Source organism: Ischnura elegans, chromosome 3 (genome assembly GCF_921293095.1).
Source record: "Ischnura elegans chromosome 3, ioIscEleg1.1, whole genome shotgun sequence".
NCBI classification, from domain to species: domain Eukaryota; kingdom Metazoa; phylum Arthropoda; class Insecta; order Odonata; family Coenagrionidae; genus Ischnura; species Ischnura elegans.
The window spans coordinates 68,268,351-68,412,529 of NC_060248.1; the positions used below are offsets into that span (position 1 = coordinate 68,268,351).

The 144,179-nt window shown below is 38.3% G+C and overlaps 7 protein-coding genes, 1 long non-coding RNA gene and 4 other non-coding genes across 13 annotated transcripts; 4 read left to right on the top strand and 8 right to left on the bottom strand.

Moving 5' to 3' along the window:
- Positions 1-20,211: 20,211 nt before the first annotated feature.
- Trnas-uga lies at positions 20,212-20,293 on the bottom strand. The gene has a single exon. It is a non-coding gene; the product is annotated as a tRNA-Ser (tRNA).
- A 2,813-nt stretch (positions 20,294-23,106) lies between these two features.
- Positions 23,107-23,188, top strand: Trnas-cga. The gene has a single exon. It is a non-coding gene; the product is annotated as a tRNA-Ser (tRNA).
- A 1,623-nt stretch (positions 23,189-24,811) lies between these two features.
- Trnas-uga lies at positions 24,812-24,893 on the bottom strand. The gene has a single exon. It is a non-coding gene; the product is annotated as a tRNA-Ser (tRNA).
- Positions 24,894-44,554: 19,661 nt separating this feature from the next.
- Positions 44,555-52,904, top strand: LOC124155029. The gene is made up of 3 exons (XM_046528772.1): positions 44,555-44,726; positions 46,503-47,276; positions 52,151-52,904. Exons 1-3 carry the CDS (start codon positions 44,657-44,659, stop codon positions 52,177-52,179), a joined length of 873 nt encoding a protein of 290 aa, XP_046384728.1. The 5' UTR covers positions 44,555-44,656; the 3' UTR covers positions 52,180-52,904.
- Positions 52,905-61,205: 8,301 nt separating this feature from the next.
- Positions 61,206-74,109, top strand: LOC124155030. 2 transcript variants are annotated; one of them, XM_046528773.1, is made up of 2 exons: positions 61,206-61,451; positions 73,511-74,109. In XM_046528773.1, exons 1-2 carry the CDS (start codon positions 61,400-61,402, stop codon positions 73,906-73,908), a joined length of 450 nt encoding a protein of 149 aa, XP_046384729.1. In that variant the 5' UTR covers positions 61,206-61,399; the 3' UTR covers positions 73,909-74,109. The 2 variants fall into 2 exon arrangements, with proteins under 2 accessions (XP_046384729.1, XP_046384731.1); XM_046528775.1 differs by having other exon boundaries at positions 61,220-61,451; positions 73,514-74,109.
- A 3,091-nt stretch (positions 74,110-77,200) lies between these two features.
- LOC124155031 lies at positions 77,201-82,008 on the bottom strand. Its single transcript, XM_046528776.1, has 3 exons — positions 81,831-82,008; positions 80,685-80,999; positions 77,201-77,649 (listed from the first exon to the last, which is right to left on the bottom strand). The coding sequence occupies exons 1-3, from the start codon at positions 81,928-81,930 to the stop codon at positions 77,414-77,416; spliced, it is 651 nt and encodes a 216-aa protein (XP_046384732.1). The 5' UTR covers positions 81,931-82,008; the 3' UTR covers positions 77,201-77,413.
- Positions 82,009-87,169: 5,161 nt separating this feature from the next.
- Positions 87,170-89,438, bottom strand: LOC124155032. Its single transcript, XM_046528777.1, has 2 exons — positions 89,292-89,438; positions 87,170-88,784 (listed from the first exon to the last, which is right to left on the bottom strand). The coding sequence occupies exons 1-2, from the start codon at positions 89,359-89,361 to the stop codon at positions 87,367-87,369; spliced, it is 1,488 nt and encodes a 495-aa protein (XP_046384733.1). The 5' UTR covers positions 89,362-89,438; the 3' UTR covers positions 87,170-87,366.
- A 6,309-nt stretch (positions 89,439-95,747) lies between these two features.
- LOC124155033 lies at positions 95,748-99,077 on the bottom strand. The gene is made up of 2 exons (XM_046528778.1): positions 98,889-99,077; positions 95,748-96,812 (listed from the first exon to the last, which is right to left on the bottom strand). Exons 1-2 carry the CDS (start codon positions 98,995-98,997, stop codon positions 96,229-96,231), a joined length of 693 nt encoding a protein of 230 aa, XP_046384734.1. The 5' UTR covers positions 98,998-99,077; the 3' UTR covers positions 95,748-96,228.
- A 1,899-nt stretch (positions 99,078-100,976) lies between these two features.
- LOC124155985 lies at positions 100,977-104,911 on the bottom strand. The gene is made up of 2 exons (XM_046530238.1): positions 104,769-104,911; positions 100,977-101,768 (listed from the first exon to the last, which is right to left on the bottom strand). The coding sequence occupies exons 1-2, from the start codon at positions 104,827-104,829 to the stop codon at positions 101,461-101,463; spliced, it is 369 nt and encodes a 122-aa protein (XP_046386194.1). The 5' UTR covers positions 104,830-104,911; the 3' UTR covers positions 100,977-101,460.
- On the top strand, positions 101,775-117,835 carry LOC124155986. Its single transcript, XR_006864249.1, has 3 exons — positions 101,775-101,862; positions 110,764-111,056; positions 117,188-117,835. It is a non-coding gene; the product is annotated as an uncharacterized LOC124155986 (long non-coding RNA).
- Positions 117,836-121,533: 3,698 nt separating this feature from the next.
- Positions 121,534-124,810, bottom strand: LOC124155034. The gene is made up of 2 exons (XM_046528779.1): positions 124,555-124,810; positions 121,534-122,346 (listed from the first exon to the last, which is right to left on the bottom strand). Exons 1-2 carry the CDS (start codon positions 124,628-124,630, stop codon positions 121,949-121,951), a joined length of 474 nt encoding a protein of 157 aa, XP_046384735.1. The 5' UTR covers positions 124,631-124,810; the 3' UTR covers positions 121,534-121,948.
- A 4,191-nt stretch (positions 124,811-129,001) lies between these two features.
- On the bottom strand, positions 129,002-129,075 carry Trnan-guu. The gene has a single exon. It is a non-coding gene; the product is annotated as a tRNA-Asn (tRNA).
- Positions 129,076-144,179: the final 15,104 nt, after the last annotated feature.

Below are 144,179 nucleotides of genomic sequence, written 5' to 3' on the forward strand. Positions count from 1 at the left end.
ATTATTAATTGCTGTTGGCTATGGAAAACTAAGGAAAGAGTCCATCTCTTTGATTTTGATTGGGGAAGGTGCCGCTGCTTCTTCCTTTTGCTTAATTACCCGCCTTCCATGCCAGCGCCTCGGCCTTTTCTTCTCTCCTCTCGGTGTGGCCATTAATCAGAAGAGCCCGCATGCATTCCATCCAGCCTCCTTTCTCCTCTCTCTTCCGCAATGATTCACCCACGCTTGCGAGATTTCTCCTCACTCCCACTCCATTCCATACCCTGCTTCGCTATTCTTGCAAAAAAATTCGAAAAAAAACCTCCTCCCTGACCACCAAAAAAAATCCTCTTAAACCGACTGACTCCTCCCGCTTTATCTCCACTCACTGACAAACTGCTTCGTGAGCGGAAAGTGGGCCTATATCACGTGAACTTTTAGTGTTCATTAACGTAGCAAGTCATCTCTACAGCTATATCAAGACCGTGGTCTCTCAGCAAGGGTCTTTGAACCCTTTGCGGCCGGAGAAAGGATTTCAGGGGGTCGTTGAGCTAGGGTGGAGAAGAAATTAAGTGATTTTTGCCCTTTGATCAGGAATATCTATAAATAAGTAGAATACTAGGTACTCATTGCGTCCCTGTTAGACATAATAGTACCGTAGAACTCTAATCATCCGAACTTTTACCATCCGAATCGTTGACAGAAAATATTTTCAAAACCGAAAACTAATAAAATTCGCAAAATAACGGTTCTACCTTTGCGCGCTACTCTTTCTCCCTCCGCGGAATTAGAATAGGCACTAGTATTGATGAATTTTTTCTCTCTCTCTCACTGCGCACTGCTTTAGGCAATGCATGAATTAAGTGGCTTTGTATGCAGTCACTCGCTAGGGTGCAAAGATATATACACCGTAGATGAAGTTCGCCGTGAAAATATATTTGGCTTAGCCGGAATTCGGACTCAAATCTCCAAATTGCTGGTTTGGCGTGTTAGGCAATAGCACCATTAATGTAAGCATAGCGATCCATCCAAGCACGACTTCCGGCTTATATACCATAGTCAACGTCAACGCTTTCGGTAAAACCCTCCTCGAATTCGCTCTGAGAAGATGGCTTGGTGGTGTAAGGTGACGAACTTCATCCTTGGTGCGTATAACTTTGCACCCGTGCGCAAGACTGCGTACAAAGACACTTGCTTAAAGCAGTGTCTAATTCAATTTACGGCAGGTGAGAGCCCATTTAGCATTCAACTGAAGAATCCCAGTTAAGCAAAGTATTATTTTCATGGAGAACTTCATCCTTGGTGCATATAACATTGAATTAGGTTTACAAAAGTCGTCTCTCTTGACACTAATGGTAGAAAGATTCAAGTATAGCGGTGACTTAAACAGTAATTAAGGCAGTTAACCAAACTTTTTATTCGTATTGATGTAATCGATCAAATTCACAGCTTTCCAATGCTATTCCTCTCTAGTGTAAATACAATATTTTGCGTGAACATGGAGATAAATAAATTGCTCTCCAATCATCACCGCACCGCGGATACTTTGAAAACCAATTAAAAGCACATTGAGTGACAGAGCACCTACAGAAAAGACTGGTGCCTCCTTTATGTAGATCTGATTATTATTGTTAAAAAACTAACTCATACTACGCCATAGAAATAAACTAAATCAAATCAATTTTCACAGTAAGGCTAGGCGAAGGAGAGGACATCAGCCAGAAGGTAATTCCAGTAATCAGAAAAGAGTAGCGAATGCTGCAAAGGGATTAATGCATGTGATGGCTTTCATTCATACAGTGATTAAAATTACGCTCATTAATTTGATGCGCATTTTTTGTTTTTATTTTTACACAACAATTACGCAAAGTATACTGCACTAAATCTCCAAAAGGTTAAAAATCCTTGAAACAGGGCCTCATCCTAAGGGAGGAAGAGGAGTACCTAAAGACGAAGTGGCCTATGGAAACTCCACCCACGCCCAAAAAAACCTTTCTTTTTCTTTTGATGCGTCCGTTCAACCCTCTCTTCCTCTTCAAGAATAAAAAAGCCTTACCATTCCTTTCCCAACGCTTCTTCCGCCTCTACCTAAGATAATGCTCTCAGCTCGTATCTCCGCACTGCTTTAGGTCCACGCAGCCTCTCCCTTAAGAGGGTTCCCCGTTTTGGGACTCCCATGGTGATGCTTTGTAGCCAGCTCTCTTGGTTTGGGAAAAATCCTTCGTGAAATATAAGGGGGGGTTAAGGCCTAAAACGCACGGATTTAGAACGCAATCCCGATTTAATGCCGGAAATCTACATTTTAACCGAGTCACGCAAAAAAGCTCTTAATCTCTGCGGATGACTGTCATCTAGAATTCATAGGTATCGATTTTGTGTACCGGACGTGCATAACTGATCCGGTATGCTATGATTCAAGCCAGCATAATTTATAATGCAGTCACCGGAACAAAACGCTGAAATATTATAGATACTGTTCTTCCATTGGTCCTGTGTTGGTATCCATGAAGTAGATATATTGTCGTCAGTAGACCACTGTCATAATTAAAACATTGGCATCAATTGAACATTAATGCTATACATTAAAAAATAATAGTAGGAAATTTACCTTTTATGGAAAAAATCGATAGTACTTGTGTATATACATTTATGTACATTTTGGAATTTTCGCTAACTCAGAATCTAGATAGGTATGTAAAAAATATAGATTACTCCAACTGGAATTTAATTCCAGCAAATCCCATTTGGAATGATTAGTTTATAGAATGTAAATACAAACTTGCAATATTGCTTACCTTAGTTTACTCATCGAATTATAACTTCATATTGATTACAAAGGGTTACCATATGTGAGAATGAAATTTCATCTTCTACTTTACTCGTATTTGGCGTGATCATTTAATATTGTGCGTGGAAACTAAGTGAATAGAAATACATTCCACCAAATCCAACTGCTTGCATTGTTATAATTGCTGAACGAATGTAATTGCTTATTTCTGATTCTTTAGGATATTGGATAATTTTTTAAAATTATCACAAAATGAATATCCTGAATATCCATCGTAAATAAACAGGGATTTCTTTGATTCCTCAATCTATATGCGGAATGAACATGAACAGAAGACTAGATGCCCATTTATTTTTATATTATAAATAATATTACTCATGGAAATTCAGAATATTGTGCACTACGAAAAAGTTAAACCTGATGTTATTACTTGGTTGATGACTTGATATACTTATATCACACAGACATTATTTAGCCAGAACATATTCATGCGGGATAGTATTGCGCCACGCATTATGCGCTTGTGCATACTTTTTTGTGGGAAATAAAACTTTTTTATTTCATTTTGAAAGCTTAAAAAAACGTAATCATATAACGCGATGGATCTTTTCTTTCAAATGAATTAAACGCCTGAACATATGATTGCTGCTAATATGAAACCTGAGATACAGCTCTAAAGTGACAGTCCACTACAAAAAACGGAATAATCAACTTCCAGAAAATTTTAGTACGTAAAAGAATCAGAAGAAATGCGTCTAGTATGAGTCGTGCGTATCGCTGCTCTAGCTCAAGCTTTAAAGTCGAACTCAAGGTCCATACCCAAGATAGCTATGAGATACGAGATGTGCATAAGAAAAATGAATTACAGCGCATATTACTCGAACTATGTGCACAAATACACGCAGCCTGCCTTTAAACTTTGTTTATCAGTATATATTAAAAAAATACCAAATTTAAAGATCTTGAAGAATGGAATCCTTCCTGATGAATACTTAGGTGAATGTAATGTTTAGATGCTTCAGACGAAATGGTAAAGGAATCTCTCGCACAGGCGAGGGTTGTCAATTCCTAACCTCTCATTGCGGAATCCATCCATCTTATAAGGAGTCCGCTGAAAGATTTTTGAAATGAAAAAGAAAACGGCTACACCTCGTCTGTCAAGGCGGAGCAATTTGTCAAAGTCGGTTTCATCTCCCAATGCACCTCTCTCTTACTTCTCATTGTGCTCCCTAGGAAATTCTGGGAGCCCGATCACCTTTCCTGGACGAAGAGAACTCTTTCCTTCCCTTCAATCTGCGGAAATTCGCGAGGAAATGGAGGGAGAGAGAGATCCTCTTGCGGGCTATAAACCTCCACAGGAAGAACTCAATTCGTGGTAAGCTTACGCTCTTCATCTTTCTGAAAAGACCTCAATAGAGGCCTATACAGACTGAAGACACTAAGCGCTACGTATTTACATTAGAAGGAAAAGAGGTGGTTCAGTTTTGGAGGGCAATTTCTCTTGAGCTCGTAAAAAGGTAAAGGTATGTCGCAAGGTTATGGTTGGTTTACGAAGCTTCCAGATGAATAGAGCCACTTTTTAAATATCACGCGCTTTTTTCCCTTTCACTATATGAGCGTGGTGGGATTAATATCCTCCAGTGGTTACCAACCGCGGATGAGATTTCTACTTTTTCAATTTGAGACGAGAAACATATTTTCAGTCCACAATATTAATTTTTCACTGTAGAGCCAAAATACTCACAGAAATCAAGCTAAAGATGAATGGATCAAAATAATTATTTGAATTTTTTAATGAATTATAACTACAACAGTCATACTCCTCCATGTGTTTTGAACTAAGTATTTAGCTTTATATTTCTTATTTTACCCTTTCAATGTCAACAGATTTTCGAGGTAGTTTGCTGAATTTACAGAGGTATTTTTGCTGATTATCAGTGGTTCAGGAAAAATTACAATTTTACAATTCAAGTGAAGGTTCAAAAACTCAAGAAAAACTTTATTATGTATGGTGTCAACTTTTTAATCTATAAATGGACGGTATTTTTACAAATATAAATCAGTAATAATTTTAACAAAATGTATAATGTCAAAATAAAATGAATATTGACTTGGATAAGCGCGATACTGATCAGGAACTTTAAAGGATATTTTAGTCCTCGTTTCCCCGATGGGTAAGATTTAAAATAACCAGCAACATAAAAAAGGAACAATTTTTCGAAGTTAAGAACTAAAATTTGAATAACACAATTTCTTTTCTTGACAATGTCATGAGGACATTTATTAGAAGATAAGATTTTAAGCTCTTTGAAAAACATGAAACATCAAGATCAAAGCCAACAGATATTGCGATGAAAATATTTATTGCTTATGAAAAAGGAAGGAGAGGAGCAGGTTGGGTGAAAATTATTTTGGTTGCCGACGGAGAGCTTCATTAAAGTTCATGACTAATCCAAAAATTCAAAATTTAATATTATTTATTATTAAGTTTTTAATTATTATTATTTAAAACCTTTAAAATCCCATTTACTAATGCATGACTTCAAAATATCTCTCAGTTACTGAGGTAAATTACGCTTGTCTTGCCGTAATTGCAGCTTAAAGGAATTGCAGCGAAAGATGAAATAATCACCATAAGGAAAGGAAGATTTTTCACGGACGGAAATGCCATAGATATGTTTCTCATCGAGTCTCGGTTATTTTAACGGATGAAATTTTACATGCAGCATGACTTTGAGGCACATAAAGTAGAAAAATAGTGTTCCGATATTTTGGACACGTAAAAATATCGTTTAAAATGGAATTTCTGCTTATCTTCTTTAATAGTGCTTGAAATAAATACCAAGTTATTTATTTTAAGATGGATTGCGTTATAATTAACCTGTATCATGATTTGTGCATTAATAGTTATTACTACTCTACTATTACTAATAGTTACATATTACTCAAACTTTGAAAAAAATTAGCTAGTTGAAATTGATTAAAAAACCTATGAAATAATGATAAGTTTTAGATGTTCAAGGAAAAATCTATGATTTGAAGTAGTAGATATTACCGTAAAGTTATATAGCTAACATTTCCCAAGGTACATGTTTGGTGACTATTTTGACTTCATACGAATGTTCGCTTCTTTTTCCTTGGTCTAAACGTGTGAGATAAACGGTATTTTAAGAAATGTTTATTAATAACCATTGGTAAACGCAGTGACAGAATGTATCGCAATAAATACATGCATATTTCTGCTCATGAACGACTCAGGCCTTTGAAAATATTAAACACTAAATGTAAAGTACGGACCGCGAAGGCTTACAATTTTTTATCTACCTTTAAATTCAAAAGCTACAGATTTTATTCCAGTTTTATGATGCTTCAAACCCTAATGCCTCCGATAAATGATATTAAAGCCATTGAAACCGAGCGGAGGCTATAAATGCTCGTACGTGCGTTATCTCCGCATTGATCAGAGATCAGAGCCACAGGCTTTTTTTAAATTCACAAAATATTGGTATTCAAATAAGTATAATCAAACCGCACTTGAATAATATGACAAGTCTTGTTGATTTTTTAATTTTTGAGATATTTGTATTCCCTGTGCACATTATTTTTTGATAAATGGAAGCCCATCGCAAGGCTCAAGATAATTGGTTATTGAGGCATTAGTGAGCCACAATAGATAAGAGGTTTCTTGAAATAAAAATGGAAAGAAAGGTATTCAGGGTGTTTCAAGAGGCATATAAAACACTTCAAGAGATTTTAGGGGAGACAACTTCAAGCATTTTTGTCCGTAAACATTTGGTTGCAACTCTTAAGTCACTATGGTAATGCAAACAATTTTTGGATGAACTTTGCAGTTACCATGAAAACGGTTTTTCTTGGATATCCAGCATTTTCGAAATTTTATTTAATACTCTCGATTTTTAAGGACATTGAACAATTAAGGTTGGACGAAAATCTGCGATTGTTATTTTCTGAAACAATTAATCTCAAATTGCGTAAGATTGTGTAATCGTATCGTTGATGGTCGCTCAAAGCTCTCGTTTAATCAAGCTCAAAGATTTATTAGTTAAATAATTATTAGTAATTTTTCAATAATCTAATCACTTTAAGTTAAAAATGTTCCTGTACAATCCATACACCTCTACAGTCATTTCAATTTTAGATATTTTAAAAATCGGGAGAAAGCACTAATTTATATGAATACATTTACATATTATTTCACCCTTTATTTTTACAGAATCAGTATTAGAAGCACTGCCTTACTGACACTTTACCAATTACGGGCCGAATTTATGGCTGGGGAATACAGCGTGTGCAATGTTAGTGCAAAATGACGTTTCACTTATTAAATTAAATCACTCGAGTCTCTGAATAAGGATAGTTTTGGAGGTCGATGTTAAAAACACGACTTCGACTGCATCACGTGCTTAAAGATGACGGCCACGTCACGGTTCTGCAGGCGCGAATAGGAATGCCAATACTGTCGAGGATATCTGAATTGAAGATGGGGAAAAAGCAATATATACGGCGATGCCTTGGTGGTGCATTGGGACATGTCGGACACACATTGCGGCCGAGGGAAATCATATGTGGGTCAACGCGAGGCGACCGTATGGGGAAGTCCCCGCGGCAGACCCCGGGGGAGGTGACATATGTGCATGTGTCTTCGTAACTTCCCAACCCCTTAAAAGCACGGATTCACGCGCAATGTGACGCCTGTCCTACCACCACAACGGGATAACACTGCACAGCGAATCTTTACGTTCGGTACCAACTCTTCGCATCACTCTGGCTTTGGAAATTCCTACGAGAAGCAAATGATATAAATCTAATTTTTGCGAAATTTTCGAAATAAGAGCATCAATTAATCGTAGTTTGATACTCCGTTTTTTGAGGCCTTAATCTTGTAGGGTTCCATTTTAAGTTGGGAAAAATAACAAACTTTACTTTCTACAACTTAAGTTGTTGAACGCAAAGTTCGTTATTTTTCCTACCTTAACTACTCGTCCAATTATCATCTTTTTCCTTTCCCAACCAGAGATCATATACACTCATGCCCCCTTCACACTACCATCATTGTCAAACAGCGTAAAGATGGTCACACATATCGCACATACCATGGTTAGACACTGGCGACATCTGATGAGTGGTAACGTAATTCAAAGTGAACAATGAATTGACAAGAGCGAATAACCTGTTGGTAGGAAATAGAGAATGTGCAGGAGAAAGTTATTGTGTTAATTGCAATCAATTGTAATGATTTTAAACGTGTATGCATATTATAAGCTGCTTAGGAATTAAATATTTGCATTCCAGCTTCGTCGAGCATTGTTCCTTGCTACGTAGAAGCTAATTCAGATGTGTTCGTCCAACCAATAATTTCATCGATAGCATGGTTTGCATTTTTATACTGCTCTATTGAATCCGAACTAAAGTGACTATTAGTAATAATTTGGTTGGTATCAACAACATATACTACTACTTGCCCTTGATTCGGATGTGTTGACAAATCATTGATGCTGGTGAGGAATAGAGGACCTAATCTTGAGCCTTACTTTTGGTAATTTGGAATTGAGATACACTTGTCGCTGCATTGCGGTCTAAAGCCTGAATCACAAGATCATTAATTTTCGTCGCGAAAGTGATCACAATCGAGATCACTTTTCCCGTCGCGAAAAGCAATCGCTCTAGTGATCATTTTTCTGAATCACACGGTCACTCCCACCGTCGCTTTTCGCATCATTTCCAATATCACAGCTCGTTGTCATAGGATCCACATCACGAAAATATATAGCGTGTTTGTTTATTTATGTCATTCCCACGATTGTCAAACGCTGCACTGCAATCACACCATACGGTCATGCTATCTGATTGGCTGATATGGGATTTTAGGGACGGTTTTAGCGACGGAAAAAGCGACCGGACGAGTGATGAAAAATAGCGATGGGAATCCTCATCGTGATCGCGAAAAACAATTGCCGCCGACGATCATTTTGCGCAGTAATCGCGTTAGTGATCACTTTCGCGACGAAAAAAAAATGATCGTGTGATTCAGGCTGTAGCAATTATTTTTTTCTGATTTTGACAAAGGACATGATTCAATCTGATGCTATACCATAAATTAAAACTATTTTACTTCAATTCAATGGTGGACGAATAACTTACAGAAATGTTCCTTTAATATTATTAAAATTAAACAAATGAAATAGGAAAGAGAACGTGGTATATTTTGTGATATTAAGTATAACCCGACGTTTCTAACTTTATATTCTATAGTTATATCTAACTATCAGTTAGCCTGATATTTGTTATTGGTATGGGAGGTACTTTTGTTAAAGAATAAACATAAGTGATCTTTTTTAAACTGGGACAAAGAACTCTCTTGAAAAAACATAAAAATTATTGTGACCATCAGATTTTCATTAAGGTAGTTTCGAACATTTTACATTACTCTAGCAAAATTTTAATAGAGATTATTAAATATGTCCGTAACAATACAATGCGATATGCGATGCAATACTAATGGCTAATTCACTACGGACTATAGCATATCGCATAACTTACATCAAGTTTAAAATTTATTAATATTCAACAAATTACGGAATGAATGTCTAGCACTTTCCTTTGAATTAATTCTGACGAATATAGTTAAACAAGCCGGCTGTCTCCTCTTCGAATGCTTTACTTTCTGTTTTCTTTCCTCCTATCCCGCCTTGTTGCTGCTCGCCTTCTTCTTTTTCTAACCAACTTGCGTTCACACACGCATAAACTACCGCCAACCGTGGTCGAAAAACGGTGGTCAGAATCCCATCCACGGTTAACGGTGACTTGAGTTCACACCTCGTTTTGCAACCATGGTCGGGGCAAACCGGCGTAAAAAGAGCGTAGTGTGAACGTTGCCTCTTTCCTACGCTTGTCTATTACTCCTCTTCTTTCCTGTCACTTTATATGCCTTTAACCAGTATTTTAGCAATTTCGAAAGTGCGTAAAAGATTTATAGGCAACATAAACCAAATTGAAAATTTCTGAGGAAATGAATATAGATAATTTTTCATCCATTTATCTGTTCGGAACCATCTCTCCATTAGAAAATATAATCTAAACTCTACGAAATATAGCCTCCTCTTGGTACCACTTTACAGTCTGTGAGTCAAAATATTCATATTTTCATGTAATCTTCTCTGAAAATAATATTTAAAAATCGGAAAGATTCCACAGGCTCTTATGACAATACTTTTCTCAACACTAAATATATGTAGGCGTTACTTTTAAAAGTTTGAATATAAATTTAATTTTGGCATAAAATGAAATAAAATGCGTCATTGCCTGAAAGTTATGCCAAAAATATAGCAATAAGGCTAGAAACTTACATAACTTCTATGAGAGACATTATCTCGTCTATAATTTGACTAAAGTCAAAATATGTCAGTAAAGGGGACTACCACTTCATCGGTCGTATTCCATTAAAAAAAATGGCTGTTTTAAAATTTAGGTAATCATTTTGAAACTTTAAGGGTGTACCGTGTTAACTTTCTTCAACATGTGTATCAACAATAAGTGCATCTTTAGCATGAAAATTTTACATCTGATAAGGTACTGAGATGAAATTTTCAACTGTAAGATACCGGCAAGTGCTAAAACTCTGCCGTACTTACTCTGCAAATTTCAAGATCTTCAAATATTTGAGCTTAATGAAACGAGACCTTTAAGAGAGTATTAGCTATGCGATGGAGAATTGTCACTAATTTTGGGATTAGTTTTTTTCAGACAGTTGTAATGACAATTTTTGTCCAACCTTAATTTTTTGAATGTCCTTAAATATTCAGAGTATTAAATGAAATGTCGAAAAGGCTGGATATCCAAGAAAAACCGTTTTCATGGTAACTGCAACGTTTATTCAAAAATTATTAGCGTTATCACAGCTAAGAAGCAGTAACTAAGGAGTGGCGACCCCATGTTAATAGGGCAAAAATGTTATATACCGCTCATTGAAATTACATAGATTAATGTACCTGATGATGACCTAGCGGTTGAAACGCGAGGTACCAAAGTAAGCATTGTGGAAAAGTGCTATCTTCTTTTCTTCTACCACTATGTATTCTTTCCACCACATCTCGTCTGCCTCAGTCAACTAAAATCGATTACAATACATTGGTTATTGAGCCCGCTGTAAATTCACAGCGAAACCACCTCAAATTTTGTGTGGTCTTGGTTTGATTGGATAGTGAAGTCTTCTGACTCCTTTCTATCCCTATCTTTACGTTTAACACCATTGCGTTCGTCATTTAAAAAAATAATTTTCGTTGCATGTTTAAAACATCCTCCGGTCTGCGGCCTACCACCTCAAATGCTATGTGACGCCTCTCTCTTCACCACGGAACAACGGTGTATGCGAGACGGTGAATTTCCGTGCTCACCCGCTGCACTTCACCCCCACTTTGAATTAACGACGCACTAGTTGTGATTTATATCGAGTGAAGCGCTCTGTAAATTGTCTCTGGGGCCATGCGAATGCTCTCAGAGTCAAGATCGATCATGGCATATAATGAGGAGAGGGGAAAAGAGTTGCAATTCGCTTGCGAGGAACGGTGGTAGTGCAATGGAACATGGGCCGCCAAAAGCAGAACTATCCTATTTAAGAAACTGCAATCATATTTTATCCTGCTGGAAAACTCGACAAGATGGAGTAATGGAGGTGGAACATTCATACGCATTAGTCCTGTGTGATGAATATCTCCACTTCATACTGTTTTCATTCTTTAATGTAATCATTCTTTATACGTCCCTCTATAAACTTTTTCGGTCCTAATCTGCAAAGAACTATTGAAGATAAATTTCTCGTTTACTCTGATTTCACAGTCAGAGTGATATTTGAAAAATCAATGCTAACCCATATTCAAGTGGAATTCAACCTCCTGAAGACGACGCACTAATGATGACTTTTAATTTTTTATCATTTCAATTTGAGGGTCATTTCACGTTTCAATTCAGTGATTCGCAAGTTCATTTCGTGGAATTTGTGAGATGATAGATTCAAAAATAAAAGTTGCGAGATTCCAAAGAGTATTTATTAAAAACAACCGGTTTCGACCTTTTCAGGTCATTATCAAGAAGTAAAAGATTTACTTTAAAACTTTGTTTTCTTTAGATAATGACCTATAAAGGTTGAAACCGCTGGTTTTTAATAAATAATCTGTCGAATAAAGCAAAGTATATTTTTGAAACTATTATCTCAAGTTCTTTCGACATTCGAGTATGAGTATTTGGCGAATACCAAGAAAACCAAAGCCAATGGTAAAAGGCAAGAGGTTTTTTTTATGGTAATACGGTCTACGGTAGGGAGCCCTATATTTATTGTCTGAAACACTTCTTGAGTTTAAGTTCAAGCAAAATACTCGTAAAATCTGAGTCATCATCATCATTAGTCAACAATCCTAAGATTGGTTTGACGCAGCTCTCCATTACTCTCTCCTATCCGCTAACCTTTTAGTAGCGACGTATTTCTTCTTTTTCACATCATTTATTAAAAAAAAATTATCCTTTATTTACAACAATATTTATATAATTACATCCTGTATTTTAAGCAATATATATTTTGTTTCTTTAAAACACTTACATAATTTACTGCCTTATTATTTTTATTTATTGGCATACATTTTGTTATTTGATGGTGGCTCAATTCTGGTCCTATGATCTTGGAGACCACCTAAAGCTCTTGTTATTTTTGTATTCAGATGTAAAAACGAAATGTAGGAGTATATAAATAATTATTATTGTTATTATTATTATAACCTGTCCTATTTAACTCATTCTGGGTCGTCCCTTGCCCTTCATCCCTTCCACCTCTTCTTCAACGATTGTTTTCATCAGGCCATCATGCCTCAAAATATGGCCAACTGTGTTGTCCCGTCTTCTACTTAAGGTTTCTAGGAGGCTTCTCTTTTCTCCCACTCTTCTCAGTACTTCCTCGTTACTTACGCGGTCTAACCATTTTATCTTCATCATTCTTCGGTATCACTACATTTCGAATGCTTTCTACAATTGACTTCTCTGCTGCTGTCAATGTCCAAGCCTCGCTTCCATAGAGAAACAAACTCCGTATGTAGCATCTGATGAATTTTGTCCTTACTTCTATGCCTGTATTCTCAGCTGTAAGAAGATTCTTCTTTTTGTAGAAAGCCCTCTTCGCCTGCGCTATTCTACTGACTATTTTTAAAAGCTGAGTATTGAGTGCAATGGATATAAATACTGATATTTTGGCAACCAAAGCTGTAGTTTTCAACTAGGGTCTTAACTACCTTTGAACATCAACAAAATAAAATCTGCACAAAAGAGTTGGCATGTACAATGCACACATTCAATGCACGATTTCACATGATGTGCATCCCTATCCGGTGTTCTTGTGATCAGTGGAGGCATTTAGCTTGTAATATATTTGTACTATGTCTTATACTGCCTGTCTCTGAAGAAATATTTTAAATATACTATTCTGGGTGATAGTTTATGCTGGTGGGTTACAAGAAGCATTGTGTCAAAGTCGTTCTTCACTCGCCACTGATATCATTTACAGTTTAATCATTTAACACTGAGATTTAGATAACGCAGTTCTCCTCTGATTTCTCTCCTCTGACAGTAATTCGAAATCTATGTAATTCTTCTATCTTATGCCATTCATCACCTGCACCACGGGCGGATTCAGGATTTTTTCTGGGAGGGGGGGAATGGTTACGATCTCCTCGTGATTGAGATTAAAAACAAGATATGTACAACGATTACTGTACGAAGTATTTTCATTGTTTTGATATGAAAGTTATTAATTTGAAATTAAATGATTGAGGCTCCGTAATACTGAAAACGAAACGAAAGTTATTGCGACCGTATTAAAAATTTTGTCTGTTTTTTAAGTGTTTTTTTGGGGAGGGTGGGCGTTCTACTAAATCTCCCTATTACCTGCACCATGCAACTCAACTTAGGCCTTAAGCCTTCCTTTACTGTTCTCCCTTACTTTATAATTCATGAAAACCGCGATCAATTGAATAAACCCATAGAATTTTTTAGCATTATTCACGATAAATAACTGTGCCAGAGAAAATTAATATTAAAATCACAATCGAAATGATCTAAAAATTATGTGCATTGGTACTTGATATCGCTTCTCGGCCTTATGTATAAGATCAAAGAGTAGTGTAAAATTATCAAGTGAGATTGAAAAGAAAAAAACTAGAACGCAATATGACAGTTCGTTGAGGTTTAGTTACCGGGGAAGTATTGTGCACTATGCCAGCATAGCTTTCACTGTAGATGCGGATGAACGTTGTCCCTTCTACTTTATCAAACAGGATTCAGTTCCTCTTTTCTTTTTCCGACGGCCTTCATTCCCAGGACACAACCCCTCTCCACTTCTCTCGACTTTCCCCTCTCTTCCTGAACCTCGCCCCAACCCACAATCCTCTCTGACTGAGCGCCGAAGCAATTAGCGAAATATTTATCGATCTCGAGTCCCATTCTTTTTTCACATGGCCGTGAAGTGGGGAGGAAAAACTCGGTTTGGCTGTTTTCTTTCATCCCCTCTTTTACTTCTGGTTTATCCTCAAGTTTTTCCCTGGAACGAGCGGAATACTGCGTTTCCTGCCTCGGCACGATCCCTGGTTTACTAGTCCCAAGCTCTTCGACGCAAAACAGGTCAGCGCAGTGTGGCTTAGAGTGGTGCTGGTGATTTCTTTCGCTTTTCGGCAAGCGATTTTCGCAGTCTGAGCTCCGAGCTCCGCATTTGGAAGCCTCGAGTGGTAATGAAGCCTGGCCTTTCTCTTTGAGGCCAAAGGGTGAATTTTTCTGGGTGCTTTTGGGATTTGGACTTCCTTCTTCCACTTGGAATGCTCCGTTTTTTCAACAGATACCATTAAACTTTATCAATTTGAATTGCATTTTGTCATGCTTTTGCCTGGGATTTTCATTTAACTTGTTAATAAAAGTGGATACCTTAGAAGAATTAGTAGAGGTAAAACTAATATCAGGTATTGAAACAGCGAAAATTAATTTTTTCCATTTCCTTGGTAAATGTATGCACATATGGTGGCAAAAATGAAATCCAAGCAGAATAAAATTCTCCTTATAGTGTGACTTAAGATTGTAACAAAACAACCTCCGGCATACGACTTACTATTTTTAAATTTATTTATGGGAGCCAGATAGACGCAGCATTGAATAGAATATGCACCCGTTTTTATATAGAATTACGTTTACTTATGACACATGAAATACAACCGCATCAACTCACCAAAGGATATTTATAAGGCATAAATAAAAATTTAACGGGACTACTTTCGGTTAACATTTCTATTAATATGAACTCTATGCCCGTGCATGATATGATACCAGTCACCAATATATTCGCAGTTCACTTTCCGGCCCAGATTTTTTTCAGGTATCATAATTTGATGCAAGCTTAATTATTTATCACGTTTATCAAAATGGTGCTCAACATAGGTACTGTAAATAGTTCCTGGCCTGTGTCCGATCTGCTGGATTCACGGACTGCTTTATTTTCTGCTTCAAAAAAATTTAATAGTTGCGACATTGCGTCGGATTCACATGCTATATGCCACCTCAACCGCTTCCAACAGCGTTCATCTTTTTAGAAACCGTTTCCTGGAGACCTTTCTACGAGTCTGTACTCTAGCAACACAGTCTGTTTTTCCGTAGGCCCAACGATGTGTCTTTGAGCCTACCAAAATAACAATGCTGGGCCAACAGACTGTGTTACTAGGGATAAGGACCCATCTATTGAATCCGCGACTTTTTCCGTGAACTAACACGTCTACTGACTACGAGATTTTTCCCGTGAGTGATTCAAGAAACCGTCATGTGACTTCCAAACTTAAGCCGTGAGCATTGGTGTAGCCTGGAATTTTGTTCGGGGGGGGGGGGGGTCCAAAACCGGGGGAAAATTTTTGAAAAACAGGGTACTAAGTAGAGGGTTTAAACTAATTTTAACACTGGAGGAAGAGTTCTCGGATTTCCAGCTGGGTCCAAAACCCTTGCAACCGGCTGGAAACCCGAGAACTCTTCCTCCGGTGTTAAAATTAGTTTAAACCCTCTACTTAGTACCCTGGTTTTTAAAAATTTCCTCCAGTCTATTCGCCGGGAAAACCTTATATCCTTCATTAATTTTAACACTCTTCATGATCGAAAAAAAAATATTTTAAAAAGAAATCTTCATCTACATCCACATAATAACCCGCAAGCAAAAAAGGCATGTGGCAGGGTTTTTTTTTGTAAATTCATGATTTTCCAATATTTGGTTTTCCTTTGTGATTCAAAGTAAGTGTCCTTTTTTACAATACAAGTAACACGTCTACTCACTTCGAATGTTATGCCGTCAGTGCGTCTCTGATTTTTGTTTCGCGCCACCTTTTCCGCTATCTTCTCCTCTCGGAATGACGTTTCGCTATTTCATTGGTGTGCTTTGTGACGGCAACGTGGTTGTTTGTATGTTTTGATTGTTTTCTCCATCCCCTCTTATTAAGTGTGCCGAAGGAGGTGGAGAGACAAAATACGGTGGCTTCCTATTATTCCTTTTTTTAGTAATCCCCGCGTGGCGAGATAAAATAAACATGGCCATACTTCGATTTGTTGAAAGATGTTCATTTACTAGTGAAGTGGTACTTGTACTTCTTGAACCATATTTAGAAGGGCATCCTAGGTCTCCGTTTATAGCACCATGTTCTTGGAAGAGCAGAATTCACAGCTACCACAAGTGTTGGGCAAAGGAGTATTCACAGTTACATGCCTCGTACCGTAGAGGTCCCACACAGAGGGACCTCAATGCCTCGTACCTATTGTTACTTAGTCCTCACGTGGCGAGACAATACAAACATGGCGATGTACTCGAGGTACGAGACTTCTACAAATTACAACTTTAACGAGTTGCAACTTTTTTATACCAATTTCTTCCGGAATTGCTTAAAAATCAGGTTAATTAAATTTTTCTGATTTTTTTTAGATCTGCCGGTCCAATATTCACGATTAAATTGAATCATTATTTTGTCAGTTAATTCAATACCTTTGTTCTATCCCAAGTGTCGTATCCGCTAATAATTAGAATTATACCATCTATTTAAGAACCTCTTGCAAAAAATGTGTACGGACATTACTCAATTTATATCCAGCAATTACTTAAGAACAAAAAATATAACTTATGCTAATGATCAAAACTTAGAGACAGAGATAAAAAATGATTGAACTTTAACCTTAATTAAAACTGGACATTCATGCCTTTAAAAAAAAACAAAACTGAGAGGAGCATGTTATGCATTTCAGCTCGCATGACTCGCGAGTTTTACGAGTCAGATTAGAAAGAGCTTCCGGGTTGGGGAGAGCGGTAGAGAAAGGAGTTCGGAGAGTGAGATATCTGGGAATCTTATCCCTTTTACAAGCCTTGCTCTACGCCTCTGAAACCACTTAGCCTAGAGTAACACGGGCAATGAACATCGACGTAACTCATCCCTGGTCGTAAATCACAGCTTGAAAAGGGTTAAGCGAGCTCTCTCCCTTCTTCATCCACCGCCATCCCTCACTCCGCACCCACAAGTAGCCCTCTAAGCTTCATTTCCATCCTCTACCTTTTTTTCCCTACATTAATTCTTCTCCGCCCATTAGTTCCTTCCACGTTCTCCTGTTGTACGCAGCTTCTTGTGCCTTGTCTGGCTCCAAATATGCGTCTGTTGCCGGGAGAGCTTTAACCATCTGGGAAACGTGTCATAACACAATTAACTTAAGATTAAATGGGTGTACGGTAATGCTGAAATTATATCTAACTTATTTCCCACGCTAAGGAATAAAAGATATTGTAGCCAAAATTATGCCTCAACTTTTGGAGACCATGAGGCCCACAAAACTTAACTCGGATGATATGCAAGGGATTACCAGTTAGACCATACGTATGCAAAGATATACATGAATATTCCTGAGGATAACTGAGTTGCCATAAATGTAGTTCAACCAATTTCCTGCGGTTTGAAGTCACGTTTGGTGCCGAAAGAGCAATTAGATAATTAATTTTAGGATTCTTAGCATAGGGCAATTATTATGATGAAACAATAGTTGTCATTTTGGGTCTGGTTAAAATATTAACATGAATTATCGTGCGATAATTTCTTGATTTGTGTGATAAAATCACGGTAATCACATTTTCAATATCAATGTACCTAACACTATTAAATGATCAAATAATAGTAATTATGGTTTTATTTTTATTCAACTACAATTGAAACTATATGATAATAAACGCCACACCAACAGAGAGCCGAATTGCTTTCATAAACTTGCTTCAATTATTTATATTGCTTAATTCCATTTAAGTTGCTTTATTATCATCTGCGTAATGATATTTCACTATCATCAGAATGCTGTTCTCTTAATTAGACAAACAACGTTTCTAATCAAATAATTTCTTGCCATTTTTTTCCCTAAATTAAAAATATTCCATTCTCAAAAAAACACGTTTGTATCTCTCCACGACTCTTTTCATCTTTATCTCTGGGGCTATCTCCCGCCTACAGCACGAAAAAGCCTTTCAGCGGTCACGGTATGCTAGCTTTTGTGACCATGCAGGAGAGGGAAATTTTAAAATATTGTCTTTATGGCTGAAGATAAACCAAGACTACCTTAAACTTGTTAATGAGAGAGCATTTTTAGCCATGAAATTTTACTGGTAATTATTTTACGATAATTATGCTCAGAGGTAATGTGAATAAGGAAAGATTATTTCCATGTTACACCATTTAAGGCATGAATAATATAAAAAACAGAAGCATTTAAACTTTTTGATTTGGCACAAAATCAAGTTCATTTTTGAAGTTTCTTTTCTCTTTCGGCTGACTATGGTAGGATGATATATTACTAGAAGGATGGACGAAAAAAAATCTTCCGTTAAAATAGTTGAATCGTGAGCTGAACAGATAGTACAATTGAAACGACTGGTTAATGGCATATTTTCAATTCTGTTCTAACGATAATGTTTTGATTATTCTTTGTTACCGAAAAAATGACACGCAATCATTCACCATGTCCTTGGTGATATATTTGTCAGTGAATACGCATGTTTCTATATACCTCAATAGGGTAGTTTCCTTCATCAAAGAAAACGAAAGGCATTGATTGCGATTCGTTACCCACCATCAGTCTATTCGTAATGTACAAGTTATTTGGTTTTAGGAATCCCAGTTTAGACAAATGTTAATGGTCAATTTTAACCTCATTTTAAAAAGACCAGATTGGCGCCCAAGCTATGCTACCCCACGTGACGTCACAGGGACTTAGATTCTATACTAGTAGTCAGGAGTTTTACATCGTCTGAGATTAACAATGTATGCATGTGGCACAGACCTCAGGGAAACATTTCTTAATAATCACATATTAAAATTGCCAATGGTCGGAAAGTTTCCTTCGTTTGATAGGGTATTAATTATCCTTATTTAAGCCAATCGCTACCTGCTAGCAGCCTGTATCGTAGCGGCGCTCATAGTCTCGCACCAAGGTGTTCTCACACGACGGAAGCTGGAACCAGAATAGCGTTAAACGGGCTTTAACCAGCATTCATACTTAGCCGTCACGTTTTTGCGCGCTTGAAAATTTTCTCTTTTCATTTCATCGCAAAAAATAGATACCGTCATTTAAAAGTCCAAAAGCGTGAAGTACGTACTCCAGGAGTAATAATCTTTCGATTTAGGCAATTTAAAAAATAGGAAACCACTCTATTATGGAAAAGGGCATATCGATTTGAATAATATTCTCTAAAAAATTCAGCACATGCGGTAGTTGAATTCTATGAATTCGAATTTCTATGGGTAATCACACTTAGCGCAAATGAAACAACAAAAGGGGACTGTTTCCGTTTTTTTCTTCATGAACACCTTGTACCGTGATAGATAAACAAGAGTGTACTACATTTCATAAATCGTCATCATGGTTTCGCTTTAACTTCTAAGAGAAACTCAAAGGTTTACTTTGATCAAGTGTTAAATTAGCTCTGCCAAAAAAATGCTATTGGTGCACATGGTACGTATCCAAAAAACTTAGTTTCATGACACTTGCTATCCAAAACCGCTAAGTTCTTGGAAATCATGGAATTTTTAATGGCTCTTTTGATTTATTAGATTTCAATGCTTTACTACGAAGAGTGGGTACTAAATACTGACTAAGTGATATATATAAGGTATGAAACTGTAAACATAAAATTCAGGGCGATTGGGAAGTAGTATGGATGTGTAAATGAAACAATAGTCTCCATGAATACTATTTAATTACTTTGGATGTAGATCAGTTTTATAATTAAAATATAATACACCGATACTAAATAAAAATGTACTTTTAATTAGGAGAATAATTATATACATACTTAAAAATAATTGGAATCATTCGTCTAAATTGCCAAGTAAAAAAATATTCGCTGCGGACAGGATTCGAACCTGCGCGGGTAATACCCATTGGATTTCAAGTCCAACTCCTTAACCACTCGGACACCACAGCTTATAGTACATGCGGCTGAAATTAGAAAAGTCATTGCATTTATCCAGAAGTACAAAATCCTATCTTCATGGAAAAATGGGTATTGAGCTTCTACGGCCTCAATGGATTAAAGAAGAAAAGGAATTTCTCAAATGGCCGTATAATTCTCCCTGCTCGTCCACCTTGCAAGTCGAAAAATTTTGCTGCGTTGGTGTGCGGGAAGGGGGAGAAATTCCCCGCAGGGACCAAACACCAGCCTCTCAACCGGAAAGCCCAAACAACACACACAGTCACTCACAACAAGATCCTTTGTGGGGGCTGTAGGGACCTCCGCTAAGGATTCTTGCTCACAGAAAACCGGGAATCTTCACAGGATGGGCCTGTTAAAGACAGCCAGTGATCCGTGGAAACACATTCACTCAATAAGCAGGGAGGATTATACGGCCATTTGAGAAATTCCTTTTCTTCTTTAATCCTATCTTCATCTTAACCCACGGTAATGCGATGGACAGGAATATAAATCGTAGCTATCAGCGTAACTCGAGGTTCCTTGAGGCCTTACGGTGATAAAAGACATGATTTCATTGGAGTTTCCTGTTTTCCTTCTAGCATTGATTATGTGTGTTCGTATTCATTCTAGGTTCCATCACAACAGGTAGATAGATGGCAGTGATCTATACATTACAATCAAACAAGGAACCCCGAGTTTCTTTGACATATCGCTTTGAAATAATTCTCATTTTCTCCGCAAGGAAATTGAATTCATCTATTTTTGTTGAAACTTCACTCATTTTTACGATGAATACGATATAAAATGAACATACATATTTTAGATTCCCACTTGCATGTTTTCAAGACAAACCCAAAAATAATATGCCTAATCGCAAATACGTAAATCGGCCAAATTTATAGGATATGACCATAAAATATTAAAATTTTCGAATTTTGACCCTCCTCCCCTAAATTGAATTTGAGCGAGGGTCAGGGGTTCACCAAGAGGTCTTGAAATTTTCAGGACATTTTTTTATCAGTCCCACAACTTTTTTTCATTGTACCAGTTGGAGTTGAAAAAAATCGATTTTTCCGATCCTCCTGTTTAAATAAATATAAGCTTTAGCTTCGACTAACAAGAAGTAAAAATAACAATATTTATATCTCCAGTGCCTCCTCAAGGGTATATGGCAGGGGTTAAATCATATATATGCAGGGTACAATATTAAAAAGCTGCTTAATGGTTATCGAAATAGAGATAATAGAAGCATATTGTGGGTTTCCACGAACTAACCATGCATCGCTCAATGGGATACAGGACTATCATCGATACGGGGTTATAAATTATCTAGTCGCTAGGGGCCTCTGCCACCCCCCCCCCCCATCTTATACACCCCTAAAAGGCTTGCGACTTTTTCTTATCGCTCAGTTGTTTCAATTTTTTGTCTAGCCATTTTTTCATTTAGGTTCGTTTTTTTCATTAAGGCTCATTTTTTTCGGTGATATCTAGCCTAGTTAAATTGAATCCTAGGAATATCTAACAGTTCTTGGCTTTCAGGCTTTCTGACTGTGGGCTAATGACTGCCACAATGACTTCGGTGCCATGAATGAGCTTCCCCGCGATGCTCACATTCCTAATTATTATCACTTTTCGACCCCCAAAAAGTAGAGGCAGTTAGAAACACTGTAACAGATAGAAAATTTAGTGTTTCGGAAAAATTTCGGAGGATTTCAGACGATTTTAGGGGCGGTCGATTCTATAATTCTGTTCACGGGTCTCGTCTCGTTTACCCAAAACATTTGTATGAATCAGTCAGTTAGTTAATGGTCGGAAGTGGGTTTTATAGTACCCATATTGATTTCTTAAACAAAAATTTCACGGAAATCGGTTAAAGCCTGGAATTGTCCATGTTATGACAGTAATAGAAAAGGGGGAAGTAGAAGAGACGGAAAGACCAATCCGTGAGAAAGTGGATTTGAGTCGAGGGATCGCTAAAGGAGATATGACCGCCGTGGATGTGGCAGAAGAGGGAGGAGGGGAACTAACTTTGGTCCCGTAATGACTTTGGTCGTCCCCCTCGCTTCCATTTTCACACACCCACCCATTTCCCATCCCTCTCTCCCTCCTCGACAAGCGTTGACCTGTCTTACACACGTTATCTAAGCGCCGACTTGTCCATTCTAACTCTACTCTATAATCTTAAACGAGTTTTGTGGAAGGGAATGATTTCAAGTATAGATATAGAATACAAAGGCGAGCAGGGAGATTTGTTAAAAATTGCTACGATGAACATGCTTGTGTGACTGAATTAATTAGGAATTTAGAACGGGAAAGTCTTAGTGATCTAAGGGAAAAATTCAGATTTAGTAATATTTTGCGGACATTTCAAGTAGAATACTCTTTGCCTGATGTTCACGGTATTTTGAGAGAGCCTAATTATTATGGTAGAAACGATCACGAGGATAAGATGAGGGAAATGGACAATAGAACCGATAGGCTTACGATGCTGTCTTTTCCGCGTGCAATAAGGGATCATAATACGCAATCATTTTCGCAATGATGCGTTCAAATTCAGTTCAGTCTTTTTAGCTCTTTAATCATTTTAATTTATGACAAAATACCTTCACGTATCTGGGGGTTTGTAAAAAATTAAGGATATGAAATAGAAATACTTTGCACCTTTCACATAAATATTTACTTAAAAAGGAGTCACTATGTTTCACTGCACTGCAGCATAATCAGTACTCAAAAGGGTTCCCTGAAGATGGGTGTCATGAACATAGGTTGAGGTAAGTATTTGAATTATTAATTCATTTCACTGAGCTCTACTATATATTAACAAGCTGCGGTGTCCGAGTGGTTAAGGAGTTGGACTCGAAATCCAATGGGCGTTGCCCGCACAGGTTCGAATCCTGTCCGCAGCGAAATTATTTTACTACTCTACTCTAGTTTGATTCTTTATTAATTTTAATTGGTGGTAATTAGTTTTTTATCATATGAAAAGCAAAATTAATCTTTTTATTTAAGCTGGAGTAATTTGGCGAATGCCATTCAATTTGTCAGTTAAATAAGCCAATTTGCAGACCCTTCTTCCAATTGTTCCACAGAAATATTACCATCAGTACTTGCAAGACAAGTTCATACCATTCTTTCGCATTTGCTCTAAAAATAAATAATCAGTTTAGTCATAGAGTAAGTATATAAGAGTAAGTAGAGTAAATATACTTACTCTATGCTTTAGTACATGATATAATCTGAATTTTGATTACATAACTTTTTTTTTAATTTTGTGAATTAAGAGAGGATACTAATTGATAGGATAGATCTTCAACTAAACAATACCCTGCGAGCCACCTCTAGGGTGTATGGCAGGGAGCCATCAAATACCATCATGCACCATGCTAGGGGACCGCCACATGGGATAGGTTTCTGAATGTGTGAAGTCAGGCTTGTGAGTATGCAATGTGATTGGAACTTTGGATTACATTATTTTTTGGCTTTGTCTTCGACAGGAAGTGGGAATTCATTCTAAAAGTTCATTCTAGGAGTTCATTTAGGAGGTATTTTTCTACCATCCATGGTATTTTACATCCTGATCTGTCTTTCTCCTATAGTTTACGACAAGGGTCAATTAATAGCGAATAAAAGCGCTATAGTAACGGCATATGATGCTGCGCACCATAAGAAATTCATGAGCGAACATGACGCTTTTTTCTCTATTTTTTCTCACAGCGCAGCGCAGCCTCTTACCTCTGGGCATCCCAATGAAACAAAATGCACGGTTTAGTTATAATTTTTTAAAACTCAAACCCTCAAAAAAAATTCACAAAACTGCAGCAGCATTATGAATGAGATGCTGATCCTGTCCTGATGTTAATACACTGCAATGAAACACTTTGGCTCCTTTTTAAATAAATATTTATGGGGAAAAGTGCGACGTATCTTTACTTCATATGTTACAAATGATTTTCACAAATTATCAGACCCCACCATTTATTTAAAAATATCCTGGAAGTGACTCGCAGTGTAGCACGGAGATTTAGTTGACTACTAACGGTGAAACTAAAGTTGCAAATAAGGTCTTCGCATAACCACTCGAGAGGTTTCCATCGTATAATGCAACATTGCAATTTTCTCAAGAAAGCTCTTATCTTTATGAAATTTTTTTGACGTAAAACAACTCGTTTATGTTAATACCTGGCTGGGCATAGCTCTCAGTAAACATGTAAATAATCTTTCCTTCGCTATTTGTGTATATCTGGGAGCTAAAGGTATTTTAAAGCCATAGGTACTCAGCAATTATACATAATTTCTCAGATAATCAGTTAAACTAACTATACTACAACGCTTTATTCATTTTAGGAAATAATTGTATTAATTTTAAAAATATGCGTTTCATTGCTCGACGAAATGAGGAAAAAAATTATATTGAAAATTATGATAAACTATATTGTAAAAGTACGATCTAAATTGGACTTTATTCATAGAAATTCTGTTAATAGTTTATCGAATAATTAACCGAGCTAAAAATCACGAGAAAAAATTTCCGCTGCGGACAGGATTCGAACCTGCGCGGGTAAAACCCATTGGATTTCAAGTCCAACTCCTTAACCACTCGGACACCACAGCTTCATTGTATGTACGACAGAAGTACTGAAGTCATGGAATTGTGCATTGAAATCCATGAAAAAACATTGACGTCAGACACGTAGATATAAAAATTTGAATGCCCTTAGCTTGCGATTACTGCTCAGCCACCTCGAGCGCATACTTTTCATTTGAGACCATAACGAGGAGAATGCTTCATGAAAATGAGTTATAATTATGACCCGGGAACGTGGTGGTCCACTGGATAAAGCGGTAGGCTATTGAGCAGAGATTTCTGGGTTCAAATCCCGGGTGATGCCTTCGAACACCACCGAGCAAAAATCCACTAAGTGCAAGATGGCCAATGGAGAGGAAATAAATGATCCTGAATAAATGATATCAAATGTCTGTAGCTCAGTCTAGGGTGAGCTCTACCCTCACTCATTCAACCAACTGTTTGGATTAAATCAATATCTGCGTAATTTTACTTAGTTTGTGCAGCACTACTTAGTTTCATTTGAATGGTAACATGTTGCTTAGCTAATGCCCCGTTCACATTACGTTCTTTTTACGCCGGTTAGCCCCGACCATGGTTACAAAACGAGGTGTGAACGCAAGTTCCCGTTAACCGTGGTTGGGATTCTGACCACCGTTTTCCGACCATGGTTGGCGGTAGTTCATGCGTGTGTGAACGCAAGTTGGTTAAAAGCTGGTTAGAAAAAGAAGAAGGCGATGCAGCAACGAAGTGGGATAGGAGGAAAGAAAACAGAAAATAAAGCATTCGAAGAGGAGACGGCCGTTATTGTTGAATTATATTCGTCAGAATTAATTCTAAGGAAAGTGTTATTGATCCATTCCGTTATGTGTTGTATAGTATGAGATTTTAAACCTGATTTAAGTTATGCGATATACTTTATAGTTCGTAGTGAATTAGCTATTAGCTCGTATTGTATTGTTACGGACAGATTGAATAATCTATAATAATATTTTGCTAGAATTGAGTAAATTGTGCGAAACTACCATAATAAAAATCCGAAGGTCACAATGATTTTAATGTTTTGGTAAGAGTTCTTTGTCCCAGTTTGATAAAGATCATTTATGTTCATCCTTGAACAAAAGTTCTTCCCATATCAATATAAAGTATCAGGCTAACGGCTAGTCAGATGTAACGATAGAAAATAAATTTAGAAACGTCGGGTGATACCACATATCGCAAAAAATACCACGTTCTCTCTCTTATTTCATAAGTTAAATTTCAACAATCGTCACATTTCTGCAAGTTATTCATCCACATTTGAAGAAGAGGTAAAAGAGTTTTAATTTACGGTATAGCATCAGATTGGATCATGTCCTTTGTCAAAATCAGAAAACAATAATAGCTAAGAATGTAATGCATCGAAAAGTGTATCTCCATCCCAAATCACAAGTGTCTCAAATTGAGGCTCAAGTCTCAAGATTAGGTCCTCGATTTTCTTCAACTACATCAATGATTTGTCAACACATCCGAATCAAGGGCAAGTAGTAGTATATGTTGTTGATATCAACCTAATTATCACTAATATTCGCTTTTATTCGTATTAAATAGAGCAGTAGAAGAATGCAAGCCACACTATGGATGAAATGATTAGTTGGACGAACACATTTGAATTATACCTTCTACGTAGCAAGGAACAATGATTGCCGACGCTGGAATGCAATTTTTAATTTATAAGCAGCTCATAATATGCACATATGTTTAAATCATTGCAATGAACACAAGAACTTTTCCCTGCACATTCTCTATTTCCTTCCAACAAGTTATTCGCTCTTGTCAATTCATTTTTCACTTGGAATTACTTTACCACTCATCAGATGTCGCCAGGGTCTAACCATGGTAAGTGTGAACGCGCGTTGGTTCTGACGTCATCTTACGCTGGTTAGAAAGATGGTAATGTGAACGGGGCATAACACTTAGCGCTCTCCTAGTTTCTGATCTGACCGCGTGTCGTTGTCCTGTGTGCTTGGCCTGTGTCTGGCAAGCGAGCAGCGTGTATGGCTGGGATGAGTACTGCATTCCTGGTGGGGAATCATCCCATGCAACACACCCTGGTGGTAGCTTGCACGGTACCGCGTAGATGTGGATGTAATATTCTGCGAGAAATATTTATTTTATCCATGACAAATCCATGATAAAACACAAATGGTAATTTCCACACTATTTAATTTAACACTCAACGACCGACCATGGTTTCAACACTTTGTATCATTTTCAAGGTAATAAACCTGTGGTGTGGAAATTACCATTTGTGTTTTTATCATGGATATGGCAATATTCCACAAAATGAGGCCTGAAACGACTTTATATAATCTTCATTGTGTTTGGAAAGGGGTGAACAACCGCCTGTATGCAGCAAGGAATAGGATCCAAAATCATTGATTGGGTTGAATTATCTTTTAAGATGCAAGAGAATGAAGTAATAACTTGCATACCATCATCCAAGTAATACACACATACGACTATCGTCATATGCTGATAATGCTTTGTGCGCAGTCAGCACGGTATGAATGGCGATTAGATCACTGGCTCACGGGATCACGCTCATGGCTCGGAAATCCCCTCTCAAAATGTCCAGCGATAGCCATCGCTTTGCATTGCTTTCTCCAATGACGCATGGCAGGCACATTGTAAGAGGACTCCGAGACCATCGCGAGCAGCTATTTCCGATGCATAGGTAACACCGTTCGGGATGAACGTCACTTGAGCAAGTTCCAAACGAACTTGCATACATGTTCTGCCTAATAAAAACCGAACTGGTGCTTTAAAAGGCTGAATACCGAAACGTCATCTTTTTGAATAGGGTTTCCTCTTATTTATTCCTCAATCCGTAAACCTGTTGCGCAATGGAAAAAACAGATGTGTAAATTTTTTATTATGTAAGTATTCTGCCAGTCAAAATAGGTTTAGATAGAGTGTTTTGCCAGTCACCCTAGACTATCTCACCTCTTGACTTGGAGTTTACTCTTAATTTCAAAACATCGCCAACCCACTTTCATTTTAAGGTGCTGAGGTTAGTCTAACTTCGTAGGGGTAGCAGCTCAAAAGTTTTGAATTACTATCATGTACCATCTACGAACAAATACATCATAAGTATTACCCAAACCAGATGTTAATTTGTTTAAACGGAGCTCTCTTTTCTTGGAACTAAAAATTTACAACAGTTTGCTCAAAACAATCAAAGAGAGTAACGACATGTATATTGTATACCTTCCTGAAGCATGTGAAACTGGCTATTTTTCAACAAAAATATTATAGGGGATATCTCATAGAAGTATTTTCATTCCATATTCCTGTTTTAATTTTGCCAATTTGATTTCCAATACCTTGTTTTTCTTTCTTGTATCTTTTTTATATTACTTATGTACCAAAAGTTCATCTGGAAGACATTATTTGTTATGCAAAAATATGCCCAGTATTGCGATTATATTTCTGAAGTGATCCCTTCAACAGACCTCTGGGGTAGCCTTGAGCTCCAAAATTGATTTTATTACGCTATATTCTCTCAAACAAAATAATCTTCTCCTCTTTCCCTTCCTTCTCTTACCCAGATTTCTTCCTATTAACACTTTTTTCGACATGCCCTCCCCGCTAATTATGTGTGAATAAATTGAAACTACAAGTGTTGGGAGCATCCTTTTCCTCATCTGTGTAGTTGCAGGTTAATAGAGGGAACCAGACAACATGAGACCCGTAGAACTTGTCAAAAACCGATTAAATTTGCTCATTTCGTGGCGGTAATAATCATTACAATGGTGCATCTTTATTGGGCGAGATTGGAAGTCCCTTCTTCGATCTAACCCCATTTATATCGAGGGAATCGAAGCTGAGAAGAAATTGAAAATTTACTTGATAAAAATACTTATTGAAAATTTAAGGAACTGTAGTTTCTTCGTGGAATTAAAAATTAAATCAGAAAAAAATATGTCCGAAAAAATTTAATGTTGGAAATGAAATTACTGCAATTGAGTTGGCATTATTTGACGAAGTGTTACAACCGATAGTAGATAACAACCAACCTATAAAAGCTATATTATATTTCGAATTTCACCTTAAGGGTTAGGTAATTTTTCACAATATGTGCAGTGCATAGTTAGCTGGGAATAATAGTTACATGACAAATGAGCAATGCATAAAGCCGTTGTGAGATCCTATAAAGCATCAGTAATAGATAATTTATTATTTAAAGATGTTTGTTGATGTATGGTGCAAGTTTTCAAAAATTTCTTGAATTTTGAAATAAGAAAGTAGCCCTGCTCCCAGCCAGCAAACCACAATGATTTGGGTTCAAGACCAGTGCTGGTCAGAGGGCATTTTGCCGGGCTAATAGAGTAAAATATGGCTTTAATACACTAAAAGAGTGATTTCATTTGAGGTATGCCAGTTTACGTAGCTAAAACCTCACTGCTAGATGACTGGGAATTTAGCGAGGATATTACAACAATATGCCCACGTTTTTCGTTAGCTCGACTTGGTATTCCCTCTTAAATGACCAGTGAAGTGTGACACCGTTCATATCCTACCGAACTCTTTCATAGATTATCATTAAGTATAATTAAATTGGATTGGAATTTTTAAGAATATCTGCATTGAGGTACGTTATGTGGATATAGTATATTAAACAGTAATGGTCTACTCCAAAAATATACCAATTAGCAAGTGAAATTAATTACGTCTCGTATGCGCGCGTTCTATGTCTATTCGCTCTCTTTCAATTACAGTATTCTTGATGCCTTAGAGAACGCAACCTAATGAAAGCTGGTTGGCTTAACACAGTGTTTTGTTACTTCACTTGCCGTGAAAAGAATGACCCCGCATGAGGCTGAAGTGTTCTGCAACGCTCACGAGTCTATCGGCTATCTTGCAACAATAAACAGTATCAAAGGGGCGTGGCGGTGGAAAGTTGGGAAAATCATCGCTCTAAAGCCCCTTTGAATTGGATTCAGTGATAGGGGAACGGAGCCCTCACTGGCTGCTAACTTCAAAAGCTCTCCGCGTCAATTTCTCCGCTCTCTTCCCGTGAACGCTGTCATTTGGGTGTGTACCCAGGAAGCGAACCTTTCCGACACTGACGTCCATTTTTCTTCCGCTCGCCCCGATCAACTGTCCTCATCTCGCGACGCCCTCATCACATTAGGCGGCGCCACCGCCGTGTTAAACCAAGCCCGGAAAACCCTGACACTTCCCCCCTTTTCACCCATTGAAGGCCACCCTCTTCCGTCAGACCTTTTGCACGCATCCTTCCTCTTGTCTCCCACCCTCCCACGGAGCGCTTCACAACTTTTCCTCTCACGCCCATTCCGAGAACTCTCGTGGCTAACCTCTAATCACTCCTAACACCTCGCGACGGTGTCAAAAAGGTGGGAGACACCTGAGAATGGATATAAAATGTAACAATTGTTGTTGACGACACGAAGAAACAATGAGAATCACGTGATAATGGACAACAATTCTTGTTGACGACGCTAAGCAAACAAAAAGGGGAGATAGACTGCAGAACAGAAAGATTCAGAACGTCATTTTTTTCATGGTCAATAAGAGACTGTAATTCCAGCGTTAGAACTCACAAATAGATTAGTTAGAACTTGTAGTGTACAAGGGCGTACCCAGGATCGAAACTAGGGAAGGGGGGGGGGGATAAGCCGTGGTCGTTCAAGTTGTAACATTTTAGCCCATCTACATCTACATCTACAAATTACCCTGCGAGCCACCTCTAGGGTGTTTGGCAGGGGGTGATCAATCACCAGCATGCAGCATGCATTTGGACTCCCACATGCACACCACACCGTCCAAGAAACGTCCCGTATAATAACAAACTATACTACTATATGCTGTTAGAAATAGAATATAGAATAGAAATTCAGAAACATGCAGTAAGTTTTACATAGGTTAGTAGGCTACACTACAAGTCATGCAATCTATTTACGCGTTCTATTGCTGCCGTTATAATCTCTTAAGAAAAGGTTAATGAAACCAATTTTTTAAGAAAATTATGACAGCAATTTATTAGTTTTTATTATTATTTGCTTGGATAAATAAGCATTTTTATTTTAGTTCCCTGTCTTGCACTTATATCATTTTTCTTCAAAAGAAAATGTTCAAATTGTCGTATTGAACTGAATTAATTTTCGCTTCTAAGGGGGGGCGGGGGAAGCTATCCCTTCCTATCCCTCGCTGGGTACGCTCATGTTAGTATACCGTAATAACTTATGTATTCCTTAATGCATGTTTCTGAATTTTCTTAGCATTCCCAACAGCATGTTTTGTGTGCTCTAGCTTTAGTGGCAGAAAACCTTAATGACTAGCTGACAAGTTTTGCCTTTGCATGAATGTGGTAGTATAATTTGTAAGTATGCGTAACGTTTATTGGACCGTGTGGTGCGCATGTGGGAATCCTATTGCATACTGCATGCTGGTGACTGATCAACCCCTGCCAAACACCTTAGAGGTGGCTCGTAGGGCATTATGTAGATGTAGTATTTAATGTTTTATACGAGTAATACATCACTAAAGAAGACCGATCGGTGGGATGGGATGTGACATCTTTATGAGCAATCCCAAATTTAAACACCATATTACCAATGTTTGTGTCAAATACGAAGGTTATAATGAAAAGACATTACCCCCAATAATCATTGCCATGTGCTGTTAGCCAGTTGCTGGTAAAAATTATACAAAAAAGGAAAATATTCTTGACGCTATAGTATATAGGATCATAACTCCTCGACTTGCAACCACCCCTTTCACTTCATATTCCTTATCTCATCTAATTTTTCCAATTCAAACGCTGACTACCCATTCTGTTTGACATATACCTACAAGTTTCGCAACGAGCATTAGGTTTAGTGACTGAGCTTCCTTGTTCTCGAACTTATCATCCATCAATTTCCCCAATGCGTACATTCCACAACCGCAAAAATGTCGAATAAGAACCTCAGAATATTGGAAAATCCACTTCGCATCTTCTTGAAATCTATCTTAAACTTTAACTATTGAAGATAGAGAAAAAGAACTTCAAAGTTATTTTTGTGGCTACTCATCAACATGCAAATGCAATGGGATACTTATGCACTTGATTTAAAAAAAAATCACACGAAGAAAGTGTTAAATAGATAAAGAATGGTATAATTGAAAGAGATTGATTGAGAAGGGGAGATGAGCGGAGGAGTGCATTTTCGACAAGAATCTGGAAGAAGAAAAACATCTTTGGAATAAAGATTATTGCTGATATCTAGGTAATTGTCACCCTTAGTAAATATCCAAGAGGTATTGTTAAGTATACCGGGACTAGCCACGGTAATAACTTTACGGGTATCCCGCAATTCACAAATGGAGCGAAAAATCGACAGAGAAAATGAATACGCACCATTTGTGCATTGCAGGTGACTTGCGTAAAGTTATGACCGTGGTTAGTCCCGGTATAGTTAAAATAGTAGCTTAACTGGCGAATGCACTCGACCGAAAATCGGGGGATCCGGGTTCAAGTCCCGGTCAAGACGAATGATTTTTTTCTCAGTGGATTTTTCACCCAAGAGGTAACTCGAATTGCAAATAAAAAATTCTGACTGACTGTGGTCCGTTCTTATATTCGAGATTTGAACCCGAGAACCACGGTTAATGGACCAAAGCTCTACAAAATTAAACGTAAAAACCACGCACATTAGTGTACCTATAACAGTTATCGGATTGAGTTCAGCGTTTTAGGCGATACCTTGTGGGAATCGCTAATCCATATAATGATAAAGATAAAGTTTTGATATTGACAGTGCATATTGTCGAAACCTAGGTTGGTTAAAGTATAAAATCTATGGAAATAAAACAACTGTTTTGTCTTTATAATGATGTCAGTTTTCGGATTTTGTTAAAAAAGTAAAGCTATATATTCTATAAATCTTATTTCAGTCGATATGCCCACAAGCGGAATTCGGTATGTTTTGCTCGGAAGGTGACGTTCGAGTATTACAAAAGCACTTCTAGGGGGAGTCGGAGAACTGATTTTGATCACTTTTGCTGACAAGTGACAGGGTAGGGGTCACAGTATTGCTTACGTAGGATAGGAAGGCACAGCTCTTTTGCGAAGTAGAAGCGGTCCAGTAGAACTTATTGCAAAGTATACAGAACTCTCAGATAATGCGTAGCGTTACGCATACTAATAATAATTTATTAATAATACTGCCGATGGAGTTCTCATTGAATGAGACACATTGTCTGGGCGGCATCAACCTGAAGGTGAGGTTGATGGGTTTGTTCCCCGCCACATTGACGACTCACAATTCCCCTCCCCGAATCGGGGCTTGGAATGCGAGTTGCACTGCGTGTATCGGGCGATGCGTTCCCACGTGTTGACGAATTTCAGCTCGCAGTCAAATTTGAAAAGAGCCCACGATTGACGGGGGTGGGAGCAGTATTAGACGGAGGGTGAGCGTTTCTGAAGGTCGTTGGTTTGGTGGGAGTGACGATGGGGATGGGTTTTCCCAACCCAGTGCGGCGAGGGGTTGTGAAAGTCAAAAGTGGGGTGGACGGAGGATATGGCGGATAGCGAAAAGTTACTGGCGGCCCAGCTGCATGAGAGGAGGAAGTAGGTCCTATTTTAGAATCGTATTCCAGCGTGTGATTCCCTTTGAAAGGACTGCAATGGACATAATGTTGCACCAAGCATTAACCGATTTCATCTCATCACCACACATCAAATACAGTAATGTTCCTAACCAGGTTAGACTCAGTTTTGAAATGATGATTTTCATTGTATTCATTGGTTTAGCTACAATCGGAAAATCGAAGTAAAAGTAATGTGGCATTGCGAGAATTGCAACATACCTTATTATGGGCAGTGAAGAGTTTATCATGACGAGTACATATAGCCGTTACCTCACAAGGCGGTCTATAATATCTCGTAAATATCCTGGTTTCATTGAAATAGTATTTATTCCACACATTTACTTTTTAAAAGAGGGGAATAATTGCGTCGTTTTTCTTTCGACTCAGCCACTGAGCTCTTAAAGGCAGATAAGCTTGCAATAGCCATCCCGTCTAATTTTCATTGTATTTGCAACTTAAGGGGGCGTTGCACTTACTCCTCGAGACGATAATGTTTTTTCGGACCGTGTGGTGTGCATGTGGGAATCCTATTGCATGTCGCATGCTGGTGATTGATCACTCCATGCCCAACACTGGAAGTGGCTCGCAGAGTATTAAGTAGAAATAGATGGTTAAAAAAATATTTAGGCCTCCCTCTATACCCAAGGTAAGGCTTTCAATTTTTCTAAACCTCACCCCCCTTCGCTACAGTCTCACATAAGGCGAGAGATCTCTTTATCTTTCTATTCTAGAACTAAATTTTCATTGTCTACCGGATAAAGCCTCCATGGGAGCCGACATTGGAAGCTTGAGACTTGAATTTTAATGATTTACCCACTTCGGAGCAATGCAGAGCCAAATGACCCCATGACTGATTATTTTGAAGATTTCTCATTCAGATCGAATGAAGTAGGGGTCTTGAATAAATTAACCTGATTATGATTACATGATATTCTGTAAGGATTCTTTTATGCATGTGGCTGGGGGCTTTCTCTTTATGCAAATTGAAATGGGGTACTCGTTACTTTATTTTAAATTCTACGCTAAAGTCGCATATTCCGTGGCAGGGGGTAGCTCTTTTTAAGCATATCCTATTGGTTACATAACACAACAAGTTGCATCTCAGGGGTACATGATTTAGAAAATGGATAGGATGGTAATACTTGCTTGGTATCAATATGTTGACACAACTAGGCGCATTACATGGTAGTTATCTAGTTAAGGATAGAAACGTTGTCTCCATTAATATGATGAATGGCGTCACTCGCTAGGATGACTCATTGCATGTTTTTTTCCATTGTTCTAACCTTTCATGTATTTGCTATAGGAATTACTAACCATTGGCAATTTTTTGGACCATTTGGTGTGCATGTGGGAGTCCAATTGCATGATGGTGATTGATCACCCCCTGCCAAACACCCTAGAGGTGGCTCGCAGGGTATTCTATATCTACATACTACAGGTGACCAATCACCAACATGCAGCATGCAAGAGGACCTCCACATGCACACCGCACGGTCATAGAAATATTACGCATACTAAGAAATATACATGCATATTCATAAATTAAAATTGCCAATGGTTAGTAAATCCTATAGCAAATGCATGAAAGGTTAGAACTATGGAAAAAACATGCAATGAGTCATCCTAGCGAGTGACGACATTAATCATATTGATGGAGACAACGTTTCTATCCTTAATAGTACGAGGGAAGAATGGCATTTTAAATCTCTCTGTTTTGCAGACTATTTCTTTTATTTTCTTCTCATGATCACGTCTACCATAGTACAACGGTAAATGAAGGATATGATTCACGTCGTCTTAGAAAATATCTTCTTAGAATTCGAGATTCCCATCCTAGCTCGTGTAACATACTGGAAACGCTGCACTTTTTGTCGTAACAACTCATCACAAATCTGGCCGCCCTGCGTTGTACTCGATTGATTTCAGCTGGCAGTCCTCTTTCATAAGGGTCCCATACGCTAGCAGCATATTCAATGTGAGGTCAGCGTCTAGTTATATGGTGCAGAGTAAAATAAGCCGATAGATACTCATACAAGACAAATCTTCCAATGGAATCCAGTAAAATACTATGCTTAGCAAATATATAGTACGGAGCCAGGGTAAATAAATGTAATTTTGCCGGCGAGCCCAGCTGTGTGAGTGGAGTTGAGCTGTAGCTGGAGGAGAAAGGGAGGTGGGGTTGGTGGGTCAGAGGAAGGGAAAAAGAGAAATATAGGGTAGGGGCTCATTTTGCATCAAGGGCTTTCGCTGTCGGATAAGCCGATTCCCCATTCTCTCCACGGCTTGCTAGGCGCTGGATCGTCATCCCTTGCCACCGCAGTAGAGCGGCTTCGAACGGTTTCTGGTGGAGCGAATCGGAAACCATTTCACTGAGATATTGTCGGAACTAGGAGGAGCGATTGGGCGCGATCTCGTCAAATGAATTGGAATACTGTCATCGGTGTAGTGTTCTCTTCATTTAAATACGCGTGTCCAGAACCACGCAGTCCTCCCTTACAGTGCACTGCTTGGCGCATGCATACTATCATGACTTATCTTTGGATTCCATCTATGTATGTAGGCGGTCTCAGAGGGCATGTAGGCGCTGGAGGTGGAGGAAGAAATGATATAGGATAAACATTTTGATTGGTAGAGATTTGATCTTATTGTGAATTAAAGTAGGAAGTCCAATTTGGGGAGGTGACAAGTGATAATTTACACAAATAGAATTTGTTATAGCCTGGCTTAAATGCAGCGATATATTCCTTAAAATATTATTTTAAATTTATTTTTATTTATTCCCATACCACCAAAAACAGCACATATTGGCCATTTTACATCGGGGCGTTCAACCAATTTAACAATTACGCGTGCACAATCAACCATGCCCTGGATAGGGGCAACCTACCAAGGCGGGACTCGAACCCACGAGGTCAGCGAGGACTTTACCCCTTATTTTATTATAAGAGGTAAACTTAATTATAAAGTGAGAAATATAACTATCCAGTCGTTCACGACCGCAATAAAATAATTATTATTTCAAGTGAATTTTTCAGTAAATAATAAATTAGGCCGAATGGTCCTGTTTTCGGAGGTGCGGTAATAAATAAATGAATAAATAAATAAATAAATAAATTATTTAGTGAGCTTGCCAGGGTAACATGTATACTGAGTAGATTGTATGCGCTATGAATGGAGTTAACATTAACGCGCTAAATGAAGTTAAATATCTGGGAGGTACGTTAACATCGAACGTATCGTGGAAAACGCAAACAAGAAATAGAATTGCTCAAGTTCTTACGCTGCTAGGAATTGTCAAGCGTGTTGTAGGAAGGTTATTGGTCGAAAACTTGAGACATAGATTCTTCTTCCCTCTCATCAGCAGATGGTAGTGTAATTTTTTAGTATGCGTGACGTTTTTTGGACTGTATGGTGTGCATGTGGGAGTCCAATTGCATGCTGCATGTTGGTGATTGATCACCCCCTGCCAAACACCCTAGATGTGGCTCGTAGGGTATTATGTAGATGTAGATCAGGCCGCATGCCGCACCTTGGATACCCGGTGAGCATATGTATCGCCTTTCGAAACATTTAATCCTTTAACTAAGTAAAACACAAGATAGATTTTCTTTGATAACAGATCCTGACCTTACCATAGTAGACATCAAACTTTTTCGAATTTGTTTGGAATAATTAAAAAATCATCCGATAAAAATATCTCTCCCTATAAAATGAATAAATATAAATATTATTCTGAGAAAGAGATTGCTGCTCAGATAAGTATCATTTATGTCTTAAAATTTGATGTTTGACCATCGTTAGTTAAGCTATTCTTGGCCTCCACGTTTAGAAGAAATTGAGAAATATAATTCTATTTGCGCTTCATGCTCTAAGAGGGCTTTTAGGCTCTGGAGGTTCACGTGAAGGCGGGTAACACATGGAATGAGTAGTGACCTCGTAAGAAGAGACTTAAGCGGATAATGGCGAGGTAGTACCATTGTGAGTGGACAGAAAGAAAAACAATAAAAAACATTAATCCATTAGCGTGGATGGGACTAGACTTGTGTTCCGGAGAACAACGAGAAAAGTGTAAGGCACTTACATTTGGCATGTTCCGTCGAGGACTTGAAAATTGTATTTAATCAAAAGCACTCTCCTTTCCCCTCATTATTAAATCTTTCTTCACATGCACTTTGTGGTTTAGTGTAACTTTTCTTGGCAGCTTGGGAAAAGCTTTTTACGAAATGTAGCCTCAGATACTAATGCGCATAAATGGGCAGGGTTTATGGATGTACTAAATATGCCCCACAAATTTTATAAAAAAATTATTTTCAAGTAAATTATATTTTTATGAACAGAATAGAATTAATATCGAAAAAAACATAGGAGGGGCGGCCTTTAGAAGTGCGAATTGGAGTCCAAAGAGGAGTTCTACTATGTTATTAAAAATTTAATAAAATTTCAGAATATTTTATTCATTTTATAAGTACAATATTTAAAAAAAAAGGGTCAAGTATTACTATTTCCACCATGTAATACCAAAAATATAATTATTTGTCGATTCGACGATGTGAAGGTAATTCGTAATTGAACCCATAGTCTGACTTCATTACAATCCATCATTTGTTTTCTGGAAAATAGATTTCGGTTATATAAAAATGTATCGAGATGCCGAAGATAACCTTTTTCTTTTGATAAGTGAATGAATTGACAATTATTTTTCGTCGCTCTGACTTTAGTGTATTTTTATAGGTATATTTATACTCTTTGGCCATAGTTGAGGAGAAAACTATGGAGCACGTATGTACGCCTCATACGTCTGAATACGAGACATGAAAATGAAGAAAGATACAGTGGGGAAGGGGAGGGGGGAGAATATTGGTACCAAAGATTGGTAGGAGGTTGTGAAAGATGAGGAAATTCAGAGATGTGAACAAAGTTGACTGAGGGTAAGCGCGAGGGAGGTTGGAAGCATATTGAATTTCTGTATTGCTCAGCAAGCTATCTCTGTTTGATGGAGGAGTAAAACATGACTGAAAGTATAAAAGGAAGCAATATGCTAAATTTTATGATACCAGAAATAATGAAAAAAACATGCATACTGTAGGGAGAGAAGTGTATCAGGTATAACAACATTATTATTACTGTTATTCCTAGTGCGGATAGGATTAGATTACATTCCAATATGATAAAAAATTGCCCTTTTCCCTACAGTTTTTTTTGGAACAGCACAGTATACCATTATATAAATAAATTTTAGTCGTTCAGTTGTCAGTCATATTTATGAAAACAGTTATCTCCATTTTTTTATAAACGTGCCTTGATTGGTCCAGCAATTCAAAGAAATGACAAACTAATGGAAGCATGTTCAGGTAAACTGATTATCTACTAAATGCTTGCTATATTCCTGTTAATGATTAAGACCATCTTCAGTACGTTGCAGGGGTTGGCTCTTGCCAAAAATGTAATTATTCACCTCACCACATGTATGTTCTGTTTTGTTTTTTAACTTCAGTAAAGCTGACTCATTGCGTTAGATACTATAAAAAAGAGCATCTGCAAGCGAGAGAAGGGGATAGGACAGCGGTCAGGGCTGGTTTAAGCGGTAAGCAAAGTACGCGCGTTGGGCGCCAAGCAAAAGGGGGCTTATAAGCGCTCGGTCCAATGTTCTAATTAAACAGGAGATTAAAGTTTGTATTCATTGATTTATTTACATTTATTTACTCTGAATTTTTATGCATAATTTGTTTTTAAGTTCTAAAAATATCACATTCAAAATACAAGAGAAAGCACGTGGTACGTTCACGCTGGTATTTAAGCCTTCATCCTTATTCCTAAAATATTTTCATTCATTTTTAATATATTTAGAGAGAATCCCAACTAGTTTTCGGGACATTTTTGATGGGGGGATGTTTTTCGCTTACACTAGAAACAGCTCTTGAACCGGCCTGACCACGGTAGGACTAACTAACTTTCGGCGGGAGGAAGCGGAAGAAGTTTGCGGTAACACCCTTGGGACAATAGTCGGAGACCTGTCTCCTCGCAAAGCGTGTCAATGCGTTTATGGCGTCGCAGTGCTGGCGAGTCGTCGTCGTCGTCTATCGTGGTACACAACGATCGGAAGCACTCGAAAGGGACAAGCGGCGGGCTGGGCGAGAAGGAAGCAAAAAATTAGGGGGTGCAGGAAAAGGGACAGCTTGTGTTATGTGTTTTGGAAGGAGTGGAGGGTATGTGGAGGATGGATAGCGCCGGGGGAAAGGATATTGGATTGGTAAAGGGCTCAAACGCATGAGCGAAGTGTTTCTTCTCTTACGGACGCCGCCGTGGGGAAGTTTACTCCGCTTTCCTTCCTACCGTACTTTACAGTAATTCCCCAACTGAGACCCTAAACATTACTAAGGCCATAACCTAGATCATCCGCATGGCCTTGGTACTACATGCTACCAAGGGTAATTTATTTGGTGGAAGTTACTGCGCCAACATACATTCGAATATTCATAATATAATAGGGGGATTAGATCACGGGGAATAGCCTGCCAAACCGATAGTTTTAAGATGCCATTTTTTTCGCGTACAAAAAGGGACCATGTTACCTGCGATTGTTTAGCTACATAGGATTGCTTGACTGGACTAGGTAAAATACGGTTAATAACCACTATATTTGTAAATACTAGCTATCTGCATGCATTTCTTAACATATTATTAATTTGTGACTAGTTCATGAATCACTTACTACGCTAAATTTTCGTATTCTATTACTAACTAATAGTTTTATTTGCATGGTAGCATGTTCGTATTCTTAGCACTCACCTAGTTTCTGGTCTGACCTCTCTAATGAAAACATCTCTATGACATCTCAAGACTGCAGCCAGAATTTTTTATTGGGGAGAGGGAGAGCTTAAATGCTGGGGGAATGTATTTTTGGTGGTTAATTGGAGGAAGTGCAACCCTTACGCTACAGCTTTGGCGTTCCTCACGTGCCATACCTATAACTTGGGCTAAAGTAAGGCATTTGAAGATTCAGTAGAGAATGGGCTTTCGGGACCGCTTGATTAAATCAATCATAATTTGTGAGGGTATCAGTTCATCAGACGGCATTGTGTCACGAAGATAAAAAATTTGAAAGATAATTTGGCAAAGTTAGCAAGGTCCTGAGGTCAGTCCCATCAGTGTATCACTGGTGATATATAATAGAAAGGTGCCTTAAAAAGGCAACAGAAGTGAATGTAAAAAAATTGTGTGATACTCTTTTGATATCTGATTTTTGGTTGGAAAAAAATGATCAAATGACTTCAATGTACCAGCCATACCTGAGAATAGAGGCAAAGAAGAAAAAAAATCAAAGCAGCCGTCATGGTTTATAAACGGATTTGTTATTTAGTGATGAGGGCTGGTGGATCATGGTTTATTGTATAGGGATCAGGGATATTTGAAATAAATTAGACGCGATAAATTGCTTGAATAAGCGAGGATATAGGGACATAGTTGGTAGGAGAGAAATAAAAGAAGGGGAAAAGAACACAAACAAATGAATAAGGAATAATTATAGAATTAAATGAAGAATGCAAAGTTAAAATGTGCGAAAATAATTTGAGAAGAAGAAAGCCGTCTTATAGTGTGATATATTCTCACTAGCTCACTCATGATTTATTTATGCATTATCTTACGAAGAATGAGGAATCAGATTGTGTGATGGAAAAGCACACATTTTGCTATACACCGCAAGTTTGAGGTGACTTAGAGGTCAAAACATAATATGAAGAAAATTGATGTACATACCATTCTTGAGCAACTGATTTTCATGGCCTTATACTTGAAAACAATGCTATTTTATTATTCCAGCGCACATAAAGAATACAAATAAAAGGGGTTTAACCCCTTAGCGCATAGCGTCCGATATATCGAACGTGTGCCATGTCTCACATAAATACTTCTCTAGTCGATAAATTCAATGAGACAACTAAAATATTAGCCTGTTAAATATTAGTTGAAGACAGACATCCATTTGAACTTAATACAGTATTAAAATGTAGCGCAAGTCAACTGGATCCCATAACAAAATAAAATACTCTCGTCCGATATATCGGACGCTATGCACTAATGGGTTAATGGTGCTTGCTTAGTGAGATCCAATTCTGCCACGTGGTTATACGTGCAATTGTGGTACGATTTATATGTGGCTATGGTATATTCAAAATATCCCTAAAATACTATTTCGAGCATGTAGGTCATCATAATATGAGCCGGAACGAATAATAAACTGAAGAATAAAATTTTCATCGATTCTGGTGTCCAATTGGAGATTTAAAAAAAATAATAGAAAAATGATAATTCAAGCGAGCGAAAAGATTGAGTGAATAACAAGACGCAGGGGAAACGAGGGCAAGGTGGAAGGCGGGTGCAGAGCCGCGGAATGGCTTGTGAGTGGATATCGGTTGTAAAGGTGTGTTCTGACGCGTGGAGGCGCACGGGGTGGGGAGAGGGAGGGGGGGGGGGGAGAGATTCGGCGTGGAGATGAATTCGTTCGGCAGGCAGAATGGAAGGCCCTTGAAGAGCGAGCGAATGGTGTGGAGGCGGGGGTGGCGGCGAAAACGGGAGGGTGGGAGGTCGCGCGGAGGATGGGGGGGGGGGGGAGAAGGAGGAGAGGTTGGGGAGTGACGCAATTTGATGGGCCAGTTCCACTGGTTGCAACAGGGGAGGACGGAGGTGGGGGGAGTGAGGAGCAGGGAGGGATATCGCACGGGAATAATCAATGGAGGTGAAGGATGGGACGAAGGGAGTAACTGGGGAGAGAAGATTTTATGTGGGGGAACCCTTGACTCCAACAACAGAGGCCCTGTCGACCGAGTGTATATAATACTGAGCGCTCATGAAAGTACTCGAGGCGAGATGGATGCGATTATATTTTCCGGGATTCCACCGCGTTGTAAAACGCCTGATGACGGCAAATTCGCCGGCAATCCCGCAAGTATCTTCACTCACTCTGATTAAACCGTGAGGTTGGTTTGGATAGGCGAGGGTAGAGCTCACCCCAGACAGCTACAGGCATGTCATTTACAACTTATTCAGGGTAGATAGGCCGGCTCCTTTCCCTCGGCCACCTCGAACCTCATGCATTCTTTCTCAGCAATTATCTTAAATATTCTTATTGTCCTCAAGCAATCAGAGCAGCCCTGATTGAAAAACGACCCCGGCTACCTTCGCTTCGATTTATAAATACAGGCCCATTTTGCATCAGACTCCACTGAACGAACTGAAGATATTTACGGGATTGCCGGTAAAATTGTCGTTATAAGACGTCAGGCAACGCGGCAGAATCCCGGAGAACATAATTGTACAGAAATTACAGTTACTTAGTACAAAAAGTAATCTATTGCGATGACAAATTACTGCCATGATAAAATAACACAAATGGCAATTTCCACACGTTTAATGCAAAACCTTGGAAATGACACAATTTGTTGAAACCGTGGTCGATTGTTGAGTTTTGTATTTAAAGTGTGGAAATTGTGTTATTTTATCATGGATATATCGAACTTCCACAAAATCGAACCTGAAACGATTTAATACGTACAAATCGTTGATTTCAAAATGCAAGCAGTAAAGTTACAGTCATAATTACCACCACCTTATGTAAGTTTGTCCTCTCTGGAGACTACCAGGCAACTGTAGAATATTGAAGTAAAAAATTTGGAATAATTTAATCATAGAAATAGCCAATTGCAATTTCATTTACGATAGATACAATTATAACTGATGTAAGAGCACGAGAAGTGTCATTTGATGTACCCATCGTAAGTAGACAACAATATAAGAGGCTGAACCTAAACAAGAAATTATGGTACTCAAGGGCTCGAGTTTTCCGTAGGCCTGGGTAAATGAGTGAAATCAGCGAAGTAATTGTCGATTACTAGCAAGTAACTATTGCGACAAAAGTGACGGTTCCTCTTTCATCGTAAGTAATGAATTACGAATAAAAGTTACATTTCGTGAAAAGTAATCGTTACAAGTAAATATTACTGCAAAAGTAACCGTTACAAGTAATCCGATTAATTTTAATTGATTACTTACCAACATTGTTGTTCATTTCTTCGTTTAATTAAATTTTAATCTGGATTTTAACTAGTGGTTTTTTTCGCTTGTATACCTTCAATCATACACGTAAATAGATGTGCCCCTTTGTAAACTTTTCAATTTAGACGAATGGTCCAAACATCAACCAGAACCACTGACGTTACTCTATACATACGTTCTTCATGAGGAGCCTCATCTTGACACTATTTTCAGGGGTTTCGTCTATTGAATTTTCTCGGTGCGTAGAAAATTACCATCTATTTTGTTCCTTGGTCATTCATAATGCCAAAAAAATCATTCCTTAGTACAGAAAATATCCGATGTGGTGTGATTTAAACAATTGAAAACCGATTCTTGCCTTGCAGCGGCGGTTTTGAAGGGTCAATTACAATGGCGTTTGCGAAGAACTCGAACTCGCATTAAATACAGGAAAGCATTGATTTTTGCTTATCGGAGGCACTCATCAATCAAAACATCACTTTCACTCCGGATCCAAATTCACAATGCCAATGCCACTAATCCATTTTAAGCCTTCCGTAATTGAAAATCGCAAAGTCTAACTCTGTATTGCAGACGGCTGTCATCCAATGCATCCCATTCTGAATATTATTTATGCATTTTTCGTATTTACCTTTCCATTTTCCTTCGTTATTTATCTTTGTGTATGCTAAAGGGAATTTTCCAAGGTATTTCCGTACCTTCCAGTGCATGTGTGGCGAATTGTCACCGAGTCGAGTCCGCACAATCTTCAAAATTCAGCGGGCCGTCGATATGGTTACACTATTTCGCAAGGTCCCTCAGGATTCTAAAAATTCTTAACCGTTGAGGGCATTGAACGTCGCTCGAAGGTCAAACGCTTAAGGCAATCCGCGGTGAGGCCGCTGAGAGAAATAGCGTGTTTCAGTCAAAGGAACGACAGAAGATGTGATTCATTACGGATGTCTAGTGCCAGTGGACGGAAGTGGAAAATGTTTCAGTAAATTCAAGGTGAAGAGAGAGAGAGGGGTATGGACAACGAACTGTATAAATAGTGGACGCCTCAAATATATATCTATACTTATGGGTTCGCGTTTACCTAACTAAGTTTCACGTGCACGGTGGTAGTGCTAAGGATAACATGAAGACATGTCCCTCTGTATTTGGACTAGGGGGATTGGTTGCTGCCATTATCCTCTCAACAATACCTGGTTAGTTACACATTTTTTATGCTTAATTAGGTAGCATTTAATATTTTTAAACACGCCGGGCATATACGGATTTCCGTGGGAATTGGCTACTTCCATGTCAAAATAAAGAAACAATGGTGAATTTAATAACAAAATATATTACTTCATCGACAAAGTATTCGGCACCATTACTTAAGGGATAGTATTTGGCAGGATTTTTATAAAATAGTAAAAAACCTTAAAAATAGTACTATTGCGCAAAATCATGGTCGTTCAAGGAATAAAGTTGTGCATATAGTCACTTTAGGTTTTTCATTTTGATACGTAAGCGAAGTATTAATTTTCATCATGAAAAACTATCGTTGATAAAAAGCACAAATCTTTCCAAACAGCTACTTGAATTATTCAACAATAGTAACATATTCCAGGAATTCTTTAATCAACTTTCTGGAGTTTTATGGACTGAAAATGTCTAAAAGTTTTTAAAAAAGATTTTTAAGCAAATGTAGACTTATGAAAATCACTCACTTTCAATGAATTATTTGGAGTAGAATTCTGCAATTAGTTAACTTTAGCCAGAATTTCAGCGGAATCGTCACGAATGTCATTCGTTAGTCAGAAAACCATGATAGGATATTTCGGGCAAGGAGGTGCATCATGCCGATTTGCTACACAATTCGTGGCAAATTGATGAAATGCATGGCCCTCAGTTTAATAATTACGAACTGATGAATTCTTTGACTTCACGTACCGGCATTATGCTCATTATCATTGATTTCTTAGGGTCGATGTGGTAACTAGCACTTTAAATTGTATATTTTTCTGTCTACAAATTTTTATATTTTAAAAACATCATTTTTTTATCAAATTAGAAGAGATTCTTTGATTTATCCATTTATACATGCATAAATTGTATCATATTTAATTAGAAATGTATTAACTAAATTATCCTTAAAATGGTAACAAAGCGGCCCAAGTAATTTGTAAACTCTTTAAGATTAACCTGTGTTATGGTCATTGCTTGGAGTAAAAGAGCGATGAAGTTGTGGAATATAGTCCATTTTGAAGCCTCTCTCTAAAATAAAAAATATGCAATTGAAGCTTAACTTGGGGCAGCGTTTACTAAATGATAAAAAAACTTCACCTTAATACTTTCGCTTTGCCGGGTCATTCCAGAGTTAGGTATTATTATATAGGCATAGTAATGTAGTATTAAAGGACCTGCATGACGTTTCTGAAAAATATAATTGCATCCATATGCACTAATTTTGCGGTACGGGCTCGTAACCTGAAGTTGATAGCATGCGCATACCTGAATGCAAGGTCTGATCGTAACAACGGAAAATATATCTTCTTTCAATTTATCAACAATAGCATCTTTCTTTCTTCGCAGCCAACTCTCTGTTTCATTGTAGCCTTGCTTGGGTAGACTTATTTTAATTAGTAATTGTTCCCAATTCTAAGATTTCTTTGCAAGTGCATTTGGGATGTCATCTTGTGTAGCATGATGCGATGCATGAATGGTTGGAGCTCGTCCTACCCCCACCAATGTTTTTGTTATTTTTATTATTATTTTTTTCTGATATCACGGAGTGTACATGTGCCATATCCATTTCGTGGTGCAAGATGGTAATTAGTCACCCCCGCCATACTCCCTAGTGGGGCGTAAATATAAAAATATTAAATACTCAAATTTGCAGCCCCAGTCCACAAATATTGTTTTTAAAATCTGATAGGTCTTTTCCTCGATATCAAAGTTGGACGGGTGATTTAATAAAATTATAACTTCTTTTCCAGGTGTGACTCATGGACGCCCTAGTGTCATCACGGATAGACAACCGAAATTCAGCTTTATGGTCCCCATGAATTCTTACGTTTATCCCATGTTCATGCCTCCACTGCGAATTATGGCCCCGCGGTTGGTAATTCACGGTGGTTCTGGTGCGGGTCGACATACTCTTAGTACTGGGATATCCAAGGTACCAGACAGGGATGCTCCCAAGGAGAGCGTTAGCGGAAACGGAAAAGCTACAGAAAATAACGGAGATTCTTGGACTAAAGTTTCACAATCGGACGCATCGTTAAAATCAGTTGCAAAACTTAACCTGCCCGTCAGAACACATCCAATGAAAATTTATGTGTACCATCCCGCCCAACGTGTGAAAATCAGTAACTACCTCTCTCTGGACGCCGATGAACCATCGAAGGAATTTTCAATGGGTGCAGGGTCAAGAAATGAGGAATCATCTCACACACGAGTTGGTGACACCGAAGTCTCGTCAGCACTTTTGAAAAGGTCTGCCCGGAAGGCGGAACCTAAGATCGTGCCGCCCTGGAGAAGCGGCGAGGACAAACCTATCCCATTCTTTCAGGGGTTCACATCAACCCCAATGGCACCCAAGCCTTTGAATTTCAGTGGAAAACCAGAGTCCAAAGGACAGAATTCAACACCTGAGATTGACTCCGATATGTACGGCAGGCCTGTGTCCAAATGTGATGGCGCATGTAACTCTCACCTCACTGCTAAGAAGTCTGCATCTGAAATTGGAACCACTTCGGAAACCTTAGAAGGTATGCATCAATAGTAACTTTTTGCAAACCAAAATACTATGTTGTGTCTTGCTTCTTTTGTAACTGAAAAATTCGAGCATTCGAGGCGAGAGCTAACACCTGCCATGCATAACAATGAATTATTAAGGTTAAACTAAAATGAACGTCATATGTAGCGTAGTGCATGGCAAGTTCATCTAAGCTAATCCACAGATGTGGGCATCTGTTGACCACCTCATAGGTATGTTTTGGGGAATGATAGGCCTTTACAAGTTAGATCATTATAGAGAAAATAGGACGATTGTAGCGCCGTTGTTCAATGTATTTGGTATTAAGAAGCATAACTCTTCTTGTGATCACTTCGTTAATGTACCGGACTCGAATCCCGGGTCAAGAATGAAAATACCCAGAAAAAACCCTCTAAATGTTAGGTGGCCGGGAGAAGAAAATGACCATCCTACCCTGAATATGTGAAATCCACACGCCTTTAGCTCGTCTTGGGTTAAGCTCTATTTCACCCACTGGTTAAGCTCTATTTTCATTCAAACTTCAGCCGTAGCCGTTATCTTAAAAAATCTCTTTTTTTTAAGATGAGGGGATACTTTCCGCGGTTAGAGGTTCATTTTTAGAAGGGACAATTGATGCCATATCTCCATAATAATTCTGAAGGGGTTGGACCCCCCGAAGGTCTTTTTTTTACCCTTTGCATTTTTTGAAATGGGAATTGCTTTCCTTTGTTTTTATTTCTCTAATTGAATATTTTAGTCTCAGGATCCTTATGCTATTAATATTACTATGATATGAACTTCTTTTTAGAAATCATACTGGGTTTTTGTGGAATATAATCTCCTTTCGCCAATTGTTATATATGTGGGTGGAAATAACTGTTTATAAGCTGGATGCGATAGGATTTATTCACGTCAGACAATGCGTGGTATAACTGTCGTTGGTCAGGGACGTGTCCTGCGATCCTAGAAGTTCAATAACAACTGTCGCGTACTCCCGCTGGACAGGGCTGCCATACACAGTAAAATAATATTATAAATTAAAAAAATAGAAACAACGTTTTTCTCGCTAACTAAAAAGAAGGAAATAAATTTCCCTGGCCATATCCGAGTTTCAATATGAATTGTCACTCAAATGGTGGCATACTTAATGACAATCATTACGACCAAAACGAAAAACGTTGGGTGCATGTAAGGTTACATTTAGTGTTTGCAATAAATATGAATTTAGATTATTGCCATTTACAGTTGGGTTTTCCATCGTTATGTAATTTGATGGTATCCGCTACTAATTGATACTATTCACTATTATTAAGGTTATTTAAAATTCAGAATATATATTGAATGAGAAGGTAATGCTGAATACTTAACATCTGAACGCATTAGAAATTAGAACCTAATGAGTTGATTGATTAATGTTAATGCTCAAGAAGTTTAACTATTCAGCAATTATGCATCAATGTGTTATTACCTGACACGCAATGTTTGAAGATTTAATATCTGAGCGTTTTTGATTCTGTTTTAGTTCTCAAAGATCAGTAAAGTCTTCAACCATGCGAATTACAACTATTTTAGGTAAGAATGTGGTTGGTAAATCAAATCGCAGTTTATTAAGATTTTTTAAAGAGTAATGTCACCCATTGTAAATACTAAACGTAATGTACATCCGCCCATCGTTTTTCATTTTGTTCGTAATGATTTTCATAAAGTATGTCACCATTTGAGTAACAATTCATATCGAAACTCAGTTTTGTCAGAGAATTCTATTTCCTTCTTTTTAGCTAGCGAGAAAAACGTTGTTTAAAAATCTTTCAATTTATAATATTATTTTTTTCTTTCCATTTTTAAATGATTTAAATTAATCAATAATACAATGAAAAAGTTTTAATTTAATTAATATACGCAATTTTTTATATATTATATTATGAATAAAATTTTCAGACATTTCTTAAAATTGTATAATACATTATTTTTTAATTTAGGCTTCATCAAATTTTAATTTTTCAAACAAAATTTTCCTGAAAAATGCGCTTATATGTTGCATAACATTCAGCATGTTGCACATCAAATTCGCTGAAATGTGATTGCAGCGCCACTGGCGGCAAAATGTGGAACTAATTTTCCATACAAAATTAATTTTGTAAATATTTTTTGAAAGATAGCCAGAATCATTACAGAAAGCATATGCATTGTCATCAATATCTGAGCTAGATATAAAGTTTCAGTCCTCTAGCTAGTCGCTAAGTGTGTTAAAATTGAGTTACAAAATTCCACCGTTGCAAACAGACAGACAGACACGAAAGTAAGTTAAGAAAAACGTTGTAAAAATGAAGTGCAAAAAACATCGCGTGAAGCATACATAACACATTAAGGAGATAATACCACACGAAAACCTAGCAGTCCTCTCAAATCTTCCTACCTCAGGCATTATAGCTTCTTTAAACCATTTTTTCTCCGATTTTACGCCTTACATCGCCTAATCCCATCTTTAGACGTAATCTCTCACTTCCCACTCCTTTCCTACTTACTTCCATGCTCTCAATCACAAACTCCAATACCTTCTCGTTTTCCTTATTGCCCTTCCCAACAACCAGCTCTGGATCCCTTAATCCACTCCATTAGTTTTCCCTTCCTCTATACCCCCAAAAATGCTCTTCACACAGTCTCCTTTGTTTTCTTATTTGCATCGCTCTTTCTAACGTTCGCATTATACGCCACTAACTAAAGCTCTCACCAGCAGTTTAATCTTTTTTCCCCATACCATGTTTTATCCAACACTTCTCGTTTGCCTTATTTTCATTGCATCGTATTTGAGGAAGATCTCTCTAAATGGTAAAAGATAGTACTTGAGACCAAAGCTCAGCGATTCCGCTCTAACTTTTGATTATTAATTAGTTGCTCTAATTAGTCGTTTTACAGAACCCTTTAACTCAATAATTTACGCTTTTTTATTATTGCAAAGCTTTTTTTTATTATTGTTGAAACAAAGAGATGGTATTGAAATCATAGTTGATACTTCGTAAATTAGTAATAAAATACCGGGCATAAAAACTTAAAATTTTCTTGCCGTAATAGGCACTGATTTATCAAGCACTCTGCTGGAAGTGGATTTAGGGTAGTTGCCAGACGAGTTTTGAAAAAGCGGATACTGTATCTGATTAAGTCTGTGAAAACTGTGCATATAAATTGAGGCATTGATCTTATAAATCCGAAGTTAACATCTGACGCACTTTCAAAACAATGTGACATTTATTCCTGATTTAGGGTAGTTTTTGATTGCTTTTGCCATCCGGTTTGACGCCAGTCTCACCAACCTCTATATCGTTTCGTATCTCGACCCAAACTTGGGTGGTCTGCTTCCTAAATCTCTTGCAGTGCAATCTCGTGTGGGTGGAAGTTAATTGGAGCTGAATCCTTGTTTCTACCTCGCTGTTCCAGGGTAATTTCGAGTTGCAGCGCCGACTCTTGGTTTGATGAGACAAGCGAGAGAGATCATTGCTGCGAGGAACCACATGTATTCACCCCGCATTGGATGTGATAGCTTAGATACATATCCATTATGACATAATACCGAATGATAGCTACCTCAAAAGTGCATGACAGGGGATGAGATCTTTCTAGCACAACATTAGCTTATCTCGATGTTCATCACTCTATCGCCAGGTTCATTTATGAGTGAAGAGACTGTAGCACTATTTCCCTGTACCTCACTTACATATGATCAGAAAACCTTAGAGTTATCATCTAAATATTCGCCCAATATTTATGTTTTGAATTCACTTAACGCCTCCCTAAGTGTTTTCTTCGTCTCTTTTTTCAATTTTTTATACTTCTCACGTATTTCTTATATTTTCTCAATAGTAAGTCCCGCATGTGTCTTCTCAGACGATGTGAATCACATCCTTCGTTTACCATCGTACTATAGTAGACGTGATCATGAGGATAAAATAACATAAATAGACTGCAAAACAAAGAGATTTAAAATGTCAATGTTCCCTCGTACTATTAAGGATAGCAACGTTGTCTCAATTGATAGGATTAATGGGGTCGCTCGCTAGGACCACTCATTGCATGTTTTTTTTCATAGGTCTAAACTCGCGTGTATTTGATCCAGGAATTACTAACCATTAGCAAGTTTTTTTAATGAATAATCATGTATATTTTGCTAGTGTGCGTAATATTTCTATGACCGTGCGGTGTGCATGTGGAGGCCCTCCTGCATGCTACATGTTGGTGATTTGTCACCCCCTGCCAAATACCGTAGAGGTGGCTCGCAGGGTATTATGTAGATGTAGATGTATCTCTCTCTGAGTACGAAAAACATAAGCCCATAATAACTTAAATACGATTTTCATAAGCTTAAGTAAATTATACGTCCCTTAATGTATCTTTTACTGGTGGACCTGAGATTAGAAAGAATGTATAGATAGAGATTGTGTTCAAAAAGTTACTATGAGATATGAAACGTCTGTAAGGTTTTCTTTCATGCAAGACCTCGGATCCAGTATGAATCTACATCTACATACAACCTAGTAATTCACCTCATTATGAATGTGAAGGGAAGAGTAAACGCCAGCCGTGATCTGTACTTACAAGAAAAATAAGTAACCTCATCTGCATTGATTAAAAAAAATCATTCTTGATACGTACCAATAAGAGTGCATTCTGTATAAAAGGGTTTTGTTTATTTTGATTCTATGCCACACAGCAATTCAATGCCTTCTTGGTAATAATATTAGAATTATCTCCCTTGAAAATAAATACTTGCCCCTGAAATGAGGCTTCACTCAGAATTTAATGCATAAAAATTATCCTGAGTACTGAATACAATACCTTTAAGGTAAATATATCCATATTTATGTTTTAATACCTTATCATTCCATGTTTCAGGTGACGAAATTTCAAGCACAAGTGAATAGCATCCAAACTATCAGCAGAAGGACCTACTTGAGTTCTGAGGGAGCCTTTCAAGCGGAAACTCCAGGAATTTTTAGCTTTCATTGAGGGCTTGATGGAAATTACTGAATAATTATTATGTGACATGGTTTCAGGGTATTCTTGTGTTTTTTTGTGGCACTTCTATGTGCTCAATTGGCGTTCCCACCTCTGAAATAATAAGTAGTATATTTTGTTAAAATGAGGACTGCATTAGAGTTCCAAAGAAGAATGGCGTCAATAATATCCGGCGGCAATTAAAAAATATGAAAAGCTAGCACGTTTTTCAAATTTGATAAGTATTTAATTGTGTTATTTATTTACTTCTTAAGCATTACAACCCAAGAATTTAAGAACATATAGCCGGATATATGCATCTCAACCTGTGTTAAAGTCCTTTCTGCTATATTTTCTGTTGACTTAAATGAAAAGGCGAAAAATACTAAAATTTATTTATTACAGGATGATTTTCTGCTAATAAGTGATGTTAATTGAATTATTTTGTACATGAATTCAAGTTCATTTTGTTCCTCAAAAGGTTAAACCTAAATGAAGTTGTTGGTACTTTGGATGGTGGGATGTAATACCTGTAATAGTAGTCGCAAAAAGGATTTTTAATGCTTTGTAAATACGACATTTTCAACTAATATAAACTGAATTATAATATTTTAAGCAATGATTCATCAATAAAATTTGGAAAGTATTTTCACCCGCAGAAATGAATTGCCTTGAAAATTTCCTTGTTACTTTGAGTATAATTTGCGCAGTATTATATTTATTGTATTCATTCATAAAAGTAACTGCGCCCATTCAGGAGAATTTACCACGGGAGCATGTTGAATCATTAATAATGTCCCTTATATGGTAATACAATATTTTACCACTCAACTCTTTTCTGCGAAGTAGCCACAGGGTTTTAACGTCGGGCAGGCGGTATTTTACATCGCAGCTGCTGTCATAGGCCATTGTTACAATCGAATTATTCCAACAACCTTTTATCATGCATTGCTGATATTGCGACAACTAGGGTAGGGGATCGGTAGGTGCGATGCGTTTACTGTTGGCTTCTCACCAAAGGGCCCGAGTTCCAATCCCAGTAGTGGCCGAGATTTGTCAGAGATCTGCTGATTATACGCTGTCGGTCATCTCCTCCAAATACCAAATTATCCAACTTGGTGACCAAAGCTTATCACACAATGATTCCAAATCTGGTAAAATAACCTGCATGACCTCTCACGCGGGGTTATATATCATACAACCTAACCTTTTCCTTTCCCGCGGATTCTTTTTTCATGTCCTAATTCACAGTAATCCTGAGCTGTTATCTTATAGGCATAAGGGTTAGGATAGGAATCTTTACAGGAGCGTAGATCGAAGTATAGGCTAAATTTACTTTGTAAATTCGGAGAAGATATTTTGTCAGATGACGTGAAACATATTCTACGTTTACCGTCGTACTATGGTAGACGTTATCACGAGGAGAGAAGCTCAAAGCTTTACATTCCTCTGCCTGATGGAGCAAGTTGAAAAAGGTTGACCGTTCTAATTTGTTTGGAAAATTTATCCATTAATTCGCTCCCAAAGTTTGCGGGAAGTGAAAAATGAAGTTTATAAATGCTACCCTAATCTCTTAATACGAATGCCTCCTTCAATCCTGCGTAATATATTTAATTCATAAAATGTGACTTCCTGATAAAAGCTTAACTGCCTAAGGAGGTATTTATCTCCTAAACAAGTCAATCAAAAGATTCAATGGGAGGGTTAATTTTCATGAACTATGAATACAAAAAATGCCATTAATGCTTGGAAATAGGATAGATTTTTTTAGCGTTCGTTTTATTTAATTCCACATATATCAATGAACTGATGACTGATAAGCTATATAGTATAGATTCCCATGCTCTCGAGTATTAATTACTTTAGAAAAAAATCTCGTGAATTCCCATTGTTTGAATCGCTTGAGCTATCACGTATTTAGGCAGCAAATGTGTCGATTAATATTTCTACATATCATAAATTCAAAACTTAAAAGCTCGATGAAATGGCCCCTAGGTTAATTTTAATGTTCCCCTATAATTTTTAACTGATAATTTCCCACGTTTCCGGGATAGTAAAACTCACAACAAGCTTAAATAACTTTTCGATAATTGAATGTTAAATAAAAATGGTGATTGATGATGAAATATATTTCAAACACAGCAACTGGCAACTCATTGGGGCGAATCGCATATGAATGAGCATAAAAGACGTAATCGTGGGACAATAGGCATATTAACCCATTAGTGCCCATTGGCAACCTGAGTTGCCAAAATTTTTGCTCGTTTTTGAAAATTATTTTCTCCAGCAATATTCGTCGCACGTTCCCAATTCTTTCTTCTCTATGCTCTCTACCCTCTTTTTTGTTGAGCAAGGTCAAACTTTTACCCTGCCATAAAAGCTTACGGTATCTATGAGGGAGAGACTGCGAAGGGTACACAAGTGGTCATTTCGGAGGTTGACATTGTAGTGTTCACACGTGCTTCTCGTGATACATTGTGCATATTTCTCAACGCTGCACAGTGGGCTAGAATCGAAAAAAGCTGGCCAAAACCTCAAAATCGATTTTTTTGAGCTAGGAAGTTGAAACTTCGCATACACATTCTCAAATAAATTGTGCATTACTGCCCGGATTATTTTGGTCCTGTGTTTTCACTTTAACAATATATGTGAGGTCAAAGTTGAGCAAATTTAGCGAAAAACGACCACCCTCAAATTTTTCTGAAAATTGCCGATTTTATCCTCGTGCAGTGGTTTTATAAATAGTTTTATCGAATAAACTGTTATACCATCTTAATTGGCACTTCTTATTCTTTCATTTGAAGGGTTTTTAAAGATTTTATTTCATCAATAACCATAGATACATAACAAAATGGCGGAGCCTGTTTTCAACCCATTTTTTTACATAAACGTAGAAAAAAAGTAGACATTGTCACCGGCTTACACTACGTAACTTATATCATGTCGTTCTTTGAAGCTTCTATATTGTGAATCTAAAGTCAAACCTTGCACCAATTTGCAACCCCGAATTTTAAATCGTTTTTTCGAACGCACGGACGACTCCGGTTCTGGCCGGCGGCGGCGGAGAGTACGGCGACGCGGCAAGCGGGTGGATGCAATATGGTCTCATTCACTTTTATGTGTGGATAACAGATATATTAGTGACAGAAAATAATCACCAGAAAGTAAAATTAATAAATATTGCTACGAATGACTCTCATTATGCAATCGCTGGGCACTGCAAGAGGTGCACTGAAAGGTTTCTTTCTTTGAGTGCATTCTGTGGAGAATGGACTTAAATCGCGTGCTTTAAGTGGGGAAACGGACTCTTTTACTAACTAACAAGCTCTATTTCTAGGCAAGAACCCTCGATGATCCATGGCCTCCACTTCCTAACCTGCCATACATATTTAAAGGCCTTCTGACAACGGTCGTTTTATAGTATTGTTGTAGTGCCGAACCCTTCGAACTTGTTTTTGGTTTGAACTCCTGCTAGCTTTAAAAGTTTCGGAAGGCATATTACTCACATCGAATAATGTATTCTTTCTAAGAAATACAGTTCATTTTAATCTATGTCTTATGCTCAATTTAAAGTATTGATTTAAATCTCTTACCTATATATCGACGTCATTATTCTTAATAAACTGCGCTGCTGACAAAATGGTTATTTTTCAGAAATATTTTACCATACAAACATAACACAAACAAAAGCAACACAATTTACACTTTTCCCAACTAACATACTGCAATTAGCACTGTCAGCAATAAAAGATTACTGTTTTTTATTCACTATCTGACGAGTTTTTATCACTTTCATTGTCTGAGCTAAAGCATAGTTTTCCTTTTTCAAAAACAGATCCATTACATTTTTCGGCAAGCTGTGTGTTTCCTCCAGTTTAATTGGCGTAATTTTTGTCATTATCAGTAATGACATTAGGAGTTGTCTTCGGAATAAATCCCTATTTGTGGCCACTCGTGCCATTTTTCTAGTCAACCATTCACGGAACTTTCTCACGTCCTTATACCGTGCCTATATTGCTTCCCCTGACAGTTGTCGCAATTAAGAATGGACTCTTTTGCAATGTCAGCTCCGTGAATGAAGACCTTATGTACGGTTGGTGGCATAGCAAAATTGTTTTTAAAGCGCCAGTAAGAGAGAGAGAAAATTAAATTATTTGGAGAGGAAATCTAGAATAATTGTGATGGCTTTTGAATACTCGTGCCTCTTTCATGCTTCGCCAAACGAACAGCATTTTTTACCTAAACAAGAAGGCACAAAGGTGCTCACGAGCAATAATTCATGAGACATAGGCCCTCGTTCTCACGTGCGATTATATTGCGCATGTCCTAACTGCTGTCAAAGCCGTGTTTGCAAATTAAAGTGCACTTTATATTCGACGCGAAACTTGGATCTGTGGAAATGCACGTTAAGATTCGAGTCGCAGTAAGATGCAGAACCATTTTTGGAAACTTCTTATGTGACCTCTGCTACAATTATTTCACTCGGGTAAATGAAATCATATGCTCGCGTCACTCTCTCATCGCTGGGGTTAATATTATATCCCTGGCATTTCAGATTTTCGAAGACCCTTACACCGAAATTGTGTGAGCTGCATGGAAACAATTACTTAGTGAGAGGGCCTCTTAATCTGACATAACATAATACTTGGGGTTGCATTTTATCCACTTAACAAGAGTTCTTCTTGCCTCCGAGGATGGTCACTGTATCTTCCTTTTGCATTCGTTTTCCTCCTATTCGTTCTCTCGATACAACCCTGAAAATATGAATTGACGTCCATCTGCACTGGCTAAACTAGAGCAACATGTAAATTGTGCTGCATAAGGAATAGTTATTAATTGCTTTAAATCAAGAATATAAACTAAATAACCTTACTGGATAAGAATAATTAGCTCTTCAAGCACCAAGACAGTACTTTATTTGGGAAAATTCGGCAAAATGAAGTACTGTATTGAGCCATTTTCCATCACGTTTTAGGAATATATTAATTGTTATTGTTAAAAAGTTTATTAGTTAGTAAAAGAGTCCGTTTCCCCACTTAAAGCACGCGATTTAAGTCCATTCTCCACAGAATGCACTCAAAGAAAGAAACCTTTCAGTGCACCTCTTGCAGTGCCCAGCGATTGCATAATGAGAGTCATTCGTAGCAATATTTATTAATTTTACTTTCTGGTGATTATTTTCTGTCACTAATATATCTGTTATCCACACATAAAAGTGAATGAGACCATATTGCATCCACCCGCTTGCCGCGTCGCCGTACTCTCCGCCGCCGCCGGCCAGAACCGGAGTCGTCCGTGCGTTCGAAAAAACGATTTAAAATTCGGGGTTGCAAATTGGTGCAAGGTTTGACTTTAGATTCACAATATAGAAGCTTCAAAGAACGACATGATATAAGTTACGTAGTGTAAGCCGGTGACAATGTCTACTTTTTTTCTACGTTTATGTAAAAAAATGGGTTGAAAACAGGCTCCGCCATTTTGTTATGTATCTATGGTTATTGATGAAATAAAATCTTTAAAAACCCTTCAAATGAAAGAATAAGAAGTGCCAATTAAGATGGTATAACAGTTTATTCGATAAAACTATTTATAAAACCACTGCACGAGGATAAAATCGGCAATTTTCAGAAAAATTTGAGGGTGGTCGTTTTTCGCTAAATTTGCTCAACTTTGACCTCACATATATTGTTAAAGTGAAAACACAGGACCAAAATAATCCGGGCAGTAATGCACAATTTATTTGAGAATGTGTATGCGAAGTTTCAACTTCCTAGCTCAAAAAAATCGATTTTGAGGTTTTGGCCAGCTTTTTTCGATTCTAGCCCACTGTGCGCTGTTGTGGTTTGCGCATGCGTAATATATGTGTGATGCCACTGTGAAAAAATATCGGTGTTTGGGTATTGCGCTTGTGATTTATACACTGTGGAACTTTGCTGGCAACTGAAGTTGCCACTGGGCATTCGTCGTGTCTCTTGGTAGGTAGCGTGATTTCGCCGGTGAGATTTTTTTCTGTCGACAAATATTGAAATGTAAGTACCACAATGTATCATGATGACTTTTAATGGGATAATATTACTTTATACGGTCATTTTTAATTTTTTTCTAATTACCACACCAGGTCTTCTCAGACGTATTCGGTGAATGAGCTCATTGACTTGCTGGAATCCTCGGACAAAGATTTGGGGCAAAAGACAATTTTATTTATGCCACCTATGGAAGGACCTGATGTCGTCACCGATGAAGATTCCGATGTGTCAGATGGGGAGGTGACAGGCGATCCGACGCATCTTCCACGGGTGATTTTGGCTAATGCGGCGGTCACGGAAGATTCAAATGATCTAGACGAAAAAGACAATGACCCATCTACTTCATTCGATACGCCCAAGTGCCCTAAACGACGTAGGAAAACTGATCGCACAGTCTTTGAAGAGAGCCCTTGGAAGTACAATCCAAAGAAGGTACACTTTCATTTCCCTCCTCTTCTCCCAATGCTGGGGCCCACTTCAGAAGACTTCTTCGGTCAGTCAGTGAAGAGTGCTTTTGATTGCTTTTCCGTGTTCTTTAGCCCTGATATTTTCGACCTGTTGTTACAACAATCTTGTATTTATGCAGGTTCGAAGGGTTTGCATAATTATGATGTCAGTCGAGAGGAGATGTACTGCGTAGTGGGTATTTTGCTTTTGTCGGGTTATCATACGTTACCCAATAAAAGACTATATTGGAGTAAAGACAGTGATTGTGGGGTAGAAATCGTTCAAAATGCCATGGCCAGAAATAGATTTGAAATGATTCTCAAGTTCCTACACCTAGCTGACAATAGCATGATAGATGGGTCCGACCGTCTGTTCAAAATTCGGCCTTATTTTGAACTTCTAAACAAAAACTTCAAAGCAATACTTCCAGGAGACAGATGCTCTGTTGATGAGACTATGATACCTTATTACGGCAGGCACGGATCCAAACAGTTCATCCGTGGAAAACCTATTCGGTTCGGATTCAAATTATGGACTATAGCTGATCCCTCTGGATATGTTTTTCATGCAGAGCCTTATGCTGGATCTCATACACGCCTTCCGAAAACGTACCTAGGTCAGGGAGCGGATGTTGTCCTGGGCTTGTGCGAAAAAATTGCTTTACGGCAGGGCACAAAACTGTATTTTGATAATTTTTTCACTTCCGAAAAGCTCCTTACATGCTTATCAGAAAAAGGCTTAGGAGGAACAGGAACTCTTCGAGAAAATAGGGTGAAAAAAATATATCAACTGACTGAAAAAAATCTTTTCAGTAAAAAGAAGAGGGGTGATTTTGAATATACATCGAATGGTACATTGCTAATAGCAAGGTGGAATGACAATGCTGTGGTCACTGCAATGACTAACTGCATTTCTGAAATAGGCACAAAGCAGGTGAAAAGATATTCTTCCATTGAAAAGAAGAGAATATCTCTTCCAATGCCAACCATTATCTCCGAGTATAATGAGAATATGGGTGGCGTGGACTTGCACGATCAATTTGTTGCGAAGTATCGCACAAATATAAGGACCAAAAAGTGGTGGTGGGCATTTTTTGCTTGGGGACTTGATGCATCGTGCACTCAGGGATGGCTGCTATACAGAAAACTGGGGCACAATATACCCCTTCTACAGTTTCGAAGGGAAATAGTTACATACATATTGGGGCATTATGGCGGCAAGGAAAGACAGTCGCATTCACGTGGTCCAATGGAAGACCTTCGCAGTGACAAAACTGACCACATCATTGTTCGAGGTGAAACAAAGTATAGAAGGTGCAAGGTGTGTGGTAACCGTACAATATATATGTGTAAAAAATGCCAGAGTGCCCTACATCCGGAGTGTTTCGAGGCATTTCATTGATGAGATTGGCCAATAAAAACAATGTAATAATTCCTGTGACTTGAAGTAAAAATAAAATACTTTGTATGAAACTCAGTAGGTACTGTCTAATTTTCATTAAATATTCATTAATCACCCTATTTTAATTGGCCAATAAAAACAATGTAATAATTCCTGTGACTTGAAGTAAAAATAAAATACTTTGTATGAAACTCAGTAGGTACTGTCTAATTTTCATTAAATATTCATTAATCACCCTATTTTAAAACTTTTCACCTATAATTTTCCATTATTTATGTATTATAGCATGATGTCTCAGGGTAAACGAAAATACACGGCCACTGCCCAGTGGCAACTTCAGTTGCCAGCATAAAAAACAGTGTTCCACAAGCATATGATTTTTTAAATTATTTTTCCCTAAACAAGGTACCTATGGAGAGACAAATACTAAAATTAAGTGAAAATTGTAAAAAAAAATTTTCATTGGGCATTAATGGGTTAACAAGGTATAAAATTGGCCCATAACTTGGACACATGTTGTAAGCACCGTAGTGGAAGTCATTAACCGGAGATTACGAGCAAGAGCTACACGGGTACATGAGTGTCCTTAGATTTACTTATGGAGACACATCGATCGAATGAAAACCTCATAGACCATGTCCATGGTCTATTATGTGAGGGGAACCATTGTCGGCACCCAGTGGATGTGATATCCGCATACAGGAAGTTCCAGATGGAGTGGGAACAGGTCATTGGTAACGCCATAAAATTCATCATAGTCCAAAAAGAGCGCCAAAATTAGGATTATGCCGAAGTTCCTATTAAAGGATAAGTTTTTTTCACGAAGGATAAGCGAAGATGACTATCTGTGAGTTAGATTGGGATATGGTAAATTTTACTCTTCGAAGAGAGAGAGAGAGCCATTAGAAGCCAAGTGAGCCGCATGAGAGAGCTTAAGTGGAATTCTCCCCCGGTGCAGGCCGCTTACAACTGCGTCATGTACTGAAGCTTCTGTCCGAAGACATAGCCTGCAAAGTGAGTCAACGAAAGCATGCACAAAATTTGTATCATCGAGGAATTTGGCTGGTATATAACGCCAACTGAATTGTGGATCCTCCGGAGACGTTGGTTTTGAAAAAAACACAGGTGGACGAGGGGGAGAGGGAAGCCTATAAATAGGTAAAACACGGTACGGATTCAACTTCGCATTCCTCTCCCGTAGTTCAACCAAGTGAAAGTCAGAGCACCAGGCTACGCCGAGTGCGGTTTCAATTTGAAGGAAGAGACCACAACGATGTATAGATATTTGGCTGCCATGGCGATAGCCACCCTCATCATGTTAGTCGGTATGTACCTACTACATTGGTTTAATTTCGGAGCTTGATTTTGAAATCTCATGGAAATTATTTTCATTTCCACTCTAAATTAAGTGTCATTTCATCAAAGTGTTAGTTGTATCAGTCTTTTTGTCACCGTAAAGAGTAATATTTATAGATTTTGACAGATTATTTCAATACTTCCCTTCTCCTTTTGAGGTAATATAATTGCTCATCCTGCTCTGAATTTACATTTAATTCGTTCAACAGAAGACGTTCAAATATTTTTTGGTAGTGAAAGGCTAAATTCTAGACTTTGCTATTTCTGCGAATATGTTAGAGATCGCCTTTACATGACATGGCGTACAGTGCTTCTCACAATTTTCTTCAAGTATCTAGTTTCAAATACATCTGTAAGTACAGAGCGGTGTGGTTACAGATTTGCAAAATACAAGGTACAGAAGAGTAGTCCTTGTGGTTATCTTCAATCGATTTCCACCTTTAATGTATCAATGAAATTGCAATATTTTCACCATTTTCACAGTTCATGGCATTTGCATTGTTATAAATTCGTGGTTTATTTGATATCAATTGCAATTGGTGACATAGTAAATATTATTAGTATTTTTGCATTTAATGACACTGGATTTCTGAAAGTAAATGTGTTCACAATGCTTTAATTTTAATATGATATTATATAATCTGCCTGATCATCAATTTATTGCTTTATAACCATCAAGTGATTGTATTTCTGATGAGGTATGCTTTTACCAAACGTGATAAACATAGTTTTAAGTATAATTGTTTATTTCTGTGATTGTTTTAGATAATCTCGGGGGAAGACAATGTAGTCTAAAGAACAAAATCGGGGGCAATTTTTTTTCCTACTATGGCACTTAACGCAAGTATATGAGGTGGATATTCTTAAGACCTTGGTTAGGAGAGCGTGGGGACGTGCAGGGTATTCGGGCGCTCATCGGAGGTTACTGGGTTCAAATTTTGAATTCGAACTTAAGCAAGCGAAAAAAAGCCTGGAAGTGCGTGCTCCCCCATCATCTGCTGTATGAATGGCAGACGCCTATGGCTTGACCCGCGGTCGATGCTACTCTCTATTCAAGCCAACCTTAGGATTGATTCACGGGCTGAGTGAAGACCGAGGTTGGGTGAAGCCCAATCACAATCAGTGGAAAAGGCCATTAAAAATAACATCCCGAATAAATAGGCCACAGACAGAACTTTTTCAGAGGGGTTTAAGTGGGGCGAAAAGAATACCGTAGGGATTTACGGGGAGGGGATATTCATTTAGTGGGTTGAGTTCGTTTGGACGGTTTGACTTTTACTATAGGGCTGTATCTCCCAAAAATTTCGCGGAGGGGGTTGGGGTTTTGAACTCATTATTCCCCCCTGATTGCTACGGCTTTGCTACCGAGTAAATTTTTTTAGCATATTACTTTTTGTTGTTAATTAGTTTTACTTACACTTTGAATATATTGATCTACGTAAGATTATTTAACTTAACTCTGCATTTTATTTTATATCCAGTGCATGTAATCCCTTATTACACTTATGAGATGAAATTTTAAAGCTTTAAAAATATTTTTAAATAAATCCATAAGTTTTTATTGATACGACGGCTTAGGATATATTCAAGTGACCGTGGTCCTAAGATGTCCTAATCGGTGGAACCGGTAGAACCAACAAAAAATTTTCTGTGGTCAATTAATTAAACTTTTGGATTCTTGTGGCTTAAAATTAAACGTTTTCCCCCTCTTCTGGAGACCTCTTCAGGATTTACGTGTGAATTTGTGAAACATTAGTCATGAAGAGGTATTCGGCGGAGGGGAAGAAACGTGGGCTTTTAATAAGTTCAACAGATTCAGGCTTCAATTGGTGGAAGTTAGACATATTTAAGTAAATAAAAGATCGTAGCACTTTTCCACAAGAGTCTTGTGGAAAAATGCTACGATCTTTTATTTACTTAAAAATGTGGGCTTTTAAGCTACAGGATGCGGATTGAATCAAAAGTTTTATTAATTTACAACATGCGGAAGCATTTAAATATAAATAATTTTGGTTAGTGGTAGTTTTCTGGGGCCAAAAAATGGTCAGGTATACTGGACGGAAGGGCGACCCTTTTTCGAACCCTTTCTCGGGCTCTCAGAGTTAATCCGGGTCCTCGGGAGACGGGCGTCACAGTATGAGGTAACCGCTGCCGATATGACCTGCCGTAGTATATTTTTTACTTTACTAATGTCAATACTTGGAGGTTAACAAATACACCTATCATACTCATTGTCGTTGGGCAATTAAATACGTCTTTTGATCGAGGTTCTACGATGAGAAAAAAGGATTTTACGAAAAGAGATCAAATTTACGCACATTGCCTCCGCTGAATTGGCAACGCCGAAATTTTGTGAGTGGAGGGGGAACGCGAAAAGCTCCTTTTTCTCCCCCCACTCCAACTTTAAGCTTGTCCACGTGTTTCAGGAATTCTGGTGACGAGGTTCTTCAAAGGTGTTTGGCAGGGTGTGAGTTTTCACCGACCTGCACTACTTTATTTATTCTTCTACATCTGCATAACTCCATGCGAGCAGCCTTTTGGGTCTTCGGCAGGGGGTGACCAATCACCAGCATGCAGCATGTAAAAGAATCTCCACTTGCGCGCTCCTCAATGGAGCAATGAATAAATGAAAGCATATAATCCATATCATTTTTATACGTACACCTTCATTCGTAGTAAAAGTAGATTTATATCATTGATGCTACTATCGAGGCTCTCCTATGGCTTACGGATACAACAAAATGAAGCCAATATCTACCGCTACATATTACTCTGCAGGCCTCCTACAGAGGTGTTTGGCAGTGGGTGATCAATCACCAGTATCCAGTAAGCAAGAGGCTACCTTCTGGCTACCTTCGTCGGAAAATAAACTGGCCTTGGATTAACAAATTACGTTTAATCCCGTTTCCAGTAAACGGTCAGACTGAGATTCCTTTTGAGTTGTTTTAAGAGGTTAGTTATACTAAGAAGACTATCGCAATGTATTTTCATGTACCTGGCAGCTCTTCTCTCTACGCGTTCTAACTTCTATGCTCAAAGACTATTTCATGAGGATGACAGCATTGGTAGTTATTGATCACCCCCTGCCAAACAGCCTAGTGGTGCCTCGCAGGTATGACATACATGAAGATGTTTTGCGAATGGGATCTAAATGCCGTTTTACACGGTACACGGAATTGCGCTGGATAGAGCTGCATTAATTTCTAAAATGGCGTGGAATTGTGCGAATGCAAGAACGAAATTAGAACAGGGGCTATTTTGCCGTCTCGCATCCACGCAATCTCGCATGTGTTTTAGCAATTCACCGCTTTACAAGACGCAATTTTGATTGCGCCTTCGCACGTGCGTCAGGTTGCGCAATTCCGTGTACCGTGTAAAACGGCCTTAACGGGGGATAAGTAGCTAATTTCTCTCACTTAGTCGTCACACTCTCCTAGTATCCCTTTAAAAAACCTAATTTACGATTATCTTGACCTGTTATTTCCCGAATATGTTTACTCCACTATAGATCATTATCGAGCCTAACTCCTTAATCTTTTGGAGTCCACAGTCTCAAATTTTGTACCTTGAATGAAATATCTTCGTTGCGGGCAGGTTATTTTCAAGAATTCACCACTGCGCAATTTTTCAAATTTAACTTTAACCAGCACGCATAGCAACATGCTTGGACTACTGTCAGTTTGTTCGTTAATTCACCCCAATATCTACATCTACATAATACCCTGCGAGCCTCCTCTAGGGTATTTGGCAGGGGGCGTGATCAATAACCAGCATGCAGCATGCAATTGGACTCCCACACGCACACCACACGGTCCAAAAAACGTCACGTATTCTAACAAATTATACTACCATATAAAGTAGAAATAAAAATAAAATTAAGAAACATGCATTAAGTTTTACATATGTTAGTAGGCTACACTACAAGTCATGCAATCTATGTACGAGTTCTATTGCTGCCGTTTTAATCTCTTATTGATCGTGGAAAAAATGACATTCGGAATCTATCTGTTCTACAATCTATCTCTCTTATTCTATTTATATGATCTGATCTTCCGTAGTATGTTGGCGTCCGTAAGATATGGTTAAATTCGTTGGAAAAGACACTGCTCTTGAATTTATCTAAAAGGTTTAGTCTATTTTTCAATCTACGTTCCGACAGAGATTCCCATCCGAGTTAAGGAGGTCAGTTACAGTAACAACACTATCGTAACGACATCTTCCCTATCTTCAGTGCAACGGATTTCTATGACTTTTACTCGACAGATTGATTTTATACTTTGCAATTATATGAAAAACTAAATTAAAATTCATAAAAAGTAAACTATTTCCATCTATTCTCCCGCGAAAAAATGAAATTGGCGGAAACTTCCTGTTTTTTTTCCTGACAGACCTTTAATATTTACTCCACTCCTCCATAATTATGGATGCCATATGGGTTATTTCTCTTACCTATGAAAGATATTTTATGCAAATGGTTACTTATGGCATTTTTGAGGAGGGGTTTTACTTATTACGTTACGAAAAAACCATCCAAAAATAGATTTTACGGAAAAAATTTCATACTTTCCCCTGCTCTCGACATAGGTTCGTGAGTTGGACAACGAAAATGATTATTTATGCTCACATGGCCTTGTACCCACTATAGGTAATTTTTTTTAGTCTCCCTTGTGTTTTAAGGGAAAAATTAAACAATTCTAAGAATCACCAATCAATACCATTTCCAAAAGATTAAAAAAATGCCAGTCGCTAATTTTCTTTCCGACTGTAAAAATTTATTCGTCATGTAATGTACCGATCGAATATCTTGTTCACTTTTTAAGTTTCCTCTTGGTAGATGCACTGACTCTTTATTCCACAGCTGAACCTTCAACCACTTTTTAGTAACAGCAATCACAACTCCACAGAAACATTAGCATTTGAAAGGGTCCAATAAACCGGAAAAAATACTTTTAAAATCTTATATAGTCAATAACCTCCTTTCCTTTGCTGTGGAGGAAACTCTATGCTTATGATATTCCATGCCATATTTCAACATTTATACAATGATGAAAACGATGGAAAAATCGCATTAAATTTTCTAATTCTCTATACATTATTTTAATGCACGCAATGAACTATTTTACACATTTTGTACCGCGCACTCGAATACCGAACGATTCTGATCTGATTATGTACTACTGTTCTTTCTTGTAATAACTTAATTGTACATTACCTGTCTTCTTCAGGTTTATTAAATTTTTTTAATAAAATAAGTATTTCCTACATGTCGATATCATGCTGTAGCGCGTGGAGTATTTTACGGTATGAGCTTAAAGTTTGTATTCATCTAATATGATTCCAATTTTGAGCGTTCAGCCGTACACTTCGTCTCCATTCACAATACACATGTGAATATTTGTAAGGATAAATGTGATGATACGCCTTACTGTACCGTCATTCTTTTAAAGTACCTTCATTTTACAGCATGTCTTGCAGTTATTCTGTCGTTCACATCCAATTCACCCAATTAAAAAACGCAGCGCTCAAAATGAATTATATTATCTATTCCAGTGCAGCGTTTCAAGTATGTTAAACGAGTTAGGATGGGAATCTTTACAGGAGCGAAGATCGATGTATAGGCTTAACTTACTTAGGAAACTCGAAGATAATATTTTCTCAGACGACGTGAATCATATCCTTCGTTTACCATCGTACTATAGTAGACGCGATCATGAGAAAAAAATAAAAGAAATAAGCTGCAAAACAGAAAGATTTAAAATGTCATTCTTCCCTCGTAACTATTAAGGATATATCCAGTGATCAAATGTTGTCTCAATTGATGGGATTAATGGCGTCGCTCGCTAGGATCACTCATTGCATGTTTTTCTTCATAGTTCTAACCTTGCATGTATTTGCTCTAGGAATTACTAACCATTAGAAAGTTTTTTTTAATGAATAAGCACACATTTTTCTAGCATGCGTAATATTTCCATGACCGTGCGGTGTGCATGCGGCGGTCCTGTTGCATGCTGCATGTTGGTGATTTGCCACCCCCTGCCAAACACCCTAGAGGTGGCTCTCAAGGTTTTATGTGGATGGCGATTACATGCTTTTATTTTTCCATGCGCATGTGGTGATCTTGGTGATTTGTCACCCCATGCCAGACACCCTTGGCTCGCATGGAGTTATGTAGATACAGAAGATTAAATGGAGAAGTGAAGGTCAGCGAAAGCTCACACCCTGCCAAACACCTTTGCGAAACTTAGTCGCCAGAATTCCGGATACATTCATACACGTGGACAAGCTTAAAGTTGGAGTGGGGGGAGAAAAAGAAGCTTTTCGCGTTCCCCCTCCACTCACAAAATTTCGGCGTTGCCAATTCAGCAGAGGCAATGGGCGTAAATTTGATCCCTTTTTGTAAAATCCTTATTTCTCATCGTAGAACCTCAATCAAAAGACGTATTTAATCGCCCAACAACAATGAGTATGATAGGTGTATTTGTTAACCTCCGAGTATTGGCATTAGTAAAGTAAAAAATGTACTGCGACAGGTCATATCGGCAGCGGTTACCTCATACTGTGACACCCGTCTCCCGAGGACCCGGAGTAACTCTGAGAGCCCGAGAAAGGGTTCGAAAAAAGGTCGCCCTTCCGTCCAGTATACCTGACCATTTTTTGGCCCCAGAAAACTACCAATAACCTTTAGTTTTTCATATAATTGCAAAGTATAAAATCAATCTGTCGAGTAAAAGTCATAGAAATCCGTTGCACTGAAGATAGGGAAGATGTCGTTACGATAGTGTTGTTACTGTAACTGACCTCCTTAACTCGGATGGGAATCTCTGTCGGAACGTAGATTGAAAAATAGACTAAACCTTTTAGATAAATTCAAGAGCAGTGTCTTTTCCAACGAATTTAACCATATCTTACGGACGCCAACATACTACGGAAGATCAGATCATATAAATAGAATAAGAGAGATAGATTGTAGAACAGATAGATTCCGAATGTCATTTTTTCCACGATCAATAAGAGATTAAAACGGCAGCAATAGAACTCGTACATAGATTGCATGACTTGTAGTGTAGCCTACTAACATATGTAAAACTTAATGCATGTTTCTTAATTTTATTTTTATTTCTACTTTATATGGTAGTATAATTTGTTAGAATACGTGACGTTTTTTGGACCGTGTGGTGTGCGTGTGGGAGTCCAATTGCATGCTGCATGCTGGTTATTGATCACGCCCCCTGCCAAATACCCTAGAGGAGGCTCGCAGGGTATTATGTAGATGTAGATATTGGGGTGAATTAACGAACAAACTGACAGTAGTCCAAGCATGTTGCTATGCGTGCTGGTTAAAGTTAAATTTGAAAAATTGCGCAGTGGTGAATTCTTGAAAATAACCTGCCCGCAACGAAGATATTTCATTCAAGGTACAAAATTTGAGACTGTGGACTCCAAAAGATTAAGGAGTTAGGCTCGATAATGATCTATAGTGGAGTAAACATATTCGGGAAATAACAGGTCAAGATAATCGTAAATTAGGTTTTTTAAAGGGATACTAGGAGAGTGTGACGACTAAGTGAGAGAAATTAGCTACTTATCCCCCGTTAAGGCCGTTTTACACGGTACACGGAATTGCGCAACCTGACGCACGTGCGAAGGCGCAATCAAAATTGCGTCTTGTAAAGCGGTGAATTGCTAAAACACATGCGAGATTGCGTGGATGCGAGACGGCAAAATAGCCCCTGTTCTAATTTCGTTCTTGCATTCGCACAATTCCACGCCATTTTAGAAATTAATGCAGCTCTATCCAGCGCAATTCCGTGTACCGTGTAAAACGGCATTTAGATCCCATTCGCAAAACATCTTCATGTATGTCATACCTGCGAGGCACCACTAGGCTGTTTGGCAGGGGGTGATCAATAACTACCAATGCTGTCATCCTCATGAAATAGTCTTTGAGCATAGAAGTTAGAACGCGTAGAGAGAAGAGCTGCCAGGTACATGAAAATACATTGCGATAGTCTTCTTAGTATAACTAACCTCTTAAAACAACTCAAAAGGAATCTCAGTCTGACCGTTTACTGGAAACGGGATTAAACGTAATTTGTTAATCCAAGGCCAGTTTATTTTCCGACGAAGGTAGCCAGAAGGTAGCCTCTTGCTTACTGGATACTGGTGATTGATCACCCACTGCCAAACACCTCTGTAGGAGGCCTGCAGAGTAATATGTAGCGGTAGATATTGGCTTCATTTTGTTGTATCCGTAAGCCATAGGAGAGCCTCGATAGTAGCATCAATGATATAAATCTACTTTTACTACGAATGAAGGTGTACGTATAAAAATGATATGGATTATATGCTTTCATTTATTCATTGCTCCATTGAGGAGCGCGCAAGTGGAGATTCTTTTACATGCTGCATGCTGGTGATTGGTCACCCCCTGCCGAAGACCCAAAAGGCTGCTCGCATGGAGTTATGCAGATGTAGAAGAATAAATAAAGTAGTGCAGGTCGGTGAAAACTCACACCCTGCCAAACACCTTTGAAGAACCTCGTCACCAGAATTCCTGAAACACGTGGACAAGCTTAAAGTTGGAGTGGGGGGAGAAAAAGGAGCTTTTCGCGTTCCCCCTCCACTCACAAAATTTCGGCGTTGCCAATTCAGCGGAGGCAATGTGCGTAAATTTGATCTCTTTTCGTAAAATCCTTTTTTCTCATCGTAGAACCTCGATCAAAAGACGTATTTAATTGCCCAACGACAATGAGTATGATAGGTGTATTTGTTAACCTCCAAGTATTGACATTAGTAAAGTAAAAAATATACTACGGCAGGTCATATCGGCAGCGGTTACCTCATACTGTGACGCCCGTCTCCCGAGGACCCGGATTAACTCTGAGAGCCCGAGAAAGGGTTCGAAAAAGGGTCGCCCTTCCGTCCAGTATACCTGACCATTTTTTGGCCCCAGAAAACTACCACTAACCAAACTAAATTAAAATTCATAAAAAGTAAACTATTTCCATCTATTCTCCCGCGAAAAAATGAAATTGGCGGAAACTTCCTGTTTTTTTTCCTGACAGACCTTTAATATTTACTCCACTCCTCCATAATTATGGATGCCATATGGGTTATTTCTCTTACCTATGAAAGATATTTTATGCAAATGGTTACTTATGGCATTTTTGAGGAGGGGTTTTACTTATTACGTTACGAAAAAACCATCCAAAAATAGATTTTACGGAAAAAATTTCATACTTTCCCCTGCTCTCGACATAGGTTCGTGAGTTGGACAACGAAAATGATTATTTATGCTCACATGGCCTTGTACCCACTATAGGTAATTTTTTTTAGTCTCCCTTGTGTTTTAAGGGAAAAATTAAACAATTCTAAGAATCACCAATCAATACCATTTCCAAAAGATTAAAAAAATGCCAGTCGCTAATTTTCTTTCCGACTGTAAAAATTTATTCGTCATGTAATGTACCGATCGAATATCTTGTTCACTTTTTAAGTTTCCTCTTGGTAGATGCACTGACTCTTTATTCCACAGCTGAACCTTCAACCACTTTTTAGTAACAGCAATCACAACTCCACAGAAACATTAGCATTTGAAAGGGTCCAATAAACCGGAAAAAATACTTTTAAAATCTTATATAGTCAATAACCTCCTTTCCTTTGCTGTGGAGGAAACTCTATGCTTATGATATTCCATGCCATATTTCAACATTTATACAATGATGAAAACGATGGAAAAATCGCATTAAATTTTCTAATTCTCTATACATTATTTTAATGCACGCAATGAACTATTTTACACATTTTGTACCGCGCACTCGAATACCGAACGATTCTGATCTGATTATGTACTACTGTTCTTTCTTGTAATAACTTAATTGTACATTACCTGTCTTCTTCAGGTTTATTAAATTTTTTTAATAAAATAAGTATTTCCTACATGTCGATATCATGCTGTAGCGCGTGGAGTATTTTACGGTATGAGCTTAAAGTTTGTATTCATCTAATATGATTCCAATTTTGAGCGTTCAGCCGTACACTTCGTCTCCATTCACAATACACATGTGAATATTTGTAAGGATAAATGTGATGATACGCCTTACTGTACCGTCATTCTTTTAAAGTACCTTCATTTTACAGCATGTCTTGCAGTTATTCTGTCGTTCACATCCAATTCACCCAATTAAAAAACGCAGCGCTCAAAATGAATTATATTATCTATTCCAGTGCAGCGTTTCAAGTATGTTAAACGAGTTAGGATGGGAATCTTTACAGGAGCGAAGATCGATGTATAGGCTTAACTTACTTAGGAAACTCGAAGATAATATTTTCTCAGACGACGTGAATCATATCCTTCGTTTACCATCGTACTATAGTAGACGCGATCATGAGAAAAAAATAAAAGAAATAAGCTGCAAAACAGAAAGATTTAAAATGTCATTCTTCCCTCGTAACTATTAAGGATATATCCAGTGATCAAATGTTGTCTCAATTGATGGGATTAATGGCGTCGCTCGCTAGGATCACTCATTGCATGTTTTTCTTCATAGTTCTAACCTTGCATGTATTTGCTCTAGGAATTACTAACCATTAGAAAGTTTTTTTTAATGAATAAGCACACATTTTTCTAGCATGCGTAATATTTCCATGACCGTGCGGTGTGCATGCGGCGGTCCTGTTGCATGCTGCATGTTGGTGATTTGCCACCCCCTGCCAAACACCCTAGAGGTGGCTCTCAAGGTTTTATGTGGATGGCGATTACATGCTTTTATTTTTCCATGCGCATGTGGTGATCTTGGTGATTTGTCACCCCATGCCAGACACCCTTGGCTCGCATGGAGTTATGTAGATACAGAAGATTAAATGGAGAAGTGAAGGTCAGCGAAAGCTCACACCCTGCCAAACACCTTTGCGAAACTTAGGCCCCTATTAGCCGAGGCAACCAGACGCGCCACCGGTTGCGCGTCCGGTGGAACTGGTCAGTCGTGGGGCATAGAATCAAATGAGTCCTATTAGCCGAGGCAACCAGACGCGCCACCAGACTTTCCAGTCGCCTGAGCCCCGCAACCGCGCCTTCCACCTTGGGTTGCTCAGGCCCCTATTAGCCGAGGCAACCAGACGCGCCACCGGACGCGCCACCGGTGGCGCGTCTGGTTGCCTCGGCTAATAGGGGCCTTAGTCGCCAGAATTCCGGATACATTCATACACGTGGACAAGCTTAAAGTTGGAGTGGGGGGAGAAAAAGAAGCTTTTCGCGTTCCCCCTCCACTCACAAAATTTCGGCGTTGCCAATTCAGCAGAGGCAATGGGCGTAAATTTGATCCCTTTTTGTAAAATCCTTATTTCTCATCGTAGAACCTCAATCAAAAGACGTATTTAATCGCCCAACAACAATGAGTATGATAGGTGTATTTGTTAACCTCCGAGTATTGGCATTAGTAAAGTAAAAAATGTACTGCGACAGGTCATATCGGCAGCGGTTACCTCATACTGTGACACCCGTCTCCCGAGGACCCGGAGTAACTCTGAGAGCCCGAGAAAGGGTTCGAAAAAAGGTCGCCCTTCCGTCCAGTATACCTGACCATTTTTTGGCCCCAGAAAACTACCAATAACCATAATTTTTCCAAATTAAGTTTACATTAAAATAGCAAAATCTCTCGCTAGCTATATTTTTTATTCATCCCAAATGTTATAATTATGAAGGTTTACTGTAAATCCATAGAAAGATTTTAAATTCTATGTCTCTTTTAAAGCCAATCTTTATATCGCATGATCATTTCAATTTTAATGAAATTCATATACTCATTCATGATTGATTCATGTATTCATGATTTAATATTACTTTTCCTTTTTAATAATCAGGTTCATATTGAGCCATTATACCTTGTTGCTGTCGAGTTAATCTATCTAATGAAAGCAGTCGTTCGAAGCGCAGAACCAAGGTTGTTCTATTGGTTTAGCAAAGTTTTGCTTGCATAATTTTATTATACTACATGGTTGAGTATTGAGTCATCATATTTTCCTAAAGCAGTGATGCCCCAGCAGCCACGACTAGTGAGGATTGCTGCGGAGGAAGTGGATCTGCACGGAGGTGACCACGGGGCTCGGGGGCACTACGAGATCATGTCGGAGGCGAGTAGGGGGGCGGGGTTCAGCACCCGGCCCTTCTCCTATGCAGCCATCGGCGCCGTACTGCTCAACCTCCTCAGGTTCGTGGGAGCCAGCCTTGGATTGACCGCCCGGCCCAGGCACCTGTCCCAGGGCTCGTCCACGACGGCCACCCGGGGTGACAGCGGCGTGTGCACGGCCGAAGGGAGTGTCATCGACGATGGCGCGACGGACTCGTCCGACTCCCAAGAGAACGGTCAGAACGGAGAACTGGAGGTGTTCGACGAGGTGAACCGGGAGCCGTGCGGCGGAAGTTGACAAGGGATACATAAGCTCACAAACTTCATTCATAGTATCGATAGGTGCTAAAATTTTGACAAGTGACAATTTCTGTGACTTTGCGAACGCTCATATAATTGAGAAATTCTGAATTTTAACTGCGACAATTTTTAACCAATATGTTTTATTTTGATGATATACTGTACGCTATAAGAAATGAAAGTGCATATATGTGGGCTAAAGTGCACTATCTACATTGGATTTTTATTATTTTAAATAAATATTCTTCCTGACTTATCATTGAGAAGTTTTTCTGAAGGCGGTATTTTTCATACTGCTACATTCCACAAATTTTTAAGAGTGTTAATTCAAATTGCAAGATTAGATTACAGGGCCCAAAAGCCTCAACTCTATGGGTCAACACAAGAAGGAATCTTTGGTAGGAGATTGGCCAGGATTGTGGCTCTCTACAATTAAATTGAAATTTGTCTCATACGTGGTAAGGAGACCTACGGGAGGGGGATTTATGAGTTAAAATCCCCCATAAATATTTGGGAAACAGTCGCAGCACTCACTCAAAATAAATCAACCCCCCTTAAATGTATTCTCTATCACCGTAAATCCCACCGTCGTACATTACCCATTCATGAAACCCCTACCACCGAAAAAAATTTTTGGCCTCTGCTAAGAGGACGCTAATTTCTGTGCCATAATAGTGAAATTACGAATCGTCGATATAAATTATTATGAAATTCATTCAATGATTTTCTGTTTTTAAAGAGAATCTAGACTCATATTTTTATGATCATTCATGTTTTATCCACGCTGCCTATTTTTAGCTGAACTAGCCTTGCAGTTTGTCAAACAGCTGAAATAGATACAGGAGTGTGCTACATTAAAATTAATTCACAATAATGCCCAGTTTGCTCAAAATAGCTAATTGAAACTCGCAGCTTTCAATAAGTAGGAAACTAAAAACAGGAACCTTTCTCAAAGTTAGCCTCAAACCTCAAGTAAAGTTTAAATCTTAGTGCAATAGAATGCTGTAAATTTTCCATTACGAGGTGCATTGAAGTTCTAAGGTTTCTGATTTTTTTCCTCCATACTGGCAACAGGTAGGAACATGTGTATTGCTTTAAAATGAGCGCGCAGTCTTATCAATACGTGACAGAGATGGCAGAATTGTAGGACAGATAGAACTCTTTCCGCTGCGTCTAGAATGAGAACTGCTTTGGATACTTTAAATGGCGATGTTTGGCCGGAGAGTGACTCGAACAGCGAGCAATCGTTCGCTTTCAGGATTGCCGAGGTGTTCGCCAATTGAAATTAATCGAAACTTGAAGGGGTCATGTGGTGATGGAGTTATAAATGTGTTGGATGTGCGTTCATGGTAGCGACAATTCAATGAAGGCAGAAAATAGGGTGGCAACAAACAAAAAAAAAAACTAACAAATTTTCCAGTGGTCAAACAGACTCTTAAAGAAGCATTCGCTGCGGCCAAGAAACCATGGCGTCGACGTAGTGAAAAACATGTACGTCTGTGGGGAAAATGCGTGGAGAAGTAACGCCAGTTTCATAGTTTTCGGGTGAGTAGCCAGTTAGAAAAAAATCGGAAACCATAAAATTTAAATGGATCCCGTACTGGAAACCCTTAGAAAATACTTGCAAATTCTCATTAGTAACCAACATTAGTCATTCGCTCTAATTGAATTCATTGTCAAAATATTGCAACAAGTATTCACAATCACATATTTGCTTCTTTAATCATATTCATTCTCCACTTACCGTTTACCATTTTAATGACGTGTTTAACGATTTTTTGCAAGGTTCAATGGTTAACCTTCCGATTTCAGCGTATCCAACGTCATTCACACGTTTGAGAACCCATGCTGGGCGCAGTGGCGGATCCATGGGTGGGAGCTAAGAGGGATATAACCCCCACTTGGGTATCTAAATTAAATGAGACGGAATGGCAATTTTTTCCGACCGACACTACAGCTGGATTTTAAACCCCAATTAGACCCCCCCTTGTCCCTATCCTGGATCCGCCACTGGCTGGGCGATACAGATGCAACAGCTTGGTGGTGGTGAGGAAATAAGAGAAAATGTGGTGGACGAAAAGTAGTTGATAATGTGGAGAGATTTTACTTGTAGGTTAGTTGTACACACGAAAGAGATGTAAGAGAAGCATGTCAAGACTAGCAATATTGCAATTCCAGGGAAAATCCGTAGCATTAAGATTCAATTTCTAGAACTTTGTTTGAATGACTATTGTCGATGAGCATGCTGCCTTTTAGTAACGGTGAGTTAGAGATTCATTTTGATCGAAATCGTATTTTTTTACGCAATATTGGTTTTTGATCCATGAAAGTTTGAATTACTTGATTATTTTCTCCTTTCAAGGAACTTTATTGAATGAGTAACTTTAACGCGTGACCTCAGATTACCGTGTGTGACTATAGTCTGTACAAACGCAAGACACCCGAGTTTGAGGAGCTCTATCGTCCAAACGAAGCAATTTGTTTCAATGCAACAAAAAGCATGCGAAAAGAATTTATTTTTTCTTTGGATCATTTACTTTTAAAAAGATTCGGCTTCATAATATTTTATCTAGTAAATTGTTTCTCGTCAAAGTATCAAATTTTTGCGCGTAAAATCTATTTTTATCAATTTTTAACGCTTGATATTACCATAGTTCTTTTTCTAATAACTGCAATTTTGATACGAGAAAGTCAAAATTAGTTTTCTCAGTTTGTTGAAAACAAATTCTTTATACCACTAAAATTGATGGATATGTTGTAAACAACGCAAATCTCATCTATTAGATTTTTTCCAATAAATGAATTCGGGCAGCTACAGGAATTTTACATCAATATCTTAGACGAAAAAGTCTGTTTATCGATCGAAAGCATACTTGCAAAATTTTTCTGCGTGTTAAAGTTTCGTGCTCTTAACAAATGCCTTTTTAGCACCACAGCAATGTCAAGGTGCCAATAGGGAAAATACCAAAAGCCGTTTCAATATATATTATCGGAATTGGAATTTCAGTAATTTGATATGTACGGGTTAATCACTAAAAATAGCCAATATTTAAGCAGAATTTGTTGATGGGTACGAAGAAAACACTACACTTGAGTAAATGATAAGAGGGTAAATTTGGGATACCATTTATTATGTAAATTCTCTCATAAATAATTAAAAATTAGGAATAATCATATATTAGCATATTTAAAATATTTAAAAATGATTAAGAATAGTAAACCTCTTACTTTCGTTCAATCGGTTTAAAATTCTCTACGCAACTCCAACGAAATGAAACTTAGGACCATCCCAAGCCCACACGTTTAATGACAGGACAGTTTAAAATTTCTGGCTCTTCACCCGACACCTTCTGAATATCAGTAAACACATTAGGTACTCATTACTCTGGTAAAAGAACTACATGCTAGTTACATGTTTTCCAAGAATGAATAATCAACCAATCCAGTGATGTTCTGTGTAATTAACTATCTTCGTGGGCCACTGCGATGTCTGAATAGATGACTTAATGCTTCCCTTGGTCATCCAGTGCTTTTAAAGGTGATCTTGTGTCGATGAGACCTTCTGATTGATGCTTTTGGTTTGCGTACTTGTCGAAACGATCGTTCATGCTGGCTATGTTCCCCGAAGATGATACTGCGATGGCAGCACCTTTGGAGAAGAATGCATCGCCGCTATACTTTCTATGGTCCCCTGCCTCACCAACTAATCCTTTTGAAGTCTGCTTCGAGAGAGCAGAACCTGTGGAGGAAGAGATGCAGTGATTTAATTTATAAAAAAATTGACAATTGTAATGGTTATAAAATGAAAACCTATAACTTCTATAAGTTTAAAAAACTAAAAATATAAATTAAGGAAGCAGAAGAGAGCAGGGGAAGATTGTAAGTAGTTAAAACTAATTCTGAAATCTAAATCTACATAATACCCTGCGAGCCACCTCTAGGGTGTTTGGCAGGGGTTGATCAATCACCAGCATGCAGCATGCATTTGGACTCCCACATGCACACCACACCGTCCAAAAAACGTCCTGTACACTAACAAACTATACTACTATATGCTGTTAGAAATAATAATAAAATTAAGAAACATGCATTAATTTTTACATAGGTTAGTAGGCTACACTACATGTCATGCATTCTATTTACGAGTTCTATTGCTGCCGTTATAATCTCTTATTGATCGTGGAAAAAATGACATTCGGAATCTGTCTGTTCTACAATCTATCTCTCTTATTTTATTTATATGATCTGATCTTCCGTAGTATGTTGGCGTCCGTAAGATATGGTTAACTTCGTCAGAAAAGACACTGCTCTTGAATTTATCTAAAAGGTTTAGTCTATTTTTCAATCTACGGTCCGACAGAGATTCCCATCCGAGTTTATCTAAGAGGTCAGTTACACTAACAAGACTATCGTAACGACCTTTCACATACCTGGCAGCTCTTCTTTGCATGCGTTCTAACTCTGTTATTAAGCCTTTTTCATGAGGGTCCCAAACACTGGCAGCGTATTCCAGATGTGGTCTAACGAGGGAAAAGTAGCTAATTTCTCTCACTTTGTCGTCGTACTTTCCTAATATTCTTTTAACAAAACCCATTTTACGATTAGCTTGACCGGTCATTTCTCGAATATGTTTATTCCACGATAGATCATTATTGAGTCTAACCCCTAGATATTTCACGGATTCAACTGCCTTTAACTGGGTGCCCCGAATGATATAGTTACGCTGTAGGGAGTTATTCTTCTTCCAGAAATTCATTACGACGCATTTTTCCAAATTTAATTCTAACTGCCAAGCATCGCATCAAGCTTGGATAGCAGCAAGGTCATTCGTTAGTTCATCTATATCTTTGCTTGAACGGATTTCTCTACGATAAATATTACAATGACGAATAAAAATATGCGTAGATATGCTTGTAAATATTTCATGACAACAAAATGGAATAATTTATGTACCTTAGGAAGCTCACATGACTTTAATATCGCGTATTAAATAATATTAGGTCGACCATTGTGTTGCCATATACTGCTTAATTCAATGGATTTACAAAAACGGTCACTGGAGCCCCTAACGGGAGAGCGATCCTTATACGGGAAAACAAGCGACCTGATAGCGCTACTAACCAAAATTTTTATTTTAAATATATATATTTAAAAAAGTTTATAAATTATCTTTCAGGGTGATGCGAATACCATCATATTAGAACATCACAATATTTCCAGGTCTGGCAGAAAAGATAAATTACGAAAGATATTTTGACGAACGTATAGGTATGAGAATTCGTTCTTCCCCCGAACACAAAATGTTAGGTGGAACTATGTTCGCAATTACTTTGTTTTTGTAAACGGATAATGTCCAACACACCTAACGCGGCGGGTTGTGGGGTAGTTTGTAGATAAAGATGAAGAATTGGGGACTTATGGGAAAGAAAATAAAACAATAAATTATTTCTCAGTTTAAAACAGTGAAGTAGCAAGCCGCAGTCAAAGTGAACTAAGTGAGGCAGCCACTATGGTTTACGGGATTTCCGTGTAATACGAATTACATGCTCATGATATTCGACATAACTTCACCATCTCCTTCTCCTAATGCAACATAAATCCGCAATGAAATTGTGAAAGTGGTCCCCGTAATGCATTTACCAGCTAAAAAGATGGAACCTGCCCGGAACCGCCCGAAAAAAAAGCCCGGAAAACTGCTCAATATTGTTCATACGAGACGGTTTATTTTACGAATTCGTGAATAATCAACTGAAGGGACAGTACTAGAACGCATTTTATAGGGCTGGGTTCTGGGCAGTGCTTTGAGAACTTTATTACCCTTCCTATTACTTCTACATCTACATAATACCTTGGGAGCCACCTCTAGGGTGTTTAGCGGGGGGTGACCAATCACCAACTTGCAGCATGCAAGAGGACCGCCACATGTACACCGCACGGTCATAGAAATATTACGCACACTAGAAAATATACATGTTTATTCATAAAAAAATTGCTAATGGTTAGTAATTCCTAGAGCAAATACATGCAAGGTTAGAACTACGAAAAAACATGCAATGGGTGATCCTAGCGAGCGTTGCCATTAATCCTATCAAATGAGACAACGTTACTATCCTTAATAGTACGAGGGAAGAATGACATTTTAAATCTCTGTTTTGCCGTCTATTTCTTTTATTTTATCCTCATGATCACGTCTACTATAGTACGATGGTAAACTATGGATATGATTCACGTCGTCTGAGAAATTATCTTCGAACTTCCTAAGTTATGCCTATACTTCGATCGACGCTCCTGTAAAGATTCCCATCCTAACTCGTGTAACATACTGGAAACGCTGCACTTTTTGTCGTAACAACTCATCACAAATACTTCTGAGCAGGGTTCCTTGTGAGCCCGGGGATTCTTTTGGATCCCAGGAAAAAAATGAAAATAAGCTCTATCTATATCACCCCAACCATCTTCATTGACATACATCCCCACGAAAGATCCTATATTAATGTAAAATGTGAACGATTTTCTCGAAGAATCGCATGTTTCCAACCATTATCGATGCTGCTCATATCATAATCACGTAATAACAAAACACTACTCTCTTTTCATTCGATTTCTTTAGCCCTCATCGGAATTAAAATACAAATACCCTAGCACACACCTCCTCTCTTCCCAGGCAAGAAAAATGAATATTCCACTGCGAATAGGCAATGATTTACGGACATTAATCAATAATAACCAAATAAGAAGAATGAATCAAGTATGGTGAATTAAAAATAGCAGAACCTGTTGCAATTGATCCTTGGGTGTCTTGATGATCCTGCTGGTTTCCTTTACCGGCCGCGCTTACAGTGCCCGATTGCGCAACGGAGGAGCTGAATGACGTATGATATAATCCCGTGACCTTGTTGCCACTGAATGTAGATGACGCTCCGTTAGATTGGGCGAACGATCCACCAAAGTGGTGTCCTGAGGAATGAACGGGAAGAGGAAGTTTCTTCAGTAGATAATGGTGCAGCAGCTTGTGGAGATGATGAAAATGTCGCGGTGATGGTCTATAGGAGTTGCTCTTCAGCGTAGAATCGTCACCTGCGTCGCTCACTGAAATTACAAAGATAACGGAAAGGAATTACTTAAGTCACAATTTGGGGTAAATAATGCACAAAAATCGAGAAAAAAATCATTCCCAAACTTTTCAACTCTTGATTTAGTGCTTAAAGTACATACATCTACATAATACCCTGCGAGCGACCTCAAGGGTGTTTGGCAGGGGGTGATCAATCACCAGCATGCAGCCTGCAATTGATTACCACATGCACACCACACGGTCCAAAAAACGTTACGCATACTTAAAAATTATACTACCACATAATACCACTAGAAATAATAAAGTAAACGCAAAGAAGTAAAAACTGCATCAAAAACGCTTGTTATACCCTCTATATTTAACAATCCTCTTCGTAGGCATGTTTACATAACGCATTAGCACGTCAAAGATGATGGATGAATGCACGAATGAACAGAAAAATGCAATATGGAACCATACAAATTGCACACACCCATGAATTCAAAACGGAAAAATGTTGTAACTCGGTTTTCGCATGTACATGTCCCGTTCCGGGACAAACATCATCGTTCATACATTCACCCAACTTGTAAGCTGTAATGTATCATTTAAGCGGGGCAAAACGCAGATAAGTGCATTTACATGTTTATGGCAGCGTACAAATATTTTTCACGCGAATAAATATTTCCATATAATGGATCAATGTGCACTACGCGAATTCAATGAGGTATTCTTACCAGTTAGAATAAGAATTAATTGACCGAGTTAAAACATAAGTGAGGATTACTATAAATGGGAAGCCACTATAGACTTTGTAATCGGTGAGGAATAATGTCTTAAATGAAGAGAAATTTTGGATTACTTACATTCAGATTGAAGAGATTTTTCCAGGTTGATCTCCAGGTCGATTCCTCCAGATACCTCCGAAATCGCTACAACGGCGAAGAACAGAAGTAAAATCTTCATTTTGATAAAACTTGAAATTACACAGAATCCACCACACCCGACTGATACAGTTTTATTCCCACAGTGAAATTTCTTTCGTTCCTAGCTAGCCTTTATATAGCCTTGCCTCACACCCACTCTCAACTCCAGAAGCTTCCTCACCTCCTTGGGTGACGTCGGTCTCTTTCAATACAAGTGTCGTAATTTCAAAAATGTTGTGTACCAAAAGAGCCGGTAATCAAATATCTTACAAGGACCCATTCTAATTTCCCCTTACGCGCAACGTAAAGAAAATTTTCTTTCATGACTTGACTTATCGTTTTATTTAACCCGGCCCGGGTGAGGACTGAGGCCACAATCCGGCCCCCTCTTCCCCCGGGACAGGGCTCATGAGGCCTATACTATAAATCAGCTCAGGTTGCAAACCTTGGGATATAAACGTTTTGGAGCTTCCTTTGAGGGTTGAGAATAGTGAGTGGTATCGCAATGACGCATTGCCAATGAGGTCAAGTGCCATCTTCCTTGAATTGCTATCCTAGCGAATTACATTATATACCGGTCTACCCGATCCATTTCAGGGTTTGTAGGCATGCCATATTCTTACCCCACATCCACTACCTAAGCTAAATGTTTCGCGCCCATGAGGGAGGTATTCCGTGCTCTCTACTGGGTTAAAGTTCCCATTTCAACTTATTTGCAGTACGCAGCCAATGGCGTTCATACCCAGTAAAGTGCCCGAAAAAATCTTAATTTATCGGAAATGTTTGATTTTCTTAAAATAAAAATACTTCTGAAAGTTATTAAATTAATTTTCCAAATTTAACACAAATAAAATTAAAATAAAACAGTTTAGTAGCTAATTTGAGGAATATTACAGCAATTTCTTAAATAAATAATGTTGTGAATACATAGATGAGTAGAAAACTTGAAGTAAGATTTTATCAAATTGTCATTAAAGCCAGATAAACTTCCTTGGAATACTATTGCCTAACATTCTAATAACATTTAACTAATATTTTTATGAGCATGGTTTCATGTTAGCGTCCTTGGCAATTTCCTAGTTTCTGGTCTGACCGCGTGTTGCTGTCCTGAGTGCTTGGCCTGTGTCCTGCAAGCGAGCGCGTTTATGATTAAGGCTAGGATGAGTACTGCATGCCTAGTGTCGAGTTATCCTCTGCCACACACATCCTGGTAGTGGCTTGGTATCTCGTAGATGTAGAGCTAGGTAAAACGGGTGATAAGAGTTAGGGCAATGAAAGAATGGGAATTTGAAAGCCAAATTCATGCTGAGAATGAAGGACTAGAGAATGAAAAGAAGTTAAGGCAAGGTATTGATATTGAAAACAGGAAATATAAACTTACAATTAGTGCTGTGATCCCTCATGGATCGCGTGAGGGTGGTGTGGGAAAACAGATAGGGTATTAGAAGCAGATTGGAAGATTTTCAATGCATTTACTTTATAAATGTTTTCTAAAAGCTTGCAAATTAAACGTGAAATAGTTTATTTTCTTACACTTGGCTAACCAGCTAAAGCCATGGAGCAAAAGCTGATCGTAAAAATATTGATATTAAATTACCTCAACGAAAGAAATTCAAAATTTAGGTTTTGAAAATCCTCATCCAATTCCGGTGTCATTCCGAGGAAGTAACTAACATTTATTTGTTTTAACCAGAACTTCTCCGCTATTTTAAAATTGATTTAACGACTGAAGAAACAGCACTTAAACGAAAGTAATCGCTTAGTTAAAAAAATTAAGAAAGTACGACATTGGATAGTTCAGTTCGCTTGCTAATTAAATTAACGTAATATTTAAGTTATCCTGTAAAGTTTATGAAGGATTTAAATAGCCTACATACTTTCTACTGCTTGAAGTCTCTTTAAAATAATGGCAAAGAGTAATTTTAACCCCTGAATACATTGGCTTTTAGGCAATAAAGTAGCCCATGATGTTAATATTCATAACAATGGAAATATATTGAATACATTGTTAGGGTGCAGCTTTTGTTGCGATTTGTGGTGATCATGCTTCATCTTTGTTAAACGATATTTTACCGAGCGAAAAGAATATGCATTAGATATGATTGAAAATTGTTCTGTGAGTGGCCCTACGGCACTCCAGTGGGATACAGTTGTAGCCCAGACATTTTGTTTACTTTGCCTTTTAGCCACCTATTGTCAGGAGAGGGGAGCAGTCTCAAACGTAAAAAATACGTCGAGGTAAAAATTTTGACACACGATGTCATAAAAAAATGTCATTGGGCTACAGCTGTATCCTACGCGTGTATTTGTGATTCTGTATCCCGCGCTAGTGCCGCACGGTTAAGATAGCTGTTTGAAATGCATGAATATTTTTCCATTCTCAAAAACTAGGCTAACTTAGTAATATATCCTACTTCTAAGTTTGTATTTTATCAACAAAAAGTTCGTAATTTAAACACTATTAGGTTACGTAAAGAGTGGCAAATAATTCATATTCTGCTGTTGTTGCCCCAAAGGAAATAGTTACCTCGGCTGTGTTTGTAAAATTTGCGAGGTGAGTGCCGGGAAATGAGAGACAAAACAACAATAAGCTGCCGATGGCTATGGCTAACGAGCATTCGATGCGGCGTATTGGATGCCCGTTGACGTACTCAACGATAAAATATTATTTTCCTGAAAAAAAGTAAAAAATAGGAGTGAATTTGATGTATAATGATTGCAAATTTTAGTTTTTAGCAAATTTTCCTGAGAAAAGTAAAAAAAGAAGTGAATTTTATGTATAACGACTGCAAATTTTAGTTTTACCAATAAATATGATAATTATTTGTCGGCTTGAGAAAATTAATTTCTAATTAACTCAAAGCCCTTTGCGACCTCTAAATTCTAAACAATTACCGTTATTTTTGCATATCAAATTCACTCCCCGCAGGACATTTAAGGAGGTTAAAATCAAGAATTTGATAAATATTAAAATAGTAAGCCACACCCTAATTCATCCTCGATATATAACATCAATTTCGCACTCTGAAAAATTACGAACTCAATATTAAATCGTTAATGAGCAATTTGCGCTATGGAGGTAATAGCTGAGGACGCTGGTACGTAAGAAATAAATTCCCCTCAATGCCGCCGGCGTCGAATTTACAATGTCCGCGCACACGCCTACCTACCGACCTTTTAGTTCGTCTTTCCTCTCCACTAAAGCTATTTGGCCCACGATGGCACAGGACCTTATGTTTTGAAAACTCTACAAAATTTCCCCACTCTCCTTCGATATCATAACATAAATAGAATATATAGATAGTAATAAGTATAAATACTTTGTAGTTCATAGTCGTGAAACCATTTGAAGAAAAAATCAAGTTGCAGGTAAAAGGTTTTCAGCAGTTTCATCGACCAATCATCCAAACGGGTAAACATAAATTAGGAGAATAGTCTACAACAGGTATCATGATTTTAAATTCGAATAAAAGCTTCAAAGTAATCAAGTCATCAAGAAAGGTTACCAAGCCCATCCATTTGCTTTGCTCAAGCATCAGTGTAAGTATCCATTCGTGAATATTCCAATACGTTTAGCGAATTCGATATATAACAAGTTAAATACATAAATAAACAGAATTGATGATTGTGTGTAGAGGCGCTGCGGCCGTAAGTCATGCGAGCCGTCGATCTCGGTTCCAATTCCGAATGGGGTCTGCGGATACCTCGTCAAGATGACAAAATTTCGTGCAAATTCACAGGATACTAAGGGAAAAAAGCGTTCCCCCTCCCCTCAGTGTTTGAGCATGTTTTCAACGATCACAAGCTCTTGAGTTCTGCGTACCTTACCTTTATGATGACTTATGGTGAAATTAAATCCGAAATGCACGTAGGATGACGATGCAAATCCAGAAATAATTGAGTACATTATCGCTTGAGGCGGCGAAACTTTAGTTTAGCACCAGCGCAAAAATTGGTAAAATCATTTACTGCTGAACATTTTTGCATGTATCACCTTTGTGGATTCACATCATTTAAAGATATACCTAATAAATAGTAAACGTCAACTACCAGTCCCATAAAATCAAATGAAGATAGGAAAACATGCTAAAACTGTAGTTGAAAACTTTGATTAAAAGCAAGAAAAATGGTTTAACCAAACCTTTGGATCTCTGATAAAAATTGTTACCATTATAAATAAATACACTTATCAATACCTTGCGAGTCACCTCTATAATTATTAGCAGATGATGACTAGTGATGGGCATGTCTAACGACTACTAGCGTAGCAGATTAAAAACTGTTTTGCATATCGTAGCAATTATCCGCGAATTGGCAGTTCTGCGTTCTCTATTAGTAATATGGCAACACAGGGTCAATTAAAAAATTAAGTGACCTATTTTGACTTGGATTCGGACATCTAATTTCATTTCCGAATTATCTGCAAGAATCTTACCGACCGAACTACAAAATAAAATATGAATTTCTTATTATGCTAAAAACCGTTGGTCAATTACTTATCTAGAATTCAATTGCGAAAAGAATTGTTATACGAAGAAGTTCTCTTGATATTCCTTCAACTTTAGCATTAGGTATATATTAAGTTTACAAATAGATCAACTGGGGTTGTGTGGCATCAATCCAAGCATGCCTTTGTTTTGCAGTCGAAATTTCGGCCTTTCCCGAGATAGGAAATACAATAACAGAAGCGATTGCATCAGGTATTTACTGCTACGGTTTTCCGTTTGATTTCAGAAAATATAATTTCCAAGTTATGACGCCCAACTGCGATCCTAGCAAGGATTTTTTAAAATTTGAAATATTAATGTCTGCCTATATGCGCGGAAAATTATTTATTCCATTTTCTGAAGTTCATTTAGGGTACAATTACACAAAAGTTCACGCGTATTCCGCTTCAGGCAGGACGCCACACGAGTCTGACATAGTAGTATAAATAATATTCACATGCACGAAAGTAAAAATATAAGTACCCGAGTAAGTGTGGCTAGACAGGAAGTACACCGTACACGCACTAACGCAAAATAAAAAAAAGACCAATAAAGATTAAAATAAATACTCAAGGAATTTAAACCAAAGGCAATTTTCAAGCAATCATATATTAAGTAGCAACTTGCTAAGCAAGATAAATTCTAGGAATAGGGTTGAATCAAATAATAATAAAGTGGAGTATTAATTTTTTCACATTACTTTTATTATAAATATCACATTGAAAATTAAAAATCATTTCATGCACAGCATTTATCAATCAGGAGAGATCTGTATCAGAACATATCATCTCAAGTTATGTCACTTATCTTGTGTCCATGTCAATTCTCAAGCAATTAAAAAAAAATAGCAAATACCATATGTTTAAAAAATTCGAGGCGGTCTATTACACAAAAACACTATCACTCAAGTAAATATTAAAACACAACCGAGCATTCAAACACATATCTGCCTAGTCACGAGCATAACTTTGAACCATGAAAAAATTCAATCATGCACTAATACTGGTTGACTTTGAAGCTGCAGCGGCACCACTAACACCATACCCGGAATAGGATTCAGCCTTTGAGGAGGCCGCGGCCGAACTAGATCCCTTGAAGTACTTGCCACCGATGGACTTAGCTGCGCTCCCTGCTTCAGAGTGAGAAGCCGCTTTCTTACCTATAGACACTGCTTCGGAGGCAGCCTTTGATGCGGCAAGATTGAAGGCGTAAGGGTCATCACCCTGAAGATGGTGGTCGTAATGATGCTTTTCTTTTCCGACTACAGCAGACACTGCGGACGCGTCGCTCTTGGCACCGGCATTTCCCTTTTTCCCGTAGGACACAGCCTTCGCCTCGCTGTCAGCAGCAGCGAAGGATGAATCCTTTTTTCCATAGGAAGAAACTCCGGCTGCTGCCTCTGACTCGGCGGAACTGAAGGCACCTTGGGGCTCGTCGTTGAAGTAATGATGACCGTCATGGCTCTTTGAAACAGCTTTTGCTGATGAGGATGCCTTAGCATGGGATCCGTGGCCCTCTGGTCCATGGAGATGAGCTGAAGAGGATTCAGCAAGGGCAGAGCTCTTGGCCTCAGACTTTCCTTTACCGCCGTAAGATACAGCCTTGGAGTCGCTTACTGCTTCAGCGTGGGCGTCCCCCTTAAATCCGTGGGAGACTGCTTCGGCGGCTGACTGAGAGCTGGCGAAGGTGAAGCTGCGAGGATCATCTCCTTGGGGCTCGTCGTGGAAGTAATGTTCCTTCTTGGGGACAGCTGCATGTGATTCTGCTGTCGCAACGCTCTTAGAAAAGGATTTTGCATCTCCACCATTGGATACTGCCTTAGATTTGCTCTCGGCCTCAGCATGTGCGGCGCCCTTCTTCCCGTAAGATGCAGACTTTGCAATTGCCTTCGCCTCAGCGGAGCTGTAGACGTGTGGATCATCACCATGAAGCTTTTCGTCGAAGTAGTGGGAAGCAGGTTTGTAGTTGTCCTTGCCTCTCACGTTAATGGAGACTGCCTCGGATGCTGCGGCAGCCTTTGAGTGGGACTCGTGGATGCCTGCCATGTAGTAGTTTGCTGCAGAAGACTCAGCGACGGCGCCGCTCTTGGTGAGTGATGCAGTCTTGGAGGGGTAATGGTCATGCTCTTTGTCGTAGTGGCCAACCTCGGACGCTGCTACTCCCTTGGCTTCGGATGTGTGGCCGCCGTACTTGTGATGGTAGTCTTCGTTCTTGGCCATGCTGGAGGACGAAGCGGTGGCGGCGCTCAGTGACCCCTTGCCGTAGTTACCAGCGATGCTACCAGCAGAAGCTTTGGATTGTGCAGCAGATCCGCCAATCTTGGATGCCCCAGGGTAGTCCACGTCATGGAAGTGCTTATGCAGCTTCTCGTGCAGGGCGTGAATAAGGGAGCCATCCTTTCCGTGAACTGAAAAGGAATTTGGGATTAGTTAAGACGCTAAAAATCAGCCATACGTACAAATTACAAGGGAATGTGAAAAAATTAATACAACTCTGAACAGAATGAACCTTCGAGCAAAATTCTTGATGTTACAATTTTACTTCAATGTTGGCAATAATTTCAAAAATGACCACAATGAGCAAATGCAGTTGATTCAGAATGATGGTAATTTCGAAAAAATCAAAAATGAATAAATAAATTAATTGCACTCGCCAGCAAAATAAGCCGATATTTTAGTATGTTAATTCACATTAGCTTAAATTTCATGTAATAAGGTTAGGAGGAAATTTAAACCAAGCGCAATTGATATTATTACGTCTGAATAAGATTGAAGGCTAAGAAAATAAAATAGTATACGTTGATATAACACATATGAGCAAAATTAAGTTTCCAACAATGATATTACAAGTTAACATGAAAATTTAAATAATTAACTAAATATAGCTTCAATTCTACCTCCCGTACAGCACTTACTATCAAAAGGCCTGGCGTATACAGCCGACACAGCAACCACGACGAAGACATAGAAGTTCATGGGAGTCATGACGATGACTCTGAGAACACCAAGTTGGCAGCGTGACACAGGCAGACGTGAGGGCGATCCTTTAGCGAATAACTGAATTCCACATTCTCGAAACCTTTATATAGGTGATTTCTCAAGCCATACTCTCCTATACCTTCCCCTCCCTACTCCGTTTTCACTACCCTTCCCCCAGCCCCCAACCACCCTCAATTCTTACCCTCTCAACCCTCGGGTTGAATCACTGACTGAGTGACGTCCAAACCACCCCCACCGCCAAATGCAGCCGCTTCGGTATTGTGTCCCCAGTCGTTAGAGGGCCCAAGGTGACGCCCCACCTCCTTTTTTGCTCTTCGCCTCTTCCGATAACGTCACGAAAGTAATGCTTTTAAATTCTTCCAATGCCTTGTCCTAGCATTGAACGGAAAAAACTAGAAGAACCCTCGAAAGTCAGTAGTAAAAGTTTTGGGGTTAACCAGTCAAAAAGCATACGAATACAAAGTATCCTATAGAGGACGCATTAATTCACATCGAGAGGTTGTAATTTGCCTTAACTTCTTACTGCATATCTTGTATAAAATCATTGATGATAAGTTGAATTTTTAAGGATAGGTGTGTGGGGTATATCCTTGCCAAAAATGAAAATGTATTGAATAAGAAAATTTTATTTCAGAAAAGTACCTAACTAAAATGAACATTTCTTACTACTTTGTAAAGGTCGTCTCACTTTCGTTCGTTGAAGACTCTTCACTAATCGATAATTTTCTAAGGAGCTGACAAACCGCAAATTAGGATTCATAAAAAGAATTCTTGGAAAATGCGATGAAAAAGTAAAATAACGATGATATTATTCTTTCGTGAGACCCCAGTTGGAGTACGCCGCTAGTGAATGGGACCCTTATGAAAAAGGAATAGTTTCGGATATAGAAAGAACAGAAAGACGAGCAACAACATTTGTTAAAAATTGCTACGATAAAAATGTCTACATCTACATAATACCCTGCTAGCCACTTCTAGGGTAGCTTAATTACTTAAGAATTCAGAATGGGAAAGTCAAACCGATCGCAGGGAAAAATTAAGATTTAATCTTTCGCGGAACTTCCAAATAGAATGCTTTTTGCCTGATGCTCAAGATATTTTATGAGATCCTAATTACTATTGTAGAAACGATCACAAGAATTAGATTAGGGAAATATACTCTAGGACCGATAGATTTAAGATGTCGTTTTCCGCGCACGGTAATAGACCATAGCAACTACAACAGTTTACCTCTAGGATTACTTGACTCGGACTAGGTAAAATAGGATCCGCATGTACGGTCAATTATTAACTATGTATGTGTATATTGGATGTCTACATTCATTTCTTGACATTTCATAACTCATGCATGAATCAGTTACTATGCTAACATTTCGATTTCTATTACAAACTAATATTTTAATTTTACCTGATAGCATATTCATGTCCTAAGCGCTCTCGTATTCACTGGTGCTATCGCATTTATGTCCTGTGTGCTTAGCCTGTGTACGCCAAGCGAGCGCGTGTCTGATAAGGCTTGTACGATTGCTGCATGCCTGGAGTTGAATCACCCTGTGCCACACACCGTGGTGGTGGCTTTCACGGTACCTCGTAGATGTAGATACATAGGACTTCAGTACAGAGAAACATTTATGGAAAGCTGAAAGTGGTTCCCGGTTGAAAATTGAAAAAAATGTTATCCATAATAGCTAATTATGATGTAAAATGATTGCTATGCAGAAAAAACTAAATGCATGAAATGATAACATTAATACAGATAAGTAATGACAAATACAGTTATGATCGAATAAATAAGGCTACTGAATATCATATGTCCTAAAAACTCTTTTGCACTATTTTTGAATGTATCTCCCTTTATTAATTCGATATTAAATCATTTACCATATTAAAAATATTTTTCGTACTCCATCGGCAATACTCATTACTTTATGGAGAAAAAGAAATCAGGGATATTCCGAACTAATGATTCCAATAAATTCCACAGAAAATGACGACTTACGCTCAACAGAAATTATGGCGTAATTCAAATCAGGAGGAAAGATTTAATTTCAGCTCGCATTTCCATGCATGCACATTTAACGTCATTGCATTCCCGCGTGTGAGTTCAGCTGCACCGCCAATATACTAGATGGAAGGAGGAAGAACTTGTCCTCTCCTTTCTTCCCAGGTACATTTACGCATTCAACCCTCAAAATCCCGTACTGACGCGCCCACGGGTATTCCACGGAGGGAGGGGGAGGAAAAGAGGAAGGAAGAATCGTGGTTAGGACGTCGGATAGCCAGCCAAGTGATGTGCGTCAGTGTATTGTGTGTCTGAAAGGGGAAGAAAGCGCATTAGCGAAAGGAGATATTGGGCGTGCGTCAGAGGTATGGTCCTATGGAATTGGGGGACGGAGGAAAATCCGAAGAAATGCGGTTTGAAGATAGCAGAAACCTCAATTCCCTGGGTTGCTGCACTATGCCCACGATAAGCATTGTGGGGATTTATCTCCCAAAAGAAATGAGAAGTTTATCGCTAGGGTGGCTTGATTCACGCACTTTGTAATGGCCGAGCGTGAGCCTTTTCAAAATGATTTATGCCATGCCTACTGTCGGTGTCAAAATGATATGCGTTGTATTTTGCAAATTTGTATCTGGCCTAGTGTGCATGCTAAAATATTGGAAAATCCGTAATTTTAAAGAATGTTTTATTCTAAATTCTGGTTTCTTAACTGTCTTATGAAATATTGAAAAATATTGACATGCCAGTGCATTAAATGACTCCGCGCACCGTAAACTTAGCCGTTTTGTCAACTTCATGAACTTTTTAACTCAACCTATTGAAAACTTCAACGTCTACAGCTTTCATCTTCCACAAAAAGTTGAAAACATTAATTTAGATGAATGAAATGGTTATGGCGTATTTTTAGAACGCATAATTTGTTGTTAATTAAATAAAATGTTTTAACATTTGTAGTTTTTCTTTCCTCCGCACATGTTCTGAAGAATTTATGCATCCAGCGATGAAATGCACGTTAACTTGAGATTTTATCTACATGTACATAATACACTGCGAGCCTCCTCTAGGGTGTTTGGCAGGGGGTGATCAATCACCACCATGCAGCATGCAGTTGGACTGCACACCGCACGGCCAGAGAAATATTACGCATGCTAGCATAATATACATGCATATTCATAAGAAAATATTAACATGCGCAAAAAATTACAATAAGTGAGGTTAAATCGCTGATAGTTGTTCGGGGAGAATAACTTACACCACTATAGCAAAAAAGTATACGTAAAGTAAAATACCTTGACGTAGCTTCCAAAACTTAGATAAAGGCTAAGTTTAATAGAATTTTAATAATCGATAATTTCTTATTATTTCAAGCTCCGGAATAAATAAAAATTAACGACGGAGATTTCAACAGTCACATAAAAACACTTAATCGAGCAATGATGAGAATAGTATATACATGGTAAAAATAAAAATCCAAATTTTTAATCTGGAATGTTTTATAAAGAACCAAATTGCGTCTAGATCTATGCATTATTCTGCAAACCACCTTTACTAAAAGCATGCCCTGAATAAAATGATTAGAACAGTCTATGCGACATCCCGATCCAATTAATCCGGCATCTTCTTTCTCCGCCACAATGCTAACTTCTGGTCAGCCTACCTAATTATTGATACCATTAAAATCGCGCATTTTAGCCGTTGACATGGCAATTTAGATGTTTAGTTGATGACCATTTGAGCAGCTTTCCACGCTGAGAAACATTTGCATACTGCCAATTGGACGTTTTAGGTGGAAAATTGGGTAAAATTGCATTGTATCACGTTCGTATTTTTCAAATCAATCAACTTATTTCTGAAAACAATAAAAACGTATGGTACTTTTTCACACGATTTATTCAAGACGACCGGTTTCGTCGCAGAGGCGACATCATCAGGTACAGAAATCGTTATTTTAACAGTTATTTTAACAAAAACTGTAAAAATAACGATTTCTGTACCTGATGATGTCGCTTCTGCAACGAAACCGGTCGTCTTGAATAAATCGTGTGAAAAAGTACCATAACTTTTTATTGTTTACAATGGATTTTCACAAAGTCAAGCCTGAAACAATCGAATTTAACTTATTTCTGTTTTGAAAAACAGTATTGAGTATGACATGAGTGTGACATGAATGTGAGGACAGCCTACAACAGATACTCATGAGTGGTAGCTGGCAGAGAGTATTACAGAACTATTTGGTTGAGCTCTTCTGATATCCGGTGGATGTTTTCATATCTCTAGCCCGTTTAAAAGAAGCAACCGTGCGGCGACTATTATCGCCAACATTTTCACATTTTCGTGATGCCTCAGTCTATGCGACCCAAATGTATATGCATAGCTGTTTACTCGCCATCTAGAGGACTGTTTAAAACGCCGAAGTATATTTAAAGACACTGCTTGCTGAACAGCGATAAATTAAATCGTACAGTTTTTCTACAATTTCTACTGTGGGGAAGACTGCTGTGTAAAAAACCGTGTTACTTTAATCTCTAGAAAACATTTCTTGCATTTCAGAAGTCAGTTTCCTAATAACCGGTGTCGCCACCACAAATAAAACTCATTATTATTGATTGAGTATGAGTCGCGGCAGTGGAAAGAAAACTATCTGAGATTAATTTCATGTTTCTATTTTTATCTCGATATTTCTGTAAATATTTTACAAACCTCAGCTCCTTTTTAAAATATAAAAGCTTCAGTTAAATTTGAAATAAATCTTTTTGCATGGAAGGGAAGAACCCGATTCATATTCGAAGCAAGTTAAGAATTAAAATGTAAAAAAGCCCTTGCTTCGGTATAAATGAAACGAAATACAGTACAAATTGATAAGAAAACTATTTCAAATGAATATTGATTCTATTCTATTTATTCTCATCCAAGTTGCTCATCTGAAATGTGTAATATTTTCCACTGTAAGGAATGGCCCCGACTGAAATGGTATTGGCCAATAGGCTAAATGCTAGTTAATATGCACTTACATAAATATAAAATTCCCACCCTAAACTTGACATTGTTTTGGAAATTTCCTTGTAATTCTCTTAAAATATGAAAACGAACTTCCCATTAACAAATCACTCATCCTCTAAGGTATCACATCTACATACCATCACTAAATCGAGTGAATGATATTTTAAATTTTGTTCTTGCATTGCTGACTTTCGGCAATTCGGAAATTTTAATTTTTTTCTGAAATAGTTCCTATCCCAGCAGTCATAATAATTGCCATAATACACCTTTCAAATACTAATTTCATGATCTACCTTCTTCTTCCGGTAAATACTAAAATTTTATAAGATACATATAATACATACATACAGTTTTCGTGGACTCCATCTCGAGTCACGACGAGAACATTCAGGCTGAGGTATAAAATCTGTCTTTCTTATTCATGGTGAAGCAAAAACCCGGCATTGTTCCACAAACTTTTATTTGCTGTCGATTAATTTCGATGGCTACAACGTCATTATCAAGACAAACACTAATTGGTTTTTATGAATATCTCAGTATTCCACTAAGTCACGCCAAAAGCAGTTGATTTATCTCTTTATTATTTATCTCCTCCATTAATGCGTCCAAAAATTGAAAAAATATTTTAAGTACAATGCCCTTGAGCGATATCCTATCTTTAAATTGCAAATGATATGGTGGAAACTCATACCTCCATACGATAAATCAGGCTATCAAATTCCGATCCAAACTCAATCCGAAGTGGATATGCTAGAAGAGAATATTCTCTCAAAATCTTGCTCAAATAAGTGAATAATTATTGTATCAACCTATGTCTAGTTCACATTGATCCCAGTAACACTGAAACTGGGTATTAATTTCCAGCTTCCTGAGCAAATTTCGGCAAAACAGGGAATACGGGGTAAACCCCAGAGCCACACTTCTTCACTTCACCCGAAGGTACAGCCTTACGCCCTCAAGAAAGCTCCCGCCCACCCGAACAATCTAATCCAAAAACAAACATTTCCCATCCCAGCCCCAACAAGAGTAGAAAATAGGTACATCCAGCTATGACGGAATCATTGAAATTCAGGCAGTCACTAGTATTACATCTCGATTATCTCCTCATTTCATAACTGTATCTGGAAATAGTTTTGTTAATCAAGCGTAAGTAATCGTTATTTCTAATGAATGCCAAAAAGAAGGAAATGGTTCAACCAGGATCCCAGAGAATAATTTACCAATAATGAAGCATACCCGCTAAGCCCAACGTATGAGAAATTTGCTGTAACATCACATATACTCACCACTGCAAGATTAAAGGCTCTTAAGGGATGGGGAATCGGGAAATTAATTTCGTGCGGTGCACAAAAAAAACATTCGCCAGATATAATTAATAATCCTCATCGATTTATTTACATGTATTATATAATACATATGCATCAAAGCACGATATGCTTTAGGTCAATGAAAAAAAAGAATAGTCTTGGTATATGCAAAGGAAACATTACCCTGCAACACAATCAAAATTCACTCATTTCTTCCACTTATATTACGTAATCATAGCGTTAACTGAGCAAACAATATTCTTACTCTTAAATATCAAAATGATATTTGAAAAATCATCACAGTCACTGTATATATGTAGCGTAGGCGACAACCTAATTGAAAAAAATTAGTCATTTGTAAAACTGAACCCTGCGAGCACTGAGTTATTATGTAATGGCCTATGCCAAGATCAAACAGCACTGTGATTCATTCCTGGAAGGATAAAGTAAATGGCCCATCTCAAGCAAGAATTCGCTTTTGATGACGTGCAGCTGGGAAACACATTCACAGACACACACTATGGAACTTCCGCGGTCAGCCGATTATTGAGAAGCATCGCCAACCTCCTCCACAGACTTAGATGCAAGTGCTACAGCACTTTCAGTGGCCAAATCCTCGCTGCTGTCAGTTGTGTGATAATCTTCATGGTCAACTTCATCAGCCAAAGCAGAGAGAGGGGCTTTACCACTTCTAGGAGGAGATTCACTATTGCTATGCGGATGAACGTCATCCACTTCATCACTTTCGTCGGAACCTTGCGGCGCGTCATCTTCAGCCGAAGAGTCAGGATAATCCAGTTCGTAAACTTGTTCACCCTTGACGACTAGATGAATCGAAGACGTCTCCGAATCCACGGACCCATTTTTGGAAACGTGGACGATTTGCTTTTTGGCGGATATCGACGAGATGCGGAACGGCTCCTCTCCCTTGCCCAGTAGGCCGCTGAAGGATGAGGATACTCGATGAGATTCGGATATGGAGTCTCCAAAATCCATCATGGACGAATGGTTGAAATTCTTCCCCAAGATGCTCATAAGAGGAAACGTTAGAAAGGAAAGGCCAGGCAGCCCGAACTCGTCAAGGTCGACATCAGATTCAGGATCGTCTCTGCTTTTGGGAGTAGTAGCTGCAAGGAGAAATAGTTTCACAATCATTACAAAAACATTCAGTTCTATATTATAACCCTCAATCCTTACTCTAAACGGAATGAAATATTTTTGAATCCCTTTATTTTCAGCTGTAGGATACAGTGAAAGATGCTGGAGACAGAAGTGTACCTTTCGAATTTGTAAAACGGTAAGAAAACATGTAACCACTAATGCGAAAATATCATTTTATCAACTTTCCTTTATTAAAGTTCATTAAAAAATTTGGTTCGAATACTTTTAAGCTCTTTTGCAGAGGCATTTAGGTAAGGAATTCACGATTAAAATCGATTTTCTTAAATGTTTTTTGCAATATCGGCGTCACAGTTATCAGAAAATTAGACCGGATCACTCCTATTTGACATTTGGGTATTGCATTTTATATAGAATTATTTATTTAGCTAATAAAAATGTACATAAATTTCTCCGCAGTACCTTGTAGTACAACAGCGTTCTCAGATGGCTTGATATCAATGTGGTACAAGTGATTTACATCTACATAATACCCAGCGAGCCACCTCTAGGGTGTTTGGCAGGGGGTGACCAATCACCAACATGCAGCATGCAAGAGGATCGCCACATGCACACCGCACGGTCATAGAAATATTACGCACACTAGAAAAATATACATACTTATTGATAAAGAAATTGCTAATGGTCAGTAATTCCTAGAGTAAATACATGCAAGGTTAGAACTATGAAAACACATGCAATGAATGATCCTAGCGAGCGACGCCATTGATCCTTTCAATTGAGACAACGTTGCTATCCTTAATAGTACGAGGGAAGAATGACATTTTAAATCTCTCTGTTTTGCAGTCAATTTCTTTTATTTTATTCTCATCATCACGTCTACTATAGTACGATGGTAAACGAAGGATATATTAACTGACCTCTTAGATAAACTCGGATGGGAATCTCTGTCGGACCGTAGATTGAAAAATAGACTAAACCTTTTAGATAAATTCAAGAGCAATATCTTTTCTGACGAAGTTAACCATATCTTGCGGACGCCAACGTACTACGGAAGATCAGATCATATAAATAAAATAAGAGAGATAGATTGCAGAACAGACAGATTCCGAATGTCATTTTTTCCACGATCAATAAGAGATTATAACGGCAGCAATAGAACTCTTAAATAGATTGCATGACTTGTAGTGTAGCCTACTAACCTATGTAAAACTTAAAGCATGTTTCTGAATTTCTATTCTATATTCTATTTCTAACAGCATATAGTAGTATAGTTTGTTATTATACGGGACGTTTTCTGGACGGTGTGGTGTGCATGTGGGAGTCCAAATGCATGCTGCATGCTGGTGATTGATCACCCCCTGCCAAACACCCTAGAGGTGGCTCGCAGGGTATTATGTAGATGTAGATGCAGATATGAGTCACGTCGTCTGAGAAAATATCTTCTTCCAATTTCCTAAGTTAAGTTACTTTTTATATAGTTTATAAGCGAGGCAAATGGCTAATTAGGCATTCATTGATTTTCATTTCAGTTTCGTTATGCCGCGCATGGCGACAATGCGCCATGTACATTGACGTGACTCGTCGCGGAACATGTGAGACCGTGTGCTGCGCATGTGGGAATCTTCTCGCATGCTGGTGGTTGATCACCCCCTGCCAAAAACTCTAGAGAAGGCGCACAGAGTATTATGTAGATGTACATGGGTACGGCAGTATTGGTGAGGTAGTTCAGGCAGGTCATCGCCGAACGCTGATGCTCTACACTGACATACAAAAATGACCTATCTGCCTACTTCGATTCATGATGTTTACAATAAAATTGTTCTCAAATGACCAAGTTGAAATTAACTGCAGCAGGTTGATTATAATAAAAAATTAGATAAATTAGCGATCGTAAAATACTTGCACTCAACCTTTTATAAACTATACCTACTTCGTAACCTAAAATTTTACCCTTATAGGTTGTAATTGGTAGAATTTATTTCTATTACAAAAACGAGTAACAATGAAGGCGAAACGTAGCACATTAAGGTTATCCTAGGATTAATTTAATTCAAACACGTTGCAAAATCTCTTGTCCTTACCTTCTGTAATGTTAGTGGGTCCTATATTCCCTTCAGTGATCACCACGGGCGCTGAGGCCGCCAACGAAATCAGCAAAACGAAGAAGCACAAAACAAAAGAATACGACATGCTGCACAAATGTTAGCGACGCGCCTGATAGATAGTCTCGATCTGCCCTGTGGAAAAAAGTCATGGACGACTGTACAAATGCACTCTCTGCGAAACTAATATATACTTTTTCCTCCCCGCTCTCAAACTTCTCACTCCACCCTATTACTCACTCTTACCTCCCTTCTCCCTTATTGTCCTTTCCATTGGGCCTTTCCATTCCTTACCAAGCCAGGTGTCTCCTATTCCAAAGTCAAATTCATAGGCTAGCTAGTTTAAGTCCCCCTTTTTAACCCGCATTGTATGCTTGCAAACGAATAATCAATTACAAGAATATGGCTCGCGTAAATAAGAAAGTTAAACGAGTAGGAAAATAGTATTGTAGTTAGTGGGATGAAAACCAAAGTATGAAAATAAATAACGCTAATAATTTAATTTATCATTTCAATAAAATTAAAAATATTTTTTTTCGAGCGGCACCAAGGACATAACGAAGTAATTGTGGAGTCAGGGCAGCAATTAGGAATCCACACTAAAAAAGGAAATCGCACTTTCATTTCTCCTGAGAAAAATCAAAGTTGTTCGTAGAATTTGAAACAGTTTGAAATGATAAAGTTTTACCTTATTTCACTCTTGCTTCATTTTGTTAAAAAGTTTATAAATCGGAAGATTTCTTACCATATTATTAGAGTGATTTACTGGACATAGCTAATCTATGCGGCGGTCTTTTTGCATGCTGCATGTTGGTGATTGGTCACCCCCTGCCAAACACCCAAGAGGCGGATCGCAGGGTATTATGTAGATGTATGCAATTTACTCAAGTATCAAATATCGGTATACACATTGAATTGAGGAACATTGTTCACCTTGAAGCTTCTTATGGGGAACACAAATTGAATTATTTAAATTCACTATGTAAGAATAAACGCACTCATTGTGCTGGCGGGAGGATACAGGGGGACAACTTTTGCAGGGTTATTCTTCAATTGGATGAGTTTTAAAAGAACCGGATAAGTAGCTTTGAAGGACAAACGTGCATAGTGAAGGCGAAATGGTGGGATTCTAAAAATTGCTGATGACGAAAGGTTGGGGAATATGAGGGATTATGAAATATATACTAGCATGGATCCAAGAACTATCTTTAGCGAGCTTTTTGAATTCATGCAAACCTCCAGACCTCGGCTAAGACAGAAGACTGACGTCAATGCCGATATCTTTCGCCGCTGACTCTAATGGCGACCTACACTTGTGGCATGCATTTTCAAATGGTTCCCACATTTGGTGCATTGTATTTATTGAGATAATGGGTAGGCGAAGGAAATTATTCAAAATTATTTGCTTAGTTTTACTCGTCATGAAAGTGTATTTGGAAAGCCACAAAGTTTAACGAATGATGTGAATATTTTTCCAACGTACCTAACGTTTTTACGTACAATGAGGAAGAAACTGATCTTGAATTTCAATTTCAAATAATAATTAACTCCGTTAGAAGGGTAAACACATCTCGATGAAATATATCAAAGTCGCACTTTAATTTTCAAACAATGAAATACGAAGCATTTGAGAGGTTTTAATTTCTAGTTATCCTTTTCAAGTTTCTTTTTTTGTGAGCAGGTTTTCAATATTTATCAAAGTTATATCAAGAATTGTTTTGCTTTAGAAAAAAAATGTTGAAAAAATAATGTCTCATACTTCCGTAGTCACAAAATTTCTTGTAGACATCAATCCACTTTGAACTGCAATTGTCGCGATCAATATTAGTTGACAGATTGTTTAACTTGAATTTATTAAATATTCAAACTATTATTCCATAATAATTCTAGTTGAACTACAGATCCTAATGCTAATTGTATAATAAACAAGGGACTCAAGATTGAGAGTATAAAAACATATCCTCAAAATCCAACTCGTCAATTCGTAGCTCCCTAATGCAATGAAAAATATTATTTTTTCGGTAAGGGTTCCACAAGGATTCGATGTGATGAATTATAAATTAAGGCTTGGCGTTAAAATAATTTAATAAAACAGAGAATAAACACAATTTACAAGTGTGATGGCCCAGGTAAATAAAAAATGGTATTATGATTAGTTTTTTCCAAATACCTTATATATAGGTCAACTTTCTCTTCAATTTTACGCTATTGTCAAAATAAGATCATGCGCATTACATGAAAAAATTTAAACACGTGTTGGAAACATGTATTTGTGAAGCAATTTGATCGGTATGGCAATGGAGCACATGGAGCTAGATAAAATGAACCATGAATGCGAACAAATGTTGGAAAGGGAAATGATTTTCAGGAATCATTCCCAAGTCAATACACTATGATCACCAATCTTTTACTTATTTGACATTTTCAAATTTGCGATCAGCCACCCTGCTCTTCAATCAAGAAATAGCCACTCGTCACTCGAACGTCATCGATAGGAGAGGCCGAACGTCTTTTCAAGCCAACACTGCAGATGAGGTTAGTCGGGACGTGGCTAGTTGCTGAAGTAGAAAGGCGGCACTCGATCGGAAGCGGGTGCCCTGACCGCGACTGAGGGTGGTTTTTGTCTGGCGTCAACTTCACCGGTCGGCGCGGGCGGCTGGCTCCCGTCAGCATTGTTGGCAAGACGCTGCCCCGAGTTCTCGCCTTCGGCTCTCACCAATTTGGGAGACACCTCCGCTGCGGATGAGCCATTGCCGTTTGCTAACTGCGTGCGAGTCGGTGCGCTCGTCGTCAACTGCCTCGCAATTAGTTCAAGGAAGTAGACGTGTCGAGTCTCCTGTGCGGAGTTGCTTAAAGCACCTGCAATGAAAACATAATCTCGGATGAAAATTTGAAAGAGAGGGGCTACTTAATCACATCTTCATCTTCAAGATACCCTGCAGGTCATCAAGGGGTGAGTGTTCTTCCCTAATATGCACTCGGCCACGGATAGGTGCTACAACAATTACACATGCAGTAATGAGGCAGGGTTTAACTATTATCCAGCATGAATCAATTCACCATTTAACTTCTTTAAGACTTATTTAGTGGGACTTGTGGTATATGCATCCCTAATTAAGGACATTTCTGAATATGGCATTGCTTACAATTAGCTAATTTTACTCCTAGCTTAACTTCTTTAGAGGTTTTAGACTCATAACAAAGAGTGAACGTAAGATATAAGCTTTTTTACATCAATCTGTAGTACCTGAAATTTGATTCATGAAAAAATTACTTACTCTCCTTCATATCGTATATCTACGTATAGCTTCATTTCTGGTGGTGGGGATAAAGTATTTGCGAATCTTTATTACACACTTTTACAACTAACTCATTGTTTCAAATAGCATCCACACCAAACAGAGGAGAAAATATTCTTGATTTATTAGCGAGAAATATGCCTCATCAGGTAATAAACGTGAGCACCGTCGAAGGAATAAGTGACCATAGGGTAGTAACTGCAAAGTTTTCTCTAAATACCGCTGTAAACTTTAAAAAAAGAGCGTAAAGTTTTCATTTTTAAAAGAGCTAATTTTGATGGGTTTAAGAGTCATATGAAAAATGCTTTCCCCGAGTTTCAAGAATCAGTATTAAAGTTAAATGTAGAGAATACTTGGAAAGCTTTTCTTTCGCTCGTAACTTCGGGAATAAATAGCTACATCCCTAGTAAAATAGTAAAAGAAGGCAGCGAACCGAGATGGTACGACGCGGAAGTGAGAAAATCATTGAGGCGACAGAGAGCGTGTCATGCTAAAATGAAAAAAGTCAGCACGGATTTATCCGCTAATGAACGCGAGCTAATAATTAAAAAATATAGGATGACTAAAGCCGCCACGAAGGAAGCGTTCAGGAATGCGTTCACGAATTTTAAAAGAAAAACACTAGTAGAGCAGTTACGGGATAACCCAAAAGCATTTTGGTCTTATTTTAGGGAAGTTCAAGGTAGAAGATCTACCGTATGTTTGCTGAGAAACGATAATGGAGATGTGTTGACAAACAGATCCGATAAAGCCAATTTATTAAATTCCTACTTCAAGAGCGTGTTCACCGAGCCTTATGATAACTCTTCCGAGACAGTTCAGAAGCCTTTTTCATGAGGGTCCCAAACACTGGCAGCGTATTCCAGATGTGGCCTAACGAGGGAAAAGTAGCTAATTTCTCTCACTTTGTCGTCGCACTTTCCTAATATTCTTTTAACAAAACCCATTTTACGGTTAGCTTGACCGGTTATTTCCCGAATATGTTGATACTATATGTACCACATAGTCATGAAAGAGCACATTTAACAAAGTACCTACGTTCATGCAGTTGGTGTGAGCTCCCGCGAAGCATGCATCGTTCCATGCAACCCGTGACCACAACACAAATAAACTCAATCAAAATCCAAAAATTTCCAAAGGTTAAGAATGAATGTAACATATTCATACAAGGCTAGAACGATGCAAAGTAGTTATCTTTAAGAAAAGCCAATTAAAAAATGCACTAAAATTACAACACGAAGAAAAAGCAACCCCATAAATAGGACATGAAAATCAGCATCAGATGTATGCAAGAATGAGAGAACACTTGTATTGCAATAATTGGCAATAATTATTTTTGATTTAAGCGTATTGAAATAAAATAGTAATTATACCCATAACGGACTCCTACTGACACCGAAAACATTCTAAATAGTTAATTCCCAGTTCTAACAGATTACCTGAGATACCTGTAAGCATGTAGTATATTTGGGTCAAAACACAAAACCTGAATTTATTTTGCGCCAACAGGCCTGTCCTAAATTTAGTATTACTCGGTAAAATAATACGATGTATGCAAGAATGAGAGAACACTTGTATTGCAATAATTGGCAATAATTATTTTTGATTTAAGCGTATTGAAATAAAATAGTAATTATACCCATAACGGACTCCTACTGACACCGAAAACATTCTAAATAGTTAATTCCCAGTTCTAACAACTTTTTCCTAGCTTTGAAAATATTATTTTACCAACGCAATAACTAAGTTCTTATAACATATTCCTGAATTTATTTTGCATCCTGGAAGTTACTTACAACATGTGCGAGAGGGGGATAATCTTTTACCAATACGCGATACACCATGTACTTAAATGTTATGAAGAGCTCTGCTCAAATTATTGACGTAAATCATTTAGCAAAATCAGGCCCCACCGAGTACAATTTGCACCACAAGAGAAAAGATATGGTGTGTTATACGGAGGAGGTGACCGGAAGCTGAGGGATTTCTGCATTGAGGAAGGGTGGAGGAAAACTCGGTAGCGGCATTCGCATGCTCTTCACAAAAGGCACCAAAGTGGTCATGTTGGGTGGGTTGGTGGGTTAACGTCCCAACTGACGGAAGGTGTACTGTACTGGAAAAGCTATCCAAATAGCACTTACGGAAGGATCGGCGAAAATGCATATGATAAAAGGAAAAAGGTATCACTCGTTGGAGCAAAGAAAAATATGCACTCAAAATTTTTAAGACATTTAAATCCAATTTTGCAACGCTAATGCCTACTTCCAGATACAAGAGGAAATTTTTAGGAAAAATACATCAAATTGATTTTTCAAAAGTCTTAAACCAGTGACACAATCAATACATTTCATAACTTTCGATATCCCCTGTGTTTCTTTATTCTTTTAACGCGATTGAAATATTTCACCTGTACTTGCTTGCAAGATGAAATCTATGGTTTTAACAGCGGTCCGTTCTGGTTATACGCAACTACCATATCAGGGGCAGTTTTCGACTTCCAGTTGTGCATTCATCCTAGCTATTTAATCGAAAGAATGTGTAATAAATTATGAGTACTTACCATTTTGCGGTGCAGCAGCCACTGCGGTCAAAATTACGAATAGGCACACTGACGTCTTCATTTTCCTGAGTTTCTGCCTAAGGTTATCAGTCGGCCGTGAATATCAACGAGACTTTCAGAACTGCTTGAATACCTCTCACCAAGAGGCCTTTATATAGGCGCATTTCGTAGTATTATATTTTCAGAGCCCATTACGCTTCCCTAAACCCTTATTTCAACATAGAAACGGAGTCGAGTAGAATGGTATTACCCTACCGCCTCGCAGCGGTCACTTCGAGCCAAGGGAATTCTTCTCGCATTCTGTGCACTTGACATGTCTTGTCAAATATAACCGTTTATGGAAATGGGAAGCGATAGGTAATACTTTTTAAACAAAAGCGTCGAAAAACAAAAAGTGAATGAATTCGTTTCTTAAGTAAAAATTGAACATAAATCTCATACAAAGAGATAAAATTTGAAATGACATAAAGAGAAGTGAATGGAATACAACCTGGGTTAATTTATGTCGGTTTACTTTACATTCCATTCCTTTACACTTTACATTCCATTCCTTTGCACTTTACATTCCAGTATAACCCGAGATAATCACTTAGATCTTATCAATATACAATGTTCCTCCACTTACTTCGGCTTAATTATAGAATAGAGTGAATTGAACTTCGTAGAATCTGTGATATGCCATGAATCTTAGTTTACCTACATTTAATTGGATCCCTGCGATGCATCTCCGGATGATGCTACATAACACATGAGCATATGAGGTTAGCTTACGTTACCTCACACCAACCACTCACCATTAAAATTCAGCTACAAAATTAGTTACATGAATCACAAACAAGAGCATGCTATAAAATCTACGTGCATAGAGACCTGCGGTAATTACTCGGCATTATTCAGTGATATCGAGTAAGTAACGTAATGAGTCCGTATAAGACACTATGTCTGATGCAGGAGTCTTCAACCTTTTTAATGCAAGGGCCAAAATTGATTTCACATCGTCCGAATGAGCCACAATACTCCTCATCACTTTACCACCGCATCAATAAAATTGAAAAAAAAAAACAGAATTTCAAAGTGCAATAATCTTTATTGGCTAAAAAGTTCACTCAATCAATGCGATTTTTGACATTGTTTAGTTTTGGCGAGTGTGTCGATGTATATTTAATATTTTATGGCGCGATACAATATTTTATTTCGCCTCTAGGGGCCACAAGAAATCATCCGCGGGTTGAAGACCCTCGGTGTAATGAAAAACGAGGTTTTAAATCGCATTGAATCCGGTCGCAGAAAAATGAGGCCTTCTCGCGGTCTACGTGGGCAGCTCCATTGAGCTCTATCTTCGGATATTGCCCATATTCTCTACGACTTAAAAGGGCCAGTTGGCATATTCTCGAAATCCACGAAGGCCGACCTCCCTTATCTTTCCTTCGCTATCCCTGAATGTCCTGCGATGTTTTTCCTGCTCCCTAGGCAAGTCCAGAAGAAAAGGCACGCTAGGAAATTTTCTTTTTGAGAAGAAGTCTGGTGCACATAAAAAAACACCACGGCACTGAATCAGCGTTCCCACGTAAATTTGAAGGAAGAGCAAAGATAGGAAAATGTATCTGAAATTTGAAATGGACATTGTCTCATCCCAATAAACAAATATCAAAAACAGTTTTCCTAGAATTAAAAAAATCATTGTTTGCTCCTCCCATCATTTACTTCATTATGAATAAATAGGAATTTATTATGCAATCGTCATTATGCAGGGTCAGTGGCGGATACAGATGGAGGGCGCAGGGGGCGCGCGCCCCCCCCCTTGCGGGTCCACTTGTATTGCCGCACATTGCAAAACCACAATTGTAACTTTTTTATATCATAAGATGACATTGTCTTTTACATGTTTATAATCACTTTAAATAAAATTTTCATATACTTTGCCCGCGACTTGATCATCTTTTATTACGATAAAAGTAAAGACAAGTCAACATATGTTGCGCCCCCCCCTTGAGTTTTTCTGTATCCGCCACTGTGCAGGGTAAGGGTAAGCAGGCTAAGAAAGTAATTGATGACGTTTAAAGTTGAAGGGCAGGCGTTATAATATTTCAGTTTCATTTCAACGAACAAAATTACGATTAGACTCGATTAAACTAAAATAGCAAAGATGAGCAAATTACCACTTTAATTTTTGTAGGTCACGAAAATACGATTGTTTACAGGTATTTCATGTTCACTAGACATCAATCAATTTCCTGCGTTTAGCGTTCTACTCGAGGCAAACCAGACGAATTAACTTCAACCCTACCATGGAGGAAATAAATCAATTCAGAGAAGGCCATCCGTCGTCGTAGACCCTGAGGTAACGTCGAAAAGTCTACCATCGCGCCTTACAATTTTGCTAAGGAGAGTTTTCGGAAATGAAAGCAGGTTCATTCACGGTGTAGCCAATTTAATTGCATTATATTTCTGCAATAATTGAATGTAAGAGCTCAATAGTCTTTAAGTGTCCAAAAATGGGCATTAACAAATATTCTCATAATAACCGATTCTAAAGCGAGACCCAGCAGTGAAGAAGTTAAAAGGGAAGTTAATGTAATCTCTTGAAAATGGATAAGTTTATAGTGCAGCTAGAAAACTACCAGTGGAAAAGTCAGTAAGACATCACTTTCACTGTGATTGGAGCACTTTAATTCAAAACTACATCTCTTCTACAGTTGTTAATCCTAAATGTATTACTCTTCACACTTTGTCATCATCATAACACCACCATGCCGAAGTGCACCTGTTAATAAATCAAAGCAAATATCAAAATATCATGGCCATAGAAATCCAGCAATTATACACTTGATTGTGTGTGTAACTGGGCGTACTTATATCCTTTTTCCTAGTTACACTTAAAATAATAATTAGATCCCATTTTAGGAACCAAAGAATAGTTTATTAGCATTTTCTATTTCAAGTTCAGGACCAAACGGCTCTTGGAATACTTTGATGAGTCTTTCCAGCTTTCAAGTAGTTTCCATAAGCCCGATAATTTTGTATCCCGCACCTCAAAAGAGAGGAGGAAAGGGAGGACAGAAGAAGGGTGCACTGCAGCGATTAAGGAGGCCGACGACGCCTAAGAAGTAGGGATAGAGAAATCAAAGCGTGGTGCGGTGCGTGGCAGTTAGAGTTATATTAGAAAAAAACCGAAGTAAAGAATATCTGGAAAAAATAACTTCCCACAACATAGCTATATCATTCAGTTTACCCAATGAGGGGTTACACTTAATAATGATGTATCGTGGAATAAACATATTCGGGAAACAATAGGGCAAGCTAATTGTAAATTGGGTTTTGGTAAATGAATATTAGGATAGTGTGACGACAAAGCGAAAGAAATTAGCTACTTCTAACTCGTTAGACCCCACCTAGAATACGCTGTCAGTGTTTGGTATCCTCATGAAATAGGCTTAAAAATAGAGTTAGAACGCGTGCAAAGAAGAGCTGCCAGGTACGTGAGAAGTCGTTACGATAATCTTGTTAGTAACAGACCTCTTAAATAAACTCAGATGGGGATCTCTGTCTGACCGTAGACTGAAAAATAGACTAAACCTATTAGATAAATTCAAGAGCAGTGCATTTTCTGACGAAGTTAGCTATATCCTTCAAACGCCAAAATACTAGGGTAGAAGGGTAGATCAGATCATTTAAATAAAATAAGAGAGATATACTTTAGACCAGGCAGATTCAAAATGTCTCTTTCCCCACGGTCAATAAGAGACTTTTAGAAGAAGTAAGAAAGAGCGTTAGAACTTACAAATAGATTAGGTGACTTGTGATGGTGGTTGGCGTAACATGGTGAAACTCCTTCATGATGCACAAAGGTTAAGAAAACACTTAGCTGTTTCACAAAATAAAATATATTGCAATATATTTTATTTTGTGAAACAGCTAAGTAAAATAAAATATATTGCAATATATTTTATTTTGTGAAACAGCTAAGTGTTTTCTTAACCTTTATGCATCATTAGGTGACTTGTATTATAGACTACTAACTTATGTATACCTTAATGCATGTTTCTGAATCTTTAAAATTATTTCTAACAGCATGTTTTGCGAAGAAGTATTTGGTGCTTTCCCGGCGGTTCTTGTTGATGAAGTATTCTCGTGAAATCAGCTGGGTCAGGATGGACATTGCTGCCAACGGTTCAATGCCCTTCTCTGTCATCGTCTTCGCCCTGACCATCCTCCCCCGTCAGATTTTCCGAGAGGACTTCATCAGCATGTTTTGTGTGTTCTAATTTTATTGGTAGAAAGCATTTAATGAGTAGTTAGCAAGTTTCGCCTTTGAATGAATGTGGTAGTATAATTTGTTAGCATACATAACGCTTTTTGGACCGTGTGGTGTGCATGCGGGAATCTTTTGCATGCTACATGCTGGTGATTTGATCACCCCCTGCCAAACACCATTGAGGTGTCTCTCAGCAGGCATTATGCAGATGTATTGTTCCTAGCAGGCAGGTAGCTCGAAATTTGGTTGTGAGGTATTATTATTAAAGTATTTGAAAAATTATGAAATGTTTCTATTTCGATAAATAAGCGTCCTTGGATAGATGGCCATGTTGTTGGTCTCCTCAGATATGGGTGAATCGTGGGTAGTCGCCACATGGGGAAAAAATTGGGCGTGGGAAGCTGAAGCACCAAACACTCAACCCTGGGTTCGTGCCTGATTCCTTGAGAAATAGGAGATCATCCAAAGAGAGAATATTCCAGAGTTGAAGACGAGTATCCCCTGATGGTGATCAATTGACGATAGAAAGTAATAGTTTTAAATCGATGAGCAGTTCTTAGAAATATGAGAATAATCCATGGCTATAATTGTTTTATTTGCTACGGATATAATTGCTATACCTGCTTTTATTGTCAATAAAAGTAATATGAATGTATTTCTTAGTATGTTATAACTCATGCACGAATCAGTTTCTACGCTAACTTTTCGTTTTTTACGACTAAATAGTAAAGTTGGCGATTTCGGGCGATATTTATTGGAATTTGCTAAACATTTTGGATGATTAACATTCAAACTTTGTTTTTTCCACAGAATTCTGTGGAAAAAAGTTAAATTTTATTCATCTAGAGTAAAAACTAATATTTTTTCTGCACGGTAGCATGTTCGTGTGCTTGGCACTCTCCTAGTTTCTGTTTTGTCCATCTCTCGCTATCCTGTGCGCTTGGCATGTGTCCGGCAAGAGAGCAGGTGTCTGATCTTTACGGTTACTCGTAGATTTAGACGTAGATGCACGGCTCCGTTACCGTCACTCCGCGCCACCCTCGAATACCTCGGCCAGGGTATATACCATTGCGTATGTATTAGTACCATGACCTCGGCGACGCCGAAAAAATACACGTGGATGTCGCCGCTTGCAGCTGGCACACAAGTCTACTTGTATGGCATCAACACTCAATGGAAAACCGACGCCTAGTCCAACGGAAATTATACCGTTACACCGTGGAAGTGCGCTGCTTATTGCTTCTCCATTACTGCTTTCCCTTTCTTGGAATCGGTAAACTGAAGTTTGCAAAGGCAAAAAGTCAACCTTTTCTTCCTTTTTATCACCTTGTTTATCTCGGACGGTCAGCGTCGATTTCTTTAGGTAGTGTTTACCTGGAAAAAGTCAAGCCATGAGACTGGTTATAACGGGCTGGGGAGCAGAAAAGAATAGCAGATAGCATGGCCACAACAAACAGAAACAACCTTTACGAGTACCCTCGGAGGATTCTTGGGAAGCAGTCAAAAGCATTTCGAAGGCTTGTACTCCATTCCTGCCATTTTTCAGTCCGATCCTTCCGAGAAGTAGAGGGGAAAGGAGTGTTGTTGGTAATTGTCCGCATGGAAGCTCCTAATTGCTGGATACGAGGAGTTTTTACGGCGTCACTCATACCAACGGCAGGAAAATATCTTTAGGAAATTTAACCCATCTTTTTTTCAAGGGAGGAAAAATATCTGTTGGTTACACTGTTTTCGTTCTAGACGATTGGGGGTGAGTGCTGTGGTGTGGGAGATAGTGAAGGTTTAAAAAAGAGAAAATCGACCTGAAAGTATTCAGACGCATTGGATCGGCCGAGAGAACTAGTGGGGACGCGGTACGCTTCCTTAGGACCTGTGTGCTCCCAGTTGTGTTCAGGAATATTTTGCTGACGTCTCAAATTCCATCCAACTGATTCTTGCATCACCCAGTGTCATCATGGGAGGACGATTAATTAACCTGTACCTGGTGGCTTCATTGGTCTTCACCAGCCTCAGTGCACATCCGGTCACCGAATGTAAGTACATTCATAAATGCATTGATCTATTTTTTTTCCATAGAATACGCTTGATCGCATTGAGAATCGCAGTGTATACCTACTGTTAATTGCAAGTCTGCCGAACACGCCAGAGGTGTGTCGAACAATTTTGTGCAAAATGTAGTACTGGCTTGAGAAATGAGTTGAGTGCGTGTGAATCGCGTAGGAGTTAGACCAAACTCTCTCTTCGATTATTCGTTAGTTTACTATGTGGAATCTCGAGTTTATGGTCAAATAATTAGAAAAAGTTGCCCCCGATATACTTTACTTACACCGATAATACTAATAGTCTTTCCCTTGAGAGTGAAGCGAGCGTTGAAACCATTCGGGGTGTCATTAAAAGTGCGTGGAATTGTAAGAGTAATCTTTTTACTTAGTAATGACCCGTGCACATAGACGGATTTAGGTACGGGGGAAAGTGCCCCCTCAGATGCTTAAAAAATAAGACCAGATTATTAACACGGTTATCATTACGTTTATTTGTATTTTTTTGTATTTCGGAGCTTCATTAATTTTATTTCATATTGATAACTATCATATTAAAATTAGGAGAATATATCGTACAGTAATTGCTGTATGTTGTTTTTAATCTCAAATATGAGAAGACCGTTTGCCTTTTGTGCCCCCCCAGAAAAAACTCCTGGCTCCACCTTGACCGTGTAGATAGGCATTATGATATCATGGAGATGTAAATGTAGGTAATTGATGGCTATAAAAGAATTCAAGTTTATCTGAAAACGAGTGACAAGAGGACGGTAATTCTCTTTTCGATTGCAATTTGTTCATTTGCTCTAATGATACACTGATGAGCGATAATAATTAATTAAATTAAGTATTAAGGTTGACGCGTTAGGAATATTTAAATATAAGGAATTTGGATAGCGCAGTGTTTGACGGACGGAATCTCAAGACTGTGGTTCGATTCCCTGCATAGAGAATTTTTTTCACGTGGCATTTGTTGTGAACAGCGAAATTTTTCATGAGAATATCAAATTTACCGTAGAAAATAATGTACCATTTTTTAATGAATGACTGTACGGGCAATTTTAAAGCTGGATGCTTCTTTTTCTGACAAGTAAGAATTTTCCGACGTTATTAACCATATCTTACGGACGCCAACATACTACGGAAGATCAGATCATATAAATAAAATAAGAGAGATAGATAGTAGAACAGACAGGTTCAGAATGTCTTTATTTCCACGATCAATAAGAGATTATAACGGCAGCGATAGAACTCATAAATAGATTGCGTGACTTGTAGTGTAGCCTACTAACCTATGTAAAACTTAATGCATGTTTCTTAATTTTATTATTATTTCTAACAGCATATGGTAGTATAATTTGTTAGTATACGTGACGTTTTTTGCCGTGTGGTTAGCATGTGGGAGTCCAATTGCATGCTGCATGCTGGTGATTGATCACCCCCTGCCAAACACCCAAGAGGTGGCTCGCAGGGTATTATGTAGATGTAGATTACTAAATACAAGTACGTAGATGACCGAAACACGCTGAAACTAAGAGTTGTAAAAAAATTAATATCAAAGTTGATAAGTACCCATTCATTCATTCATTACGTAATGAATAATTATTAATTAAATTTATGTGTAAACAACTAATGAAACCTACCCTTATGTAATTTTGTAAGAAATGTATAGGAAAACAGTCCATAGGAAGAACTTTATCGCACCTAAAAAAGTAAGAAAATGCGGAGCCCTAATATTCAAAATTCCATATTTTCTCTTACCTACGTTGAGTGGTAACGCTTTTCTTATATGAATCACAATGTCCACTGAAACCATGTGTTAAATTCTTAATTTCTCTCTTGGTGCATTCAAGCAGGCCGTCAGCTAACAAGGCTATACTAGTGTAGATCTTTTTCTAATTTACTTGAACGCCAAATTCAATATTTCATTACGCATGGAGCAGTGGATGCCCAGTGAAAATTTGCAGTGGAAGCGGTCTAGTAAATTCACTGGATATGATCTAGCGGGCAAATTGAAATATCGCTATATCGACGTTGCTGATAAAATTTCAATGGCGGTAGGGTTAATTCCTCGCCTACTTAACGAAGGTCTCGGTTTCGAGTCCCACCTGGGTAGGAGGCCCAATTCCAGGTTATGGGTGTTTGTGGTGTGCGTCGTTAATGCTGCAAACCCCGATATAAAAGGTCGTTGATTGCTGTTCACGGGGATGTTGGAACTAATGTAAATTTTAGGCTTGAAGGACTTAGATTGCATACTTCCCTCAAAGTACCAGGGATAACAAAATTCATGAATTGTATTAATTGCATTATTATTAACTCTCAGGTGTTTTTTTTTAGATGTTACTTTGAATACAATGATATTAACATTTTAAGCTATTAGTTGATCGAGCTGCATGATCAATATATACTTTCCGTATATCAAAGACAGCAAAATTTAGTTGACCGATTTCGCGTTTCACTTACTCCATAGGTATTCTCATACTTACCCCTGTGATTTTCTGCGTAAGGAGGAACCTGTATAGGTGTATTAAGTGTAGTAATGTAGAATATGCGAAGTACCCTCCAATTTATATTCTATTTAAACTGTGATCTATATTAAAATAAACTTGCCAAATTGGATAATTTTATTTTTTCACATTTTTACCAAAATACGTGTTAGAAATCTTATTGTTCTCAATATGTGTCTACCCATTTCTTTTAGAGACATTGTTTTTGACGCATTCTAATTCTAAGAGTTTGGTTAAGACATTTAAAATTAATCATGTTGATTTAATTACATTTTCCTTCCGCACTAAATTAAAATGTTTTCAAATATTTATATATCTTTTCGGAATTTTAATTTATAAAGGAAACATATGTACTGTAGTGGTACGAAGCACTTATTTTACTGGCAACGTAGACAGGCAATATTTCGCTGAGGTCATGTATTGTGTGTTGAATGTATGTGTATTCAAGGATTTATAAGTCTAAATGTTAGCATGATATCCTTTGTATTTTTTCTTCTGTAATGGGAGTGAAGTAAGTTTAGGCAATCTAGTTAAAGATTACGCCCGTATATTTCACAAGTTCCATCTCTGGAAACTAATAAAAAATGGTTTGCATGAAAAATAGAGTAGAAGGTAACAGATTAGAGGTATTTACGTTACTATCGCTACATTTCCTTCGTTTTTCAGGACTTGTAGCAATAATACAATATATTACTGAGATCGATAATTTTGCTTGAAGTATTGAACAGATTTTTATACCGATGCTTTTATTACTCTTACCTTAAAGGGGATACAAGCCCAGCAAATATAGGCTTACTTCAGCTAAAAAAAACTTTTATTTGTGAGCACTTTTCTCAAATTAAAGGCTTAATTTACATGGCAAGGTACATCTACATAATACCCTGCGAGCCACCTTTAGGGTGTTGGCAGGGGGTGACAAATCACCAACATGCAGCGTGCAAGAGGAAAAAAGGTATTGTAAAAAGTTCTCACCAACTGCGTGTGAGAGCATAATTAATGCAACCATTTTCACCACGGTGAAGTACGCTGCAGGGTATGATGTAGATATGCCGGATTAAGTCCGGTCGATTTTTATTTTAATGAAAATTTCAGGACTGCCACCAGAGGCCCTTTTAAAATAAGTTATACATGTTCCTTTCATAAAATGGGAATGGATAACTGCACATACGTGCACTCTGGCTTGATGAATCATTACAGGTGTAATTAGAATCGGCAAACTTAAGATTTAGCGAGAAAAACTTAACTCCGCCGTCACTGAGATCGGCCTATAGGTCATTTTTATGGTGAATCCGTTCGAAAATCTTTTCATTTTCGTCTTACCTTATCTTCGAATTTTTAGTATAGTACTTTCGTGATGTGCCTAATTGGATGAAAATTTCGTAAGTAACCGACCTACTAGTAGTGTGCATGTGGGAGTCCAATTGCATGCTGCATGCTGGTGATTGAATCCCCCCTGCCAAACACCCTAGAGGTGGCTCGCAGGGTGTTATGTAGATGTACTAAAAATGACTAAGATCTGCAGTTTTCTCTTATTCTGCCATTATAAGTGTTAATAATGATAATAATCGTATTACAAAGTTTGTCTACACCAAGGTTCATGATTGGGATGCACAATCCTGTTGGTAAACAGCCATATTTTTTAGTCCCAAATTTGTTTTATTTGTCCTTTAAGAATTTTTAAGTACCAACTTGACTTTTTTATCATTATCGGCTATGGCCTTTATGCAAAAATTTCGAACGAACACGCCCGTAATCCCAAATGACCTACATACCCCCCAACGACTCTTGGTAAAAAAGACATCTACATCATACCCTGCAAGCCACCTCTAGGGTGTTTGGCAGGGGGTGATCAATCACCAGCATGCAGCATGCATTTGGACTCCCACATGCACACCACACCGTCCAAGAAACGTCCCGTATAATAACAAACTATACTACTATATGCTGTTAGAAATAGAATATAGAATAGAAATTCAGAAACATGCATTAAGTTTTACATAGGTTAGTAGGCTACACTAACTAGTAGACATAGTTGGTAATGACTATGAAAATGTGTCTATGGCAGCCTGAGATAAACCAACGATAACGTTCTTTGTGGAATCACGCATTCGAGCTCATGGTATAGAAGCCTGAAAATATCTCTCCGATCCCCAAATAAAATGGTGGAAAGTTTATATTCGGAAACATTGTATTCACTTCATTTTGTGGGACTTTTTCTACTTCTTAGAGGCCAATGTACTCAAATTTATTATCCATAGCTTTCGCAGTTTCCATTTCAGGCTGCAGATTATTAAGAAGGGGTAACCTATTAATCCAATTAATTTCTAATTTTTGCTTGTAATGAAAAAAATACAATTTCGGTAGGCCTCAAGCAGTTCAGACGATTTGGTAGTGCCTTGAATATCTATCAAAGGTATTATCATTAAATAAATGTACCATATTCATCTTCCCTCCTAAGCAGCAATTGGCATTTGCATGACGTCCTTAGGGTTTAGTTTTTCTATTCATGTTATTGAGGTCATGCCGTTTCAAAATATGGCAGCCGTCATCTAAAGGGGCACAAGTGGGTAGTATTTGCTATTTTTTTGCTGTTGCAAATCATGCAATTTTTTACGCTAGAAAACAATTTAGTACGTTCTCATTTTCCATTGAACTAACCCTGGTCATCTTTTGCCTTTTATCGTCTCTAGAACCGTGGCTTGTTAAGTCATAAACATATAATGGCTGAAAGAAGTGCCAATATTTTGAAATGATTAGAGGAATTAGGTATATGAGTAAATTACATTAACTCATATAATTTCTTATAAATATTTTAGCTGATTTTTGAAATTAGAGTTGAAATACTATTTATGACGCCATGAGTTCCTTTTAATCCTTGAAAACTGTTTTTGTTATAATTCAAGTTGAAGTTAATATTGAAATTTTCAACGTGCATGAATGCATATTTTTTTAACTATTCGGAAACATGAAGCAGCCGCTTGATTGAGTTAGAGAAAACCGTTCCCTATGTGGCCCAATTAACTGAAATGCACTGTTTATCGGTGGAAGACGGAAAAGCACATGCTTTCTCCTATATGGTTCGTAGTGCAATTTTTCCCCTATTGGACTCTTATGAATCAAACCAAGTCGCCTCACAAATTGTCAAAATATGGATGTGTCCACTCTCATCCTTGAATGCCTTAGTTATGATCAACACACAGCATGCAATACTCCCCCCCTGCATATCACTCTAGTGGTGGCTGGAAGGGTATTATGTTGAATGAAAGAATAAGATTAGCGATTACTTGTATTTAGCGGTCAGCGTGGAAAATAAGGTGCTCGGAATAATTTCAAATCCTATTTTGGTTACCAAGCGCCAACTAATTTTTGCTTCCCACGATTGTGTGCCTGCACTATAGCCTGCGTTGCATGTATACTTATTGAAAAATCACTTGCTTGTTTTAATTTGACTTTGTTTATTTATAATATTGCACGCTTTCTCCTTATTGTTAATTGCACATGCAGCGTATTGCATGTTGTGTGTTGATGATTACTGAATCATTCAAACATTATTGATGTAGCTTGTTGGGTATTATCTACATTTATCGTTCTAAAGCATATTTTTCCTTTGTTTTACAGATACTCCAAGCTCAAGTACATATCCCATCAGAAGATCGCCACGTTTTGTAGATAATGAAATTCATAAGCCGCTACCTCCCTCCGCCAGTGGTCATGAGCGGAGTGAAACGGAGGCTATCCCTGTGCTGATTTCAGTTTTGAATCGATGATCAACATCTGCTATTGCCTATCCCAAACCCAGTAATTATCATCGAGCTTAAAGATGGGAAGAAAGCAAGAAGAGGAGAATGACATTTCCTGTGCTGTCGGCAAGAGAATATTAGATGGTTTATCGTCACCTATCTGTGAACTTTTGTCATAATAGATTCGTGAGCATGGATGTAGAAGCTATAGCATAATTTATTTCGATATTTTTAGGACGGAGTTCCATGAATATGCCTGTATCTCGTGTAATTTAATGCATTCAAAATGTTCTCATTTATATTTATTTTGATTAATTTTTGATGTTGATATCTAGTGTGGTTCTTTCTCAAATCATTTACGTGCGATGTGAATTGAATTTTCAGTGAAACAGTGAAATTAATCCTCTGAGGTCAAATTTTGTTATTCATCATTGATCGTATTGGGGGTTGAGCGATTTTATATTTGTTTTGGCTAATTAGCCAATATCCCCCTTGTGAGGCATACACCTGTGAAGTGCAAGGTGAATCTGTAGAAAAAAGTGGTACATAACTATGTAATACTTTGTGAAAAAAATGTAGTTTTGAAAGTTGAATTTCCTACATTGCATCAAATATTCTTTTCATGTTCATTGCAACATATTCTTTATATGCAGGCGCAGTGTGGTCCATTTATCGTCAGTGCATTCAAATTAATTTATGTTGGTGAAAAGGGCATTAGTGATGTACTTCCAAATTGAAAGTGCTGTTCATAAATGAGTTAATTTCTTAGATGGAATACTATGAATGTAAATTCCGTTTGGAAATATTGCCTTGAAAATACTTTAATAATAAAATCTGAGTAAAAATATTTTAATTTCTTGCTTTCATATGGGTACTTAAGCTAGGGTAAGTTATATAAAATACAGGAAATCTTAATGCATGTCTATATCCCTGATACTATCAGGAATTACTTGAACGTTAAGGGAATGTGTTGGTCTATCATCACCTATTTGGGAACTTTTGTCATACTAGATTCGTGAGCATAGATCTAGAATTTGTAGATTTTTTTAGCTAAGATTAACGTAAATGCTTCATGTACATACTACACAACTATCCGCCCAAAAAGGCAAGTGGCAAAGGGTTTTCGGGAAATAGCCGTTAACATATAAAAAGCAAATGCTAAAAAAAATTACTACTAGCATTTATTAGAATCCTTTGTGTTTCGGGGGAGAAATCACTCCCCACGTATATTCGTTCGGCAAAACATCTCTCTTAATTTATTACCTCTGTCGGAACTGGAAGTATAGTAGGACTCTAACATGATGTTCTCCGTGTCACTGTCTATTCTCAAAATCAATTGTTCAAGCAATCTAAGCCTATCGCGCAGCCTTCCTTTGTCATTTTATTCAGCTCACGGATTAAGTATTTCTGCGCTGGATCCCATATGCTTGCTGCATATTCAAGATGAGGTTGGGCGAGTGCGAAATAGAACCTTAGCTCATAGCATGATGTGTGATGAGATTATATTTAGAGCACGCTGGCCGAAAGAGATCAAAGATCAGTTCATTGAAGCATAGATAAAATTGTCTCATTGGCGTTCAGTTTTTCATCCTAATTCTAAATACGTTTTTTATCATCTAGAATATATTTTGAGATGTACAGCTTTCCGCCTTCATCTACTATGATGTATGTAAATTGTACACCCCTCGCGAAGACTTCCGCGGTAAATAAAAAATGTCATGTACGCCAGAAGTCACCACGCAGGTTGGAGTTTGGTTGCAGTAGAAAGAGGTTGCAGGATTTGCCAGCGATTCTTTTAGAAGATTTTAATTATACTTATGGTGGCTTAATATAAACTAGTCTTCGCTCCTGCTCCATGCTATAACCGCCGGTAAAATCATCGACTCAAGCCTAAAATAACCGCAGTGAACAATTACAAAACCTGAAGACGCGTAAGTCGTTTGTACGTGTTAAATCCTGTGATTAATTCGAGCTTTGTAATAGTACTACTGATATTACACTAGACTGTTCTAAATTGAGCCTTTTAGAGATATTGTAAATATACGCGTGCGCAGGGTGTAAGACAAAGAGTAATCTTAAAGACAGAAGAGTGGTCACAAAATACTTGATACTAAAGTTAGATTGCATAATCAAATGTATTTAAGCAAGAAGTTTTCCTGTGGCTTCTATTTGTTATGGTAGTCAGTTGTCTATCATATTCAAAGTAACCAGAGAACCTCATTAATTTCGGAACATTTAAAAATGCACATTGTTATATAAAATCTTTCTCCATCGCATTTACAAAGAGACATTTATTCAAATTTGGATTCGCACAACAAACTAATTGTACGGTTTCACAGATTAGCGTGCAACCATGCGGAATACTTTGCCAATAAAAAACAAAATGCCGCTAAGTTGAGGGTTAAGGTTTTTGGGCAACTAAGCTTAATATCATCGATGAAATAAAATGCGGATAGCTCTCCTGAAAAAATATATCAGCCCGTAAAGGAAGTTTTACAATAAGTAAATAGGCACAGATATTACCTTGAAAATTCTGCTGAATGATAGCTGTTCTTAGCCCTTTCTAACCCAGAATTGCTTCTGGAAGATATGAAATTTCATGAGTCCGCACTTTAAAAATGTGGAAAATTTTTACTCAACCATAATTTCTTTTGAAGTTTCGCCATTAAACTTTACAGTACAAAAGAACACGTAGTTCAAATTTTCCTGAATGTAGCTGAAAATGTATACATTTTTTATGTTGCTCAGAAGCAACAGTGGGTTAATGAAAATTTATAAATGCCTGGAATATTTACATTCGCATGAAAGGTGATTTTACACAGGACCGGTAGTCGTACACCGCTATGAAAACACATCCAGTGCGTTAGGTAGGCAGAGAGAGCATTTTTAGCACAATACTAAAAAATATTGACTATGAAGCTCAAATGGATGAAAATTGAATGGGAATAAAAAAACTGATATTTAAACAATACACTGAAAATCAGGTATAGAAAATCATGGCACTCCAATTTATGGGGAAGCAAAATTCCATACGCAGTTTGTACTCGTACTTAAGCAGCATTGATATATATATCAAATGCGATTCAGATGTACTTGCAAACAATTGATCCTTGCAATAGGACCAAAGTCAAGCTGCGGAAAACATACAATCGAAAAATAGCAAAAAAAATCAGCCCTACCAGCACACCGAGGAGGAAACTTCAGAGGGAAAATTCAAATTGTAAAAGGAATCTTGTTACCAGGTTACTGTTATTCTAGGTTACCAAATGAAATCACAAATCAGGTGAGCAAATCAAAATCATAGCGGAGCACCTTCACGAGCAGCTAGTAACATCTATAGGCGACCTCTCAATTACAAACAGCTACACTTACCTTCTAAATGGGCTACAAGCTCAGCCTTAACTTTCTCGGATACAGAAAGTTACCTCCTCATCCAAAGGGCATCCTCATCATTCATTGTAAACAAATGAGGAAAACTTATCGAAGGAAGAAAAACATGCAATCCAAAATATCCACAGAGACTATTACTTAGAGAGACAGTAAAGCATTATTGAAGAAATTCGTTACCAAGTTTCGTCACAAATCTACTTAGGATCTGTAGTAATAAACTCTACCTGGAATAGCAAATGAAATTTCCAGTGATCTTTGGTACACATGGTATTGAGCATGAAAAGTGATGGAAGGCAGTGGTGGAAAAAACAAGTAGGTACCTAGGAAAAGGTCAATTGAAAAAACAGAGATAGTTAAAAACTCAATAAAAAATTGCTTCGAATTATCGAAATTTGTTATTCTTACGTGATGAAACAGCATTTCAATTTTAAACAATTACGCTTGACCCCTATTAAGTTCCTAGTACCAAAAGCGAGTAGGAGGCAGTTGAAAAGAAAAGTAAAACCAGTCACCAGTTCTAGCTGGGGAATCGAACCTGACAAGAACTTACAAAATAATTATGCGCTTAACAACCAAAATAATAAATGTACTACACGCCGCAGCAATAATTCTTAATCTAGCTGTCAATGAATGCCAAACTAACAACAGTTATTCGCTAATACATGATCAAGCTACTTCTCAAGAACTCGAGGTAGAAAGGATGCACTTTTTACACCCGCTATGAAGCACGTAGGTAGCCAAGGACATATCGACCAAAATTGAACTGAGACAATCCACTTAAAACCTGAAATGCGAAAAATGATGAACTCGTGCACAAAGAAAACCATAACCTAGTATCATCTTAAAAACTTTAATTGTCAAAATACAATCAATACATAGCAGGGATGAAAAAAGTCACTCAAATTCACAAAACAGACGATTAAATAATAGTTAGTAGCTCTGCCTTCTCACTCACTCACACTCACTGTCATCATTAGGAAACACACATACCTGGACAAAATGCAAAATATCTCACCGACAACGAATCCAACGTTTTCACAGAAAACAGCGTAAATAGTGGAAACGTACAACTTCTACTCCTACCTAACAATGTTGTAATAAATACTAAAAAAATCATCATATCGTTACAATAAATCATCCTTAAAATATAATGCCTGATTCACTGACTGGATCAAGTTTTGAGCGAAAGTTATGGATATAATTAGAAAATGAATTTGATGATCAAAATCAGGACTGTGTCTTGATGAAATTAAGAAGACTGCAGCTGCCTGAAGAGACCCTGAGCTCTGTTCCAATGAAGAGGGATTTTGTTTTCTGCATCGGCTCCACCGTTGGCCATGGCTACGGGCTGGTCGTTCATTTCCCCTCCAAACCTTGAGGTAATGCGGAGAGACTCGCGAGATTCAACGAGTTTGCCAGAATCCTTCACCATGTTCTCATTGACGGACGGCTTCAATCCCATGAGGTCCACGTACGAGAGACTCAGCGCAGGCGCCTGCCCCTCATCGTCCACATAAACTGGCTCCAGCCACACCTCCAAGTCCCTTGCTGGCTCTTTATCCATCCTATCTCCGACCGCCAATGGCCCAGGCTCCGTGCTCACCTCCCGGAGGCTTCGAAAATACCGCTCAATCAGGATTTCCTCATCTAAAAAGGAAATGATACATTTCTTAGGAAAATAATATGGAAATAATGGACACTTAAGCCCAGGTTCTTGAAGGGGAAAATAAATGTGTGATGTATTTCTGTGGCAACCTAGAAGCCTCAGGATAGGTTAGTCTAGGCTCAAAAGAAACTTAATTTCATCTACATATTGCCTGGCAAGCCACCTACAGAAGTGATTGGCAGGGGGGAAATTACTGATGACATCCGTGGCAATGACTGAAGAATAATGAAAATGCAATTATCAGGTCTAGGGGTTTAATAGGGGTCGTCGTAAAATACTTAGGGGTACCATTACTCGCAATCCTTCGTAAGGTAAACAAAAACGCTGAATATGCGGAAAATTTATCCGTAAACTGGGATTCTACACCTACATAATACCTTGCGAGCCGCCTCTAGGGTGTTTGGCAGGGGGTGAAAAATCACCAACATGCAGCATGCAAGAAGACCGCCACATGCACACCACACGGTCATAGAAATATTACGCACACTAGAAAAATATACATGCTTATTCATTAAAAAAATGCTAATGGTTAGTAATTCCTAGAGCAAATAATGCACCCCCCGCCAAGCGCCCAAGAGGGGGATCGAAAGGTGGCTTAGGTAGACGTAGAAGGGTAATATGTAAATATAAATACATTAAAATAATGTCCTGTATGCCATCTTTTAGGTAGGGTGAGAGTTTCATAATACCTTAAAGTTGTGCTAAATGATTAATGGATGTAGAAACCGCTGGCATGTTTTCTGACATTATTTGAACGTATTGTGCAGAAATGTGGTAGGAGTTGTGATTTTGAAACCGCGCAGTATGCCATCTTTCGGGCAGGGTGAAAGTTTTAAGCGGATATTTGCATCTACATAATAACCTGCGAGCCACCTAAAGGGAGTTGCTTTAAAAAATCGGAATAATGCTATCCCATAGCATGTATATACTCCGCGGTAACAATGATTATGATATAGATGGTATTTACTAGGAAAAATAGAAATAATAAGACACAGCAGGAGTAACAAAGCATTTCATCAAAAAGCATTAAAATAAATAATGAATTAACAATAAGGCAAATGTGCCAAAGATCAGCCATGTTAACCACATCAGACGTAAAAAATGTTAAGGCATTACTATTATAGGCATTATAACAGAGTGTTTTCAAAATCACAACACATACCACATTTCCGCACAATACTGCACGATTAGCCGTATAGCACTACTTGAAGGTATTAAAAACCGCGCGGTGTCAATTATTATAATATTTACCACATTCTTGCACAATAATTTCAAAAATGTCTGACACGAAAGGGCAGCAGAAATATTTTTTCCTACTTAAAGAGCAATTACCTTGCTTAAAAATGAAAGCAGCGGAAATACTCAGAATGCACGAGTAATAAATTCTAATAGATAATTCCCTTCTGTGCATTTACTGCCCCAACCCCGCCATGCACTTATTGATACGGCATACAACACAGTATGCAGTTAAGTTAAAGTCGACAATCAGATAGATTAGAAAAAAAATCAAAACTTAACATATTCAACAAAGGTTGAGTTAAAAGCCAGAGTTGTCGCGAACGTTTACACATAGATCAACCCCACCATATATTATTACTGCAACTAAAACAATTACAGTTGATTGCCACCGCCGCAAAACTGCACCCGAGGGGATTTTTGTATTTCAAGGTTAAGCCACTTGAAAATTAACTCAGATGTAGCGGGGTGTATTGAGAAACATCGTACAGTAAGATTGTTTCAGGCGTGAGAATAGGCCAGAATATTACTTGGCACTTTTTCACACTACAAGGTGGTGTCGAGACATAAGAAGCTGTCATAAATTATATAAATTCAAAAAAGCTACATTATACTAAATGCAGTTAGCGAAGTTTTTGATCATGATTAGATCTTCTTAAGAATGTATCCGTCCCTGTTCAGCTGAAGAACTTCATTACCGAAAAAATGAACCTTTCACCACAAAAACACTCGTGAACTCCTGATCTATGCATGTCAACTCGGGCACCAATCATTTGATTGCACAGAACCGCAATAGAATTTCTGCGTGGGGACCAAATATCACAAACATAACAATGAGCAAATGGCTCCACTCAAGAAATACGCGTTCCAACGATGTGAAACAAGAACGGGCATATCACACGGCGGCACATTACGCGAAAGTGGAATGGCGCATGGAAGAAATAATGCCTCACCTAATGGTTTACAGGATACCACAGTGACGCAGAGTAGGAGAGCAGCAGCGATGAGGAAGATAGCGTTCCTTGACATGGCGATGCGCGTACAGATAGACGTCAGTTGAGATTACACACTGATGATGACGGTAGCACTGCAACTAAACGAATGGCATTTGATGCAAACCTCGGAAATCCACTTCTGCTATTCCCCCACGTCACCTCAAAAACATAGAAAAACCCAGCCAGACTGTCTCCACCAATAAAACACTATACTCGTGGCTCTACCCTCCACCCCTCCCCCTTCCACAATCACCTCGTGCGTTGAAACTCCTCCCCCCTTCTCCATTCCTTGTGGGGAACACGTGGTGATGGTCCTTTCTCACTCCCGTCTTACCTTCCCAAGCCGTTTTTCCTACCCTTCCTCATTGTCCGAAAACTTTTCCGGCCGTTTTCTTGCCCTAATGACTCCTCTCTGCTCCGATCCCTGCGGGTGGGTATTCCCTAATCCTGAATGAGTCCTTCCAACGGACTCTCGGTCGTCTTCCCACTGGAAAATCCAAGCCTTGCACGTGTTCAGATTCTCCTCCCGCGCCTCACCCTCATTGCTTATCTTTAGCCCGTTAAACTTCTGTCTCTGGGTTTTCCCGTCTCCCTGTCTGGGATTCACTATAGAAAAGGCAAGTAGTTGGTAACATCAACGTCAAAGGAAGATTTATATTTTCAAGTGATAACCATTTAAATTTCAGATGTCATTCTTTCCTTGAACTGATTTCGATTGTTACGATTTCCCAATTACTTATGGTAAAAATAGTGATTTTAAAGCGAGGATAGGGCAATGGCGTGCTCTTGATCTCTGTCAGACCGGCGAATGAAAACAAAATAACTAAACTAAACCTTCAGTCTGTTCTACAGTCTATCTCTCATATTTTAATTGTATGATCTGATCTACATCTACATAATACCCTGCGAGCCACCTCTAGGGTTTTTCATCTACATCTAAATCTACATAATACCCTGCGAGCCACCTCTATGGTGTTTGGCAGGGGGTGATCAATCACCAGCATGCAGCATGCATTGGACTCCCACATGCATATCCCACATACGATCAATAAGTGATTATAACGGCAGCAATAGAACGCGTAAATAGATTGCATGACTTGTAGTGTGGCCTACTAACCTATGTAAAACTTACTGCATGTTTCTGAATTTCTATTCTATATTCTATTTCTAACAGCATATAGTAGTATAGTTTGTTATTATACGGGACGTTTCTTGGACGGTGTGGTGTGCATGTGGGAGTCCAAATGCATGCTGCATGCTGGTGATTGATCACCCCCTGCCAAACACCCTAGAGGTGGCTCGCAGGGTAATTTGTAGATGTAGATGTAGATGCACACCACACCGTCCAAAAAACGTCACGTATACTAACAAATTATAATACTATACGCTGTTAGAAATAATAATAGAATTAAGAAACATGCATTAAGTTTTACATAGGTTAGTAGGCCACACTACAAGTCATGCACTCTATTTATGAGTTCTATCGCTGCCGTTATCTTATTGATCGTGGAAAAAATGACATTCGGAATCTGTCTGTTCTACCATCTATCTCTCTTATTTCATTTATATGATTCGATCGATGGCTTTTTCTTCATCATAGGAAAATCCACTAGGATTGGTAGAACATTAATAGCTCACGCTTGGCTTCGCTAATTAGTAGGGCCCCCTTCGCTTCTATAGCGTTGGGGTAAAATGATCTACCGTATGTTCGCTGAGAAACGACAATGGAGATGTGTTGACAAGCAGTTACGATAAAGCCAATTTATTAAATTCCTACTTTAAGAGCGTGTTCACGGAGCCTTCCGAAAACTCACACGAGACCGATGACAATCCCTGTATACATAAGATGCCACCTATTGACATTAGTACGCTCGGAATAGAAAATATATTGAAATCGCTTAGTCCAAATAAATCACCTGGTCCAGACGAAATCTCTTCTCGCGTATATAAAGAACTAGCCTCAGAAATTGCCCATTACCTGCAGTTAATGTTCAGTAAATCCATCAAGCAACACGAAGTACCTCATGACTGGAAAATCGCTAATGTAACGCCAATATTTAAAAGTGGAGACAAGGAACAGCCATCTAATTACCGGCCGATATATTTAACGTCCATCTCTTGCAAAGTCCTTGAACACATCGTAGTCAGCTCGGTAATGAAACACCTAGACGCGCAAAACTTATTAATGGGAACTCAACATGGATTCAGGAAAAGCAGGTCGTGCGAAACTCAGTTAGCGCTTTTCGCCCACGATATTTTAGTCTCCGGGGAAGACAACATTCCAGTAGACGCGATTTTTCTTGATTTCAAAAAGGCATTTGATAAAGTACCCCACGGAAAGTTAATGATAAAACTGAAATCTTATGGTCTGGATGAAGATGTCATTTCCTGGATTAGAGAATTTTTGAGCGACCGCGTCCAAAGAGTAGTATTAGACGGTGCAGTCTCCAATGAGGTTAGAGTCACTTCTGGCGTTCCTCAGGGTAGTGTCATTGGCCCACTCCTATTCCTACTTTATATAAACGACATTGGCGAAGTAGTGCAGAGTAAGTTACGATAATTTGCAGACGACGCTGTAGTTTACAGAGAAATCCGTTCCAGCAAAGATATAGATTAACTAACGAATGACCTTGCTGCTATCCAAGCTTGGTGCGATGCTTGGCAGTTAGAATTAAATTTGAAAAAATGCGTCGTAATGAATTTCTGGAAGAAGAATAACTCCCTACTGCGTAACTATATCATTCGGGGCACTCAGTTAAAGGCAGTTGAATCCGTGAAATATCTAGGTGTTAGACTCAATAATGATCTATCGTGGAATAAACATATTCGAGAAATAACCGGTCAAGCTAATCGTAAAATGGGTTTTGTTAAAAGAATATTAGGAAAGTGCGACGACAAAGTGAGAGAAATTAGCTACTTTTCCCTCGTTAGGCCACATCTGGAATACACTGTCAGTGTTTGGGACCCTCATGAAAAAGGCTTAATAACAGAACGCGTGCAAAGAAGAGCTGCCAGGTATGTGAAAGGTCGTTACGATAGTCTTGTTAGTGTAACTGACCTCTTAGATAAACTCGGATGGGAATCTCTGTCGGACCGTAGATTGAAAAATAGACTAAACCTTTTAGATAAATTCAAGAGCAGTGTCTTTTCTGACGAAGTTAACCATATCTTGCGGACGCCAACGTACTACGGAAGATCAGATCATATAAATAAAATAAGAGAGATAGATTGCAGAACAGACAGATTCCGAATGTCATTTTTTCCACGATCAATAAGAGATTATAACGGCAGCAATAGAACTCGTAAATAGATTGCATGACTTGTAGTGTAGCCTACTAACCTATTTAAAACTTAATGTATGTTTCTGAATTTCTATTCTATATTCTATTTCTAACAGCATATAGTAGTATAGTTTGTTATTATACGGGACGTTTTTTGGACGGTGTGGTGTGCATGTGGGAGTCCAAATGCATGCTGCATGCTGGTGATTGATCACCCCCCTGCCAAACACCCTAGAGGTGGCTCGCAGGGTATTATGTAGATGTAGATGTAGATGGGGTGTTTTTTCCCTCGTCCCGTCCCTTCCGTTCCTATCCTTTCCCAGAGGCGTCGGCGGGCTCCCATCGCGGCGGCGCATCTATCCTTTTTCCTTCCTCTCCAGCCCCTCCCCGGGTGATCGGGCATATAAGCCACTGGCTTGGTTCCTGGCCCCGGTGCGTTGCACCTTCGAAGGGTTCGCCCAGAACCCTCATACTTTCTATCAAGAATATCGTAACGAATTTTCACGTACGTAGCAGCTCTTCTTTACACGCGTTCTAACTCGGTTTTTAAGCCTATTTCATGAGGATCCCAAACACTGACAGCGTATTCTACGTGGGGTCTAGCCAGTTGGGGATACAGAAAAAACTTAAGTGGTGGGGGGGGGGGACGCAAAAGATAACTTAAGTTACCTTTACTTTTATCGTAATAAAAATTAATCAAGACACGTGCAAAGTTTAAGAAAGCTTCATTTAAACTGCTTATAGACATATTCAACACAATGCCGCCTGATGATATTAAAAAGTTACAATAATGGTTCTTCATTGTTTGGCAATACGGGCGGCACCGCAAGGTGGGGGGGGGGGGGGCGCCCCCCATATATATCCCCCACTAGGTCTAACGAGGGAGAAGTAGATAATTTCTTTTATTTTGTCGTCGCACTTTCCTAATATATTTTTTAACCCTACCCAGTTTACGATTAGCTTGACCTATGACTTCCCGCTGTTTGTTCCACGATAGATCAATATCTATCTACATCTACATAATACCCTGCGAGCCACCTCTAGGGTGTTTGGCAGGGGGTGATCAATCACCAGTATGCAGCATTAATTGGACTCCCACATGCACACCACATCGTCCACTATAACGCCCCCGAGTGGGCTCGAACCACCAACCTTTCGATTAACAGCCGAACGCGCTAGCCGATTGCGCCACGGAGGCCATTTACATATATTACATATATTTAGATATAGATTAGAGATATTTAAATATATTAGATATATTCAAGAGCAGTGCTTTTTCTAACAAAGTTAGCCATATCTTGCGAACGCCAACATACCATGAAAGATCAGATCATATAAATAAAATAAAAGAGATAATACAAGAATAACTCCCTACAACGTGACTATATCATTCGGGGCACCCAGTTAAAGGCAGTTGAATCCGTGAAATATCTAGGTGTTAGACTCAATAATCATCTATCGTGGAATAAATATATTCGAGAAATAACCGGTCAAGCTAATCGTAAAATGGGTTTTGTTAAAAGAATATTAGGAAAGTGCGACGACAAAGTGAGAGAAATTAGCTACTTTTCCCTCGTTAGGCGACATCTGGAATACGCTGTCAGTGTTTGGGACCCTCATGAAAAAGGCTTAATAACATAGTTAGAACGCGTGCAAAGAAGAGCTGCCAGGTATGTGAAAGGTCGTTACGATAGTCTTGTTAGTGTAACTGACCTCTTGGATAAACTCGGATGGGAATCTCTGTCGGACCGTAGATTGAAAAATAGACTAAACCTTTTAGATAAATTCGAGAGCAGTGTCTTTTCTGACGAAGTTAACCATATCCAACGGACGCCAACGTACTACGGAAGATCAGATCATATAAATAAATAAAAGAGATAGACTGTAGAACAGACAGATTCAGAATGTCTTTGTTTTTCCACGATCAATAAGAGATTATAATGGCAGCGTTAGGACTCATAAATAGATTAGGTGACTTGTATTATAGACTACTTACTTATGTATGTCTTAATGCATGTTTCTGAATTTTACTATTATTTCAAAAAGTATGTGGTAGTATAGCGGTGAATTCTTCTCGGGTTTCCATCCGGGTGAGCTCCATCTCCATCTGGAGCTCACCCGGAGATGGAGCTCACCCGGATGGAAACCCGAGAAGAATTCACCGCCATCATACGCCGGGAAAAAGTGAAATCTTACATGTGGTAGTATAATTTGTTAGTATGCGTGACGTTTTTTGCCGTGTGGTTAGCATGTGGGAGTCCAATTGTATGCTGCATGCTAGTGATTCATCACCCCCTGCCAAACACCCTAGAGGTGGCTCGCAGGGTATGATGCCGCACAATTGCATAAGAGAGATAGAATGCAGAACAGACAGATTCCGAATGTCATTTTTTCCACGATCATTAAGAGATTATAACGGCAGCAATAGAACTCGTAAATAGATTGCATGACTTGTAGTGTAGCCTACTAACCTATGTAAAACTTAATGCATGTTTCTGAATTTCTATTCTATTTCTAACAGCATATAGTAGTATAGTTTGCTATCATACGGGACGTTTTTTGGACGGTGTGGTGTGCATGTGGGAGTCCAAATGCATGCTGCATGCTGGTGATTGATCACCCCCTGCCAAACACCCTAGAGGTGGCTCGCAGGGTATTATGTAGATGTAGATGTAGATGCCGATTTGGATGAGGTTGCTCGCAGGGTATTATGTCATTCTTAAAATGTCATTCTCCCCTCGTATAACGTTGTCTCAATTGATAGGATTAATGGCATCGCTCGCTAGTATCACTCATTGCATGTTTTTTTTCCATAGTTTTAACCTTGCATGTATTTGCTCTAGGAATTACTAACCATTAGCAATTTTTTTATTTTTTAATGAATAAGCATGTATATTTTTCTGGTGTGCGTAATATTTCTATGACCGTGTGGTGTGCATGTGGCGGTCCTCTTGCTTGCTGCATGTAGGTGATTTTTCATCCCCTGCCAAACACCCTAGAGGTGGCTCGCAGGGTATTATATAGATGTAGATTATTTATAGCAGATTCAAATAGCGGTGGATTCATTGAAAATTGACAACAATAAATATAATGCATCGATTCCGCGGATATTAATGAAATATATTATACTGAGCAAACTTCTTTGTTTTTAGTGTCTCCAATACTCTACCTCGACTTGGTAGGAATTTCCGACCGTTAGACTTTTCCAAGCTATTATTTTCCTTCTGGATTTTAGAAATGCATGCTCCATTCTCACATAGACGGACGACCAAACATGCTTCTGGTTTCGTCAAAGGCATTATTGTGAATCCAAGATCCCCATGCTTGAACTTCCACAAAGTCTATTGTGTTCCTCAACACCACAGCCATTAGCGACGGGAACGAGAAAGAGTGGAGGCTTGAGAAATCCCATTGCACTTACGTTTTCCATTCATCCTCGGGATTTCCCAAAGAGAATGCACACCACCTCGTTGCGGGAAATCCCAGGACTTCGCCGTCCGATTTCTCCCTGGCCCACACGTTTCTGTGGAAGGGGTGAAGGGTCTGTCTCATGGACGTTCTTTTTTGGGTATTCTCCTCCGTTTTCCCACGCTCCTCTTAAATACTGCATATTCATTAAATAATTTCTTTAGACATTTATAATTTACCGTTTTTAAATTTTCATCAACATCACTGATGAGAAATCCCAAGATTATTTTCTACATCTACATCTTTGAACCACCGTGCAAGCCACCTTAAGGCTGTGTGGCATGGGTTGATTCCATACTATGCATACAGCACTCATCCTAGCCTTAATCTGAAAGGCGCTCGTACTAGCAAATTATCTGTCATGTGGTAGCATTTGCAGTGCTCTAAATTTCTGTATCTTTGCTTCACTGTAATGTAGTCGATTAGGTATCCCTTAAGATCTCCTGGCATTTTCTAATGGGTTTGTGAATAATGTACTGGCAACCACTAGTTTGAGTTCAGTGCAGAATTTAATAAGTATTTCTCCTCTTTCATTTCGGTTTCCTAATACTAATTATCCTATTGCTTCTATTGGCATGGGTGACCATACCGGGAATAATTTAGAATTAATCCCGCCTGTGGAGCTCTAGGGGTCATAGGAACATAAATAAAATAAGAGAGATAGATTGTAGAACAGACAGATTCTGAATGTCATTTTTTCCTAGATCAATAAGAGATTATAACGGCAGCAATATAACTGGTAAATAGATTGCATGAATTGTAGTGTAGCCTACTAACCTATGTAAAACTTAATGCATGTTTCTTAATTCAATTATTATTTCTAACAGCATATAGTAGTATAGTTTGTATTATACGGGACGTTTTTTGGACGGTGTGGTGTGCAAGTGGGAGTCCAAATGCATGCTGCATGCTGGTGATTGATCACCCCCTGCCAAACACCCTAGAGGTGGCTCGCAGGGTATTATGTAGATGTAGATGAACGCGCAAGCCTTTCCACCGCGACAAGGTTGTAGCCCAGGGAAAGGGGAGTATTTATAGCTGTAAAAAATTCAATCGTAACCCAAGCGGTAACCGTAACTGAGACCAGCGTTGATTCTGTGTGGTGCTCAATTAGTTTTCCAAAATCCAAATCTATATTAGTATGCACGTATTATAGACCACCAACGTAATGAACAGCAATGCATCCAAGTATCCTGAAAGAAACTTAATTGTAGGAGGAGATTTCTACGTACCTTCTGAAGATTGGAGACGCATATCTTCATTCCTGATTGGAGAAGTAAATTGATTTGCGAGGCACTATTACACACCTTTACATAAAATTCATTGTCTTAAATGTCATCCGTACCCAACCGAGGAGAAATTATTCTTAATTTATTAACGACAAATATACCTCATGAGGCAATAAACGTGATCACAATGGAAGGAATAGGTTACCATAGACTCATAAATGGATTAAAGGATTTGTAGTGTGGCCTACTTGCCTATGTAAAACTTAATGCATGCTGCATGCTGGTGATTGATCACCCCTGCCAAACACCCTAGAGGTGGCTCGAAAGTTATTATGTAGATTGTTATTCCGTATTTAATTTTGCCCTCTCCGGTCTTCTAGTCACCTAAAATAATAAGATTTTATTCTCTTTTCACCTGTTTGATTACGTCTGCATCTACATATTACCCAGAAAGATACCTACAGAGGCGTTTAGCTGGAATAACTTCCGTTATGTCTTGGTAGACGTCTTCTTGATAATACTAATATCGAAGCGTAGTGCATGTTCGTGGAAGTAAGTGTTGAGCATGGTGGTGAAACTTCACCCTATGCCAAACACCTCATCTACATACATCTACATCTACATAATACCCTGCGAGCCACCTCTAGGGTGTTTGGCAGGGGGGGAGTAAATATAAAAATATACCTCTGTTGGTGGATCGTAGGGTGATACCTATATAAATGTAGATATTCTACTTCTTCATTTTCTGACACAGGCATATGAACCTGCACCACTATGAGGCTACTGATTTAGTTTCCATCTTCACCATTAATATCCTTTCATTAAAAAGCAGGAAGATTTTCACACGCATCCCAGCTTTCTTTTCTATTCATTACCTCCACTCCAGTATTTAAAATTAGCGATCCTGTGTGTAATCACGGCTACGGATTCCAAAACCACCGCGCGTATCTAGCGCATTATCTCCTACGGAATGCGAGCAATGCATGGTGATTGCGGCACCTTCGTTGGGTCATATTCTGTGCGCTCGTATAGCACGATGTGGGTTGAGCTCTAGGGGAGCTGAAAAGACTAGTAAGCCAAATGCGGTCGGCAATTAGCAGCCACGACGGTCTATTCTCTTCCGCGCCACATGCGAGCAAAGGGCCACCACCCAAGGGTGCCTCCTGCTACGGCTGCGATCAGCCGAACGGAACCGACGAAATTCAGTGCTTTGTAACCACGATACAATCCTGCATCCTCCCTCTTTGTTTGTATCTACATAATACCCTGCGAGCCACCTCTAGGGTGTTTGGCAGGGGGTGACCAATCACCAACATCCAGCGTGCAAGAGGACTGCCACATGCACACCGCACGGTCATAGAAATAATACGCATACTAGCAAAATATGCATGTATATTCATTTAAAAAAAATGACCAATGGTTAGTATTTCCTGGAGTAAATACATGCAAGGTTAGAACTAAGGAAAAAAACATGCAATAAGTCATCCTAGCGAGCGACGCCATTAACCCTATCAATTAAGACAACGTTGTTATCCTTAACAGTACGAGGGAAGAATGACATTTTAAATCTCTCTGTTTTGCAGTCTATTTCTCTAATTTTCTTATCATGATCACGTCTGCTATAGTACGATGGTAAACGAAGGATATGATTCACGTCGTCTGGGAAAATATCTTCTCCGAATTTCCTAAGTAAGTTAAGCCTGAACTTCGATCTACGCTCCTGTAAAGATTCCCACCCTAACTCGTGTAACATACGGGAAACGCTGCAATTTTTGTCGTAACAACTTGATTTCAGCTATTAGACCTACTTCGAAAGGGTCCCATACGCTAGCAGCACATTCTAAGTGAGCTAGCAGCATATTCAGGCCTCGCTAGAGTCAGGAAGCTTACTTTTTTCACCTTTTTTGGGCATTTATCGAGAAGTCTTTTTACAAATTCCAGTTATGGTTTGTAACAATGCGAGAAGGATATACACGATTCAAACACCATTACAACCTGCTCCCTCGCGAAATCACACTGCGCTGGGTTCATTGATTTTTAAGAGGTCTAAGCTAAAAAGTTTAGATCTAGGACAGCCTGATTTGGGCTTGGTAAAATAGGCATGGCTGTAGTTAATAACTAGTGATAATAAATTGTAAATAATAACTGGATGATTTTTTTGCATATTATTACTCATGCGTGAATCACACACTACCCTAACATTTCGTATTTCTATCACTAATCAGTGGTTAAATTGGCACTAGTATACATCTACATCTACATAATACCCTGCGAGCCACCTCTAGGGTGTTTGGCAGGGGGTGATCAATCACCAGCATGCAGCATGCATTTGGACTCCCACATGCACACCACAGCGTCCAAAAAACGTCCCGTATACTAACAAACTATATTACTATATGCTGTTAGAAATAATAATTGAATTAAGAAACATGCATTAATTTTTACATAGGTTAGTAGGCTACACTACAAGTCATGCAATCTATTTACGAGTTCTATTGCTGCCGTTATAATCTCTTATTGATCGTGGAAAAAATGACATTCGGAATCTGTCTGTTCTACAATCTATCTCTCGTATGTTATTTATATGATCTGATCTTCTGTAGTATGTTGGCGTCCGTAAGATATGGTTAACTTCGTCAGTAAAGACACTGCTCTTGAATTTATCTAAAAGGTTTAGTCTATTTTTCAATCTACGGTCCGATAGAGATTCCCATCCGAGTTTATCTAAGAGGTCAGTTACACTAACAAGACTATCGTAACGACCTTTCACAAACCTGGCAGCTCTTCTTTGCACGCGTTCTAACTCTGTTATTAAGCCTTTTTCATGAGGGTCCCAAACACTGGCAGCGTATTCCAAATGTGGTCTAACGAGGGAAAAGTAGCTAATTTCTCTCACTTTGTCGTCGCACTTTCCTAATATTCTTTTAACAAAACCCATTTTACGATTAGCTTGACCGGTTATTTCTCGAATATGTTTATTCCACGATAGATCATTATTGAGTCTAACTCCTAGATATTTCACGGATTCAACAGTCTCTAATAGCTACGTTGTAGGGAGTTGTTTTTCTTCCAGAAATTCATTACGACGCTTTTTTTCAAATTTAATTCTAACTGCCAAGCATCGCACCAGTACTAGTGTTCTTACTAGTCAGTCTACGTGTCGTCCCGAGTGCTTGGCTTCTACAGCTACATTATACCCAGCGAGCCACCTCTAGGGTGTTTGGCAGGGGGGGTGATCAATCACCCGCATACAGCATGCAATTGGACTCCAACATGCTCACCACACAGTACACAAATGATAAATGTTCGGTGTGCGGCTTGTGTCCGGTGAACGAGCGCGTGGCTGACTAAGGCTAGGATGATTGCTGCATGACTGGTGTGGAATCACCCCGTGTCACACTTCCTGGCGTTGGCTTGCACGGTATCTAATCAGTGGTGAAAATCGCATTAATTGTCATGAAAAATAATCACCATGGAGAAAGACGCAAATCACGATAATTGATCCTAAAACTCGTGAGGTTGTATCGTTGAGGTTGCACCTTAATCTATTTAGCACATTGTGAAGTCCGTTTTGGGTGATAATGCTCACTTTCCGCCAGATACCTTAAAGATTATTGGTAGAGCATGATAAAAATGTGAATGAGTGTCACCGAAGTTCTTCGTTGACTTCTTTACTTCCGTATTCACGTTTATTTTATTCCCAAATACTTTATTTGAGCTTCCAGCAAAAAGAAAAACAATAGATAACTTGTGTTCAAAGTTTGGGCTTTGCTCTCCGGCGGTGGCGCCATGCGCACGACCTGGACTGCTAGTCGCATCATATGCTCAGCAGTTCATACCACCTTGTCCGGTATAGTCCACAAATTTCCACAGGGGAGAATGACGCCTCGGTAGCTTAACTGGCTAAAGCACTCGGCCGGAAATTGAGGGATCCGGGTTCGAATCCCGGTCAAGGCGAATGATTTTTCCTCTGTGGATTTTTCGCAATAGATAACGGTTTACTCACTATGATAGTAATATTGATGAGCCTTCTACCCTCATGTAATAAAGTTATTTTAATGAATGTGACTTAAAAAGAAATTGGCATGCTCTCTCGTTTTTATTCGCAATTATTATAAACTTAGAATTAGTTTATAAAGCGAAATAATAACATAGGAACGAATTTTTGCAATTACATATTGCAATGCATTGCATTAATCGTTCTCAATTGAGACCAAAGTTCTCGCTTCATGTTGAAGACTTGAAGTGCTCTGGTCGCGACCTTGACCTAGGACGAGTACTCTTCACCTTGAGTTTTGCAAGCTCTAAAAATAGTACACCTGGCTATATAATGACTGTAAGTCTGAAACTACATTTACGTTATACCTCGCATGAACATCAAAGTTGTTGGCCAAGCGAGTAACATTACTCTGACTAATACCTAAATTTTTATGGAGCTAAATGCTTGTACCATTTGATAAGAACGTAACTTCAAAATAGATTATTAGATGCTAAATTCTCTTGTAGACGTTGCTCTGAGTTACCTTATCTTATGCTTTTCTTAAGTACAAAATTATAGTGCAAACTTGAACAATTCTGTCACCCGCAGTTTAGATGAACATTGAGTTTTGTTTCACAAACATTTCACAAAATTTTGTTATTAATTATATGGTACAGAAATAAAACTCACATCGGAAAATTAAAAAAATATATTAAGAGAATGGTGGCATTAAATTAAATCAATAGTAGGCAAACTTGATCCAAAAGAATCCATCTCAAAGAAAGTTGGTGGTTTCCGACGACACTTAGTGTAATTTACTGAACATTTTGGATGAATAAATTAAACATGCACAAGCATAACAATTTAGATTAAAAACGAAGCTTAAATCTATTCATCCAGAATCTATCTCCCGTAATTAATGCGTGTGATCGAGCATACGATGCCTGATAATGGAGTAAGATTACCATCAGTGACGCGATTGTTCGCTAATAAAAAAACGAAGCGTAGAAGGCGCAGAAAGGTGCTAACAATTCTTTAACATTGACTTCGTCTGGCATCAAAAATGTGCACGCCGTGGACTATTGATCATTCTTCCGTCCCAATTCTTCATTCATGGCTGATTTTTAACGAATGCATCCAGATCCATTCTTCCCCTTTTCTCTTCCATGTTATCCGCTCACCAACATACTTTCCTCAACCCTCCAGTTCCCTTGCATTTACACCCCACCCATTTCACGACATTTACTTTCGGAATTCTCGGTCGAACACAATCCCTCTCACACTTTGGGCGTTGGTTCCATCGATCAGCGAGAACGGCGCTGCAAGCGCCCATTTGAATGTCCCCTATGGCGAAGCGAAAAAGAAAGAAATACCCGGGCGACAAACCAGTCCCAGGATCGTATAAGGATTTGAAAAAAAAAACCAGTCCCATAACATTGAACCCGCAAGCCTGGCTTATTTCTGCTATTGCGATCGCCGGAGATTTTTTTACGTCGCTGCAGGCATGGTATGTGCCGCTGAATATTGAGGCATAAAAAAGTGCCCCAAGGCACAGGGGTTGGTCACAAAAAGGATCGAGATCCCCACAAAGTTCCTTCTGCATTGATCCTAACCTCTATCCGCCAATTTTCCTCAAATGGTGCCGGTGACTTTATTTAAAATTTAATTTTTTTCCTCAATTTCAAGCCTGAAATTACGTCTTGTAAGACCCAATCCACACAACACAAGTTAACATCAGGGACTACTCACTCATGCTGTATCTAATGATTGTCTGATTAAAAATTTTAGTCGGTTATGTCCTTCTTTCTCCTAACCATGCATTCGGGCAATTTTTTCGAAGTACGCTACTCATTTAAGTTTCACTTAATTTCATCGCAAGTGTAAGAATGTGCATTTAATACCGCTTGTGATATGTTTGTTAATTTTATTCTTCTATTCGATAAATCACAAAAGCATTTTTCGTAAATGGGATTTGTTTTTTTACCGAATTCCTGTATGCTAAATAGTGTAATTGTTGTACTTATCATTTGTATCCATTTTAATCATCGTTTCAGGTAATTCGTACGAATTAATCCTTTGCTATCGTATGAAATACTGCATTAATTTATCTTTACTTTTAGTTTTGCGGTAAAATTTCCGACGTTTTTCCTTTAATTTGATGTCGTTTAAGCTGGTGTCACGGACCTAATTGATTTCCGTTAAATGCCCGTACTGGGTTTTCATGCTACCACCAAATGCAATGGGGAATAAGCATCCACCATTGGACCAGCAAAAGAAATGGAGTTTGCGTAGATAATAATAACAATATTTAATAATATTAGGTAGAGGATAAATCCTATGCAAGAGCAGTAATACATTTAGGTCTAGTAATTCGGTGTTTTGCTAATTGAAATATCATCATAAACTTGTCGTCTGCACACCAGCAGGTGTCAAAATTCAAACCTGTCTTCAATATCACTAAAATATTCTTTTAGTTAATTCCACACTTCTTTTTATTTTCCCAGTATGAAAGATCTATGCGCAGCTCGCGACGATTTCTTGTTTTTTTAGCGATGCGTAGCGTAACTTTCTATTGCTTCAAATTCTTTCAATTTTTCACCAAATTCAATTGAATTTTTGACAAAATCGTTCAATTTTATCTGTTTTATAAGGTCACTACTAATTGTTGCACGTATATAGCAAAGTATTTTCTTTCCGCCTTAATCTGGCCATAAAATTTAGATTTAACGATGAACGTTATGACATAATGATGATAAATATATTTTATTCTGTAAATCATTATGCCCTAGCCTTGATCCCTTGTGATCGTTTTCTGGCTACGCTAGTGGCAAAATACGGATTAATATACATGTGCCGTATTGCCTGCAAGCTGCAACAGGTCCCCCACAGGCAACGTTCATAAAAATATACAATAAAAAAGTAATTCGTAGACATTAATTTTAATGGTATGAGCTCCCACCAATCATGTACCACGCATTAAAATCCGAGACAAATTGCCACAAATACACTAGCATAGATATACGAAATTTGGTAACGGTTAGCAATTAATTCTATGCATCCATAACACGCTAGAGGTGGCTCGCAGGGTATTATGTGGATGTAGATGAAGGTTATAGTAAAGCAATGTGTTTTCCATGAGGATATTTAGGACAAACAATAATCTGCAAGAGTAAAAAAGTAAGTGCACAATAAGCAATCTTTCTTTGATATATATTAAAAAACAAAAAAAATTGTGTTGTCCTTGTGTGTCTTCGTGTTTTTCACCTTGATTTGGTATCTTCGAGCAGCGTAGGAAGCCAACGAAACCAACGGGCATCGAATGGCCCTTAGCCGCCTGCGAGCACGGGGAGTCAAAGGATGTGGGTCGTCTTCGAAGAGGAGACTCACTTGATCGGGAGGGAAGACGGTGGTGATGACGTCATCCTTTGAGGAGATAGCGAGAGGACTTCAAGTGGGACGACGAGATATAGGCAAGGTGGAGAGAGAGAGGGAGAAGGCAGTGTGTCGAGTTGAAGTAGACGTCGATGAAAAGGATGAATCCAGCGCTTTGCGATGCTGAGATTTCAGCGAGGCGTAGTTAGCTCCTTCTCATCAAAAGCCAATCTATTTATGACGTACTTAAATTGTGTTAGTTGCTCCAGATGCACTATGGTATAATATATGAATTTATGAGTGCATATTAAATAATGTAGGCATGAGAATGTGGATTGGAGCAGTTTGTGGGTAAGTTAGGCTGCGCCAGTAAATAGAATACACAATTTAATTTATTGTGATATATTTTTTTAAAAGATTTGCTGATAGGAGAATTGACCATATTTAGGTGTTGACCAGAGATGATGGTGATACAATTTTTATTATTAAAATAAATATATTAAAAGTAAATAATTTAATTTTCTAAATTGAAAATAGTAGAGACAGGAAAGAGCAACAAATTAAACAAAATTTTACAATATTAAATTGGTGGAGAACTATGCTTAAAATTTCACAGGTTTTAAATGTTTCTATGTCTTCACCTACATAATACCGTGCGAGCCACCTCTAGGGTGTTTTGCAGGGGATGACCAATCACCAACATGCAGCATGCAAGATGACCGCCACATGCACACCGCACGGTCATAGAAATATTACGCATACTAGCAAAATATACATTCTTATTCATAAAAAAACTATCCAATAGTTGGTAATTCTTATAGCATCTAAGAGGTCGATCACAATGACAAGACTATTGTAACAAATTTTCACGTACCTGGCAGCTCTTCTTTGCACGCGTTCTAACTTTTTTAGTCTATTTCATGAGGATCCCAAAGATTGACAACGTATTCTAGGTGGGGTCTAACCAGTACTATCAAAATTTACTTGCAAATTAATAAAAAAATACTTGCCAATGGTTAGTAATTCCTGTAGCAAATGCATGCAAGGTTAGAACTATGGAAAAAACATGCAATGAGTCATCCTAGCGAGTGACGCCATTAATCCTATCAATTGAGACAACGTTGCTATCCTTAACAGTACGAGGGAAGAATGACATTTTAAATCTCTCTGTTTTGCAGTCTATTTCTCTAATTTTCTTATCATGATCACGTCTACCGTAGTACGACGGTAAACGTAGCATATGATTCACGTCGTCTGAGAATATATCTTCTTCGAATTCACTAAGTTATTATACCAATGCTTCGATCTACGCTCCTGTAAAGATTCCCATCCTAGCTCGTGTAACATACTGGAAACGCTGCACCCTTTGTCGTAACAACTCATTACAAATCTGGCCTCCCTGCGCTGTACTCGATTGATTTCAGTTATCAGTCCTACTTCGTAAGGGTCCCATACGCTAGCAGCATATTCTAAGTGAGGCCTCACTAGAGTCAGGTAGCTTATTTCTTTCACCTTTTTTGGGCATTTACCGAGAATTCTTTTTACAAATCCCAGTTTACGGTTAGCTTTTCCGCATAATTCATGCGTTTACACCACGAAATATCCCGGGTGATGGTGACTCCCAAGTATTTAACGAATTCGGCATTTGATAATGGAATCCCGTTTGCGGAGTATATCCTTCTTGAAGGTATATCCTTTTCCCAAAAATTCATCACCGTACACAGTTTCAGTGGTTATGTTGAAAATTCTTAATCTTCAACAGTCATCAATCATAAGATGGGTTTCGCAGCTCTCCACTTGGAACTCCAAACGGCAAATCATTTAACTTCTACATAATTCCTTTGCTTCATCACATGCTCCGTGAATCTTACCCATGGCCTGCCTCTGCCGTTTTTCTCTTCAGCCTGTTTTTCAACAATGTTCATTATATCCTCGTGTCTCACGATTGTTCCGTCCTCTACCCAAGGTTTTCAAAAGATTTCTCCTCTCTCCTGCTCTTTTTTGAATGTTAGCATTACTCAAAATATCTATCCATTTGATTTTCATCATTATTCTTTAATACAAAATTTCGAAAGCATTCAACTTTGATTTTCCCGCCATTGTTATCGTCCATGCCTTACTACCATAAAGAAGCATGCTGCGAATGCAAGTCCCCATAAATTGCTTCCTGACTTCAAGTCTTTTATTTTCAGTTCCAAGTAGACTCTTCATTTTGTGAAATGCCCTCTTCGCTGGGGCTATTCCACTGACTATTTCGTTACTGCTCCGATCATCGTTGGTCACTCTGCTATCCAAGCAGCAGAAATTCTTCACCTCCTCAAGTTTACTGATTTCCTAGTTTAAGGTTGGTCTTCCCCACTTCTCTTCTACTTCAGACTAATACCTTCGTTTCTTTTACTCGATTTTCAGCTTACATTTAATAAAATTTTGTTCAGGTCCGTCTCCGTTTGTTCCGTGACTAGCGGCGTAACTAGGATTTTGGAATGTGGGGGTGAGTTTACCGGAGATTTTGGAGCACTTTAGGGGATATGGAAAACACTCCAGGGCAAAGGGGTCCGGGAAAAATTTTGGGATTTTTCATGTTGAAAACGTGATTTTTAGGACTCAAAAACTGTAATTCTGTACTAGTACTTTTGAAAATAAAGCATATAATTTTTTAGCGCCTTTTTTAAAGGCTCAAGAGGGGGAGGAGTTGTAACTCAGAAAACCTCCCCCCCCTATGGCTACACCACTGGCCATGACTACGGCATCGGAAAATCACAGCATGCTAATTTTTTCACCGTGGATTTTCACTCCTGATGTTCTCTCTATTTTTTCGTCGATAGCTTACTCGATGAGCACGTTCAAACTTAATGATCAAATCCATGCCTCATCCCTTTACCTACTTCTTTTGAACGCAGTTCCTTTCCCTAAGCCACATATTTTAGCCAGTTTTTTATTCATCTATTGAATTTTATAGCAAAAAATATTTATATTGATATTTATTTGTAATTTTAATAATGTCAAAACAAAATTTAAGGAATTAAAGTAGGTACCTACGCTAAAGAAGTTGGAATTGGCCCTCTTCCCTCTTTTTGGGGATACTTAAGGTTCCTTCACATTGTATTAAAGATGATTCTGTAAATGAATACACGATTTTTACTTATTAAATATTTATAATTATTGCTAATATCGAAAAATGGATTGCTGTGTGATTTCAGCGGATTAATATTTTTCACTTCTATTCCTGTAGAAAAAAGGGGCATACGCAAATTTTATGCGGAATATACACTTTCAGGTCTGAAGAGGTTAAGAGAAGATTTCCACATGTGAAGAAAGTGATTAGTAGTGAGAGGGATATAAGGATCGCTTCTCATAAGAAGGTCATGTATGCACACCGCCTTCGCTTCCACCGTATCAAAATACACATTAAAGGCGAGAGACTCGTTAGGGAGTTCGCGGGCAGGTGTCGTCGCTGTAGTTTCAGAAGAAGCTATATAGCAGTTCAGGTCTCCCAAGTTCATGTCGCCCGGGACACGTTTGTTTGCAATTTTGCCCTCTTTCTTTATGAACTCGAGGCTACAACTGGCTACTTCTCTGGACTAATACTCCTCGTCTCAAACTTACCTGAACTAAGTTGTTCTATCATCGTAATTGTCAAGGCAAACTAGATAGAATTATTATTTCCAGCTTAACCTAGTTTCAGCAGGGCAAAATGTTAATGTCGAGAATCAGTAAGATGCTATTAATTTGCCGGCTTTTGGAAATATTTTTAGGAATTTTATTTTGGGAATAGTAAGCCCATATTACCTATTAGAGTTCACTTCGATTAGCATACGCTATCGTGGTGAACCACGGAGTAGCATACTATAAATGCCAAAGTGATTTGTTATTTCCATTTGACATCAAAGCAATGTATGTTCTTAACAATGAAAGTAATCTTTTAACAATAACCCTGGTAAAGTAAAATAATGTTAACCTAAAATTTTATTCTTAGTGTGAATAAATATTGGACAAAGTTGTGAGCGATCTCCCAGAAATAAATTGACAGAATATGGAATAATCTCTAGTGTTACTTTTATGCAGTTGACTCGGAAAAGATTTTTCTGGTAAAACTTATATTAAGGCGGGAAGTTTCATTTTTAACAGTACATTATTCTCAATTTTTACATTTTAGTTCAGCCTTTAGCCTTGAACTACTTTTTGTAGTTATTTTAAATTAGACCCTGGGTTTTAGCTTCCAAACTGAAATAAATGCCCACTAAATTATACGAA

Coding starts and splice junctions, on each gene's coding strand:
- LOC124155031 (XM_046528776.1), bottom strand. CDS start 81,930: ATGAAGATTTTACTTCTGTTCTTCGCCGTTGTAGCGATTTCGGAGGTA. Junction 81,000..81,830: donor AAAATCTCTTCAATCTGAAT/GTAAGTAATCCA, acceptor TTGTAATTTCAG/TGAGCGACGCAGGTGACGAT. Junction 77,650..80,684: donor CCAAGGATCAATTGCAACAG/GTTCTGCTATTT, acceptor CTTCCTCCACAG/GTTCTGCTCTCTCGAAGCAG.
- LOC124155030 (XM_046528773.1), top strand. CDS start 61,400: ATGTATAGATATTTGGCTGCCATGGCGATAGCCACCCTCATCATGTTA. Junction 61,452..73,510: donor CACCCTCATCATGTTAGTCG/GTATGTACCTAC, acceptor ATTTTCCTAAAG/CAGTGATGCCCCAGCAGCCA.
- LOC124155029 (XM_046528772.1), top strand. CDS start 44,657: ATGAAGACATGTCCCTCTGTATTTGGACTAGGGGGATTGGTTGCTGCC. Junction 44,727..46,502: donor TATCCTCTCAACAATACCTG/GTTAGTTACACA, acceptor CTTCTTTTCCAG/GTGTGACTCATGGACGCCCT. Junction 47,277..52,150: donor CACTTCGGAAACCTTAGAAG/GTATGCATCAAT, acceptor TCCATGTTTCAG/GTGACGAAATTTCAAGCACA.
- LOC124155034 (XM_046528779.1), bottom strand. CDS start 124,630: ATGTCAAGGAACGCTATCTTCCTCATCGCTGCTGCTCTCCTACTCTGC. Junction 122,347..124,554: donor GGTATCCTGTAAACCATTAG/GTGAGGCATTAT, acceptor TTTCCTTTTTAG/ATGAGGAAATCCTGATTGAG.
- LOC124155033 (XM_046528778.1), bottom strand. CDS start 98,997: ATGTCGTATTCTTTTGTTTTGTGCTTCTTCGTTTTGCTGATTTCGTTG. Junction 96,813..98,888: donor ACCCACTAACATTACAGAAG/GTAAGGACAAGA, acceptor TTCTCCTTGCAG/CTACTACTCCCAAAAGCAGA.
- LOC124155032 (XM_046528777.1), bottom strand. CDS start 89,361: ATGACTCCCATGAACTTCTATGTCTTCGTCGTGGTTGCTGTGTCGGCT. Junction 88,785..89,291: donor ATACGCCAGGCCTTTTGATA/GTAAGTGCTGTA, acceptor ATTCCTTTTCAG/TTCACGGAAAGGATGGCTCC.
- LOC124155985 (XM_046530238.1), bottom strand. CDS start 104,829: ATGAAGACGTCAGTGTGCCTATTCGTAATTTTGACCGCAGTGGCTGCT. Junction 101,769..104,768: donor GGCTGCTGCACCGCAAAATG/GTAAGTACTCAT, acceptor TTTTCATTGCAG/GTGCTTTAAGCAACTCCGCA.